Source organism: Dysidea avara, chromosome 12, assembly GCF_963678975.1.
Source record: "Dysidea avara chromosome 12, odDysAvar1.4, whole genome shotgun sequence".
Classification (NCBI taxonomy): Eukaryota; Metazoa; Porifera; class Demospongiae; order Dictyoceratida; family Dysideidae; genus Dysidea; species Dysidea avara.
The window spans coordinates 3689075-3833253 of record NC_089283.1 but is presented as its reverse complement, the minus strand read 5'-3'; the positions used below and the strand labels follow the sequence as shown (position 1 = coordinate 3833253).

General features: G+C 38.0%; 7 protein-coding genes across 11 annotated transcripts; 5 read left to right on the top strand and 2 right to left on the bottom strand.

Annotated features, from left to right (window-relative positions):
- Positions 1-1222: 1222 nt before the first annotated feature.
- On the top strand, positions 1223-3859 carry LOC136241305 (uncharacterized). The gene is made up of 13 exons (XM_066032499.1): positions 1223-1226; positions 1301-1363; positions 1416-1549; positions 2055-2102; positions 2162-2482; positions 2549-2668; positions 2733-2857; positions 2915-2983; positions 3045-3130; positions 3197-3323; positions 3378-3490; positions 3552-3625; positions 3678-3859. The coding sequence occupies exons 1-7, from the start codon at positions 1223-1225 to the stop codon at positions 2802-2804; spliced, it is 762 nt and encodes a 253-aa protein (XP_065888571.1). The 3' UTR covers positions 2805-2857; positions 2915-2983; positions 3045-3130; positions 3197-3323; positions 3378-3490; positions 3552-3625; positions 3678-3859.
- A 37899-nt stretch (positions 3860-41758) lies between these two features.
- On the bottom strand, positions 41759-45099 carry LOC136241677 (integrase/recombinase xerD homolog). Its single transcript, XM_066032930.1, has 2 exons — positions 42791-45099; positions 41759-42726 (listed from the first exon to the last, which is right to left on the bottom strand). The coding sequence occupies exons 1-2, from the start codon at positions 43479-43481 to the stop codon at positions 42533-42535; spliced, it is 885 nt and encodes a 294-aa protein (XP_065889002.1). The 5' UTR covers positions 43482-45099; the 3' UTR covers positions 41759-42532.
- A 21426-nt stretch (positions 45100-66525) lies between these two features.
- Positions 66526-121666, bottom strand: LOC136240159 (probable serine/threonine-protein kinase kinX). Of its 5 annotated transcripts, XM_066031056.1 has the most exons (15): positions 120527-120627; positions 115884-115924; positions 91245-92861; positions 90197-90280; positions 89910-90137; positions 88104-88205; positions 87261-87368; positions 87058-87216; positions 75926-77009; positions 73539-73636; positions 72456-73053; positions 69696-69827; positions 69432-69645; positions 67144-67227; positions 66526-67088 (listed from the first exon to the last, which is right to left on the bottom strand). In XM_066031056.1, the coding sequence occupies exons 3-10, from the start codon at positions 92817-92819 to the stop codon at positions 73614-73616; spliced, it is 3363 nt and encodes a 1120-aa protein (XP_065887128.1). In that variant the 5' UTR covers positions 92820-92861; positions 115884-115924; positions 120527-120627; the 3' UTR covers positions 66526-67088; positions 67144-67227; positions 69432-69645; positions 69696-69827; positions 72456-73053; positions 73539-73613. The 5 variants fall into 5 exon arrangements, with proteins under 5 accessions (XP_065887128.1, XP_065887127.1, XP_065887126.1 ...); XM_066031055.1 differs by lacking the exon at positions 120527-120627 and adding an exon at positions 121608-121666 and having other exon boundaries at positions 72456-73636; XM_066031054.1 differs by having other exon boundaries at positions 72456-73636.
- Positions 121611-124206, top strand: LOC136240165 (frizzled-2-like). The gene is made up of 2 exons (XM_066031069.1): positions 121611-121766; positions 122209-124206. The coding sequence occupies exon 2, from the start codon at positions 122249-122251 to the stop codon at positions 124004-124006; it is 1758 nt and encodes a 585-aa protein (XP_065887141.1). The 5' UTR covers positions 121611-121766; positions 122209-122248; the 3' UTR covers positions 124007-124206.
- Positions 124207-126140: 1934 nt separating this feature from the next.
- Positions 126141-127649, top strand: LOC136241304 (melanoma receptor tyrosine-protein kinase-like). The gene is made up of 3 exons (XM_066032498.1): positions 126141-126157; positions 126235-126314; positions 127102-127649. Exons 1-3 carry the CDS (start codon positions 126141-126143, stop codon positions 127647-127649), a joined length of 645 nt encoding a protein of 214 aa, XP_065888570.1.
- Positions 127650-127922: 273 nt separating this feature from the next.
- On the top strand, positions 127923-128892 carry LOC136241303 (receptor tyrosine-protein kinase erbB-4-like). Its single transcript, XM_066032497.1, has 4 exons — positions 127923-128094; positions 128148-128258; positions 128310-128421; positions 128475-128892. The coding sequence occupies exons 1-4, from the start codon at positions 127923-127925 to the stop codon at positions 128890-128892; spliced, it is 813 nt and encodes a 270-aa protein (XP_065888569.1).
- Positions 128893-138246: 9354 nt separating this feature from the next.
- On the top strand, positions 138247-142559 carry LOC136241302 (epidermal growth factor receptor-like). Its single transcript, XM_066032496.1, has 15 exons — positions 138247-138420; positions 138475-138550; positions 138601-139445; positions 139504-139645; positions 140114-140179; positions 140230-140343; positions 140499-140597; positions 140644-140829; positions 140888-140951; positions 141000-141167; positions 141226-141372; positions 141430-141527; positions 141590-141751; positions 141804-141842; positions 141899-142559. Exons 1-15 carry the CDS (start codon positions 138269-138271, stop codon positions 142535-142537), a joined length of 2997 nt encoding a protein of 998 aa, XP_065888568.1. The 5' UTR covers positions 138247-138268; the 3' UTR covers positions 142538-142559.
- Positions 142560-144179: the final 1620 nt, after the last annotated feature.

The following is a 144179-nucleotide window of genomic DNA, read 5'->3' as shown; positions in this document are numbered from 1 at the left end:
GACTGAGCTTTTGTTTTTAAATCTGTTACATACTGATCAATGGTTTCTCCTGGTTGCTGGTTTCGCGTGTTGAACTTGTGTCTTTCCCACGTAATATTTTTGCGAGGGTTGCAATACTCATCAAACTTTTCTATTATTTTATCCACCTTGTTCTTGTCGTCGGCATTTTGCCATGAGAAAGTATTATAAACTTCCAGTGCCTCCGGTCCGGCCACGTGAAGAAATGCTGCGGCTTGAATTCCCGCGTCTTTTGTAGATAGTCCACTAGGCAAGGGAAAATATCCCGAAACGTTGTTTCCATCGTCTCCAGTTGTCAGCAATAGTTCCGTCTAAGTTCAATGCCTCTGGTGGCGAAAGCTGATCCATTTTCGCAAGAAACTTCTGACACCATGTAACAACGTGCTAAGAATGTTCTAGAATGAATTCACAACACTCACGTGCCTTGTACAATCACGTGCTAATCTATATATTACAAACACCATAATTATTTTTAGAGGCATTTAGTATGCACGAAGGTGTTGGGTTACAATTTCATAGCTTGGTTCACTTTTGTTTCTGTAACAAATGCTAGTACAATGTGCTATTATATGACACTGATCTTGATCTGACATTCGTAAAGTTTAGTATTAATCAGAAGTATGGCTGGCTCCTTCACAAGGTGAGGGGGGTATTTTCCCATTCTGGATCTGCCAGTGAGTATTGGGATCATTTTACAACTAACTTCAATTCTGATCAATCCTGTTCATTTCATCTCTTATGTCCATGCCACCAATGCTCAAGACAACCAATCTCCACCAATTTTCTCCCTTTTTAATTACTGACATTGATCTGCAAACTAGCTAGTAATAAGTATACGTACAGTAGTTATTCTACATAATATATATATATATATATATATATAGTTAAGTAATTGTAATGTATAGGTGTGCATCTCTGGCTGTGGGCACAGGTTGCTCACAGACCTTTGATGAGAGTTCTCCTGCTTCAAAAAGCATTATAAATAAATAATATCTGCAGTTGGGGTTTTACTATCTTTAGATTTCCCTAAATTTTTAAATGTGGAAAAGGAAGTTTTATACCCTTTTCGAATTTCCATATTTGACTAATGTATAACTCTTCTTGACTTTGATTATCAACTTTGAAATTACATCAGCAATAATAGTAGTGTTACAGATACATTCTGACCAAATTGAAAACTGATACCTTATTGACACCTCGAGTTATGGGTTACCTAGTATATGCAACTAAAAGACCCCTTTTTAAAAGTCCAGGTGTTGTCGTGCAAACTGTATATTTTCAGCTCATGTTAGAGTTGCTCGAACCACACCTAAAGGGCAAAGTACTAAAGCATCTGATGATAAAGGTATGCACCCTTACATGTATCATTCATACTTTATAATAATTACACTATATAGGAAAGAATTTTGTTGCATTGATTTTGGACTCACCAAGAGGCACTGATAAGTGCAAAAGAAAACTTCAACTTTCTGAAGATGATGACGTGACAAAGCAACAAAAACCAAGAAAGAAGAAATGTAGGCTTCTCAAGGTAAGTTAGGATTATACACATAACTCCAGATACGATCATGTGCATTAAGTATGTTGTAGCTCCAGCGGCGGAGCAAGTAGTTGATATGAGGGGGGGCTGGGCTGACCCAGACTTATTTATTTCTATAGTTTGGTAAGGTGAGACCAAAAAAAAAAAAAAAAAAAAAGGTCGCAACCAACTGACAAGAGCTTTCCACCTCACCAGCTACCATTTCTAGCTGATAAACTACATAAAAATCCTTACATAGCTCGCTACACACTGAATACTTTAGAGTGACTGCTCTATTAGAGTATCTCGATCTTTATCACGGTTTTCAGCCCCACTCCAAGAAAGATAATTTCGGTGTGATATCATTCTAAGGGGGGGCTAAGCCCCCCCTCAGCAGATCGTGGGGGGGCTTCAGCCCCCTAGCCCCCCCTTTCCGCCGCCTATGTGTAGCTCTGCAACAATGTAATGTTATTTGTCCATGCTCATATTACAGTTTACATTGTGCTCATATGTATAGAATGAAAATGTTCAAAGTGTGGCTAAAGTGAAAACAGACTTGACACAGGTAAGGATTTCACCATATATATATATATATATATATGTTACTATTATGTTTACTCACAGAATGATGTGTACATGCTTGCCAATACTAATATCCCTGCAAATTCTACCGCTATCCCAGCCAGTTCTACTACCACCACTACTACGGCTATTCCAACCAGTTTTAATACCACTACTGCTATTCCAGCTAGTTCTACTGTCACCACAACTGCTGCTATTCCAGCCGGTTCTACCGCCACAACTACAACTACTATTCAATCCAATTTTATTGCCACCACTATTCCAGCCACTACTACTACTGCAACCCCAACTAATTCTACTGCTACTAATGCCATCCTGGCCAATCGTATAGTTTATGCCACTTCCTCAACGACCACTAACAAGGTAGCCAAAACGTAATTGCATGTGAAAAATAATTACCAAATTGTTTGCTTTAATTATGAATGCCAGCAACTGGAAAACATTCTAAAAGGACAACCAAGTCATGCAGTTAAGGCAAGAATTGGTAGATTTACTATACACCATGGGAGTTTTCACACATTGAAACCCAACACTTACATCAATGATGAGGTGAGATAATAACCATATCCATTGTATGCATGATGTGCTATAAGCTACCTGTATTGTATTCTAGATCGTCAATGGATACCTACGATTGATTGCAAATATCCATGGGAATTGTTCTGTTATCGGAACATTTCACTGACAGCCATCATTAACCGTGCTGCTGTGAACATTTCTTCACACCTATTATCAAAGGTACATATATTCACTATACATATGAAACATTTATACAAAGGCTATATATCTACATAGGAAGTGTTAACCTCTAAAAAATTAGTTGCTGGTGCATACAATCAAGGCAAGAATCACTGGGTCCTTATTGTGAGTTGATGTATACATAATTATACTTGCATATGTGCATTGGCTAAATCAACCTGCACAGGCAATAGACTTAGAAAGAGGATCCTATTATCACCTGGATCCATATGGACCAAGTCGTTGTGCTCGTGACACTTTTAGTGCACTAAAGTTAGTTCTGCATGCACTAGATCAGCCAGCATGCATTTTGATTTGTCAACATTTTAATTAATGTAGAAAATATTTCAAGACAAGAAATAACTTCCTAGGAACAGACCTTATCAGCATTGACAAGTTCAAAGTAATACAGTTGGGAAAGTGTGTTCAGTATGATACTACTAGCTGTAGAATTTACTGTTTAAAGGTATGACAAAAGTTGTGGAGTTATAAAGACAATGCTGTATATGTTTTAATATAGATGGCTGAGCAGCTGATGCTGTCAGAACGGATATATAGATGAATCTCAGCTAGTCAGCTTAGATGTGATGAGGATTCGGATGTTTATTGGAGTCACATTACTCTCTTATTCAGGTATTCAAGCTATACACATTCCTGTATATAGTCTTATCTACAGTATATTCATTTTATGTAGCTGACATGAGTGACAGATGCATTTTGTGTGGAGCAGGTGATGAAAGCATAGACCATCCAGATTATGTAGATTGGGTGAGTATGTCTTATCCGCTTAGTACTGGTACAGTTTAGCCAAACACCATAGGTTAAATGTGACCGATGCAAATCATGGAGCCACACCATTTGTGCTCAAGTTCAATTAGAAGATGTAAAGGACAGAAAGTTTGAATGTTTGGAATGCTTTTCTAATAGAACTAGAAGTGCTTACTTTGTTGTTGATTAAACATTTTGTCATTACACACACTCTGTACTACATGAAATCCTTATTATCCCAGCAACGTAGCTATATAGCTATAATTATCATGCACTTTATACAATGCATGAATTCAATTCATGTATAGCTACTAATTGGCTGACTATATTAGCTACCTTGTTTGTTAGTCAATCAAAGTCTGAGCCTTTTATAGCTAGTCAAAGGACAGTGACACGAGCGTGATCGTGTTTCCGACTCGGAGAAACAGCCGCCGCTTGAGCTAAACCACTACGGTACTGTCACAGTGTCATACGGCAGACTTTTGATAGCTAATCTATGCTGGTGCTGTCCTTGTGGGCCTGCGATGACTAGAATAATCTCGTTGAATTCAATCAGGCGTAGCCTAGGCCCTGGACCTATTTTTGCCAGGGAGGACCAATTTTGGACACTAAAACTGGTCCGGTAGGACCGATTTTGGTCGACCAAATTTGGTCTGGCCGGACCAGCTTTGGGATCTAAAATTGGTCGGGACGGACCAATTTTACCCGGACCGATTTTTTCGTGACAGGACTAACGGTCCATACGAGCGCTGGATCAGTGTACGGTAGGGAGATACGGAATAATTGGGTACCGGTATACTAAGCTTTGCCTCGTTTTACAGCGCAGCGTAGCCTAGCACCTAGCAGTCTGCCTAGATCGCGAGAGGTATGGGGGCCCGGCTGATTTCTTCTTGTGTGAGTAGCTACGTGTTTTGTACTTGGTTTTGTAAGTGATAAGGGTTGTTGTAAGCACACCAAGGGCCTGAAGGTAACACGTTCCTGTATCAGGCCTTGTCCTTTTGTGCGTGCCCACGCTCCTACTGAAAGAGCGAGACTAGGAGCGAAATGACAAGCTATAGCACCAAATTGTGTAATTATTTATCCCACTAAGTAGGGACCTGCAGAAATTCTACTGAAGCCTGACTAAAATTATACAGAAGAATCCCTCAAAAAGCACACCCTAAAATGTGGACACTTTGATGATCCAAGGGGGTTCCACTCCAACATATCCTGTACTCTGATCTTTGTCCTCAGTCAAAATGAAAGCCAAGCAAGACATATGCAGTAGTCGAAAGACAAGCTGTATACCACAAATGATACTTGAAGAGTTACAACATAGCTGTACTTTTACAACAAATATGCAAGAATTTGGTCAGGAGTCAAGTGTGGATTTTAGTGTAAGTCAAGGCTTATTTTTCTATTTTGACTGAAGATCGGAGTACTGGTATACATAATCCCAAATGCATCAGTGTACGCATATCAAGACTACATGTCAGTTAGGACACCAAGCATGATTTTGAAGTGACTGGAATAGGCAGGTAGTAGAAATCATCAAAATTTACCCATTAAACTTTTGCACTATATAAAGTAGGTGAGGTAGTTACAGCAGTTGCACCGTCTAAGTGGTGTCAGCAGCTAGGAACACCGAAGGGACCAAATTTGGTCCAACATTTTGCTCCGTAGCAATAGCAATGGCCTCATCAAATAATCCAGTCAGCTTGGCCCTTCTTTCCCCTTCACAATAACCACTTGGGAAATAGAATTAACTTAGATTTTTTGTATCAGCTACTTTTTAGGCCTGGCTCATGGGCTATGAAATCTGAAGGTTTTTTAACAAACATGAATACTAAACAGTCATGATTATACAAGGAGGAGTGACTTAGCTGTTTCATGATCAAGCTAAGACTTAGCCTTATATGCGATTTAAGCACGTAGCACTAAATCCTTTGTGTATTCACCCAAAGTAATTTTGTAACATGAAAAATTTGTCCATAATAAGTTTCCAACTGTAGCCTGTACGTCAAACAATCACCATTGCAACTCTACCCTTTATTTTACACAGTATATCAAACCTCACTGTGAAAAAGGTGGGATATAAGATGGTATTTCCAGTGGCTTATTGAATACAAATAAGCCTTAATATAAACCCTGTATTATACTCATGTTATAGTTTAGTATAATGCATACTATACTATTACATATATGGTTTCAGTTTATTTGCCACATTACCTGAAATAGCTTATATCGAATATAATACCCACACTATACCATCACATATATGGTTTCAGTATGTTTAACACATTAACTAAAGCCTTACATGAGATTGTTAGTATAATACAGATTATATCAAGCTGTTTTGTATTCAATAAGCCACTGGAAATACCATCTTATATCCCTCTTTTTTCACAGTGCCTGGTAATAAGCGAATGTGTTCACTGTTCTGATTGGTCAGCATCCGTGCACACTATTTTGTTTTATGCATTCTGCCACAGATAGATCACAATGACCGAAAGACTATATTTAGTGTCAAGGTGTTAATTACTTGATTAAAGCAACCTAGCTCGTTTTAAGTAGGGGTACATGCCCAAAGCTGGCTGCAGAGTTTGCTTATCTGTAGAGTTTTTGTTAGAATGGCATGTCTAATGCTGCGTAGTGGGCTTACAGAGTTCTGAGTCATGTTGATAATTAAAATGCAAGTGCAATTTTGTGCACATAATATGTACTTGAGTAAAATAGTTAACTGCAGATCATTGTTTATGGATATGTGTTGTACTTCTATCCAAAGTGATATTCGGTGGCAGCTATTTAATCAATTGATTCAAAAAATGTCATTGATGTGTAGCGTCCTGAATAGACTTATGTCAAGGCTGTGTTAGAATTTCACTTTTTATAATTATTTGAAGTCAGATACTACACTGTATGGCTGGTAGAACCTGATGCATGAATGGTGTAATGATGACATACCAATGTAATAAAGTGTCCCTTCGAGCCCCACCCCCTCCCCCACTTGCGATCTATATGCAATGTAAACCATATGTGTGCACATAATTATGATTGCTTGCTTTCATTGCATATAAGTGAACAAGTTATATCCTGTGTGTCTTAATTACAGTCTGTTGGGATACACTGTGAAAAAAAGAGGGATATAAGATGGTATTTCCAGTGGCTTATTGAATACAAAAAAGCTTGGTATAACCTGTATTATACTAACAATCTCTTGTAAGACTTCAGTTAATGTGTTAAATATACTGAAACCATATATGTGATGGTATAGTGTGGACATTATATTAGATATAAGCTATTTTAGGTAATGTGGTAAATAAACTGAAACCATATATGCAATAGTATAGTATGGATTATACTAAAGTATAAAATTAGTATAATACAGGATTTATATTAAGGCTTATTTGTATTCAATAAGCCACTGGAAATACCATCTTATATCCCACTTTTTGTACAGTGATACCCTTATTTACACATACTGTAGATGCAGAGTGACTGTCAAGGTAACAAATATATGCTGGACACTAAGTGTATTGTGTGTGATTAGCAAAAGTATGTAGAATTTAAATAGTGTGGGTTTGTGCATGCATACAAGAAGAAGGCTTTGCATCATACATACACCATGTTTTGTACGAGGTAGACCAAGTCTCTGTCCCGGGTCGCTATTGTCTATGGCCTATCCACATCCTGTCACCTGTTGTAAATTTCAAAATAGGTTAATTAACATCCCCTGAGTTGGTGAGTCCTCTCTCCTGGCCTGGCTTGTAAATGAGTTATTTAGCATCCCCCGGCTGAGTGTATGTACCTTCCATGAAGGGTGGGGCAGACATGATGATATCAAGAGGTAAAAATGTGTGTTTGTGTGCGTGTGCGTGTGTGTCCTTGCCTTGCTAGTGGTGCTGAGGTTGTGAAACTTGAATTCTGTGACCTGGGTCCAAGTACATTTAAAAGTTATCCAAATAAAGTATTTTTCAAGTACAGGTATGCTCTAGTTGAAATCAAGGGTAAAGCACTCTCAGCACTTAAGTCAAGTGCAAGTACTTTTTACTGTACCAACATATTAAAGTACCTAAGTGTTATTTTTTAGTAAAAAGCTGCACCGATTCTAGTATCGGTATCGGTATCGGGCCGATACCGCTGTTTTCATGAAGTATCGGAATCGGCCATTATATTGTTGCAAATACCGATTCTTATCACGTGCGAGAATAAAATAACGTTCATTTGTACTTGCTTATGTAAGACCCGATCGAATAACAAATCTTCCACAACAGGTTAATCAATGTATAAATGCCAGACTCAACAATGTACAGTCATTGCAAGGTTTTATATGGTACATGATGTAATGTTATGTAGCTATGTGATGATGTCATATAGTTACAATGATTGTGTCACACATGCATAAGTGTTATAAGTTAATTACATTAGTTAATTAGTTAGTTCTACATACTACATTCGCCCCTCCCAGTGTTAGCAAGTGTTTCTGTCATTAGGGATGGTAGCGGTCTGGTGGTCGTCTGGCTCGAGTAGGGTACCATGGTCCTGACAAATCATCTTCAACAACATGATGTTCTATTGATGGGGGTGATCAAACTTCTTGTTGTGGTGGTGCAGTTAAAGTTGAGGTGTTAGAAGCTTGAAGTCTTGGCCTCAGTCTGTTGATGTGTACAGTCCTTGATCTATTTCCATCACTGATGGTATAAGTTGTAGGACTCACTACTGATTTTACACTCCACTCTCCTTCCCATCTAGCATCCAGTTTTCCTGCCGTTGGAATCAACAACCACATAGGATCACCCTGTTTAAAGTTTCTGAGTGAAGTGTGTTCATCAAAATATTGTTTTTTTTTGTTGCTTGCTTGAACATTGTGTACTTCAACAAAATCATACATCTGTGAAAGTTTATCCAATAATTGATGTTTGTATGAGGTTACATCATAACCAGTTTTTGTGGTAAGAGAGGGTTTGTGTGCACATCTGCCAAACATTAGTTCGAAGGGTGAAACACCTGTGGAAGAATGTACTGCTGTGCGATAAACATAGAGTACTAATGGCAGGTACCGTTCCCAATCACCTTGATTGACAAAAGCCTGAAGCATTTGAAGAAGAGAGTGGTTAAACCGTTCCACCAAGCCATCACCCGCAGGATGATAAGCTGTGGTATGCGTCTTTGTTACACCAAAAGCATCAAGAGTCTGTCGCAAAATTGTACTTTCGAAATTCCTGCCTTGATCGGAGTGAAGAATATCTGGATTGCCATACCTACTGAACACTTTAATTAGCTCCTTAGTAATACGTTCTGCAGTCTGGTTAGGTAAGGGAATTGCTTCGGCCCACTTGGTCATGTAGTCTTGGATTACTAGCAAGTAACGATTGTTATATCGTGAGATCGGGACTTCAAGGATATCCACTGCCACCATTTCCCAAGGCTTGCCAATGGGCACGTTAGTGAGAGGAGCATTCGTTGGCAGTGCGGGCTTTGTACGCTGATAAACTGTGCATTCCCTGCAGTATTTATCTATGTCATTTAGCATCCCTACCCAATACCCAACTTGGCGGATTCTAGTTGTAGTTTTGTCAATGCCTAAGTGGGCTGCGGATACAGAGTCGTGATGTTCAGACAACATAGTGGCACGGCATGATTCTGGAATCAAAGGAACCAACACAGGAGTTAAAGAAGGTGATGGGGTGTACTTTCGACATACGATGTCATCATGTAAGCACAATTGAGACCACAACTGTCTATAACGGGAAAGTGGATATTGGCGCCATCTGGAAGCTTGAGGTGGACTGGAATGACCATCACAAAGTGCTTTTGTGATGTGGCACATAACAGGGTCATCACGTTGCTGTTGACGTAGTTGGTCAGTTAGCAGAGAAATTTGAGTAGCGGCAGCAGTGGTGTGATCTAGATCCTGGTAGTCCTTTCGTGACAATGCATCAGCATTGCCATTCTCTAGCCCCTTTCTGTATGCAATAGTATAGTCATATTCTTGTATCGCCAAAGCCCATCGCGCAAGTAGGCCTTCCATTTTTTGGGATGACAGCCACTGTAAAGGGGCATGATCGGTGACAACTGAAAACTTTCTACCTAATAAATAATGCCTGAATTGTTTCAAAGCATGCACCACAGCTAAACATTCTTTCTGTATAACGCTATAGTTCTTTTCAGATCCCGACAAAGATCGACTGGTGTAAGCAACTACATGGCCACTTTGTTCTAGTATGGCACCAATACCTACAGCGCTAGCATCAGTGTACAGCTGGAAAGTTTTAGCTGTTGCGGAAAAGTCAGGATACTTAAGAATAGGGGCACACATAAGTGCGTTCTTCAATCTGGCAAATTCCAGTTCACACGACTGGTCCCATGCAAAAGGTGTACCCTTGTTTGTTAGTTGGTACAATGGTGCTGTAATGTCTGCAAATTGGTGAATATAACGTCGATAATAGGATGCCAATCCCAGGAAACTTCTAAGTGAACTAACATCTGCTGGTGTGGCCCAGGTACGAATGGCTGACACTTTCTCTGGGTCTGGGGACATACCTGTCGATGAAAAGACATGGCCTAAGTAAGTTACAGAGGACAACCCAATATGACACTTGCTACCTCGAAATGTTAAACCTGCATTAGACATGCGTTGAAACAGAAGTGTGAGGTGTTTTGCATGTTCCTCTGTGGTTTTGGAATGAACAAGGAGATCGTCTAAATAAGTAGTGACAAATGGTAGATCACTACAAATAGTGTTCATGAGTCGTTGGAATGACGAGGGGGCTCCTGAAAGTCCGAAGGGCATTCTGCAAAACTGAAAAAGACCAAACCCTGGCCCTGGACAAAATGCTGTTTTTGGTTGATCATTACCATGAACCGGCAGTTGCCAGTAACCACTGCGAAGGTCTAAGGTAGAAAAGACTGTAGACCCCATAAGCCTATCCTGAGCTTCGTCTGGCCTCGGGAGTGGGTATGTGTCTTTGATAGTTCTTTTGTTAAGCTCCCGGTAATCGACACATAATCTTATTTCTCCATTCTTTTTCCTTACAAATACAGCCAGAGCCATCCATGGGCTGGAGCTGGGTTCGATTATTCCCTGTTCTAGCATAGTGTGTTGTACCTCATCTCGATAATTAGCAGGTATTTGGTGGGGAGGTACCTTAACAGGGTTGCCATTGGTTGGTATAAAATGCTCTGTCACCATGGTTTTACCTGGAATAGTCCTAAATAAGTCTTTGTGTACATTCATTAGTGATGATAAGTGAGGATCATTACAAGCTGGCATCTCATAGGTTGGAGATGCTGTAAAGATAGGCACTGCACAATCCTCTATGGCCTCTTTTGATGACTGGGACACAGCTGCTATGGCAGAAATTTTCATTTTAACCTTCTGTGCCATGTCAAGTAGTGGTCCTAATCCAGGCTGACATTGGACACTGCTTAATTGGTTGCTGACTGTGACAGGTGTAGTGGTAAAGTCTAATACCAAGTCGTGTTTTTGCATAAAATCTATCCCTAGAATTACAGGGGCAATTAGGGACTTTACAACAATAAACGGGTGGGCAGCTTTTACGTCTCCTAGTTGGATGGACATAGTTATCTGTCCTAGAATCGAAATGGGATCACCAGCTGCTGAAACTAGTCGTAACCCCGGTGGGGCTGTGCTTAGTTTGCGACCAGATGTTAGGTTTCTTGTAACTAATGAGATTGATGACCCAGAATCAATCATTAACTTAACTACTGTGTTCTTTAACACCCCATTAACTATAGAACCATCTGTTCTAATTGCTGCTACAACTATATTATGAATATTATTACGAACATCACAATTATTACACAAAGGGCTCACTGAATTCAGGGACGTCCCCAGCCCGTGCGGGACGTCCCTTGGCCGTTTCCCGAGCGGAACTCCTTAGCAAGGTGTCCCATTCTTCTGGATCTTAGAGGACAGTTACGCTGTACGTGACCCGGTTGATTACAGCGAAAGCACAGGAGTCTGGCTGGCTGGCTGGCGAGAGTACCGCAAATTAATAGCTGTCACCTGTTCAGTCAGGGAGGCGACCTGCTCCGTTAGGGATTCCATTTGGCCGAGTGGTTGTTGAACAGCTGCTGACTTTTCCTCTGGCTTCCCACTTGCTTGAGCATCGATCGTCATCAATAACTTTGCACGCTGAATGAGTTTTTCCAAATCATCAATTTCTCCCACCGCTCGTAGTTGCTTGCTCACTACGCTAGGAAGGCCTGTCAGAAACTGGTGGATTAATAGCTGCTGGCGTGTTGGAGCGTCGGTCTTAGGCATGGCCTGCTCTACCAACTTTTTCAATTCGTGCACAAACACTGACAGTGATTCACCAGGTAGCAAGTGCCTACCTACGATGAAAGTCAGGGGCGTAGGGAGGGGGGGTTCCGGGGGGTTCAGGAACCCCCCTGTAAAATTTAGACTTCTGCAAGCAGGATCCTAACACACCATTTAGTGTGGCAGGACAAAATGAGTGAGCAATATAGTGTAATGGCACAGCACAACAATTGATAAAACTTACATTCATCTCTCAGGGAAGGTAACATGAGCCCTCTTCAAAACTTGTTAAAAAGATCGATATACTCTAATAGAGTAGTCAGGTATATACTCTAATAGAGCAGTCAGGTATACTCTAATAGAACATGCATGTAAATATCCATGTCCATATGAAGTTTTTCAGACATTCCAACATTAAATGCAAAATTTAGCATGACCTTATACTGCTATAGCTTTGGTATGCAGTGTTTAAAGATATAGAGCTCCAGTAATTTATCACTTGTGTTATGCAAAATGAATTCATGCCATGCATATTTGTATAGTTATATTGTTTGATCGTCATTTGTATCAGTGGATTTTTATTATTTATTTTATTTAATGCTTTATGGTGAAAAGTGACACCAAAGGTCTGATGGTAACTTGCACCATCAGCTTGCCTAAATACAAAATTATCTACAATTATACAATGTTATGTTGATTAATTATAAATGTTTGAAGTTTGTGACTGGAGGTCTGGATTGATGACAGGTTCTGCAAGGACAAAGGAAGTGAAAGGTACAGTTGTTGCTCTCGTCAAAATTCGTTAGAAAGTGATTCCATAAGAATGATTTAAGCTTAGATTTGAGAGTAGAATATGATGTGTTTATATCCATTATCGGCATGGCATTCCACAAAGATGGTAACCGATGGAAATAAGAATGTCGAGCTGTGTTGTTAAGGTGTTGAGGTATCAAGAGTTTATTGCTTGCTCCAGCCCTAGCAGTAGAAGAGTTGAAACTGATAAAGTTGTTGATGTTGAACTGGCAGGTTGGTGACTTTAGTGACTTGATAGCAAACAGTATGTCCTGCAGTTCAAATATGTATATGAGGGGAAGGAGCTTCAGGTTAATTAGACGATCTTTGTAGCAGCTGGTGTAGTCATTAAGGATGTGTTTAGTGGCTCGGCGTTGGATTCTCTCAAGGTTAACAATGTCTTTCATCAAATGTGGTCGCCAGATCTGAGTACAGTAAAGTAATTGCGATCTTACCAAGGATACGTACAATCTAACCAAGGTAGTAGGTGAATGATTGCAGACAAATGTCCGTCGAATTAGACCAAGTGTTCTGTAAGCACGGGCAATGATGGTTTTATGATGTTTCTCCCAGCTCAGATCTTCAGATAGTATCACGCCAAGATCCTTGTGAGAATCTACATGAGGTATAATGGAATCAGACATTGAGTATGTTGTGTGGAATTTGCGTTTGAATGATAAGTGCATGAATATTCATGGTTCCTATACCACAGTGAGATATAACCATCACTTACAGATTACTAGCTATATGTGTCTCTATGTGTTATGCTGTCTGCTTCCACTAGGTGACTTTATGTAGTACTACAGTACCTTCATCCCAGGGCCACTTAATGCATCATAATTAAGGCCCCTATTCGGTGATTATTAGTTTCTCATCCAGCCTTTCTAATTATTATGATGCGGGCGGGAGGGTATTACCATTATACCATTATTTTATAATATTAACACACTGATGTACAGACCTTGTCCAAATTGTCTTTTTTTCTTACTACAAACATTTCCTTCACCAGCTGATTCTACTTTTCGTGATCGCCACATGTTTTTCGACAGTCAACTGAAAGCCTGCTTTGATGAAGTCGATAGAGCACGATTGCAACTGGCACTGCAGCAATTTGCTAAGGAAAACAACAGTTCTCCTGGTGATATATAGCGCATTGTAGCGTTCATCAACAAAAATTATAACAGTTTGGTATCACTTGTTCTTCTGAGCATGCGCAGAGTAAATAATGGCTTACCGGGGTTTTCAAGTCCGTTGTCCTATGTATTTTGGCGCATGCGCTTATCAGTGCGAAAGAAATGGCAGATTCAAGTGAGATCAGGTAACTGTGTGTGCCCTATTATGATGGATGATTGTAAATGTGGTAAAACTATTATTCAATGTGTTGTTGTGACTCCTTTATCACCAGTTAATGGCCCTTCGGTTAGTAGGTTTTTTAGCGCATGCGCAATTATAATAGGACAACGGACTTGAAAATCCCGGTACCATGCGGTAGCTTAAGAAGGATGCGGGCGGTGGATGAGAAACTAATAATCACCAAAAAGGGGCCTAATGTACTTTTTGCATAAAATATAGCGATTTGCTGAGTTTTGATTTATTAAAATATTGAAAGTCTCTCAGCGGCTGGGGGCTGTGCCCCCAGACCCCTGCTTCTAGTAACTCAATGCTGGTGCTGGAACCCCCCTTCAAAAAATCCTAGCTACGCCCCTGAAAGCAGGGCCGCCCACAGGGGGGGGGGGGGGGGGGGGGGCAACTGGGGCATTTTTCCCTGGGCCCCAGCCTGAAAGGGGCCCCAGGAGGCCCCATGAAGGACCCCCTGAATACCTGTTTAAAAGATCGATATACTCTAATAGAGCAGTCAGATCTAAATACTCTAATAGAGCAGTCACAGTATTCTTCAGAGGAGCAGTGTAGCAAGCTTATAGATAAGGAGATATGGTTGGTGATGGGTAGTTATCAGTGGCGTAGCCAGACTTTTCGCCATGCCTGGGCAATGGGTGGGCAAGCCATTTCTCATGCAACACACGTACACATGCCCATTTTCATATGGACATCAATATAACATTTTTAAAAATGCACTATGTATCATCCTACACTACTGTATGCAAGATGACTAATATTAACCTAATAGAAGCGAACGCCTAGCTAGCTATTGGCCTTCTAACATATTACATACATCTAGCTACATGTGTCTTAATACTAGACTACAACGATTCTTGAATTAAAGCACGAGGCGCTCTATCACGTGATGACTATGCTCTGCTACTACAGTTGTTAGCCTAGAAAAGTGGAAACAAAAAGAAAAGAATTACTGACTGAACAAGTACTCCATACCGTTTGAACTGAGCAGTATCCACACTTATAGATGGGTGCTAATTTCACAAATACCTCTAGACTGCTTTGCCTCCCGAGTTTTTACCACACCAATAGCTACCGTGATCACTTAATCCAAATGTAAACCGTCCAGCCCACTATAGTGAAACCAATTCTTTGTCCTTCACTGACTCCTTGCCACAATGCAGCGCGGTTTTTTGTAATCACGTGATCTTGCTTCTATTTATTTCCTCCTCTATTTGTGCACAATCAAGTTACTCGTAGGGAAAATCCCTTGGATAACCCCATCTCTGTTTAGCCAAAAAGAAGGAAACCATCGGCGAAAATGGCACGGTGAGTGTTGTATAAGTTGTGCTATACTTAGTACAGTGACTAGTTAAGTAACTTTAGCAAAATCTCGAGCTATCCAGCCCACGTCTTTATAATTACTCTAGGAGCTGATGGTGGGGCAAAGAAGTCTGATGCCCGGGCAATGCCCTGGCTTGCCCGGGTTTGGCTACGCCACTGGTAGTTATTGTCATTGCCAGCAGGTTGTGACCTTTTTTTTTTTCTTTTTGGTCTTCACCTTACAACTTGGGTCAAGGGCCCCACTTTAACTCTTTGCCCTGGGCCCCTTAATTTCTCTGGGCGGCCCTGCCTGAAAGTCATCCATCGAGACGAACTGGACGGGAGCTAATCTCTCTACCATTTTTGCTTTCGCATCTGCATAGCTTGCTTGCTGTTCAGCTGTTAATTCTAGCCAAGTAGCTAACACCTCTCCTTCTAGTAATGTTGGCAACTTTTTTGCCTTGAGCTCGTCGCTCCAATCATTTGCAGTACACTCAATTTCTTAAAACGCAATCTAAACAAATGTTCAAAACAAGTTAAAGAATCAGCTTACCTAACAATGGTGAGACCACAACTAGAGTATGCATCTGCTGTCTGGGATCCCTACCACGTTGGAGATATTTCAGAGTTAGAGAAAGTACAACGAAGAGCAGCGCGCTGGGTGTTGAATGACTATGGCAGATTCAGTTCAGTTTCTCTAATGTTGGATCAGCTGAAATGGCCTACATTACAAATTCGTCGGAAATTATCTAGGTTACAAATATTGCATAAGATACACTACCAACAGTTATCACTCCAAATTCCTCATTATTACTTACCAAAAACACGACCAACAAGACAATACCACCATCTTCACTATATTTTACCTACCTCATCCACCACGGCATACCAAAACAGCTATTTCTCAAGAACAATAAACGAGTGGAACATACTACCAACTGACACAATTGACATTGCAGATACTGATCTATTTACAGCTAGACTCCAATCATATTATTGTACCTAATGTATTTGTTTATGTGATTCCTGAGCACACCAGCAGGGCTGACTGCTCAGTAAACAATAATAATAATAATAGTACAACAAATTTCATAGCATTTAAACCATTCTGTCGGGTCTCCTTCTGAAAAGAGTCTTGGTAAACTGACATGTTTTGCACCGCTTGTCGTCGTCATAGCTGCTTGCAACCGTCCTCTGCTACCAATGTAAGACCCGATCGAATAACAAATCTTCCACAACAGGTTAATCAATGTATAAAAGCCAGACTCAACAATGTACAGTCATTGCAAGGTTTTATATGGTACATGATGTAATGTTATGTAGTTATGTGATGATGTCATATAGTTACAATGATTGTGTCACACATGCATAAGTGTTATAAGTTAATTACATTAGTTAATTAGTTAGTTAGTTAGTTCTACATACTACACTTATTTTACTAGCACAGTGGACGCCTAAAAGCATCAAGTATAACACCAATAGCTACCAGCAATATTACTGATGCATGCTGAAACCTACGTGTGAAAACGCTTTACTGAGAAAAAGATCGATATACTCTAATAGAACAGTCAATAACTCTAATAGAGCAATCAAGTAAAAGTAACTTTCAGTATTTTTTTTTTGGAAGCACCATTATGATATTATTATCTAATCCAAAACAGCCAAGCTGTAAAAAAAGAGTGCGGCCCTCAAAAAGGCTATGGTGAAAAAAGATGTGAAATCCAAGGTGGCGGCCAAGAAATGGCTGTGATGGTAGGTTAATGGTAAAAATTTTAATAACAACAATTCAGGTGAATTTTGTGCCACTACAGCTTGGCTGTTTTGGATTAGATTTCACTTCTTTTTGTATTTGTATCTTTGGGACTTTTTTAACCTATCTTTTTTTCTTTACCACAGGAAGAAGAAAAGATGAAGCAGATGTACTTTAAATATTTCTGATTCAGTAAATGTACAAATTATATATATAATGCATATATTTAATACAGAACTCTCCATGGTGGTTTCTTTGTAACTGAACACTCTACAAGGTGACATCTTCTAGCTGCTCTCTCTACAGGGTGAATTGTTTGTAGCTGAACTCTCTACAACGTAATTTCTTCTAGCTGATCTCTCTACAGGGTGATTTGTTTGTAGCTAAATTCTGTACAGGTGATTTGTTTGCAGCTGAGCTCTTTACAGAATGGTTTTTTGTAGCTGAACTCTCTACAAGGTAACTTCTTCTAGCCGAACTCTCTACATGGTGGTTTGTTTGTAGCTGAACTCTCTACAAGGTGACTACTTCTAGCTGATCTTTCTACAGGGAGATTTGTTTGTAGCTGAATTCTGTACAGGTGATTTGTTTGCAGCTGAACTCTTTACAGAATAGTTTCTTTGTAGCTGAACTCTCTACAAGGTAACTTCTTCTAACTGATCTTTCTACAGGGTAATTTGTTTGTGGCTGAATTTTCTACAGGGTGATTTCTTTGCAGCTGAACTCTCTACATGGTGGTTTCTTTGTAGCTGAACTCTCTACAAGGTAATTTCCTATAGCTCATCTCTCTACTGTGTGATTTGTTTGTAGCTGAATTCTCTACATGGTGTTTTCTTTGTAACTGGACTCTCTACAAGGTAACTTCTTCTAGCTGATCTTTCTACAGGGTTATTTGTTTGTACCTGAATTTTGTACAGGTGATTTTTTTGCAGCTGAGTTCTTTACAGAATGGTTTCTTTGTAGCTGAACTCTCTACAAGGTAACTTCTTCTAGCTGATGTCTCTACAAGGTATAGTTTATAGCTGAACTCTCTACATGGTGGTTTAGTTGTAACTAAACTCTCTACAAGGTGATTTCTTTTAGCTGATCTTTCTACAGGGTGATTTGTTTGTAGCTGAACTCTCTACAAGGAAACTTCTTCTAGCTGATCTCTCTACAGGGAGATTTGTTTGTAGCTGAACTATCTACAAGATAACTTCTTCTAGCTGATCTCTCTACAGGGAGATTTGTTTGTAGCTGAACTCTCTACAGGTGATTTGTTTGCAGCTGAACTCTCTACATGGTGGTTTGTGTGTAGCTGAACTCTCCACAAGGTGACTTCTTCTAGCTGATCTTTCTACAGGGTGATTTGTTTGTAGATGAACTATCTACAAGGTAACATCTTCTAGCTAATCTCTCTACAGGGAGATTTATTTGTATAGCTGAACTATCTACAAGATAACTTCTTCTAGCTGATCTCTCTACAGGGTGATTTGTTTGTAGCTGAATTCTGTATATAGGTGATTTGTTTGCAGCTGAGCTCTTTAAAGAATGGTTTCTTGGTAGCTGAACTCTCTACAAGGTAACTTCGTCTGGCTGAACTCTGTACGTGGTGGTTTGTTTGTAGCTGAATTCTCTACATGGTGGTTTCTTTGTAACGGAACTCTCTCCAAGGTAACTCCTTCTAGCTGATCTCTCTACAGGGTGATTTGATTGTAGCTGAATTCTGTACAGGTGATTTGTTTGCAGCTGAGTTCTTTACAGAATGGTTTCTTTGTAGCTGAACTCTCTACAAGGTAACTTCTTCTAGCTGATGTCTCTACAAGGTATAGTTTATAGCTGAACTCTCTACAAAGTGATTTCTTCTAGCTGATCTTTCTACAGGGTGATTTGTTTGTAGCTGAACTCTCTACAAGGAAACTTCTTCTAGCTGATCTCTCTACAGGGAGATTTGTTTGTAGCTGAACTATCTACAAGATAACTTCTTCTAGCTGATCTCTCTGCAGGGAGATTTGTTTGTAGTTGAACTCTCTACAGGTGATTTGTTTGCAGCTGAACTCTCTACATGATGGTTTCTTTGTAGCTAAACTCCCTAATACAAGGTAACTTCTTCTAGCTGAACTCTCTACATGGTGGTTTGTATGTAGCTGAACTCTCCACAAGGTGACTTCTTCTAGCTGATCTTTCTACAGGGTAATTTGTTTGTAGATGAACTATCTACAAGGTAACATCTTTTAGCTAATCTCTCTACAGGGAGATTTATTTGTAGCTGAACTATCTACAAGATAACTTCTTCTAGCTGATCTCTCTACAGGGTGATTTGTTTGTAGCTGAATTCTGTATATAGGTGATTTGTTTGCAGCTGAGCTCTTTAAAGAATGGTTTCTTGGTAGCTGAACTCTCTACAAGGTAACTTCGTCTGGCTGAACTCTGTACGTGGTGGTTTGTTTGTAGCTGAATTCTCTACATGGTGGTTTCTTTGTAACGGAACTCTCTACAAGGTAACTTCTTCTAGCTGATCTTTCTACAGGGTGATTTGATTGTAGCTGAATTCTGTACAGGTGATTTGTTTGCAGCTGAGCTCTTTACAGAATGGTTTCTTTGTAGCTGAACTCTCTACAAGGTAACTTCATCTAGCTGAACTCTCTACGTGGTGGTTTGTTTGTAACTTAACTCTCTACAAGGTGACTTCTTCTAGCTGATCTTTCTACAGGGTGGTTTGTTGTTTGTAGCTGAACTATCTACAAGGTAACATCTTCTAGGAGCTCTCTCTACAGGGTGAATTGTTTGTAGCTGAACTCTCTATAGGGTTATCTGTTTGTAATAGAACTCTCTACAGGATAGTGTCTTTGTAGCTGCTCTCTCTATGGGGTGACTTGTTTCTAGCTGATCTCTCTACAGGGTGATCTGTTCGTAGCTGAACTTTCTACAGGATGATTTGTTTGCAGCTGAACTCTTTATATGATGGTTTCTTTGTAGCTGAGCTCTGTACAAGGTAACTTCTTCTAGCTGATCTCTCTATATAGGGTGACTTGTTTGTAGCTGAACTATCTGCAGAGTGATTTGTTTGTAGTTGAACTCTCTACAAGGTGATCCTTCTAGCTGATCTCTCTACAGGATGACTTTTTCTAGCTGAACTCTCTACAGGGTGATCTGTTCATAGCTGCACTCTCTACAGGGTGATATGTTTGCAGCTGAACTCTCTACATGGTGGTTCCTTTGTAACTGAACTCTCTCTATAAGGTGATGACTTGTAGCTGATCTCTCTACTGGATGACTAATTGTTTCTAGCTGATCTCTCTATAGAGTTATAACTTTCTCTATAGAGTTATAACATGTTTGTATAGCTGAACTCTTTACAGAGTGGTTTTTTGATTGGTTGCTGAACTCTCCAGCTACACGGTGACTTGTTTGTACTACAGAGTGACTTGTTTGTAGCTGAAGTCTCTACAGAGTGACTTACTTGTAACTGAACATTGCATAAAGTAACTTGTTTGTAGCTGATCTAGATGAACTCTCTACTGGGTAGCTATTTTGTAGCTGAACCCTTTACGCAGTGACTTGTTTGTAGCTGAATTCTCTACAGAGTGACTTGTTGTCTCTACAAGGTGACTTGTGTATAGCTGAATTCTCTTCAGTGTGACTTATAATGTTCTGAATCTCTACAGCAACATATTTGTAGCTGAACTCTCTACAGGGTGACTTGCTTGTAGCTGAATTGTCTATAAGATTAACTGTTTGTAGCTGAACTCCCTACAGAATAACTTGCAATGTCATATAATTCTGTAATGGAGTAAGTTATATACGTAGCTGAATGCTCTATTAGAGTGACTGTTCTATTAGAGTATCTCGACCTCGCATATGCTACACGTAGTTGGCTTTGGAATCATAACTCAGTGGTTTATAATCCGATTCTTCTGTACTACTGCAAGGAATTTCTATGATAATTATTCCAGCTACACACCGATTTTCAGCTCACTGCTCTAAGCGGTTTGCCTGGTAGACGTGAAAACTAATAGTTTTTTTTTCATGAAAGTCGATCGCGTAATTGTGACACAGGTTGGGTTTTGTGTCATATCTCGATGGCTTTTAACTGGATTCCTTTCAAACCAACAAAGGCACTCCTACGATAGTTACTCCATCTACATAGCAATTTTCAGCTCATTCCTTCAAGCGGTTTATCCTGTGGGCGTGACAGACCTTCGACCTTATTTTACGCAAATAATTGGTCATAACTCCGTGAATGTTCATCGGATTCCTACCAAACTTGGTACTGAGATTCGCTTTAATGAGCCCTTTAAGTGTACCAAATTTCAGTCCGATTGGAGCACGACTTCGCGTTTTATGGCGGATTTTGCAAAGTGTGCGAAAAGAAGAAGTAGAAGTAGGCATTCCAGACCGATTTTTAAATGTGGAAAAACGGGCTTTTTATATGCTCAATAGATAGAGTATTGATTGTCGATCTCAGAAATATATAGTTTGTTGGGTTGGAATTAGCTACTTTGGCATGCACAGTGCTTAAAAACTGAAAAAAGGTACATTTTTTCTCCAGGGCTCCCCATACATTTTACAAGGAAAAATGGCACAATTGAATCAGGAAGCCATCTAGCAATTTTGACTATCTTGAAACTGCAGTTGCTCCTAGCTGCAAATTTGTACATGTAATGAGAGTAACTTCAGGTCTTATTGGATCTCAGCGATCTTTGTATGCTTTGTGGTGTGCTAATATGTTTCACCTACTGCACACTTCTCAATACAGTGGTGTATACCCATAGGCAAGTGGCTATCTCAAGTTGGTAAAAACATCAAGTTAGCAACTTATAAAGTAAACAACTAAAGTGGAGGCGCCACAATGATGCAACAATACCTATAAGGTGGAGTTGTGGTTTCAATTATGGCATTGTTAGCTATGCCGACTCTGAAGTGGTTTATACTTTTGAGCTGATGACACAGCCATCAGAAAATTGCTCTGGAGCTGAAAATCGCTAACCCGAGTGAAGTAACTACGCACTTTAAAGTAAGCACCAGTGACTACCTTCCACCCGACAGTACGTTTTTTAAAGTTTTAAAGTATTCTACATACATTACAAGGTTTGAAAAGATTACAAAACAACACAGAACTTACTTATAATTATATGTAACGCGTACGATAAAACTAAGATTTTCATGATGATCAGCGTGTGGACAAACCCCACAGCGATTTTAATCCTCATTGGAGCTCGGACGACGGAACAATCCCAAGTTAAACACGAGTTGTCATTTTGTGCCAGGGTTCTATTGGGGAATATAGGGAGAATTTTTTAATTAAAAAATTTCGGATACTGGAATGCCTAGTAGAAGAAGAAAAAAACGAAGAAAAAAACCCTAACTTTGGCCGCTCGTATCTCGGAAATGGCTGGAGCGATTTTCTTCAAATTTGGAATGTGGATTCCCCGACCTAGCTGGCACTTCTGTAGTAACTTTGGTTTCAATCGGATAAGGAATCACGGAGCTACAAAGGTGTGAAAATCGCGTTTACTTTCTTCCTGTAAATATACTCACGGTGTGGCTCGCCGGCTACTTGGGCCGCACGACACACTACCGTGTGTCTTGATCTACACTTCTCCAGAAGAATACTGGAATATCCACTGGTTTGCATTTCAGTGACTTCCTTCTTTGTGAATCTGGTTGGCTACTTCATATACGTATATAAACATGAACCATACTGAAAACGTGTACAAGAATACCATGAAATGCAATATATAATAAATGTGTGCACTATGAAGTAGCTCCTTTAAGGTACATGGTATCGGTACTTGTACTTGCAGATACTTCCCAGCTGAGTACTTGGTATTTGAAGTATCGGTAAAAAGTGGAATCGGTGCAGCCCTAGTAAAAAGCAGACAAAAAAATTTTTTTTCAGTTCATAAGACCATATAGTAAATAAGAGGTTAGCTACTTGTTTAAATATTCTACACTATTCTTATGTATCTATCTATAATCTTTTCTGACAATATCGAGTTTAAATACTTGGCTAGAACCTTTAAGTGATGCTTGAACACATTCGAAACCTACGAAATAAAATCATATTGTTGAATCAGGCACTTATTTTCTTAAACAAATATGTTACTGTAGCATTTTCATTATTACAGTGTGATCGTGATGGGAGAACCCACAATCAAACTGTTCTCGTGTGCAGTGTAGAATCTCACTAGAAATTAATAATCTTATTTCATTAAAGTACAATCTATGTTTACATTAAGCATTAAGAATACATGATACTTAAAAGTACTTAAAATACTTTAATTACTCAAGTATGTGCTAAGAGCTTACAAGTACATGGGGTGTATGTTACGAAAATTGAGCAAGTGTTTAAATAAAATTCAAGTACTTTCAAATATGTACTGAAGTGGACTTTAGTATAAGTACTTGTGTACTTGGACCCATGTCAGGTATTTGTGTGTGTGTGTGTGTGTGTGTGTGTGTGTGTGTGTGTGTGTGTGTGTGTGTGTGTGTGTGTGTGTGTGTGTGTGTGTGTGTCACGTTTGAGTAGAAAACCCGGGGTGCCCAAACTCAGTCAGACCTGCTCAGCCTGTTGTTGACCATTTTTAACGAGGCAGCTGCCTCAATGGTAGCTACGCCACTGGAAGCATAGATCCTTTACAGGATCTAAGTCAGGTATCTGATACAGTTTTAACTATAGCTATAGCTGCCTAATGAGACTGTAGATTATCAAAAAACTACAGTTTGCTAAATGGCTAATTTGGAAGCTACATAGCAACTCTAACCAATTAAACCAACTCACACTTTTTGAATATAAAAACCACACTATTCACCTCTTACAGCAATAGTGAAATACACTGCTAATTATCTGAATAAAAACAAAACCCACAATTAAAGCTTGTGTAACTGGAGATGCACCCAGAACCCACAATCGAAAACCTGTTTTTGGAAGAACTCTTGAGGAAAAGGAAGCTATACTCAGTGTTGGGAGTAACGCGTTACTTATGTAACGCGTTACGTAATATTATTACTTTTGTGGTAACAAAGTAATATAACGAAATACGCTATAAAAACAGGTAATATAACGCAAGCTACTTTACTTACAAATGTAACGCGTTACCTAAGTAATATAGTTACTGTAACGAGTCTAATATTACGTAAAGTTATTACTACAAGTAACGAAGTTACTAATCTCGTTAGTTGTCCTCTGAGTAACGGCTAGCCACAACGAAGTAACGAGGCCTACTGAATGAAGCTTATTCACCAGCTTCTTACTTATAACAAAATTTGCATATTGTCCAACAACGCAATCATGTCACGTGATAAGGTGGTAGTTTCATACGTGACAGCTTAAGGCTGTGGACACAAAGTAATATATATAATATGTAATATTATTACAGTTACTTTATTTTATGGGTAATATGTAACTGTAACTAAATAGTTCAGTTGCAAGTAATATGTAATATGTAACTAGTTACTTTTACATAGTAACTTTCCCAACACTGGCTATACTTTCCTGGAACAGAGTTGAATAATAGGTATAGTTACATAGACATTATTTGTGTTGGTAGTGATGCATAGTTCCTGAAATAAGTCTGCTTTTGATACACATAGAGGATTTAGGGTTTTATTGGCCAAGTAACTAACTTAAAAAGGAAAGGGGGGCTACAGCCCCCTTAGCCCCCCCCCCCCCCCCCCCCCCCCCCAATCCGCCCCTGGTGTGTCTGTGTCTGTGTCTGTCTGTGTTTGTGTGTCTGTGCGTGTCTGTGTCTGTGTGTCTGAGGCATCACAGCATTAGGTTTGTAATCGAAAGGTTCGAGGTTCAATTCCACTTTAGTGTTGTCGTTTCCTGGAGCAAGAAACTTTACTCAGTCTACCCAGCTGTATAATGGAGACCTGGTGGCCTGCTGTCAACTGGGGAACCAGCCCACCCAGCTGTGTGCCCACACCTTTATCTGTGAGACATGGTACAAACAGACTCTTGCGGGCTACTAGTCCTACGCCAGGAGGATTTGCCTGCACAAGCTCCAAGTGAAGCACCTGACCTGTGTCCCAGTGCTAGTTGACTGGGTGGGTATGACTGTGCCTGCATGGTAGCCGAAGGCTTTGCTTTGCTTTGTGTGTGTGTGTGTGTGTGTGTGTGTGTGTCTGTGTGTGTGTGTGTCTGTGTGTGTGTCTGTGTGTGTGTGTGTCTGTGTGTGTGTGTCTGTGTGTGTGTGTGTCTGTGTCTCTGTGTGTGTGTCTGTGTGTCTGTGTGTCTGTGTGTAAATGTGTGTCTGTGTCTATCTCTGTCTGTGTATCTGTGTGTGTGTCTGTGTGTGTGTGTGTGTGTGAGGCATCACAGCATTGGGTTTGTAATCGAAAGGTTCAAGGTTCAATTCCACTTTAGTGTTGTCGTTTCCTTGAGCAAGAAACTTTACTCACATTGCTCCAGTCTACCCAGCTGTATAATGGAGACCTGGTGGCCTGCTGTCAACTGGGGAAGCAGCCCACCCAGCTGTGTGCCCACACCTTTATCTGTGAGACATGGTACAAACAGCCTCTTGCGGGCTACTAGTCCTACGCCAGGAGGATTTGCCTGCACAAACTCCAAGTGAAGCACCTGACCTGTGTCCCAGTGCTAGTTGACTGGGTGGGTATGACTGTGCCTGCATGGTAGCTGAAGGCTTTGCTTTGCTTTGCTTTGTGTGTGTGTGTGTGTCTAGTATGTGTGTCTACTCTGTGTGTGTCCAGTGTGCTTAGTGTTGTGTGTACAGTATGTGCAGTGTATCCTACATCCATGATTTGGACACACTAAACAAAGAGTATTTTATGTATATTCACATATTCACATATACACATACTGGCACTGGTACCTGCCCTACGGTGCAGCACTGCTTGCAATGTCATGCACTTTCACTGCTTGAAGTACCTTAGTTTACTACAGTGGTATATCCCCAGTATATGGAACAGTTAATTGTTTGTTATTTTAGTAGTTTTTCAGTAAACCTGCATTCACTGATGTTTTACTGAGAGTTTAAAACTTAGTAAAATAATTATGTTCCATATACTTAAGTTTACTGACACTTTACTATCAGTATAACTACAGTAAGGCATCTTAACAAATTAGTAAACTAAGAACCTTCAAGCAGTGTTTACACTAAGTTTAATCTTGTAGCTGTCTAGTGACACGATTTCTTACACAACATTGGAAACCCAAGTATAAAACATCACTTGTCTATACTTTAACTTAGTTTAACATGATTATGCTTCAAGGCACATATTCAGAAAATGTTATAGCAATAATGTTCAGAATCAAACTGTAGTATATTGTGTATACCTATAGTGTTTACCATACAGGTACAAATGGTGCTAGTAGTAGTACCTGTCCTATTATGCACGCTTGTGTAAAATCATTAATGATGTTTAAAATGCTGACAACAAAGACATGAATTTGTACATACTGTTGTAGTACCTGCTTCACAGTGCAGTACTTGCCTTGCTGTGTATTTTATGTGCTAATTGTGCAGAACCATCTCCGTATTAACTAAGCAATGGGAACCAAGCATTAAACATCAATGCACTATGTAGCAAGCATGATGATGTCATTTTTAAAGAAGGTGAACTGAGTATAGCTCTAATACATGTGTTTGCTTGATTATACTTTAAATACGCTTTTATTATTCGTGGCATGCTTTATGGTGGTGCCAAAATTAATGGTATTGGTGAGATGGTGTACATACCCCTAAGTTTTATCTAAAGTTGCATGTACAGACCTATTTTAAGGGTTACATTGTGTTTTCTTTTTCCTACAGAAAATGTTGTACACTGTAGATTAAATCAAAGCTGAGAGGATGATAGATTGTACTAAGTGGACATGCAAACAATAAGTCAACCAGCTTATATATAGTAATACTGACCCAGTTTCAATTCTAAATGGGGGATAATGCCTTATGTGCTACCATATTGTACCTTAACTTTCAATTACCTGAGGGAAGGTACCTGAATCTGACTCAGTTTTAATAGAGGCATGCATCAGCGAACCCATTGCAGAAATTAAGTATTTGTACACTGTAGCACCTCAGTTTTCTTTTTTTTTTGAATAATCAGAAGCTAAACCTACACATTAGTTTGATGAAAGGAATTGAAGTTTGGAAATGGATTTAAGTACTTTCTTAATTCCTGCAATTACTTCAAATACTTTTATTGAAATAAGATTATAAAATCAAATGACCATTTGACCATTAAGGGTGTGACATCAGTTGTGCATAGCTTGCATGTCAACACTTATGGATTCAACAGCATTCAAACAAAGGTGCTGAGTGCAGCATTGTATGCCAGGGGCTAAAAGTTGGTAGTTTGGCAAATTAAATAAATCTAACAAATTAAATAAAATCTAACAATTTTATCTGCGAATTGACTTGGTAATTCACCAAATTTTTATCTGCTAGACCACTTTGTGCACCGATTTGCCAAACTTAATTTTTAGAAAAGTATTGTTGTTTAGAGTAATGGCTTTGTATGGACAAAATGTGACCCAATAGACCAGATAAGCGTATACTCAATGTCCTTAGTACAAAGCTAGCCTGGGGTGCTCTTGATAATACTAGTTGGTCTCAAGGTATCTGTGTTATGCTATATTCTGTTATTATGGACTTTGTGCACATCAACGTAATTCAAATACATACATAATCCAGACTTCAAGGGAACGTATAAACAGACAATCAAACAAATGGATGGTTTTCAGCTTCGTACATATTTTCAAGATATAATCTAGGCCTTCAGTATAAAAGTGTACTACTGTATATATGTTTATTAGCAGCCAGCTACAGCCTTTGAAATCTATCACTTGTCTGTGAATTATCTGCGTAACTAATTAAGTGATTACTCACACATTGCATCTGTTGATATTATCCATGATTTATATTTTCTAAGTAATGGTTGCTATGTCGATATTCATGAGTTATGCAATAGTTGCTATGGTGATATTTTGTTGCTAAGTAAATGCTTAAACTTGTACTGTTTTGTTTCCAAATTATTCAGTTTCTAAGAGCCTTGGATTACAAATGCTGCTAGAGAGTGGGATAACTATTTCACTATTATTATTATTCATCTCATGTGGGAGCTGGTCTTCATGAGATAGAGGTTACTCAGCTTCTGTGTTTGCACTTGGTAGGCTGTTTTATTGTGTACAAGTATGAGTGTAATTTATTGTTTTCAGATGAGACTGCTGTATGTAACTTGATCATGCTGTTCTACGTGACCTCCACATGATGTTCCTGATGATATGTACTGTATCAAGAGTGAATAATAAGCTTGACTGTGTGTACACTTGTGTATGTGTGTACATTCCTTGAGCACCTACTTTTTTCAGTGTTACTTGTCTGATTACAATGTATGAAATTGGTGTACATGATGTGCTTTAACATGTAGATGATGTCGTGGATCCTACTTTACATGTAAGATGCTAGCTACTTACTATATAACTTAGCTATATCTTGTGTTCTCAGATTACACTACTACACATTAGATTTATTATCATAAGAGTTTACCTTCCAGATAATCATGAATACTGGGAACAAACCGTAACAATAAAATCTTGGCCTGGATCGTATAGATGTTTACTTTTCTTCAATTTTGAGTGCCTGTATAATTAGCAAGTTCAAACATGCAAGTACTTATAACAGCCACTGTTAACTTGAAAATGAGGATACCTGCATAATCTGGACACTCGAAGTGGTCCTTAACATGTTAACTAACATAAAAAATCAGGACACTTGATTGGTCCCAAGGTGTCCATAATACAGGTTCTACTGTACTGTATTTCATTTAGGTGTTGTGGTAGTTTCTGTGGTGACACGTCTACTACATATAGGGAAACAGATGAATTGATTCCAGTAATCTAGTTGCATCATTGATCAAGCTACATAAGCTAGTGTACAAGTAATGAGTGTTTGATCATGATCCTAGCTACTGCATAGCTAGTAAGTGTACTATACTCATAAGTATGTACACAATTAACTGCTGTACATGTGCATGTATGAAAGACAGTACATTATACAATAAATTAATGTGACCCCTGAACAGCATCAAGGATGATTATTAATGCCGCACTGGGTCAATTGCAAGAGTAGTAGGGTTGATGAGTGTACTAGTACAGCAACCTACAATACAGCTTTACACAGAAATCAGCTTCGGGAATTGATTCAATTGAAGTGAACTGATGTGAAGCATCTTGTTGTATTGTTTATGTTGTCCTTTTGATTCATGACATAATAAACAGCTGAGCTTGAGCATATATTCAAGCAATAGTATTAATTTTGTTATAAACTGACAGTCAACTTAATGTAGTACATGACCTACAGATGAGTAAAATTCGATCAAGGTAAAAATTAATTAGTTGATTGATCAATCAATGTACAGAATAGCTCAATCAGAGCAATCAAGGAAGTGGTGATGTTGAACATAATAATAATAAGGTTTGGTCGATGAGAAGTCACCATCACAACTGATGGAACGTACTGTAGCTGAAGTAACTCATTGATCATGAGCTGCTGGATAGTAAGTGAAGCAGGTCACAAGTTGGTATTATAGAATCATTACTAAGCCACTGAGCAGCTAATCAAATCATGGGTTGTGGTGAAATAAATGTTATTGTACACTGTTCAGTGAATAGTCAGATCAGTTGACTCTTCAGTATTGCACTCAATCTGCAGACCTCTCAAGCAGTGCACGTGGTAGCAAAAAATAATATCATGTTCCGTTGGAGCTAGTGAGTCTGCATGTATACTGTATTCTCCATCAAGCATTAAATTTGACAAAACAAGCTAGGCTTTCCAGCCTTGTACACACACCCAGTTTTATGACTTTGAAGCACCATAACTTAATGTAGAAGTCTGCAAACGGTTTCAAATTTGACCTGTTATTTCACTATGCTGTGAAAGAATTATGCGAAATTTTTGAGCAATAGCTTTCTGAGTAGTCAAGTTAAAGTCAGAGAATTGGATGTGTGTGTGGTAGCCTTGTTTTGTCAAATTTGGTTGGAGTAAGGGCATACTCACTAGTACTGTAGGACCATACAAATGGCAAATGCAGCCTTAAACCTCACTGGAGAAAATTGTCCTGTGGACGAAGTACAAACGGACACCTATTCATTTATAGTTGTTTGACTTATACGTGTAGTTATTTACTGAGTGTAAAAATAGTTTTGCAACATATTTTGTACATGTTTTGTTTCACTTTGAGTGGAATTGAATTTGCAACTATCCCCATGAGTGCCATTGAGTGGAGAATTTGATTTACAGCAATTTCCAACACTGCATTGCTCCTCTATGTCAGGTGGTTTCTCTATATTAAATCATTTAAATTGATTGATTTAGATTAATTCACTGTTATGTGCATGTGAAACTGTATAAAATAGCTAGAATGTACATCTTATATAAAATTAAACAGTTAAGTTCCCTCTGTTAGTACCAAGTATTGTCAGTCCAAGTACACACCCTCTGTATGGAAAAAATACTTCAATGTAGCAGTGCTTATAATACCAATAGCTTACCAAAGAATTTGAAGACACACGACCCCATTTGCTGGGACATGCCAATAATATCTATAGAATACACAATATACACCATTATGTGCAGCCAAACACCAAGTATACATTACTGATTTACTGTGGTAATACAAATCCATATCCCTCCAATTAGAAAGCAACGTGGCTGGCTAACAAAAACCCCAGGATTATAAAATGTACAAATGCCAACAGCACTGCAAAGTTAATAAATCATTTTTGTATGAGAAGCTAGTGTTGCACAGATTTGGATTGGTTATCAAAAAAGCCATATGTATATTGGCTACTTTATTGTATATCAGGCCGGCACCATGACAGAAAAAGTAGCAGATAGAGATATATTTATTTATCCATGACAGAATCATGGTTACATATACAAACTGTTAAACTTTGTACATACACATGTCAGTGTTCTAGAACATGTTTTATATGCAGCACTGTGTGCCGTACAATGAATATCTCAATGGGACAAAAAAATTCCTGTCTCCTCACTGAAATTAACTTCCCTTTTGAGATTGCTTGTATTTACTAGCTTACATGTATACTCTCAGTCTCTCACCTGACAAAATCACAACATAAGAAAGTCATCCCAACACAACTGGTTATCAAGGTTACATACAAATATAACTACATTAAGAAATTATTTAAATCTATTTTCCAAACCACAAATTCAATTACAAATACTCAAAATTTGTATTTAATAAAAAGTGCTAAATAATGTATTTGACCCCAAGACTGGTATGCGTATACCTGGTGAAAACTGGGGAAGCAAATGCTAATGGTCCATGTCTCACACAATGGTCCAGGTAGGACTTTGGGTGCCCACCCCATTATCTGTGAGACATGGTACAGCCTCCTGTGGGTTACTAGTCTTTCCCCAGGAGGATTTTCTAGTGCCGACTCAAACCACCTGAGCAGCACACAGGTGTCCAATATGGGTAGTCTAGGAATGGGACATGTGTATATTGTGTGTATGCTGTGTTCGTGTGTAGTGTGTGTGTGTGTGTGTGTGTGTGTGTGTGCGCACAAGCATGTGTGTACAAGTATGCAGTGCTTGTGTGTACAAGTATGCAGTGCTTGTGTATGCGTGAATGTGTGTGTAGTGTATCCTGACATGCCTGTGTCTGTGACTAGACCTTGCTTAGTTAATACGGAGATGGCTCTGCACATTTAGCACATAAAATACACAGCAAGGCAAGTACTGCACTGTGAAGCAGGTACTACAACAGTATGTACAAATTCATGTCTTTTGTTGTCAGAATTTCAAACATCATTAATGATTTTACACAAGCGTGCATAATAGGACAGGTACTACTACTACTAGCACCATTTGTACCTGTATGGTAAACACTATAGGTATACACAATATACTACAGTTTGATTCTGAACATTATTGCTATAACATTTTCTGAATGTATGCCTTGAAGCATAATCATGTTAAACTAAGTTAAAGTATAGACAAGTGATGTTTTAAACTTGTTTTTCCAATGCTATGTAGGAATTTTTGTCACTAGTGAATATACATAAAATACTTTGTTTAGTGTGTCCACATCATGTACGTAGATACACTGCACACACTGGACACACACAGAGTGGACACACATACTAGACACACACGGACACACGGACACAGACACACACAGACACAGACACACACAGACACAAATACCTGACATGGGTCCAAGTGCACAAGTCCTTATACTAAAGTCCACTTCAGTACATATTTGAAAGTACTTGAATTTTATTTAAACACTTGCTCAATTTTCGTAACATACACCCCATGTATTTGTAAGCTCTTAGCACATACTTGAGTAATTAAAGTATTTTAAGTACTTTTAAGTATCATGTATTCTTAATGCTTAATGTAAACACAGATTGTACTTTAATGAAATAAGATTATTAATTTCTAGTGAGATTCTACACTGCACACGAGAACGGTTTGATTGTGGGTTCTCCCATCACGATCACACTGTAATAATGAAAATGCTACAGTAACATATTTGTTTAAGAAAATAAGTGTCTGATTCAACAATATGATTTTATTTCGTAGGTTTCGAATGTGTTCAAGCATCACTTGAAGGTTCTAACCAAGTATTTAAACTCGATATTGTCAGAAAAGATTATAGATAGATACATAAGAATAGTGTAGAATATTTGAACAAGTAGCTAACCTCATATTTACTATATGATCTTATGAACTAAAACATAGATTTCTGTCTGCTTTTTACTAGCAATTAACACTTAGGTACTGTAATATGTTGGTACAGTAAAAGTACTTGCACTTGACTTAAGTGCTGAGAGTGCTTTACCCTTGATTTCAACTAGAGCATACCTGTACTTGAAAAATACTTTACTTGGATAACTTGTACGTGGACCCAGGTCACAGGATTCAAGTTCCACAACCCCAGCACCACTAGCAAGACAAGGACACGCGTGCACACACACTTTTACCTCTTGATATCATCATGTGTTCCCTAACCCTTCATGGAAGCAGGGATTTTTCTAAGGGGGGGCAAAGGAGGCATTTTGCCCCCCCTGAAAATGATTTCCCCCCTGAACTGCCTCAACCAGCCCAATGATGAAACAATGATAAATTGATTTGAAATCATAAAATTTATAGTCAAACAACTATTTTTTTATAAGTAAAATTATAGTTGCACTGTATGATGTACATATCAGTAAACACAGCCTGAGTAAACAGGTGATTTAGCCTAATTTACGTTCTGCCCCCCCCCCCCCCCTCAATTTCTGAAAAACTCGGATTCCCCCCCGTGAATTTATTTTCTAGAAAAATCCCTGATGGAAGGTACATACACTCAGCCGGGGGATGCTAAATAACTCATTTACAAGCCAGGCCAGGAGAGAGGACTCATCTAGTCAGGGGATGTTAATTAACCTATTTTAAAATTTACAACAGGTGAGATGATGTGGATAGGCCATAGACAATAGCAACCCGGGACAGAGACTTAGTCTACCTCGTACAAAACATGGTGTATACATGATGTAAAGCCTTCTTTTTGTATGCATGCACAAACCCACACTATTTAAATTCTGCATACTTTTTGCTAATCACACACAATACACTTAGTGTCCAGCATATATTTTTTACCTTGACAGTCACTCTGCATCTACAGTATGTGTGAATGAGGGTATCCCAACAGACTGTAAATAAGACACACAGAATATAACTTGTGCACTTATATGCAATGAAAGCAAGCAATCATAATTATGTGCACACATATGGTTTACATTGCATATAGATCGCAAGTGGGGGAGGGGGGTGGGGCTCGAAGGGACACTTTATTACATTGGTATGTCATCATTACACCATTCATGTATCAGGTTCTACCAGCCATACAGTGTAGTATCTGACTTCAAATAATTATAAAAATTGAAATTCTAACACAGCCTTGACATAAGTCTACTCAGGGACGCTACACATCAATGACAATTTTTGAATCGATTGATTAAATAGCTGCTACCGAATACCACTTTGGATAGAAGTACAACACATATCCATAAACAATGATCTGCAGTTAACTATTTTACTCAAGTACATATTATGTGCACAAAATTGCACTTGCATTTTAGTTATCAACATGACTCAGAACCCTGTAAGCCCACTACGCAGCATTAGACACGCTATTCTAACAATAACTCTACAGATAAGCAAACTCTGCAGCCAGCTTTGGGCATGTACCCCTACTTAAAACAAACTAGGTTGCTTTAATCAAGTAACTAACACCTTGACACTAAATATAGTCTTTCAGTTATTGTGATCTATCTGTGGTAGAATGCGTAAAACACAATAGTGTGCACGGATGCTGACCAATCAGAACAGTGAACACCTTCGCTTATTACCAGGTTTGATATACTGTGCAAAATAAAAGGTAGAGTTGTGATTTGTTTGTAGCTGAACTCTCTACAGGGTGATTTGTTTGTAGCTGAACTCTCTACAGGATGATTTGTTTGTAGCTGAACTCTCTACAGGGTGGTTTGTTTGTAGCTGAACTCTCTACAGGGTGATTTTTTTTGTAACTGAACTCTCTGCAGGGTGACTTGTTTGAAGCTGAACTCTGTACAGGGTGATTTGTTTGTAACTAAACTCTCTGCAGAGTGATTTGTGTGTAGCTGAACTCTCTATATTGTGGTTTCTTTGTAGCTGAACTCTCTACAAGGTGACTTGTTTCTAGCTGATCTCTCTATAGGGTAACTTGTTTGTGGCTGAACTCTCTACAGGGTGGTTTTTTATAGCTGAACTCTCTACAAAGTAACTTCTTCTAGCTGATCTCTCTACAGCATGACTTATTTATAGCTGAACTTTCTACAGGGTGATCTGTTTGTAGCTGAGCTCTCTACAGGGTGACTTGTTTCTAGCTGATCTCTCTATTGGGTAACTTGTTTCTAGCTGAACTCTCTACAAGATGGTTTATTTGTAGCTGAACTCTCTACAAGGTGCCTCCCTCTAGCTGATCTCTCTACATGGGTTGCTTGTTTCTAGCTGAACTCTCTACAGGGTGATCTGTTCATACTTGAACTCTCTACAGGGTTATTTGTTACTCTCTACAGGGTGGTTTCTTTGTAGCTGAACTCTCTGCAAGGTGACTTCTTCTAGCTTATCTCTCTACAGGGTGATCTGTTACAGGGTGATTTTTTTTGTAGCTGAAGTCTCTACAGGGTGACTTATTTCTAGCTGATCACTCTATAGGGTAACGTATTTGTAGCTGAACTCTCTACAGGGTGATTAGTTTGTAGCTGAACTCTCTGCAGAGTGATTTGTTTGTAGCACAGGGTGTCTTGTTGTAGTCTATAGGGTTACTTCTTTGTAGCTGATCTCTATAGGGTAGTTTGTTCGTAGCTGAACCCTCTATGTAGCTGATCTCTCAACAAGGTGACTTTTTTCTAGCTGATCTCTCCTCTACAGGGTGTGTCTTAATTGCTTGTAGCTGAACTCTGTACAAGGTGATTTGTTTGTGGCTGAACTCTCTACAGGATGAATGGGTTTTAAGCTGATCTCCCTACAGGATGCCTTGCAATAGTCTGAATTGCTAGAGTAATTTATTTGTAGCTGCATGGTGACTATTCTAATAGAGTATCTCGGCAGTTGAATGCTCCATTAGGGTGACTGCTTTATTAGAGTATCTGGCTCAATCTAGCTTTTGCTACATGTAGTTCACTTTTGAATCATAATTGTAAACTGATTCTTCTGCAAGGATTTTCTATGATGATTATTCCAGCTACACACCAATTTTCAGCTCATTGCTCTAAGTGGTTTGCCTGGTACAGCGGTACTAATAGTTTTTTATTCATAAACTTCGATTGCATAATTGTGACACAGGTTGGGTTTTGTGTCATATCTGATGGCCTTTATCTGGATTCCTTTCAAACTACAAAAAGGCACTCCTACGATGGGCACTCCATCTACATAGCAATTTTCAAGGGGTTTACCCTGTGGGTGTGACAGAAGTTCGACCTATTTTTACGTGAATAATTGGTCATAACTCCGTGAATGTTCATCGGATTCTCACCACACTTGGTACTGAGATTCACTGTAATGAGCCCTTTAAGTGTGCCAAATATCAGCCCAATTGGAGCATGCATTCATGTATTATGGTGGATTTTGCAAATTGTGCGAAATGAAGAAGAAAACGAAGAAATTAAAATGAATTTTTGGTTGCTTGTAACTCGGAAATGGCTGGAGCAATTTTCTTTAAATTTGGTATGTAGACTTTCCTACCTGGTTGGCACTTCTGTAGCAAAGTTGGTTCCAATTGGATAAGGGATCACAGAGCTAAATAGGTGTAAAATCGCATTTTCTTCCTTCCTATCAGTCACTGTGTGGCGCGTCAGCTTCTTGGGCCGCACGACATACCGTGTGTCTTGATATGTACCACATAAATGAAAATTTCAGAGGCACAAACATTTCATGAAAGTGTAACTAGCTATTTTCTGTTGTTTTTTTCCCAGACAATAAGCCTTATTATAAGGTATTATGTTGATGAGTAGTGATACTGTACGTATAACAAAGTTGTCGTCACTCGCAAAATTCACAAAAACCACCTACACAGTCATTTACACAAACTGTGCAGCATTTACTACCTGAATAAAAACTACCATGCACACATATCAGTAAGATGTTGATATGAACTGTCACGGAAATATCGGTCCAGGTAAAATCGGTCCGGCTGGACCAATTTTGGATGCCAAAACTGGTCCGGCCAGACCGATTTTGGTTTTTTATTTTATTTTTATTTATCTAATTTGTCAAAATGACAGGGTGCATGGCACCAAAAGGCATAGCCTGTGGTTCACCAAGTTTAGTCTGGCCAGACCATTTTCGGCATCCAAAATTGGTCCAGCCTGACCAAAATTGGTCCAGCTCAAGCTTGGTTGGCCACATGCACCCCTGACCACTCGGACCAATTTTGGTTGGTTCGCAGGTGGAACATCAATCAATGCAGCCAATGATGCATAGCTAAGTTGTTTGTGACGGATCACTGCAGCTGACTTAGCCCGGATACTATTATTATGAATAGCGCAGTTTCGTTTCCCAAGCTGATTTACAGAAAATGCTTATTAGTAGCTAGAAAATAAATTCCATGTCATGGCTAGCTATATATAGCTGTAAATATGCAGTGATGAAAACAGTCACAAAATTAATACTGTTTTAATTTAAAGCAGTGTGGGATGATAAAAGTTCTGCATTCTTCTTCTCCATGTCAATATCCGAGTGGGAAGTAGAGGTTTTCTGCCAAACATCAACTCAATGATGAATACTGAGTCAGTTGACTCATGGTGTGCAGTGCTGTATGCAAAAACACAGGTACCGTATCAAGATATTCTTCCCAAGTATCTTTTTATATGCTCAATAAACTTAACAACTACCATCACCACCACCACCCACTTAACAAGATTTCAGCATCCTTTTCATTTTAACATACCAACTGCCAGAACTGATCACTATCATAACAGCTATTTTCCAAAAACTGTGGGTGATTAGAACTCTTTACCTATTTCTGCTATCGAAGCAAGCACTGTAAATAGTTTTTCTAACCAATTATGTAATTCATTGATTGTTTATAATTAGTATCTGTGATCTATGAAATATAGTATATAATTCATAATTGTAACATAGTAACTTAGTATCTGTAGTCTGTGTAACATAGTATTGTATAATTTGTAATTTTAACGCAGTAATGTACTGTAATATTGTGTGATTGTACATCCTAGGCAAATCAGCTGTGTTGCCTGCCTAGTAGTAATTAATAGTAAAGAATAAACTTCACAAGCATATGCTCTGCAGTGTTCGGTTGAATCTTTCATCCAGCCTATTAGTGTTGAAAAACAACTATAGCAACATGATGGAAATCACCAGCCTCACTTATACTTGAGGATGGTATATATAAAAGCTATCATTAAAACATGTCTTATCTTCAACTTCTGCATATAACTCAGAATTTGATTTGTTGTTAAATTCTGACCCTTGGTCAGTTTTTATTAATCTGGGAGTACCCATTGTCATAAACAGCTACACATATCATCTCCTACATATCACATGGAATGTGTATGTAGTATGTGCACAGGTGAAAATTAGTAAAAGTCTAAAGTTGGTTAAGTAGTGAAAAGCATACAGGGAATATTATACCTATAACGTTTAAGGAAATGTTTATTCCTGTGGGGACATGTGATCAGTATAGGAGATGATAGTTCACATTTAGTTATTTAATGGAGCAAACTTAAGCTATCATCTCCTACATATGCTGATGATTGTTATAGGTGACTGCTCTATTAGAGTATCTCGATCTTAAACACCTCCAATGCAGCTAGCTGATCCCATGTAGTGATCCGTGCCCTTGTTGGATAACCTTTAGCACAAATCCATGTAGTGATAATGCCTGCAATGCTCATTATTGGAAACTGATAAATGAGAATAGCTATAGGTACTGTAAGTTGGCTGCAGTGATCCGTCACAAACAACTTATAGCAATGCATGATTGGCTGCATGTGTTAGTGGTCCACCCAGACTGATTTTGGTCAACCAATATTGGTCCGAGTGGTCAGTGATGCATGTGGCCAGTTAAGTTTGGGCCGGACCAATTTTTACCAGGTTGGACCAATTATGGATGCTAAAAATGGCCTGGGCGAACTAAATTTGGTCAAACTGAAAATGATACAGCTAGACTGATTTTTGCCCTGGACCAAAAGTTTAATTTGTTACAGAACTCAAAGGAATGTATTAAAATAAAACAGTGTAATAACCAATTGCAAATGTATGTAACAGAAATTAGATCCTTATCAAGACATTATATCACAGCAATAATATTCTACATGTACAAAAGCAAGTATATTATAATAGTAACCAAGAGTATCAAATGGTGTATTATCCCATGATTAATGATTGCGTAGAATAACACAGATATTTTGGTAATTGCTCGCTTATGTTGCCATTAATGGCAATTGTTGTATTTACGTAGTCCAGTTTGGCCACTAAGCCAAGCGAAAACACAATAGTGTTAAAGCAAATGGCTAATGTTAACTGCCCAAGTTATAATATGCTTTGACCTTTGGAAGATAATGAAGTCTTTAAAAATCACTAAGAGACTGGCTAGCATGTCCTTAAAGTGGTTAGAAACCTGCTAGTACTAACCAATTTTGTTAGAGACCTGCCAGCAGAAAGACCTCAAGCATTGCAAATCTCACCTTCGATCACTGATTTGCTATGCTCTTCCAAGGTTAATAGCCCACAGTGGGCGATCCAAGCCAATACAAGTTTAACCAGTAGTAGATCCTTAACCACTGGATTCCTTTTATAAGCATGCCTAAAAGAATTTGATTATGGGAGATAAAATCTAACGTAGCTACATGTGTTACAACGAACAGACAAATCCAGAGATATCACAGAAAATTCTATTTAGAGCATATATGTTATAGTAAGTGTTTTACGCCTGTTTCATCTTCTATTATTAATGAAAACCTAGTTAGATAAGCTTCTTTGTGGAATGGTTATTTTGTGTTATCTGTAATGTGGGTTTGGTCCGTAATCAAAACTGTGCCTTGTGACAATTACTGTTCGCCATTTTGAAATGTTTATGGCCTTTTCGTCAAGTAGTAGTGTCTTGGTATCATCCCCAAAGTTGTTGTGTTGTTGGGCGTTGCATGGTTTAACACTTAATTATGCTGTTAGTGGTTAGTATGTTGCTCTGGTATGCTTGTGTTGGGTAATCTCTGACTAGGTGATGGCAAAAGAAAGGATAGCCACTTAATTTAAAGAACATAACTATTGTTTTATTTTTTTTAGCTATTAAAACCTGATGCAGGATAACTCAATACTGAATTATCAAATTAAATTGATTTTGTAAGTGTCAGTTGTACTACCAAGTCAGCACATTTTTGTTATACCTGCTGCTTGTTGCTATGTTCTTAGAGTATCTCGATCTTGACAGCTCTATTAGAGTATCTCGAATGATGCTATTAAGCTAGGCTCTCCATCACAGCTACAGATAATTTTAGGGGGGCTAATCCCCATATTTTTTTTTTCACAGGGGCTGCAGCCCCCCTTCTCCGCCGCTCCTGGTTCTCAGTGAATGGGATTATGCTAGTGCACGTGAGACCAGCCAGAAAGTACAGTATATCTAGGTAGGATTAGCTAGTTCACTAGTTCAGATACCACACCCATAAACATAGTTCTGTAATATACCCACATATACTTGTAGTTAGTTATAAAATAACTACAGTGTAAATGTATTGGGTAACAATTTTGCTATAACCAGCACAGGGAAACCATGCTGATATAAATACTAGAGTTGTGCAGATAATCAGTAATCAGTAGCAGCTGATAATTAGCTGTTTACCATAATCAGAAATCTGTTGTAATGGGCTGTGGCCAACAGATTATTAGTCTATTCAGTTTCAGCAGCTGCAGTACCACTGGAGGGCTGGTGTCAAAGGCTCTGGTATGTACTTGGGTAATTTGTTTATGTTTTGTGGTAACCACAAAGATAAACATTGATGGTTCAGCCCTAGCCCACTTGTTTGTCTAGCAACTTTGATTGAGACAAGCGTACAATTTCACAGAATTGGCTTTACTAGCTCTACTTTTAATGGAGTGTGCACAAGTATAATTGTAGAGACCTACAATCAGGTATTGGTTAACTATCAGTAAAACAGGGTAAAAATATATCGGATATCGGTTTTCCCTAAAAAGTGGGAATCGGTACAACTCTAATAAATACATGGAATCCTAGACTGCTGGTTATAAAGTTTGATGGTTGCATGATGCGGCTCCATCATGGTCATGGCTTAGAAGAATCTCACTCAGTCTGGATGGCTCAACTTGACAGCCCTGGAAACCCCATATGAAAATTTCTAAATCTACCACCTCATGTGAAAATTTTTCTATATCTGCCATTGTGAATTTAGAGCATTGTGATTACCAGGCCAACATTCTACCACTGAGCCATACCAGTTACCACTTCCCATTGTACAGTTGCCTGACTAGAGAAACAAAGTGTTAAAAGTCACATGCTTGAAAGTAGCCAATGAGATCAGCAGCCTTCAGTTTAAACTAGTGCTGTTTGAAATTTCATTGGTTATTTCTATTCACCTGATATTTTTAGTTTATGTGGACAACCAACCTGAAATAGACTGTATTACTCACCTTGACTTTAAAAGTATCACGTGACCTTCTTACTCTTTCTTGTATGGCGTCACATGCTATGTCTACGAGAGCAGAGACTATGACAAAATGACGGTAACTTCTCTTGCAAGATCTCTTTTCCAATCTGCAAAATATATATGACCAATTCTATACTATGATATGATCAAGCTCTACTTCTTAGGCGTGGCCGACCTTACTCAACGTTGGAGTTCTGTAGTAGGCGTGAAAATAACGCAAGTGGTTTCTTGAACATACACACGTACCTGATTCACACGGAGCAAGTAGTTATTGTCGCCGTCCTACTGTCTGCGAGTCTTCGGGTGTGTCGAGAGAAGGGGCGTGGCCTTACGCATGCGTATAATTTTCCGTAATTACCGAGTGGAAAATCGCTCTCCCCGCTAAACTCTATTGCATGCCACAACACACACAGACACTTGGGTTGGCCTGGCCGTGTACCAAGCAAGAGTTTAATGACTGTTTGAAAATAATTATTTACAAAACGCCATCATAGCTAACTATGAAACACCACAGATACTGGAAACACTACCCAACACATTAATAAATGCCATGTGATCAGTGAGTTGCAGACCTGTGTGATGCTACAGCAGGGTCTACAACAATAAAGTATTGGTTTTGCCTAAATTTTGGAGACAGCCGACCCCAAATCTGCCCCCAAGGGAAAAAACCTCCACTGAACAAAAACCACATGGGTAAAAAAGAACAGCTGGAGGAAAAAACCATACATGATACATGTAGCTGTAGCACCACATGTGCATCACTCTCGAACACAAACTGCAATAACAATAACCACAAGCAAGATTAAGCACATGGATGAATACATATATAATAGTCCAGAGTCTAGTCCAACTGAGTAGGCTCATCATCTAGCTAATATCTGTAAAGGAAAAAAAAAAAAAAAAAATTAACTGAAGTCAACACCACACATCACATCCATTACACACTAACATCCTCTCAATAAAAATGAAGCAACAGTAGCTTGGTAAACGGCCTAGAATTGCCCTAGCAACCAATCATTCATTTAAATACCCCCAATTATCCCGCCACGCATGCGCAATAACGTACCGCGGAGAGCGTATTTTCTGTCTAATATTGCATAACCAACAGAAAATACCACTCCCCGCTAAACTCTATTGCATGCCACAACACACACAGACACTTGGGTTGGCCTGGCCGTGCACCAAGCACCAGCACTTACTATGTACATAGACACACTCTAGAAGTACAAAGAGCGGGACTCAGTATATAAAAGGCTCAGATGCCTAATCTTTGTGTAACTCCCAAGAGAGAAGCGACTGAGTCCTTAACATAGCCATCCTTGGCGCTATCTGAGGACCAACGACCATGCCTCTTGAATAATCTGTCTGGTATTCCAGCTTGAGCTGCAGCAGTAGCACCTCCTGATCTAAGGCTGTGAACTCCAAAATCTGACTTAGAGAACCCAAGGGATTCCAACCTGTCCAACAACAGCTCTCGTATACGAGTGTGTGACAATTGGCCAGATGGACGCAACTGCTCACCCCCTTTTGCCAGCGGACGGAACAATATGCCAGAGGAGCTTGACAAACCACCCATGTCCATGTATCGCTTAAGCATTGTAACTGGGCAAGTAACTTTAGAACTGCAAGCCACATACACCCGGTCACCTTGACGTAACTGGTCAGTCTTACTGGAACGGATTTTAATCTCCATGTGGTCAGCAAAGAAAAGTACATCACTACACTTGAGGTTAGATAACTCCTCATATCTTAGAAAGGCTGCAAACCCCAACAAACAAACAGCCAGGAAACGCACATCAGCCAAAGTGGGATTTGCTCCACATGCTCTAACCATAGCCTCCAACATATCAGGGGTAATAGGCTCTTTTCTGACAACTGGTTGAGCTAATGAACGACGAAGCCCTGAAAGTGTGGTTAGCACCAATGGATTGCTGGAAGGTGATGGCAACCCTGCCATTTGATGAATCCAGGCGATAGCATATGAAGCTTCTTCCACAGCTGCTCGGGACTGCTTAGAATCTCCCAGGTGTTGAAGATACAATGCCAGGTGAACTGGCTTTACTGGAAACACATCGATATTGTTAAGGGACTGGGCCCATTTCCTCCAGCGGTTGAAAGCATACATGTACTTCTTAGTTGTAGAAGGAGCCTTACTGTTGAGAACTGTAGTAAACAAGCTCTTGGCCAAGCACTTAAGATGGGGATCTTCCATGCACAATAACTCTTGCCATACTGTCTGGCCTTGTACCACTGCAAAATACACATGATTTTAGTGCAATAAATATTCAAAAAGCCCATCACAATAACAGGCAGACAATTGCTTAGCATGGAAGCATCTCAGCACACTGACCTACAGTGGCTGGCTCAACACACAACATAGACCAATGCTTACCACAGAAGCATCTCAGCACACAGACCGACAGTGGCTGGCTCAACACACAACATACCAATGCTTACCACAGAAGCATCACAGCCCACTGACCGACAGTGACTGACTCAACACGCAACATAGACCAATGCTTACCACAGAAGCATCTCAGCACACTGACTGACAGTGGCTGGCTCAACACAAACCAATGCATAACACAGAAGCACCTCAGCACACTGACCAACAGAGCCTGGAACAACACAAACCAATGCTTAACACAAAAAGCATCTCAGCACACTGACCGACAGTGGCTGGCACACAGCACTTGCCAATAAACATGTGGAGATATACCAACTGTTGGTGTAGCAGAAGGGTGCTCATTACACTAATTCTATGTATACTACCTGTCTGTGATTGGCTTATTGAACAGAGCACATTCTCAATCATATATATACAACTTGCGTAATGAATTTTGTTTAAATTTTATTTTTATTTATTTATTTATTTATTATTTTTATTATTATTACTAGGACCGCGTCACATACAACCAAGTACATACACCAACGTGACAGCCCCCCGGTGAGGCTATTAGGTGGTGAATGCATTATCCCCAAATCAACTCAATATGTCACAGTAGTGACAGATATAACACAATAGTGGCATCGTAACTAAAGGCCACCAGTAGCTAAGTGCCAGTACATCATTGGTGTGGTATAAATGGCACAGTGATGTGTACACAGTATATGTATACAAAACATACAGGAGAGAACTATACATTATTGCAGTATTGTATGCAGCGATACATTATAGGCAACATCACCATGCAGATAAAAATTATTAGCCAATATACAGCAATGCATATCAACATCAACTAGAGCTAAGTAAGGTTCATCAGTGATGTAGCAATGGCACAGTGATGGGTGACACACTATAGTTATGCATACACAACTTGCAGGAGATAGCTACACAATGCTGTAGGCGTATGCAAGCCAGATGAACCAGATAAAGGAAGACAGCCAAGCCACTAGAGCCTAGTAGCTACGCCAGGTGAAGGCAAAAAAGATTAAGCACGTATTGAATTGCCTGACACCAACACAAAGAAAGTTCGCCATGCCAGCTGCACAAGACAAAATTGTTTACTTGTATTTCATATGTAACTGTAAGCTTATTGTAAAGAGCATGGCATATGTCAGTTTAATGTTTTCTTATATTGTTTATTTACGTGAATGAATCCACTGGCAGCTGGCATGGAGACTTGAGATGTTACAAACATAAAAACTTACTTGTAATCTTCTTGTTTACACAAGTGGCTTCTGGCTCTCCTGCACGGGCATCACTAATCTTCTTCGCGCAATATGTAAGTAATTAAGCAAGGGTGTGGTACTGGGCGTTATATAGAATTACACGTGTGGTCAAGTCATCAGCACAAACAGGAGCGACGATTATACGTTTGTGCCTTCATTCATAGGCGAATCTATCCCCGGTTAGTTCATGTCTCTAGGCCTCGTAGTTTTCTCAAACATTAATTATTAATTATTTAATTATGTATTTATTTATTTATGACGTAATTTTAACAGCGTTTCGTATTATTCTTAGTACTTGGTTATATAATTATTTTTTAAATACTATCAGCTATTCAATGAATATGACACATGGTTTTAAGAGAACAACAGAGGGTCACCAACAGGCATGTTAAAATCCAATAACAAGCCAAGAACACGAGTGGTTGGCCTTGAACCAGAAAAGAACCCTGAGGTACACCTACCGGGCAAAAATAAATGGTCAAACAGGGGCAGGTCACACCAATCCCTGACAAAAGAAGCAAGATAACTACCAACTGGACAAATTAGAGGCCAAAATGGGGCTGATGGCCAATGAGGTAGTACAATGATCCCCTTGCACTTACAGTTCTGAGCATGCCTTAGCAAACGTGGAATGAGGTAGACTGGGGGACACCACCAATTCATTTCACCAGTCCAATCACATGTGAAACAATCTACTGCCTCAGACCCTGGGTTACAGAAACGGCTATTAAACCTAGGTAGTTGAGTATTATAAAAGCTTGCAAAGCGATCAACTGTACACGGGCCCCATCTACTGTTCAACCAGCAAAACACACTTGGGTTTAATTGCCAATCATCAAAGTCTTGTATGTGACTGATAAAATCAGCTATCTGGTTCTCAGTACGAGGTATCCACTCAGGCTCAACAGACACACTATATTGTACACACAAGGAAAATATACCTAGGGCTTCCCATTGAAGGGCCGGGTTTTTACTACCCACCAGAAGAATCCGGGAAACATTTTGGTTATCAGTAAGCCACTTAACTTTACAATTTTGAAGTTTTGATATCAATGATTGAAGAACCAGCCTGACACCTTTAAGCTCACGCCATGTAGAGCTCTGTTGGGCCTCTACAGCATCCCAATGGCCGTGTGCCACATACTGACCATGTTCAACAATATACCCACCAAATCCTGTATCGCTAGCATCAGAATACACAATTCTTACAGCACCTGGTTGGCGCCATAAAGGCTGAGAGTCATACTCCTGAAGATTTGCTTCCCAAAATTGTAACTCACAGAGAGCCTCTGGACTCAGTGACAACATGTCACTCCAGGTATAACACTCAGTAATCACTGCATACAAGCTACGAGTCATGAGTCGACTAACTGGGCCCACTGCAAGGGACAAAGAAATTATCTTCCCAATGATCCTAGCAATATGACGGGCAGTAAGCACTACTGTCTTAATTGCAGAAGACACTAAACTACTAAGAGCATGCACCTTATCTGTGGGGACAATAATCTGGCCTGCTTCTAGATTGATATCAAACCCTAACCAAGACACCTGGTAGGAAGGAACCCACTGGGATTTCGTAGGGTGAGCCACAAAGCCAGCATTAGCCAGGGACTCCTGAACCAATCTACTGGCCGCTTCGGCCCTTTCAGCTTCTACAGAGCAAATACCGTCATCTAAATACACCACTATCTTATAACCATGTCCCCTCCAATACTTAACTAATGGTCTAAGAAGCTTAGTAAAAAAGTAGCATGCTGACGATAAGCCAAATGGAAGGACTTTAAACACAAAATAAGTCTGGACTTTATTTACAGGCCACATAAAGCCTAAATACTTCCAACAGTTTTCGTGGATGTCAACATGGTGATAACCAGACTTCAGGTCAAACGTAAATGCCTTATCACCTTTTTCAAATAACATCAGAGCTGTCCTAAGGTCTTCATATTTAAACCTCTGCTTCCACAGGAACTGGTTGAGGTGTCTGAGATTAATCACCAGACGTTTCTTACTGGGTCCATCAACAACTGACAAAGGACTACATATAAAAGGTTGAAAGTCAACCTTAGCAATACAGTTATTGACTAACAATTCCTGGATCGCCAGGGAAACAAAGTCACAATTAGCCAAAGCTGAACCATGGTTACAACCAAAATATGGTGTTGGTGAAGAAAACAAAGGCAACACATAGCCATACTGAATTGCATCCACTACCCTATCAGGGGCATTCAAAACATCTATCCAAAACCTTATATGTTGCCTGAGGCCTCCTTGGACCCGTATATTATGAAGTTCATCGACATCTAACTCCCAAATAGGACCATTGAATCCAGCATCAGGGCCTTGCCCTTCAAAATCAGGGTTGCCAACTGGCAGTAAGTCATACAAATCACAGTCACTGTGTATGCCACATTCAAAAGGATACTGTTTAGATGCTGCAGCTGCTCCTACTGGTGCCTTGGGACAATTTCTCCTGAAGTGGCCAAACTCTCCGCAATAGAAACAGGCGCCTGAAACTGGGCGCGCTTGACGACCAGGAAACCCAACAGGTGTGGCCTGTACCGGAACCACTTCCGGCATCCTACGGCTTCCCAGAGGAAAGCGGGCCTCACGCCCAAAACCGGTAGACTGCTGCGCGGGACGACCGCGCTTCTTCTTAGCTATTGCTGCTTTCCTTTCCGCAGCCTTCTCGGCCTTCTCTATCTTCTTCTCGTCGTCACTATCATCAGCCAACTCGTCTGCGTCATACTCAGCGACAAGAGACCAACCGAACTCTGAGCGGTCCGCCAACCTGATAGCCTTCTGGCGAAGTTTCAACAAACGCATACCTTCCTCTATTGCAAGTTGTGCTTGCCGGAGCTCGGACGACACAGGGGGAGAGCTCGAAACCTCCTCAATCCTCACATGAGCTACGCGAAGGTGTTCCTGGAGTGACTTGTTGAAGCGGAACTGCCTCTCGTTGCCTTTCTTTTTGAAAGCTACTTCTGCTGAAAGACGAGCTTTCTTGGCTGCTCTCTCTGCAGTTTCTTCCTGTTCCTTCCGAAACTCAACCCTTAAGGCGTCAATAGACTGCTGAGTCGTTGCCTGGGATGCGGTCACCATGTGGACGATACGGTCCAGTTTAGCATTCGTTTCCAAAGTAGTGGTAGCTAACGAGCTGCTGGAGCTTCCTCCACTTCCACTGCTTCCACCACCAGCCATTGAAGTGACTGGAGGGTTTAAAACCGTGACAGTTACTCCAGAAGTAACAGACATTTCGAACGAGGAAAAATGAAGCAACAGTAGCTTGGTAAACGGCCTAGAACTGCCCTAGCAACCAATCATTCATTTAAATACCCCCAATTATCCCGCCACGCATGCGCAATAACGTACCGCGGAGAGCGTATTTTCTGTCTAATATTGCATAACCGACAGAAAATACCATGGTTACGGCAGGTGCGCTGTAGTGTTTTGTTGTATATAGTATTGTAGGATTTCCAGGGCCGCCCACAGTGGGGGGGGGGGGGGGGGGGGCATTTTCCCCGTTGAAAAGATCGATATACTCTAATAGAGCAGTTTCCACAGATTCCATCACATTATTAGAACTCTCTGTAGTTACTAATACTGAACATCACCTTTTAGTTGCAAGGAACCGTAAAGAAGATCGCTATGGTTCATTACTGACTGACCTTCAACAGGCTGGATGTTCAGTTAATCTTGTGACAATTGAGGTTGGCTGTTTGGGCCATTTCATGCCACAGACTGTCTCTAAACTAAGCGATGTAGCTATGCCATCTACCAAAGAATACTATTCGTTGTATTCTTCAGCAAGCAGCTCGTGTTGCAATCTCCTGTTCATACAGGATCTTTAATTCCCGTGCTTCCACTACTTGGGATGTAGTTGATCTATTTACCTGTTGAGAAGCCATGTATAATTGTTTAGTTTTGTATGAATTTTTTTTTTTTTTGGTCTTGCCAGGGCTCCATACTTTTTAGTAATCACTTGGTAACCCTGAGACTGGACTCCTGACCCTTTGTTCATGTAATTGTCAATTATTATGACAGTTATCTCTTTCTTCAGATCTAAATACTCTAATAGAGCAGTCACAGTGTTCTTCAGAGGAGCAGTGTAGAAACTTATAGATAAGGAGATATGGTTGGTGAGGGGTAGTTATTGTCATTGTCAGCAGGTTGTGACCTTTTTTTTGTGGTCTTAAACTTACAGCTTGGGTGAAGTTGTGATTCAGAATGGAAACCTACTTGCCTCTTGGGCCCCACTTTAACTCTTTGCCCTGGGCCCCTTAATTTCTCTGGGCGGCCCTGAGGATTTCTGTGGACTTGTTTTTGTATACAAACAACTAATTGATACTAGTGAGTGCTGATTTAAAATCTAAGTATCATTTGGAGCTGTCTGAAGAGCCGCGCAAGAGATATGATGAGAAGATAGATTTACTTGGTAGTGTAGATCTATACTTTCGTATGGACGCCAAATCCATTGTAAGTAGTGCTGTTGAATGAATGGATTGGCCAGATGTTATGCATGGAGATATCTTCAACTATCTAATCCTCATGCCAGGCTACACATTTGAGCAGCTTTTGGCCTACAAGAGTCTAGATGGATATAACTTCTTCATAAATGGATGGGTCACAAACGTTGTTGTAACACATCTGAACATACAATCAAGAAGTCTTTTGTTCACTGCAGCTGTAAAGCACTCTCAGAAGCTTTCTTTACCATCATAACCGGTCTGGGTAGCCATTAAGCCATGCGGAGAAGTAATGTGTGCACATTGTACATGTATAGCTGGAGTAGGAGAAGTGTGTTCACATATAGCAGCAGTCCTGTTTGCTGCTGAAGGTAATACCTTAATAAGAGGCAGTTCAGTGCTACATCCTTGCCATGTTCTTGGTTACCTGCCAAATTTAAATTTGTTTCATTTAGTAAGGTCGCTGATATTGACTTTAAAACACCGAACCAAAAAAGGAAAGTAGCTTTAAGAACTGAAGAACTAGTGAACCTGAACCTAAGAGAAAGGTTTTACATTTGCACCACCTACAGATACTGACCTATCTGTGCTTCATTCCCAGTTGTCTACCACTAGTGGGAAGCCTGTTATGCTGTCACATACTGAAGGCTTTAGTGACCCTTACATACCAACTGCTAGATTACCCAATTTTCCTAAGTCGCTGACTGAGCTTTTTGACCCCAGTGCCATTGCACTGGCATACCCCGAGCTGCTACAAAAGTGTGATGAAGCAGGGGCGGATCCGGGAGGGAGGGCTTTGGAGGCTGAAGCCCCCCCCCTCATATTTAGGCTATACTTGATCAATACGCTGAGTATTATAATGAAATTTTGTCTTAGCATGATTATATAATCACTAATAATACAAATACTCATAAAACCACCTTATAAACATCTTTCCAAGGTATTATCAGTGGATTTATGCTAAAGTTTATGCAACAAGGACCTGGATCAGCATTGGAGGTGTACAAGATCGAGATGCAGTCAGCTAACTACTCTAATAGAACATTCACCGGAAACATGTAGTTGGTTCTGTTATGGAATTTTCCAAATCTGCCTGCACCTATACATACAATGAAGTACATCAGTCTGTTTAAAGGGCTTCATTCATCTACTTGTGTAGTTAATATGTATGGCAATACTTAATTCAGGTACACAATTTCCATTGAAAATGCCCTCAGATTCAATCTTGTATTGTTCAAATTTCAAAATTTTCCACTTTCAACATTATTATTCTAGCATGTACCTATTCAGTATTGTGCAATTGTGAGAGGGGTGCATCATGTACTTGGTTGTCTGTACCTACTCAAACTTTCCATTAGCAAACTGCTTCAGAGAGCCATACCTATAATCTAAACGCAGTATATAAAGTATCTACTGGCAGAAAATACTATGAATTTTATGTGGAAATGTCTCCAAATTGCAGTATTTTAGCATCTATTTTTCAAAATTTTCCTGGGGGGTCATGCCCCCAGACCCCCTAGTTCCAGCATGCTTTGTACACCTCTACCCAAGAGATTAGTACCTTGAGTTAGCCCCCCCTTTTATAAATCCTAGATCCACCCCTGTGAAGTCTATGACAATCTGTTTATCACTGCAGATCAGGCTGAGTTAGTAGAAAGGCATACCAGAAAGCAATCAAGTTCATGAGTCTGGTTTCAGCAAAGAGCTAGACGTGTCACAGCTTCCAAATTGAAGAATGTCCCAAGTACAAATATTTTACAACCTGATTAAGTCCATTTGCTATCCAGACAAGCAGAGTAATTACTTCTGCAGCATGCTCGTAAGGATGCAAGCATGAAGATGCAGCTTGGAATGAATATATGTGGGTCATTCCATGTCAAATCAACAAGGAATTTAGGGTCACCTCTCGGAATTTGACGAAACTTGTTATGTTTTTAGTACCTGTGGTGCTTATCACTCATGCAAATTTTTAGCTCCATACACCCCATAGTTTCTGATTTATGACCACTAATATTTTGAATATTTCATGAAAAATTGGTATATTTCTAGTTACAAAATCAACTGCAACTTTGTACTCTGTAAATATATTTAAGCACAATTTTCACTGACGGAAGACTGTTGATTGACCTTTCTAGTGATCCCTAAATTATGGGATATCTACTTAATTATGGTTCAAAAGTACTTCATTGAAAACTTTAATCCTTTATATTTTGAAAACTGCAGCTTGAAATTTTTCAAATTCTTTTGTAAATAATGATTGGGTCATAGGCTATGTTTGATAAAATTTTTGTGGTGGGGCCATAATGGGCTCAAGAGATATAATGAATTATGTTGTGGTATGCAGTGGAATTTGCAGTCTATTATTGCTGTATTGGAGTGTACACCTCCAATAACCACTCGCAACAAGGCTATGCCAAGTTGGTCTTACAGAGTGAAGGTATCTAGGTAGATTGCAATCTGTATTAGTGACCACCTGTATTGAAAGGCCATCTATGTGCTGCAGTTAAGTTATGCTTCTTTAATGTATAGCACCAAAGCATCAACCCTTTCTAGCAAATCCAAAAATGGTCCTTATTAGACAGGTTGACTATAAATTATAGATTTGACCACCATGTGTCCATAAACATCATGTAAATGTTGTACCATCTCTTCACTTCTTTATTAAGTTGAATCCCACTGTAGTGGACTTAGCCATATTTAAGTTCCGTATGTGGCTGCATAGGTACATACAACAGAACTCCTCAGAAGGGATACCGGGATACCTTGATAACCAGGACACCTGTTTATACACTGTACTCCCACTCTAGCAGTACACATACATTTAGACCAAGATACTTCTGTGGCTTCTGTAATATGAACACTTTATTATGGTCCTAGCAATGGAGGGGTTTTACCATATACATGCATTAATTGTACCTTAATGTGTGAAATTATTTACTACATTACTTGACATTCATGACCACTTTGAAGATTAAGTCATGAATTCATACACATACTCACATAGGAAGTAAACATGTTGACCACATATTTTAGATTTACCTGTACTGATCTTCAAAACGTGAACACAAAATACTTTGAAAAACGATTAATTTTAGTACTATAAATCATGCATTGAGGTGCAAGCAAGTGTTAATAATATAAAAACTCTTGGTACAAGTAATGCATCTACTGTATACAGTGTAATTCTTCTATTCCCTGGACCATTGATGAAGTGTTCATTTTTGAGAAACCACAGACTTGTCTTGGGTCCAAAATGTACATACATACAATTATAAAGTAAGATTATTAGGCTATCAAGGTACCCAGGTATCCTTTTTGAGGAGGTCTGTTGTACCTATGCAGCCGTGTACGTAACTTGAATAGTGTAGAGTGGGGATATGTATGTAAGTGCACTATGGCAAGATTTTACTTAATAAATAAGGTATAACTGAAGAGATGATACAACATTAATGTGTTTATGGATGCATGATGATCTCATTTATAGTCAACTTGTCTAATAAGGACCATTTTTGGATTTTCTAGAAAAGATTGATGCTTTGGTGCTATACAATAAGATCCGATTAAAGTATAAATTAGCTGCAGCTTATTGATGGTCTTTCAATACAGGTGGTCATTAATACAGGTTGCAATCTACCTAGACACCTTCTCTCTGTAAGACAAACTTGGCATGGCCTTGTTGCAAGTGGTTATTTGAGGTGTACACTCCAATACAGCAATAATAGACTGCAAATTCCACTGCATACCTCAACATAATTCATTATATCTCTTGAGCCCATTGTGGTCCCACCACAAAAAGTTTATCAAACATAGACTATGACCCAATCATTATTCACAAAAGAATTTGAAAAATTTCAAGCAGCATTGTTCAAAATATAAAGGATTAAAGTTTTCAATGAAGTACTTTTGAACCATAATTAAGTAGATATCCCATAATTTAGGGATCACTAGAAAGGTCAATCAACAGTCTTCCATCAGTGAAAATTGTGTTGAAAAATATTTACACAGTACAAAGTTGCAGTTTATTTTGTAACTAGAGATGGACCAAATTTTCATCAAAATATTAGTGGTCATAAATCAGAAACTATGGGCTGTATGGAGCTAAAAATTTGCATGAGTGATAAGCATCACAGGTACTAAAAACACACCAAGTTTCGTCAAAATCCGAGAGGTGACCCTAAATTCCTTGTTGATTTGACATGGAATGACCCATGTATGAAATGAGGAAAAAGCACTCAGATTTTAAAATTTCTGAAGTTGGCTTAGTGCTGCACCCACTGTATCCATTCCTTGGTGCCACTCCTGGTGGTTTAGTAAGCTGTAGCTGTCATGGTGATGGCACACTGGAGATAAAATGCCCATATTCCTGTAGAGAAAAGGATCTGGAACAAGTTGCAGAGGAGAACTCTAACTTTTTTTTGGTACAAGATGACAATGGAATTTTAAGGTTAAAGGAGACACACCAATATTACTACCAGCTGCAGGTGCAGATGTAGATGAAGTTTTGCAATGTACAATACTGTGATTTTGTAGTATGGAACAAGGATGTCTGGATTAATCAAAGAATTGAGCTAAAGAGCAAATTTATTTACGATGCCATTTCTAGAACTGAATCATTTATTTGGTTTAGTGGGGCAGATTAGTTATAAAATATTGCGTTTTAGTGATAAAAGTACCAAATTCGGCACAGGGGTAGAGGATCACCTTAAAAACAAATTTGGATGTTGGGCCTGGCCAGTGCAGACCATGCCCCTTTGATAGGTTCCGCCTACTCAACCGCACCAACATGTTTAATTGCACAATAAACAAAGAAAATGACAAACTAAACATGAATCTCTCTACCATATGATATAGAATTACACTAATCTACCTAGCGATTTGGTATAGCAGACGTCGCCAAAATGTATTCTCTGTGTAGTATTTCTACCGAGAATACTGTTTCAACAGTATAACTATGAGGGACTGCATTATTAGGCTCTCATCAGTTGTGAACTCATTTGATGTTTTTGTGCGTAGATGATTTAAGTCATTTAGGAAGTGCTAAAGGTAGGAAAACATACTGTACACACTGGAAAATATCTATTCAACCATAACATAATGTCCTGTGTTATGTACATGTACTGTACATATACTTCGCAGTAGTGCGTTAGACTCTGAGAAAACCATTGTGTGTATGTATATGTATAGCTATACAGTACATTTAGTGATAAACATAGCTATCTGGTTAATAAGGGCATTGGAAGCCCCACCCATTTTTAGATATATCACTAAAACCATGAAAAAGCAATACAAAATATGGCAAACTTAATTGTCTTATTATTCTATAGTTTAAAATTACTTACATAGATTCTGTGGTTTATTTAATAATACAATACCTGGTTCACTGCCACGCAAAAGTCCCTCTAACAGTGACTGTCCCATATACACATGACCACCTGACAAGTAGCTCTCTCTGTTGTTCTAGAGCAGCCTTGCTTGGTGAGATATGCAGCTAAGTTTTCATCAGGCTTTGTCGATATCTCCACATTTACAAGTCCTGTCATACAGCAGGATGACAAACCTCTGAATATGCATATACTGGCAGTGCATTTCAGGTATTCCACACCTAATAAAACCTGGAATCAGTATCATAACCTAAATTTGAACAGCTAGACAATGGATATTGCTGCAGGGTTTGTATCTTAACATGTGTCTTTAAGATTGGGACCTTCAAGTATAATGCTTACTAACTAAGACTAGCAGGGAGGAGAACAGATTCTTTCTGACAACTCACTGGAAACTCCCGAAAAAGATTTAGCTTTCCAAAAATTAAGTCAGCTGTGATCAATTTTGGCTGCACATGCATGGTGGATGACATCATTGTTTGTCCTGGTAACTAACTACATTTGATGTAAAACAAGTATATCTGGTGAACATAATGTACACAACGAAACAGTTCTGACCAAGTAAAATTTATTAATATTTTGGTCCTTTATTCACTGCCACAGTAGCTATAGTGTCTTCAGATCTGTTTACTGACATGAGAGCTCAGAAGAGAGATATTTTAATGGCATTTGAGGAAAATATTGGCCCTGGCGAAGATCCACACCAAAGCCTGTGAGTTGGATAGTGACAATAATGCCATCAACCTTGCACAGGCACTTAAAGATTGTTCATAACTGGTCAAATGCATATGCTTGGGAAAGGTAAACCTTTTCAGGATTTTCCAGTGGGTTGATCTTCACTACTACAGGCCAATATTTAGAGGAGATTTGGTGACCTTGGACAAACCACCCTCTGTTAAAATTTACTAGTACATTACACTCAAAACTGAGGTACTGTAACAGAGCAATCAAATATTCGATATTACAGTCAGTTATTCTCAACTTTAATTAACAATTCAACAAAAATTGCTGAATTAAAATATTTAGTCATTTAAGTACAAAAAATTTTCTATAGAGCATTTCCCCACACTCATTAGCTTTTGAATGCTTTTCATGCAAAATGAATTTCAGAAACATGCACTATACACTGAACAGAAAAGGCCTAGGATCCTGCTAAGAATCCTGGTTATAGGCTTAGTAAACATGATACTTGAAAGCCCAATCTTAAGGACTAATGTGAAGACACAAACGCTGTAGCATCATCCATTGCCCAGCTATACATACTAAATTCAAGCTGTGATGTTTTGGATTGTTTCCAGTTTTGTTTGACACAATGCATAGTAAGAACACTGTGAAAAAAGAGATATATATATAAGATGGTATTTCCAGTGGCTTATTGAATACAAAAAAGCTTGATATGGCCTGTATTATACTAACAATCTCATGTAAGGCTTTACTTAATGTGTTAAACATACTGAAACCATATATGTGATGGTATAGTGTGGGCATTATACTAGATATATACCACTTTGACACCTCAGATCAAAGGAAATCACAGGGTTATATATCACATATTGCCCTGACCACAGGGCAATGTCTAAATATCACCCTGTGGTCAGGGCAATATCATGATATAGCCCTGACCACAACTGCCTTTGATGCTGAGGCAACTACAAAGCATCAGTTCCCTTTGATTGTTTATATAGAGATGCTTAAAGTTTTGCATTGTGGGTTTGAATTAGAGCTGCTTAAAGTTTTGCATTGTGGGTTTGAGTTAAACATGTTGATTTAGTTAGGGGCATTGTTGTGAAGTAAAAAGAATTGAGTGAGTCAGCATTGCATAGTTCAGTTACTAAGCATCGCTAAATAATCATTTTTGCAATGTGGGGATTGTTTTTCTACAGAGTACATTTCAACTGCATGAAAAGATGCCTCAAACATTCACAACCTATATGTCTAAGTGTTTATTTTAGCACCTTAGGTAACTTTATTCATCCACAAAGTGGTTATTTGGTTTAAAATGGTATCACTACAACCAGTGAAACCCACAATCATTTCTTTTTGTGCCCACAATTTAAACTCACAATCGATTTTTGCAAGCCTCTGTATAAAAGTAATGTAGTGAATTCAGGTTTGTCTTCCTTCACCTATTAGGTGAGCATGCCAGTGTGGTATATATTACTTATACCATGGCCACTCGGGATTTGCCTGATATATATGCCCTCGCCCTCGGGCCTGCGGCCCTCGGGCTTGGGCATATATATCAGGCAAATCCCTTGTGGCCATGGTATAACTATTAAATAAGCTATTTCAGGTAATGCACTGTTAAAAATGAAGTGCTATGGTAGCACCTCTACGTGCTATTTTTTGACTGGAACAGTCAAAATGTAGCACTGTTGGGTGCTACCATAGCATTTTAGGTGCTATAATAGCACTTCATTTTTAACAGTGTGTGGTAAATAAACTGAAACCATATATGTAATAGTATAGTATGCATTATACTAAAGTATAACATGACTATAATACAGGGTTTATATTAAGGCTTATTTGTATTCAATAAGCCACTGGAAATACCATCTTATATCCCTCTTTTTTCACAGTGGAAGAAAGCATGGAATACCTGAAAATGCACTGCCAGAGCTTACAACTGCACTGTTAACATTGTATCATACACCAAATGAACCACTGGAACATGTTACACCCAATATTCAGAGGTTTGTCACCCTACTGTATGACAGAACCAGAAAATGTGCAGACTATGGTTCATATAGGTCAGCTTCTGTCCATATCCAGCCCCATTTGGTGGTTCAGGAGCTGCTAACAGTGACTACCTCCATACATGGCCTCCCTTTCTCTCTCTGTTGTTCTAGAGTGGCCTTGATAGGTCTCTTTGTGAAAAATATTTTGTCTATGTGGTCTATATGGACAAGAAGGATGCACTTGAATACACAACATTGTGTTTGATCACAGGCTTTGAAGCCTGAAGATAACGCAATAGCCAAGTGTGCACATAGTTAAATATTTGTGAACTACATAGCTACTGGGTTGGCCATGTATTGATCACAGAGTCTCAGTGTTGGGAGTAACGCGTTACTTATGTAACACGTTATGTAATATTATTACTTTTGTGGTAACAAAGTAATATAACGAAATACGCTATAAAAACAGGTAATATAACGCAAGTTACTTAACTTACAAATGTAACGCATTACATAAGTAATACAGTTACTGTAACGAGTCTAATATTACATAATATTATTACTACAAGTAACAAAGTTACTAGTCTCATTAGTAACGCCTAGCTACAACGAAGTAATGAGGCCTACTGAATGAAGCTTATTCACCAGCTTCTTACTTATAACGAAGATTTGCATATTGTCCAACAACGCAATCATGTCACGTAATAAGGTGGTAGTTTCACACGTGACAGCTTAAGGCTGTGGACACAAAGTAATATAATATGTGAGATTGCCGATTGTTGGTACAAGATGTTATGTACTTGACAGATAGTGAAGTAGTTTTGTCTCCGGTGTAATGATGGCCACTCCAATTGATCTAAGCAACAGTCAGATGATCTGGTTCTATTATATACAATAAAAAGTTTCACACGTTATACACATGTATAAAAGTGAATTACACAGTACAAACTTCAAAAGTGTATTGATATAGGACTATTGGCATTATACCTGATGATCTGATATTGATGTAATTATAACCATAGGAAACTGAAAGTAATATATATATACAAACGCAATATACATAGTCCTAGTAACTGAAATACATACAATACATTATTTTGTTGTGTGGGACACTCAAGCCCTGCAAATGTACTTCAAAAAGTCAGACCCAGTTTCTGATATATATATATATGTAAATGAAACCCATTCGATTTTGACAGAAAGTGGCTTAAGTATTGAAAGTAAGTACCTTAATATTTCTGAACCAAAACAGCCATGCTGTAAAAAAAAAGAGTGCGGCCCTCAAAAAGGCGAAGGTGAAAAAAGATGTGAAATCCAAGGTGGGGCCAAGAAATGGCTGTGATGGTAGGTTAATGGCAAAAATTTTAATTACAGGTGAATTTGCGTTGCCTCCTCTACTAGGATTAGGCACCAAATTCACCTGAATTGTCGTAATTAAATTTTTTGCCATTAACCTACCATCACAGCCATTTCTTGGCCGCCACCTTGGATTTCACATCATTTTCACCTTGGCCTTTTTGAGGGCCACACTCTTTTTTTACAGCATGGCTGTTTTTGGTTTAGATATCACTTCTTTTTGTATTGCAAGCCACAAAGCTGGCCATAAACTGGCTTTGGTGCTTCCTTTTAACTTGTTTTCTTCTTTACTGGAGGAATTGTGGAACAAAGGAAATAATTCTGTGTATATAGCTTTTGTCTGATTAAATATTTGTATATTTAACATTGAATGAAGATTATCACATACTGTAGTTAATAAGACATAACTGAACTGTAGCTGAAACTCTCATTGTTTCTAGCTGAACTCTACAAGATGATATGTTTCTAGTTGAACTCTCTACAGGGTGATTTGTTTGCAGCTGAACTCTCCACATGGTGGTTTCTTTGTAGCTGAACTCTCTACAAGGTGACTTGTTCTAGCTGAACTCTCTACAGGGTGATTTATTTGCAACTGAACTCTCCACAATATGATTTGTTTCTAGCTGATCTCTCTATAGTGTAACTTGATTGTAGTTGATTTCTCTACAGGATGGTTTCTTTGTAGCTGGTCTCTCTACAGGGTGACTGGTTTCTAGCTGATCTCTCTACAGGGTGAACTTGTTTCTGGCTGAACCCTCTAAGATGATTTGTTTGCAGCTGAGCTCTCTACATGGTGATTTCTTTGTAGCTGAACTCTCCACAAGGTGACTTGTTCTAGCTGAACTCTCTACAGGGTGGCTGAACTCTCTACAGGGTGATTTATTTGCAACTGAACTCTCTACAATATGATTTGTTTCTAGCTGATCTCTCTATAGTGTAACTTGATTGTAGCTGATTTCTCTACAGGATGGTTTTTTGTAGCTGATCTCTCTACAGGGTGACTTGTTTCTAGCTGATCTCTCTACAGGGTGACTTGTTTCTAGCTGATCTCTCTACAGGGTGACTCGTTTCTAGCTGATCTCTGGATGATTTGTTTCTAGCTGATCTCTCTACACAGTGACTTGTTTCTAGCTGAACTCTCTATAAATTATCTGTTTGTAATTGAACTCTCTACAGGATGGTTTCTTTGTAGCTGATCTCTCTACATGGTGACTTGTTTCTAGCTGATCTCTCTACAAGGTGAATGTGTTTCTGGCTGAACTTTCTACAGATGATTTGTTTGCAGCTGAACTCTCTACATGCATGGTGGTTTCTTTGTAGCTGAATTCTCTACAAGGTGAAGTCTTTTAGCTGATCTCTCTACAGGGTGATCTGTTCGTAGTTGAACTCTCTACAGGGTACTGATTTGTTTGCAGCTGAACTCTTTATATGATGGTTTCTTTGTAGCTGAACTCCCTACAAGGTAATTTCTTCTAGCTGATCTCTCTACAGGGTAATGTGTTTGTAGCTGAACTATCCGCAGTGTAGCTGAACTCTCTATAAGGTGATCCTTCTAGCTGATCTCTCTACAAGGTGAATGTGTTTCTGGCTGAACTTTCTACAGATGATTTGTTTGCAGCTGAACTCTCTACATGCATGGTGGTTTCTTTGTAGCTGAATTCTCTACAAGGTGAAGTCTTTTAGCTGATCTCTCTACAGGGTGATCTGTTCGTAGTTGAACTCTCTACAGGGTACTGATTTGTTTGCAGCTGAACTCTTTATATGATGGTTTCTTTGTAGCTGAACTCCCTACAAGGTAATTTCTTCTAGCTGATCTCTCTACAGGGTAATGTGTTTGTAGCTGAACTATCCGCAGTGTAGCTGAACTCTCTATAAGGTGATCCTTCTAGCTGATCTCTCTACAGGATGACTTTTTCTAGCTGATCTCTCTACAGGGTGAATTGCTTGCAGCTGAACTATCTGCAGGGTGATTTGTTTGTAGCTGAACTCTCTACAAGGTGATCCTTCTAGCTGATCTCTCTACAGGATGACTTTTCTAGCTGATCTCTCTACAGGGTGAATTGTTTCTAGCTGAACCCGCTACAGAGTGTGATTTGTTAGCAGCTGAACTCTCTGCATGGTGGTTTCTTTGTAACTGAACTCTCTATAAGGTGATGTCTTCTAGCTGATCTCTCTATAGAGTTATAACTTCTTTGTATAGCTGAACTCTTTACAGGGTGGTTTTTTTTTTGATTTGTTGGTGAACTCTCCAGCTACATGGTGACTTGTTTGTACTACAGAGTGACTTTTTTGTAGCTGAACTCTCTACAGAGTGACTTACTTGTAGCTGAACATTGTGTAAAGTGACTTGTTTGTAGCCGATCTAGATGAACTCTCTACTGGGTAGCATTTTTGTAGCTGAACTCTCTACACAGTGACTTGTGTTATTATTATTATTGTTAATTAGCAAAGCCCACTAGGGGCAACACGCTAATGAGCATTACAATGAGATATTATATTACTTTCAGCGTTCTTAAATGTTTCGAGGTCTATTGTGTTGATGTTAGGAATTTGAAGAGAGTTCCATTGAATAATTGTTCATGGGAGGAAGGAGTATTTGTACACATCAACTCTTGTTTGCAATTGAGTTAGCTTGAGAGGATGTTGAGCATGGGTGTAGGACACTGGAGTTGGTGACGATAAGCAATGATCAGGTATTGCTAGTAAGTTCCTGACAATCTTGAATAGGAAGGTGAGTCTAGCATTGTTTGTAGCTAAATTCTCTACAGAGTGACTTGTTGTAACCAAACTCTCTACAAGGTGACTTGTTTATAGTTGAATTCTCTTCAGTGTGACTTATAATGTTCTGAATCTCTACAGCGACATATTTGTAGCTGAACTCTCTACACGGTGACTTGCTTGTAGCTGAATTGTCTATAAAATTAACTGTTTACAGCTGAACTCCCTACAGAATAACTTGCAATGTAATATAATTCTATAATGGAGTAAGTTATAAACGTAGCTGAATGCTCTATTAGGGTGACTGTTCTATTAGAGTAGAGATTTCCAACTAAATTAAATAATTAACATTCCATGATTGATTGGTATGACAAATATTGTGCTATTTTTCAGGGTCATTTTAGTGCAAGCCCCACCCCAAGTGGTGGTTCCTATCAAAAGATATAAGCAAAAGAAGTTGACAGTGTGACGATTTTTGTGTACAGTATTTTCAATGCTATTTAAATGTATCGCATGGCACCAAACACAATATTCAAAGTATCATAAATCTAGATAGGAAGCTAATAATGACATGAAATTTTCACCACATAACTATTTTATGGAGAACAGCATATGAGCTAGGTAAAAACCTCTCAAGAGTGACCACTTCTTTGTAGACTGACCACTCAGAATATTACATGAATAAAGCAAGTGTTCACAGGATAACTAACTAGAAAAATCAGTAAAATTATATAACATGGTAAGTAATGGCATTACAAGTCACAATTAACAAATACTTCAGAAACATGACGATCAGATAGCAAAATGTAAGACCAATTATTATTAAAATAGACACTGTTTAGCTTTATTTGTCACATTGTAAGCACTAAGTATAATAATTATTATATGACACAATGACATCACTATACTACAAAGAGAAATTATAAATAGTTTCTGACCAATGTTACAATCACTAAAGCTGCTATAAAATGGATCAAAACAGCAGTAAATACACCAGAATATAACATCAGGTAAGTGTGAAGCCATGTAAGGTTGGTATCACATGCCAGTCTCCACTTTTGAAAAGATTATGCTCAACCTTGAACCTTATATTGTAATTCCGCGCAAGACAACAAGGTGCTCACCTTCAAACTACACTTGCATCAATACAGAGGGATGCCTTGAAGCCCAGGGTGATTGTAATGCTGAATTCTGAGCAGTGTTAGATGGCGATTTACCTTTAAAAGGGCCATATTTACATCGTAATCCAACGTAGATCGTCCTCCAATCAAAAAACACACGGCGAAATCGAAATAAGCATAATTATACGGTTTTCCCAGGAACACTTTCTTCGTCCTCATCTGCCACAGATTCACGCGGAAACACTTGGAAACTTTGGCTATCACCGGTGCCGTATTCTTCCAATTAGAATTACGGTACGCAATTATTTGTATGGGATTCCTATGGGGATTTTTATTTCTCAAACTTTGATTTAACATATTTGAATAAATACCGCATGGATTTTAATCCAGTAAAGTGCATTACGAAATACGAAGCACTGACTACCATTAACTGGAATGGCAGTTTGTGAAACATCTATTGAAGGTGTGTAATTTAAGTAGCAAAAATATGTGTGAAAAATTGGTTGGTTGGAAATCGCTAATTAGAGTATCTTGATCTTGCATTTGCTACACGTAGTTGGCTTTGGAATCATAACTCAGTGGTTTGTAATCCGATTCTTCTGTACTACTGTAAGGACTTTCTATGATAATTATTCCAGCCATACACCAATTTTCAGCGCATTGCTCTAAGTGGTTTGCCTGGTAGGCATGAAAACTTATAATTTTTTATTCATAAAAATTGATTGCATAATTGTGACACATGTTGGGTTTTGTGTCATATCTCGATGGCCTTTAATTGGATTCCTTTCAAACCACAAAAAGGCACTCCTGCAATAGTTACTCCATCTACATGGCAATTTTTTAATGAGCCCTTTACGTGTGCCACATTTCAGCCTGATTGGAGAGCGCATTTGTGTTTTATGGCGGATTTTGCGAAGTGTACAAAAAGAAGTAGAAGAAAAAAACGAGAAAAAAAACTCCAAACTTTGGTTGCTCGTATCTCGGAAATGGCTGGAGAAATTTTCTGTAAATTTGGAATGTGGACTCCCCTACCTTGCTGGAACTTCAGTAGCAAATTTGGTTTCAATCGGATAAGGGATCACGGAGCTACAAAGGTGTGAAAATCGCGTTTACTTTCTTCCTGTTAATATACTCACGGTGTGGCGCGTCGGCTTCTTGGGCCGCACGACACACTACCGTGTGTCTTGATATAATGCATGAACTCATGCCATAAACGCATCTACAAAGGAATCACGTCACCACCTGACCTTCTACACATTTCAACATAGTTTCAATATTAATTTTAATTTCCTAATGAAAGGGAACATTAATATTAAAATGGTATATTACAGGGGCGGATCTAGGATTTCAGAAGGGGGGGAGCTAACCTGGACATTTATATATGTGGCAAGAAAGTTGATACAACTAGTGTTCAAGTTGATCATGATACAACTAGCTAGTATGCAAAGCACACTCAGCATGCAGAGCATGCTCTATCTAGGGGGGTCGGGGGCATGCCCCCACAGGAAAATTTGATAATTTGGCTTACTGAGATTGAATTTGGTAGCAATTTTGAGTGAAAAATGATGTTACTTTGTTTATGTGATACAATCAAAGGGCACAGCCAGTAGATAAAATTCAATCTTAGTCTAAATTCTTAAAGAACTAGTAGTGGAAACGTATGGGTATCATGATCAAATTAGTGTTTTGAAGTATAGCATAATTTACAGTGTTATGGCTCAAACTACACTAGCTGTCCAAACAGTAGAGAGGGTAAGTGTGAGTAGAGAGGGCAAGTAGACTCACCAGTGTGTGGGGTGCATGTGCACTCAACATGTATAAAATTCTCCAGCTAGGGGGCTCTGGTGGCATACTCCCCTGGAAATTTTTGGAAAATGGCTATCACAAGATTGAATCTAGAAGCTATATTTTAACCAAATTTGGGTTCAAGATGAATGAGTTCAGTTGGACATAATTTAACTAATTTTAAATAAAAAAACAGAACTATACACTGTTTCTTGCTATTGGATTTTAAGAAAATGTATAATAGTGGTTTGCATGTCAAAGAGTGTATAGTTAATTGAATGTAAGGTCATGGAGAATATTTCAAACACAGGATTCAATATAGCAACTGTTCTAGATCTGTGGTGCAGGTTGCTATTTCAATCTAACTTTAAAAATGATGGATGGATCCATCCATCACCATAATTGTTTTGCAACTAGTCTACAAATACAACTAGTTTTTGGCCACAACTAACCCCTTTTTAGCACACAATGATCATGACATTAACATAAATGCTGCAGTATCATTTGAGCTTAAGATTTAACTTGATAGTGCAAACTCCAGAAGCTGCTAGATTTAGATAAATGTAGCATGGGATTTGATCAAGTAAGGGAAATGAAAGCAAACAGCTCTCAGATATCACAGCCTTGTGAACATTATAAATGCTAAGGAATTCACTATTATATAAAACTATTGTTTCACTTGCAAGAGAAGTATTTCAACCAAAGAATCAAGTTTGTAGCAGAGCCTGAAAACACTTAAACTATTTGACAGAAAAGGTTGTTTTCAGAATAGATTTTCAAATAATGATGTTTCTACAAGTACATTAAAGGTATAAATCTTTTACCTGAAGTGATTGGTATCTGGCAGGATGTTTGGTACAATGGTGAGGGTAGCAGTGTACAGGTCTAGAAGAATAGGAGCTTACACTCTGGTAACTTCTTGAAAATTATAATGCTGGGTGTTCTATTAAAGTAGTTGACTGTTCTATTAGAGTATTTCGATTTTAGCAGCTTCTAAGGTAAGACTTACTCCAAAAGTATAATCTTGAACCCCTCTTAGTAATTCTTGGATAAGATTAGCTATTCCCCTTGCTCTTTCCATCTTTTCATTACTCATATTTGTGTATAAAATGCTGTGCTACAGCTTCTGGAGGCTTCCTAGCTTGCTCATTGTAATATTTTGGAGGAGGGGTGCTTCAGCCCCCCAAGCACCCCCCCACCTAAATCCGCCCTTGTATTATGAACATGTTGTCCAATTTATATAATTATATATATACATACATGCAGAAATTTAAATGTAGTGTATAGCATAGTTTTCAACAACAAAAAAAGGTTCACAAGTGAACAAATTCTAGTTCTGAGTCAGCAACATCCTCCTCAGCAAAAGCCAGTATGGAAACTATGTACAAAGTATTGCCTTATTACCAACCAGTATAAATATTGCTAACCTGCAAAATAGATCTAGAGTTGGCAATCAGCTATTAAAGGCCAGAAGACACAATTACATTTAACCACGGCAGCCATATACTGTGTACAGTTCATTATGTGCTAATGGCTTGTAACCGTACTTTGCAATTGGTTTTGCCAATATGTCTGAAATTTTACCAGAATTTAACGTACATCCATTCCTGGTTATCAAGCTCAGTTCAAACCTGCACTATACAAAAAAAGACAATATTCTCTCTCATGATTGCTCTATGGATGGATAAACAAAATAGGTATACTGTCTGTAAACACTTATGACTGGGATCAAAATCAGATCAAGCAAGCAAGGGTCTATTGTGCAGCAAATCAAACAATCAAGAAGTCCCTAAAAGCAGCAATTAACTTCTTAAAATGCAAACTTTTAGCATTTGCTAGATGATCAAGGCTAAAATCAAGAAATCCAGCTAGGCCAATCAAAATTGTTGATTCTGGCTGCAAGTATTTTAACTGGCAGTATGAAGGTGACTATCCCTTGAACCAGTATTCAATTTCACCCAAATGTCTTAATCCACATAACACGGTCCGGTGTTTATAAATTTAGCAATTCTAATTTTTACCACTGATCATATTCAATTTTCGTAAAACACAGTTGTGCTTGCTAACCAAATCACCATTATAGCTTACTAATAATATCACTGAATCATCAAAAATACACAGATGGATTAGCACAAAATTGTTTAACACAAAATTAAAATGCAATATAGTTCTATTACATTAATGAGTGCATCTTACGCATGTACGCAAAGTGTACAATAAATGTTCAGCATGGACACTATGAGTAGTTTGGAATGTGCTTACATAAGGGAGTCAGTGTTTGTGCATTTGTGGGGGTAAAATCACATATTATACATTTGAGCTCAAATTTATGTGTTTCCAGGTAATAAGTTATGCAATTCAAGTGGCAATAAACAACTCTTCAAATATTTCTTCAGTAACTTTTGATAGTTCTTCAACTCCCTTGATCTTATCTAGCAACACTGACCAAGTTTTCGGACTGACACCATGTTCTGTACTTAACCAATCAATAAATAGTTCTCGACAACATCTTTTTGGATTCCCACCATGCTTCTCTCTTATAGCATTTACAGCTGGTATTTTGAAACGTAAAGCAAAAGCAACATCTTCCCATTCTGCTTTGATCTTTGGAATTACAATCTTTATAAGATCATCCATTTCTGGTTCTTAAAGAAAAGGATTCATGTCTTACAACTATCTAGTACATCTCTTTCAACTCACCATTTGAAAGTGTAACTCTCTGCTTCATGCTTTTCCGTGTAGCCAGGTCTACAAGAGGTCCTGGTAGAACAGCTGCTGATTCAGCTGCGTACACAAGGACGATATGATGTACAAGTACAAGTAACTAACTTTTTCACAACGTCCAAGGTAGTGTGTAGTTGGGAAAGGCAGACATGGTCAAACACGAACATGGATACATTCACACATATATTTTTAAAATTCTCTTCTGCATTTATTATGTTATCATACCTAACATTGTTCTGTACAGTAGTGTAGCGGGGTATGACAATATAGCCGACGTACCTGTCACAGCACCAAACATGTGTTGGTAGAATTGTAGTACGCCGAGGTTCCACTAACGGTTGGCGGAATAGGGGAGGATTCAAAACTGGTCGTGAAGCCAAGCACCTCGTGTTAATGCCACAATCGAACCTGATTCTTATCACGTGAACCGCATACGTGCAACATACTAATAGTGTTACATAATAGGTGTATGTAAAGGTTCTACAGTTCCTCCTCCACGACAAGTAGCCTTTCCCAGAGGTTGGCTTTACATAGCATTTACTCAATATACAAGTGTACATAAGCATGCATCCCAAGAGCCTGACTTGTAAGATTAAGTTGGGACACGCCAACTGATGCCAGAATTAACAATAATAGTATATTTTGCAATGTCATGTGTTCATGTCCAACCATCTCCACCTTTTTCAATTATCCAATGAAAGGAAACCCTTTATATACCAAAATAATCTTTCCTGCACCTTTGCTTGCACTCAGTGTTACTATAGTAACATGTAATTGATTTATAGTTGTCAAATCTTCTGCAAAGAATCTAAATGGTAAGATTCAACTGTAAAATGATGTTGAAGAGCGATTTTATACTACACCCTGGAGCAACATTACCAATAAATAGAACAAAAAGTGCAAGAAGTAGAGACAATTAATGTTTTCTCTTCAAGCGTTTGTAGTGGTGGCATGGGACCACCTGATATATACCATTATTTACTCTTGAAACTACATGGCCTCAAATTTAGGAAAAAAGTATGATTTACATTTGCGTCAATGTTTGATCCGGCAAAACTGCAGCCTTAATTTTTCAATGTAGCTGAGGTCTGCTGTCATTTGCTTGCAGCAGGCCTGAGCCTATCATACTTTTGAAATTGCCTACTATGCTTTCGAGCAATGCTCCAAAACTTTCCCTATTATACTCCAGTTATGCCCAGTTGTGTCTCATTATGTTCCAAATATGCTTATATAAAATTGTGTCTTGACTGCTTTATTAGAATATCTATTAGGATATTTCAATATGCGGCGACTTTTCTATTAGAGTATATCGATCTTAACTATAATACGTTCACGTTGAGCTGAATCCTCAAAAACATATGGATGCAATTACACACGATCTTGAAATTTGGCTCATTTGTAGTACTGCTTGACCTGCTAAAAATATTTCAAAATCTTTCTGTTCAAATGTTTGACATAATATTTACGGCCAATCAAAATTTTCACAATACATTTCCTATGGGGAAGCCATATAAATACAATGTCTATTACAGCCTTTTCCTGAACTTGTAATGGAGCCAAACCGTACATGTCTGTTGTTGACACCTTTGCTATTACCAATAATCATCTGGTTGGCTGAAATGTTAACTCTGTTGAGAAAAAATCCACTTTTAATTTTTAGCTGTTTTTCAGGATTCAGCTCAATGTGAACATACTATAATCTTTTCTTCACAACGCAGCTGTAAATCAGATTTTTAGCTAGTTTGCGCACTATCCCATTTTGCATCATGCAAAATGGACAGAGTTTCAGCTTCTCTGATCACCAATGCACAAAAAGTTTGTCCATTATGTTGGCATTATGCTCAATGCTTTTGGCTACCTATTATGCCCAAATTTTGCTGGCATAATCAGCACAGGCCTAGTGTGGGGGTCATCAGTCCACACGTTATCACATGTGTGTCACTCTGACCTTACTATACAGGCTGAATCAATATCAATCTCACAAGTAAAATAATAGCTATACCAGTTACTGGTACAACCAGCTATCCACTATACTTGACAGCTTAGATTTCATCCAGCTAGAATGAACTGCACTTACATTAGTGTCTATGCATTTAATCAGCTTATTATTGCTTCATGTAGTATTGTGCAAGCAATTACGAGAATATGAAGAAAAACCATGTACCATGACAATGTAGACACCATATAGATGTTTAAATAAACAGTATTAACTATAACAAATAATCATAGCTAAACAATACAGTGCTCTGTACACATATATGTACCTTCACTTCCTTTGATGAATGGAAAGTTTCCAACTACAAATGTTCTGTCATTAAACCTTTTAGATATACTGATTGTAGAATGAAGTGTTATTGAAGGATTAATTTTAATGTATTGAAGTTTAAATCGTGGAGGAAAGACTTTCTTCTTTTCAAGCTTTAACAGCTCCTTCACATTGTCATAATACTTCCAATAATCTAACTGCTCATAAAAAATCTGAAAATATCTGATAAAAGAATGGACAACAATTATTAATATATCTTTACCTCTGTAATTCCAGTTGGATATACAGACCATCCTTGACTTTCATCACAAGAGACAATCAATGATTCACCCTCAGTGAACAAAAACTGAAAGTGATAGTCATACTTTTTCCCTCCATACTGTGATTCGATTACCTACAAAATTATAGAGAACATGTAATAGCTGAAAACTAAGTGGAACGCCCACTTCACTTATGAATTGATTATTGGGGCACACATTCAGACACACAAAAAACTTATGGGCTTGCCTGGTGCTTTTCTTTCTTTTGATGTGATACGTTTATGGGTTCATTGGTCATAAAAAGCAAAGTTACAAATGGAAGAAAAATTTTGAATTTTTAAGTTGGATTAGGGATAAAAGAAGGGAATAGCTAAATAGTGAAACAAGAGAGGTGGTCTATACCTGCAGATACACTAATAGACATTCAATCCCTATACCTGTACTTCAAACCAACTTTTAACTTGTTACTTTACCTTTTTACAGCACAATTATGACTACTGAACCCACACATACTACATCAAAAGAAAAACTGGTGCCAGACATGCCATAAAATTTAGTTTGCACTTCAATCCAACAATCAATCATGAATAGTGAAGAGGACATTATACTTTGTTTTCAGCTATGTTCGGCCTATTACAAAGCATTGCAAACAAATGACAGCATGAGAAAGGTCCTGCAATAAATTCAGTTGCTATGGAAACATGGGCGATAAGTATGACACACAGCCACAAGGAAGCCATATTGTGCTATCATAATAATAGTGAATCAACACCTTGCATAGTTAGCAAAAAGAATTGGGATACAAAGGAGGACAAGGAGAAGTCCATGGTGCATGTAGTGTATGCATTGTCATTGGTGAAAAGACATGTCTCAGGGTGAAACATGAAGAAATAAAGCCTGTAGCCTTATTTATTATCGAATTATGCTTGGCTGTAGGGATTTAAAATTTCATAGAAATTTGTTAGGGTTGCTCTGAAGACATTTATGGGCTTAGCTATGCCTAACCAATACTTTCAAGCTGTCACAAAGGAAGGTGAGGCTGTTTATTGGATGATATTAACCCAAACCACCATGATCCTTTATATAAAGTACTGTCATGTACGTATAAGGTAGAAATTAAGCTAGGCAAGCAATTGACAGCAGAGGCTGAGTAGTAAAGGGTTTGGACATATATGTAGGTGTGGAGGTCCCTGGTTCGAACCCTGGACAATTTGCTTTCAATGTTTAATGTACGGTTTTTACTCTGCTGTATTAGAGTATCTTGATTGCACTTATTTCACATGTTTGATTATTGCTTTATTTCTCCTTACTTTCAGAACTCAAATCACAAAAGATTAATTTTGTGCTTTGATTTTCAACCTAACTGACTGATTTTAAACTTATTTTTCAGCTGCAGTTTACCCTGCAGGCGTGACAAAAAAATCACACTTGGTAATTTTTGAAATTGCTCGTGACTTGGCATTACTTCTACCAATCTGTACACAAATTGGGATGTAACATGCTCTTTATTCCCTCCAGGTTAGAAGACCATCCAATGAAACTTGCATGAGTGATGGAAATTTTTGTAATATTGTGAAAAGCAAAAATTAGCAAAAGATGAAGAAATACAAAGAAGATAAGGTAAATTTGAAGGTGCATACTGTATCGCAAAGACAGTTGGACCAATTTAGCTCAAATTTAGTATGAAAGCAGTTACACTCTGCAGGAAGTTACAGAAAAAATGGGTTATTTCTGTTAAGCCATTACCATGGTACGAATGCATGAAAACTGTGCTTTCTTGTTCCTGTATAATTACAGACTTTTATAACACAGACTTGTCTGTCATGCACCCAGATGCATCGGCTGCACAACACACTGTCATGCGTCTTGATAATAGTCTTACAAGATTTACTCAATACGAAGCGAACATTATTGCTTGGTTTGCTACCTGATGGTACTACCACTACTGTATAGTAAAAAACTTTGGCGGTAAAAAAGTGTGACGAAACCCCTCTGTTGAAGTGTATAGGTAGCTAGTGTTGTTGTTGTAGCAGTACTTTTGTAGCTACCGATCTAACAACGTGGCAGCAGAGGTGCGTGTTTCGCTATCTCCTGCAATGCAGAGAGCGACCGTATTTGCTTTTCCAGTGAACTCCAGTAGCAGAGGTTATCACGTATATCAAAGTATTTGGCCAGATCCATCGTGAGACGATGAACTAGCTGACGCATGTGAATGGGAAGCCAGTCGGAAATTCTATCCCAAAAAGTGCTTACACTGAACAGTGGGACAAATTCCTAGGAAGATCTCCAAAGCCAGCTCGATCTTTATTGCGTGGTGGTACGAGCTGGCCTTCATCTCAAGTTCTAGTTACTCAATGCGCTGGTGCGATAATCTAAAATAATTGGCGAACACAAATTTTTGGCGAATTGAACGCTATTCGCCAAATTCGTCAAAGTTTTTTACCGCCAAAGTTTTTTTACTATACGGTATATATCAACAATTTACTAATATGAGTATACCTGTAACCTGATAGCAGTCAACAAATACAGATAGTTTTTAAAGCATTGTGAATAATGTCCATGCAATAAAGTATATTATCTATTATAATATTTTATATAAAATATTAAACGTATGTAAATAAGAGACCAAACCTGTGGTCTCTAATCCACATGCATAGAGACACCTACTCACAGGTGAAATACTTCATTTCGGAGAAAAACATCACAGAATATTATGCATAATAACAGTCTTATACTGTTCACAAATCAATGATGTTTCTTACCTCAATGCAATCAGAATTTAGAGGACAAAAACATACTTCAGCAACATGTGCCTTATGAGGGCTTGTAATATCATAGGTATAATACAGGGCTAAAAATTTTCTGTCTGTTTCCATCCTATTGCTCAGTAAACAAAATTAGCAGAAATGATTGGTAGCAATGACACAATAACCAATGTCAAAATCAAAGTAAGTTCCACCAGATATGTTCTTCATTACAACATTTTCTTTAGAATAACCAGTGTCATTGTCACATGCTTCAGCTACACAGAAAGTGTCAGTGTCTTCTGAGCTCGAAGCACTTGCAAAATGGCTAAGAATCAAGTAAACTGGAATTTTAAAAGAGTAATGAGCATTAATCCAGTAAAAGCTACTAACAGGATAATGTCCACCTGGGAGCAGGAAGGGACCAAAGCGATCTGCAGTTGCTCGTATTTGTACACAATCTCCTTGTGATACAGCACCAGGAGGGATGACAATAGCAAAGTCATGATTGTGATTATAAAATGTACCTCCAGTACAGTCAACATGAAACAAAGCAACAGATTTCTTATGATATAAAGGACACTTTTCTTCTTCTGTCATATACATAACTGGATCCCTTTTGATAGAAGTGTGGTTTAATAACATGTATCTTGATACATAAAGGTTTTGAAGTACAAATCTATTTGTATACGTTTCACAGTTTGGTGGAGGAGAGAAGTAGCTATCAACAAATCTTGGTCTGATATTCCTACCACACACATTCAGGTATAGTAGTGACTGGTTAGTGGATAAAATGATATCAACTAGAAATTCAGTTTCCGAGAGGAATGTAGTTAGATTATTATCCATGTCTAAAACTTGAAAATTGGAACAATTTCTTAAAGTGTGAGCAATGTTTACTGCACCAGTTAATGTCAGCAAATTGTGGGATATATTTAACTTTCGAAGAGTGAGGCAATTGGCAAGTGCAGGCAATAAATTTTTTACACAATTATCCATGAGAACATTTTTAGAAATGTTAAATTCTTCAAGTGAAAACATACTAGGTAAACTCTTTACAATCAAATTTGTACCAGAAATACCAATGTGACAACTACTCACATTAAGGTTTGTTAGCACCGTCATTTGCTTGACAAATATCTTGGTGATGTCAATTTGTTGCTGCCTTGTATTCAACTACTGAATATAAGTAGTTTCTTCTAGAATGCAAAATAATAACATCAGTAATACGTACATACTACTATGCATACAAGAACAATAGCATGTGTTCAAATTCTGTGGCGGTTTAAGTAATACATTGGAGCTTTTTGCAACAAAAATAATGTTTAAATGCTAATTATTTGAGACATTAATTATCTGAATGGCTATGGATGATATTCTGTCGATGCCACAAATCCGTAAACCTAGCTATAGAGTATCCAAACAAAAAACAGCCAAGCTGTGAAAAAATGGTGCGGCCTTAAAAAGCCTTGGCGAAAAAAGTTGTGAAATCAAAGGTGGCGGCCAAGAGATGGCTGCAATGATGTTGATACTAATAAATTTTAACAATGCACACAGCCATTATTAAATTTTTTTTAGCATCAACATCATTGCAGCCATCTCTTGGCCGCCACCTTTGATTTCACAACTTTTTTCGCCAAGGCTTTTTAAGGCCACACCATTTTTTCACAGCTTGGCTGTTTTTGTGTAGATTTTACTTCTTTTTGTACTTTATAAGGCCCAAAAACCAGCCTATGGCTGACTTCCGAGGTTTGTTTTTACTCACATTTCTTCTTTTCTATGAGACAGACTTATAAATGTATTGCATTGCATGATTTAATTCAATATTTGATAATATTATTGTAATACTCTAATAAAGTGTACATTTTTTGAGGACTTCTAATAGAACATACATAGAATGTTCTAGAACAATTTAGTACTTCTATTGGTAGATTTACGAAATTATATAATTACAAACGTTTGATTGTAAGCAGATTTAAACTAGAAATTTCATTTATAAAGCAGAAATTAAGTGAGGTGATCAGCCAAGGTAGCAGTGGTTCAGTAGTTAAGGATACAGGTGTTAGGTATGGAGGTTCCTGGTTCGAACTCTGGTAAGGTTTTTTCTCAACATTTTTTGTACACCTTTTTTACCCCGTGGTGACTGCTCTATTAGAGTATCTCAATCCCGCAATTTCACACTTGTTTGGTTTTTATTTTATAACTTTGTCGCTGTAACTCTATTGCTATCCAAACTATCAAAAGGCACTGCTACAATGATCAGCCTATCTACACACCAATTTCCAAGTTATTCCTATACTCGGTTTACCCTGTAGCCGTGACAGAAGTTTGATATTTTTTTACGTGAATAAATGCTCATTAATCCTCAGATTCACAGCAAACTTGGTATGTGAATCCACCGTTACACGCTCTTCATTTGTGCCAAAGATCGAGGCAATCGAGTTACATGTTTGCGTTTTATAGCAATTTTTGCAAAGTGTGCAAAAATATATCAAAGTCCCTGTATGGCATAAGAAGAAAAAAACAAAGAAATTAGAACAAAACTTTGAACACCCATATCTCACAAATGGCTGTTGCGAATTTAATCAAATTTGCTGTGTGGCGTACCCTACCTGGTGGACAGCTATAATGCAAAAATGGTGTGCTTTGGAGAAGGGGCCATCGAGCTATGCATGTGTGAAAAAGCTGTTTTCTTTCTTCCTGTCAATATACCCATGGTGTGGTGCACTGGCTTTCTTGGCCGCACGACACACTACCGTGTGTCTTGATATACATTACGTATATGGTTGCTACAATCATTGCTTGTTTGCGTTACACATCATGCAGGATCTAGTAAAGTGTAGATATCCCTAAAGCAGCCTGTTGTATTGTACAAACAAGCAAATTAATACTTTTAATGAGGTTAATTGTATATTCTCCATCTAATCCTGTTGTGAAAAAGAGTGCCATACTATCAACCACATGTTAATATGAAAGAGATGCAATACAAAAGGGTGGCAGTGGAGAAAAAACTGCACTGAGATATTGTGTAATTTGTAACAGACATTTCTTCAATTTCTTGGCTGCCACCCTTTGATATCACAAACTAGCCTATTGTTGATGATTGCACATTTTTCATAGCTCTGCTGCTTTTTATTTATTTTTGTAATTGTATAAGCAAGCCTAAATCCACCCTCTACATGCTACTGCTGCTGATGTATTTGCTGCCGCTGCCGCAGCCACCGACGTCACTGCTGCTGCTGCCGCTGGCACTGCTGCTGCTATCAGAGTTGTTGTTACTTGCTGCTGCATTGCTGAGACCTACCACTGGAATTACTTGTCAAATACTTATTAATGATGCTGCTAAGTTTTAAAAATCATCACTGACTTTCACAGAAGTTTAGATGAAGCATGAAATACTTTAAACAAGTACTCCATATGTAATATCTGATAACTAACCACATACACATACACCTTTAAGACTATTATTTATATGCACAGTTACGTACCTTCAATGGAGGGTGGGACATGCTTGAACTTTTGCAGTTCACTGGTTAATTGTAGTTGTTGTTCTATCATTAACAACTCTGGTGGTAATGTCTCACTCTTAATATGTAATCTAGTACTCTCTACCTGCAAACTTCCTCTTCCAACAGTGTAGTTATCTGCAAATTTTTCAATATCATGTTCAATGTCAGTGATAATGTATTGACAATGCTCAAGTGTAGTGTGTCCTAACGACTTGTCTAATTTTTCAATTTCCTTCAACTGTTTACACACTTTTTCCATAGCAGGTCTATTATGAGGATCATCCTGTAGACACTCCAACACCATATCATATAAAATAGTGTTACCATCACGATTACTTTTTAAGGTGTTTATCAATTTTGACCTTCTGTCAACTTCTGAAAGTTCCTTATACTTCCCTAATTGTTCTGAAGTTTCAACATATTTATTGTCAGGTATAGGAAACTCTTGTGTTACTGTGTGGATTATAACACAACCAAATGAAAACACATCCAACTTAGTGGAGTAGTCAGGATGAGGTTTAAATGACTCAGGTGGCATGTGAGCTTTATTACCAGGAGCAGTGGGTAATCCTTTATCACATTCCTGACCATAAATTATTGCTTGTCCAAAATCAGCAATTTTAGCATTACATTTTTCAGTCAATAAAATATTATTACCAGTCAGGTTACAGTGGATAATTCCTTTTTTGTGTATGTAGCACAAACCACATGCTACATCATGTAGTACAGAAATTTTAAAATGAAATGACTTTTTGATATTTAAAGTTTCAGTAAGGTTCATCTTCATTCTCTCCATCAACAATACTGGAGACTGAGGGTTATCTGATGTGAAGAACACTCCTAATAGTTGTATAATACAGGGGTGTTTAAGAGTCAGTAATACTTTGAGTTCTTTGTTTAGTGACTTGTGGGATTTCTCATTACTTGGCCGTATCCTCTTAACCACACATTGCTTCCCACAATACTGTGCAGCATACACCACACTATAAGAACCATATCCCAGTACCTCAGGAGTGATGTAGACATCTTCACTTTTGATAATCAACGAGTCACCAAACTCCAGCTGTGAAAAGTATATAATATGTGTGTGAGACCATTTGTACCTGTAGTAACAGTTATAATACAATATGTCTTTTACATAAAACCATACACATGTTCTGGCTGATGAGTTCAGGGTGAAAGGTTATCTCTATTCATGGTTTTAGACAGCAAGATTATAATAAGAATAAAAGACTGTCATGTTCCAAACATTTTGTATCTGTCATTAAAAAATAGTAAAGTGCTCACATATTTGGCTCATATAAGCAGTATTACAAAAGTCACTACATCTACCAAACACTCCACAATTAATATTTTATTGCATGAGACTGATAATGTGTCACAGCAGACATAGACAAACCCTTACTTACACACAGACAAATAACACACATACTGTAATTCAAGGACATCACAATCAATACAAGGTGGAGAAACTGGCATGTGTACCACAAGGAGGGAAACAGCCACTGAACAACATTAACTAATATTAGGCCTTGAAACTACATAGCTAGTACCTGATTTCTTTATACCAACTTACTAACATTCATAGTACAGATATTTTAGTATGTAGTACAAGGCTCAGCCTAACTACTAAACAATACTGTTGTAGGATAATAAAGGTTACATTTTTCTCCACAAAATAAACCTGCTTTTACTAAGCCTTCACAAACGCTGGGTAGTATTGGTTAAGCATAACCCAAGCTCAAACATGCCTACAGAGCAGCCCAAAGTGTTTTCAATAAGTTTCTGTATATTGAATTTCAAATTTTCATTTAACTGATTTTTCACTGACTAAATAACTAACTAACTGATGTGCGCAACTCAATACTGCAGACTTTTTTCTTAAACTTAGTGAAAATTAATACTGGATGATCCATTCCACCATTGTGAAGCAGTGTGTTTTGGTAGTGGCTAAATCACTAAATGGAATAAACATCTTACATGTAGCTATTATAGGCATTGCTGGTTTGTCCAGTCCTGAGTGTATGTAGAAGTGGTTAACACAATCATGTAATGACAGTGGGACACATGGACATGACAACTGTTAACAGTTCAGAAGTAATTGATGCCACTGATGTGCATGTGCACTGTTTTACCGCATTTAAAAAACAAGCACTGGTTCTGATAAACATTGAATCCAGTATAACAATTTGTTAAGCTAGTTAGCCATTTACCAATAATTTGAATTTCCTGATGCATGCATGACTGTTTATTCCAAATGTAGACAATACTGAACAAAATGTTTACAAACTACACAAATGTGTGGACTGGTCCATCTGTTTTACAATAAAAATAACATAGTTGCATTGATTTTCTGGGCATCTACTATATCTAGTTTTACTATAATTTTGTAGATTTGATCTAGTGTTGTTTTGGTTCTAAGGTACTAGAACTAAAAGTAGTTTTAGTACAGTAATTTATTTTTAGTTCTAGTACACTAAAACTATTATGAGGTGTTTTGGTTTAAAAACTAAAACTAAAGGAAAATTTCTTGAACTTGTGGTTCTAATACTAGTACTAAGTTAAAAGGTTTCAGACAAAAACAAAGGGTGTATCCATTCACTGGACTGGACTACTGGACTGGATTACTGGACTGGATTACTGGACTGGACTACTGGACTCAAGTTTTTTGTTTTTGTTTCTTTGCCTTTTATCGCCAAACTTAACTAAAACAAGTGTCTTAGAAACTGACACCATTCACCATAAAACTTGTACATTGATCACAAAACCTAAACTAAAACCTTGGTGCAGTTCTTTATCATAATTTGCCTACTGATAGTAATGTTTCGAGCACTGTTAACACTGCCGTCTTATCTATTTAGCCTTCTGTTGTAAAATAGCCACCATATATATGTTTTACACCACTATGATATAGAAATTGTCTGTAGTCTGTGCGTTCACTCTAGCTTTGCCGGCTCTTTGGTTATAACATTTGTAAATAGCGACGAGTATGCAGTGTTAAAGAATTGCTTCCCAATGCACACACTTTCAAATAGGAAGGTAAGGTTACACATATTTACAAAAAAAATACAGTGAGTGTAACAGGGGTTCAAACCAAAGTTATAGAACTCCAAAACTATATAGCACCTTTTCCAAACATACAAAAACAGACTGTAGGACCAGGTATCTTACAGACCTTCAGCACTTGTGCTATAATGCCTAATTTAAAAAAAAAAGATAGACTACAGTTAGCTGAATGTGCCTCATTTTTATGAAAGACAAGACATGGAGAGGAGAGCCCTATATATAGCTTCGAGTGTGGTGTACTACTGTATGAAATCACTTTTAGTGGTTGAAAAAGGTGTTCGTGGTTGAAAAAAATGTGTTTGAGCAAATTTTATGTGAGTCCAGTAGTCCAGTCCAGTAATCCAGTCCAGTAGTCCAGTCCAGTGAATGAATACACCTCAAAAGCAAACCTGACAGTGCATTCTAAATGTCAGAGACCACTGCCAATTATCACAATTCATTGAAGTTGCTTATGTCTGTAAGTGAAGTCATAAAAATCTTAATCCTATATTTACTCTTTGTAGGCTGTCAACAAAACTCCTGGGTACTAAAACTAACACTAACTAAAACTCCTGTACATTGAGGGTACTAGAACTAAACTAACTAAAACTCCTGCAAACAGGAGGTACTAGAACTAATACTAACTAAAACACTTGTAAATTGAGGGTACTAGAACTAAACTAACTAAAAGTTCTGCAAACAGGGGATACTTCTAGAAATAAAACTACTCTTAAAATCAAGTACTAAAACTAGAACTAAACCAAAATGATTTTGCAGTACTAAAACAACACTAATTTGATCACAATTATGACTTTTTGCAGTGTAATTTCCAAGATCTTCAAGCAAGTGTTCATGTACAGCATTCACCATTGAGCAATTAATATAAACACCTGCTATGACAATCCACATTATACCTATATTAGTCTGGTTCCTTATGGATTTAATCGCGACACAGCGGATTAAGGCACCAAATTTGGTACAGTGATTCCTTAGGATGTATAAAAAGATTTCAGAAGGGGTGCCACCATGAACTCGCTTTGCACCCCTTTGTACGGACAGCTAATTTTGACAGTCCGCAAAACTAAACCTCATTACATTTACTGTTTTGAATAATTTGTTTTCCTAACCACATTCCCAAAGGTTAATAGTTCCTGTTTGTGAATGAGTAGTCCATGACATCCCATAATAGTTTTATTAAGGTTACGGGATACTGAGCGACTGTCAAACAAAAAAATTATTACGTAATTAAATTAAGGCTGGCTTGGTGTTGTTGTGTTGTGTATCAGCTGGTAACAGACTTAAATTGTTGGGAGAATCATAGCATGCTGACTGGACAGGTACAAGGTACAAGAAAACACACGTAACAGTACAAGATAACATAGAAACAACACACTTAGCAACTGGCGCACCTGTAAGCACATGCGTAGTTTTGCTGACTAATGGCGATATTTTCCTGAACCAAAAATCAGAACTATCAAACTAGTTGTTAACGTTTTGTATAAACAGACTACTAGTTTGGCTTCTTGTCTAGGTCCTGACGGAGCCATTTGTTAGAAATAATGTTTCTAGTGCTTGTGACAACACTTTAAAAATTAATTTTGTGACCACAGTGTCTTGCTTTAGGCCATATTGTAGTCCTATTTCAGCAACTATACACATTATTCACAAATCCTCTTGTCAGTCCCTCACAAGTGATGTTCTTCAAACCTTAGAATTGTTAGTAAGTTCTCATGGTTCTTCATTGGTCTGATTTTTGGTTCATAGTTTTCACTAATTGGCATGGGGACAACTCATGTTTCCATAATGACATTTGAATTCCATGTCGATTAATGAGAAGTTAAGAATGCATAAATATTTGATAACAATGCATTAAGAAAAATCAAATCCCTAATCATGAAAAATGATTGATAGTGTACATGTGGGGTTTACAGTATCCTGTAACCTTAAAATAATATGTCTTTGTGAAAGATACATGGCCTAAACAAAATTATTGGTTTAGCAAAATTTAAAATCGCTAAAATTTAAACATGGCTATTTGTGAAGGTTTTTCACAATAATAGCTAGTTATTTATTTTCTGTCAAAAGCAACATCTATGTTTCCACTACACCAGCTGACTACTGTACACAGAACACCAGTTTCCTGGATACTTGACCTCTCCTGAGGTTGTAAACAGGTTCAACCTTTTACACACATAATTACAGCCAGAATTTGCTATAGCTAGCTATTCATTTGCACAGTTCTATTTGCTAATGAAATGTACATACGTTGCTGTTCTGTTATTGAAATTCTTTGAAGAGATCTGCTAACTGATTTTGTCATCTCTTTAAAGAATTTCAATAACAGAACAGCAATGTATGTACATTTCATTCGCAAATAGAACTGTGCAAATGTATAGCTAGCTATAGCAAATTCTGGCTGTAGTTATGTGTGTAAAAGGTTGAACCTGTTTACAACCTCAGGAGAGGTCAAGTATCCAGGAAACTGGTGTTCTGTGTACAGTAGTCAGCCAGTGTAGTGGAAACATAGATGTTGCTTTTGACAGAAAATAATTAACTAGCTATTATTGTGAAAAACCTTCATGAATAGCCATGTTTAAATTTTAGCGACTTAAATTTTGCTAAACCAATAGTTTTGTTTAGGCCATGTATCTATCACAAAAAGACATAATATTTTAATAAAACTATTATGGGATGTCATGGACTACTCATTCACAAACAGGAACTATTAACCTTTGGGAATGTGGTTAAGAAAACAAATTATTCAAAACAGTAATGTAATGAGTTTTAATTTTGTGAACTGTCAAAATTAGCTGTCCGTACGAAAGGGTGCAGGGTGAGTTCATGGTGGCACCCCTTCTGAAATCATTTTATACATTCTAAGGAATCACTGTACCAAATTTGGTGCTTTAATCTGCTGTGTCCCAATTTTGGCAAAATTTTGTCATAACAGACCCTACTATACATATGTAGCTAGGTAGTATTAAATTCTTGAATAAGACCAAGTGTCTGTAATCATACCGAGAACAGTACACATCAGTGTTGCACTAACTCAGCAAAACCTGTTTTGAACCTTTTGGCTGCTGCACTGGTTTTTACCAATTAGCTACCAAGAAGGTAAATAATTACATCAAATCATTCTGACACTATATCAAACTTTTTCTTGTAAAAAGCAACAGACAGAATTGTCAGGGGCACCAAGAATGGTCCAGGCCTTTAACACGAGTTTGACATTCTTGTCGAACAGTGCCCTTTCCAAGTCCATTCAGTCAGTCCTGGCACCCTTCATGCTGCCGTCAACCAACCTTCTAGAACACTGCTAAAGATATAATTCTCTTCCACTTCGATCATGACTCCTCTCTTCATCGAAGAATACTGTAAACACGATATACTGAGCGAACTATTACACCATAGATTTATAAACCCTATGATCACACAGTCACCAGTGCAGTAATTCACCAATATGGCGTATGCATAGGCGAAACTTGAAATTACATAATGTGGATCATGTGTTGAAAATGCTCTATACAGTAATTGTAGTTAAGGAAGAATCAGTATAATACTATAGTTGACTAAGGGCTGAACAGCTGTTCTGAAATAAGCCCAGCACCAAAGGGGTTTCTGGAAACCTAGAAAATCCCCCTAAAACTGCCCCTGGTGTCCACACTCCTTAACAATATAGCTGATCTGCTCACTAAAAAACAAAGGATGTCTGTAATGATCTGCACTTATACCAAACAGTATTGCTGCAAAAACAAGACACTGCAGCTACATCCCGGCAGCACATGTTGCTGTCAGACCTTCAGTGCTGGTCACTGTAAAGTGTTAATAATAAATACTTTAGGTTTAGGAAGAAAGTCCATCCCTCCTGGAGGAAGACTGAGTGTGGCCCCGACTAGACATTGGGTGACCTGCAGTTTGAATCCTGGAGTTGGAGAGATTTTTTTCCTCACTTTGGCCCCTTTTCTGTTACACCTTATCAGTCACTAAGTCAAGTCATTAAGTCTAAGTCCTTGAAATTAGGTTAGGTAATCCTAAGGTTGCAGCACATGTTGCTGTCAGACCTTCAGTGCTGGTCACTGTAAAGCGTTTATAATAATAATCCCTTAAGGTGGCGGTCAAGCAGTCGCGAGCGGGCGCCTACAATTGTAATGATTTTTTTAAAAAACTACTGTATCTTTGTCTCCATGCAGGTTTTAAAGAACACAACCAGAGTGAAGATTAAGAAGACACAACCCCATGCCCTAGCATTGTAAAGAAGGCCTAATTCCTATTCATAGCGATATTATAAAATATTTGTAAAACATTCTTTCAGACAAGCCTATTAACTAACGTGTACCTCTAGTCTCTCCATCCTTGGGGAAACAATGTTTCTTATCAGTCTTCGTGTAACTGTGTATAACGGTCATCATAGGTGCTAAGATACCCACAGAAGTTATGCTAATGTCGCTAAAAGCGGCTATAGAACTACAACCCCGACCTGCAGCGCAACGATTATACACTACTACATTTGTTAGGCCACCAGTGATTGTCATTCAAAATTTTGGCCTCTTACGATTAACCGTCATGGAAAAAACCTGCTCACCAGGTGCAGGTGTAGATCATGCGTTCGAATGCACGAGTTACATAATCAATGTGGATTTTAAGATGGCTTGTGGTTTTGTGCTTTGTTTGACTTTCTTCTCTAAAAGAGTTCGTGTCACTCGTATGAAAGCTTTTTATGGTGTATTATTGATGTGTGCTTGAACGTGTGTATCGCTCCGACAAATGGGAGCAGTTTTAGCTGATTGTTGCAAGTTTGAACAAATAAATCAGTCGTTAAACCAGTGGGGAATCATTGCTACTGTGAACTCAACAATGAAACTGGTGAATTATTGTCATAATACGTACGCAGTAAACATATCACTACAAACAATACTACAAAACCACGTTACAACACTAGCACTATTACAAGTCGTCAATGTTTGAGAGAGGTTGTATCATTTGTCCTGTAGGGTACACAGGATCGGAAATTTCAGGTAGCAAATACTTGTTATAAACTGTTTGTAACTTGGGAAACATTTTCTGCTGCCAAAAGTCTGTGTCTCGGTCTATTCTGTCAATAGCAAGGCAGTTTGGTGTCCACACACAAAAGTCACACCATGGCTTGTTTGCAATTGCCATCTGTCCTTGCATCTGGTAATAATACGAATGTGTTTTTTTCAGTGTTACCTGTCCATCTACCAAGGAACAACAGAATCGGTTCAATTGTTCACAGGCAGTCTCTGGAGTCATGGTCCTTGCAGAATAAGGGCATTTAATCTCAAGGATTCCATGTTGCCTGCCACTAGTCTCTGTTGGATCCTCCATAAGACCATCAGGAGATGCAGCCAACCATGGATGTTGCTGCTGATATGTATACCTGTGTGAAGGACATGATAAGGTAAAGAAGTTCCTTTGGCTTTGACACTTATGTATGCTGTTCTTGCAGCTTCTTCATGATTTCTGCCCCACTCCAATGCAGATATTGTATTCCGAGGTGGCCTGTAAAGGATGGACTCAACCAATTTCTCAAACTTTGATCTACGTTTGACCACAGTAGCAAATGATGAAGCTGTTAGCTGCACACTCCAAAGCCTTTGCCATAAACTATTTGGAGAAACGTCCTGATCGGTAGTAGCAGCAGCTAGCTCAGCAGCTTTTACATCAATAACACACAGGGACTTGAGGAACTCTTTACAGATGTCATGAAGATTTTGTTGACTGGTGATGTCTGGAGCAGTGGCATCTAGCCCATAATCTTCATCTGGGATTGCTGGTGTTATATGATACTTTTTCTCCAGACGTGCACGCTTGTATGACTCAGAATTTTTCCTGGTTTTGTCACTGTCATGCTTTCTTTTACGTTTGTAAGCATATGATTGAGCTACAAGTGATGGCATACCAAAAAGGTGTCTCCATGTATCTGTACACCATGTTGGACCAAGAGTAATGGACAAGCCTGCAGTCATACATCTATGCTCAAAGGATCCAGACTGGATTCTATTTATCTGTTTACCTCCATCCATTTTTGCGTGGACCGACATAAGCACTCAGTCAAATTTGTTGTTTTGTTGCCAATCAACTGATGGGCCTTGTTTACTAGTCTATCTCCAGCCCGTTCCACTTCAAATGAGGAGGTTTGGAGGCAGATCATCAAGATTTATGTTTCTTGGATGGCCATACACTTGCTACTTCAGAACACCACTCAGAGTTACAGGACTCATGGTAGCCCAAATAATGTTTTGGACCTGCTCTTAAGTCCCGTTGAAGCTGCATCACATTATTTGTCTCAGAGTGCTTCCGGATTGCACAGCGTGCACCATGTGTTATTTTGACAATAACTGATTTGGTAAGACCACCACGTCCACGGAATGCAGGAAAGTCTTTTGCTAATTTTTCTAATTTTGACCTGTACCCTTTCACTCCCATGTACAGGAGCTTGTTTGTAGCAGCCCCAAAAATCACACCTGAATTTGCACTGTAAGAATGCTGGTGTGATCTCTTGCTCCAACCAGCATCGACGATTACTGTGATAGCAGGTATGCCTGATGGTATCGTTTGTTGTTAATTGCAATTTGTTTTTCTTCTCTACCAGCTTCTAACATCAGTTCAGTGAGGTACTGATCAAATAAGTGACCTAAGCATCGTTCAATGTCTATGAACACAGGCTTTGATAGTGGAGGAATGCCAATAATGCTGAGAGACTGCTCCAGGTTGCTGAATCCACCACCTGTGGCCATTTGACCCATCACAGCGGCAACGTTACTTTCATGTGTTGACCTAAATGTGCCATCTTTCCTTGTAACCATTATTTTATCACTTGAAGTGAATTTGAATTCTTCATGACATTTTTCACATTTAGCTAAAAAAGTGCTGCTAAGGCCATCCCGCTTTACTTCTCTGATCAACTCTACAGGAGCTTGACATGCAGCACTGTGATTGGTAATTTTGTGAACTGCCTCCTGTAAACTTTTGAGGCTAATGACTTGGCTACCTTCCAGATGTAACCTGGCACGAGGAACATCACTTGAGGTACTAGTATCAAGGTCAGTGCTGATGTTGGAAGTGGTGCTACCTGGAGTGGTGTCACTACTGGAGGAGGTGGTACCAACTGGAGTGGTGTCACTACTGGAGGAGGTGGTACTAACTGGAGTGGTGTCACTACTGGAGGAGGTGGTACCAACTGAAGTAGTGTCAGTACTGGAGGAGGTGGTACTAACTGGAGTGGTGTCACTACTGGAGGAGGCGGTGCTACTGCTACTATCTATAGTTGTGAATTATTTTCTGCGATATATTTATATTACATTTTAACAAGACTTACATTAATGATCAGGTGTCATTTCGTCACACTGAGGGCTCGTGTGGCTGTTCCACCATTTGTTTATAGCTTTTCTGTTGGCTGCAAGTGTTGACCTGCAACAGCTCTTCGTTCGTTTTTGTCTTCTAGACTCACTACCCATGTCAGGAATAAAACTTACCACCAAAACTTTGTCAATGCGCATGTAAGGCCTCCCCTTACCTTTGGCTGTCTATTCGCTCTAGCTTTTCTTCGCGACAGATAACTTTCGTTGCACCTGTGTAGTAACTAATCGTACTTGTGGGTTTATTATTATATAACAGATTGCGTAATGTGGTTTTATATGTTGCAAGGCTTCTTAACTGTAACGGCGCCCGTTTGTACGCTTGACCGCCACCTTAATGTCACTCCAGATAAGTAACAGGATCAAGATACTCTAATAAAGCAGTCACCCTTATACAATGCCATGCACAAATACAGTCACACAAGTATCATAATTATGCTATAACAAAAATATAAACAAACTAGTGTATTAAAAATGGAGTACGGATCCAAGCAATAAAAAGTAGTGAAACAAGAAAGATATTAATATTAATAGTGTATTACAGCAACATAGCTGCGAAAATGCATTACATAACATGCCACATGGGATTTCCCACATAGCTATATTGTAACACATTGTTCATATCTCTTTTGTTTCACTACTTTTATTGCTTAGATCGCTAGTTTTTGTAAATATATATATCTGTACCTTCTTCAGCTCATTAGATTTTTCAATCAATCTCCTCTTTTCTGTTTTTAAAGCATCACAACTCTTCTTATATATCATTAGCTGTGAACTGATATTAGACAAGTCTTCTTCTAATTGATTCACCTTAATTTGGTTGCTTAATTTTTTACCTTTCTCTTCCTAAGAGTAAAAGATAGATTACACACTTGCAGAACCCGTTATACCTGTAATTCTTTGTCCAAGGAAATCATGTTTTCTGATTTCTCAATCAATTGTGACTCCAAGGGATTGATCCACTCTAGTTGCACTTGTTGAATGACTAATGACCACTCCTATAAATTAATTAATCTATATTGAAACACATGGTAGTGTCCTAAGAATCAATACAACAGAAAGTGTGATATAATTTACTCATATGGTACTACAATAAATTCTGCTTAGTAATGTATAAAGACCTTAATAGTTGAGGTTTAATGCTGTACATATGTAAGTACAATTGAGTTAGCATGATTTACTACGAAGAAGAACTAACAACTGAAGTAAAGGAGAATGAAGGAGTAACCAAGCTGAGTAAGCAGATCATCGTTGGTTCACCAAAAGGCACATCCATCAGTACGTTTAAGTGAAACTAATTACCATTCGACAGGAAGTTTGGATGAATTTGACAAATTGGTTACATTCATCAAATCAATAAGCACCTCAAAAGTCAGTGTATCAGTCAGTTGTGATATGTGATTTCTTGCTTTTCATCAAATTTTAATTGGTCAGTGCTGATCAGTTACTTTGTCAAATTTTCCCTTTATCAATTTTTCCTGTTATACAGTATTTTACAAGTTTAGCTAACCATTCCTGTTTATAGTAGTGTAAACACTCCAAGTAATTTTGATATGTCCTAGACAGTATATGTGACTGCATGCAAAAAAGTATAGACATGAAAAGATAGCTATTGCCTCAGCGTGGCATAAGAGGATGACAATGAAAAGTGCTCAAACAATAAAGAATTGGTGAATTTAGACACAAATTAGACCATCTGTTGAGAACACACCATCATATAAACAAATTATTACCTGCAAATCCAGAATTATTTTGCATATGATCGACTTATTTTCAGCACTTTCATCACTACTCTTCTGTAATTGTACAGGAAGATTGATTGTTCTTTCCTTGCCCTGTGAAAAATTATTCTATGGTATGTATGTACATGTAATAGTTGTAACATGGGCGTGAGAGCTTTGTCTGTAATATATGCCTGACAGCCCAAGGGCCTGAGGCTGAGAGCTGAGGGCATACATATCAGGTAAAAGCCCAAATGCCCTGTGGTACAGCTAATACCGTATAGCAGGTTTTATAGCCAGGAATTAATTTTAGCATTTAGGGTCTTTTGCTAAAATTAATTTGCGAGGATTTTGGCACCATGATAATAACGTGATTTAGTTTAAGGTCGCGTGATTTAGTTTAAGGTCTCAGTTCATCACTAAGCACTCTGGAAAGATGCATTGTCCATCAAAAGCCAAGGATACAGCTGTGTACGGTTATGCGAGTCGAAGCAAGAAGTACGGATAAGGAAAGGTGCATGTGACCCGAACTAACTAATGGCTCTGACTAAAAATAATTGAAATTTAGCTTGCAAGCCTGCTAGCAAGGATCCAGCTCTCTATTAATCTTTCTCCCAGCCCATGCAGAGTATAGTTGAACAATGGATAAGACCAGGAATGCGAAAGACAGCAGACAAAGTGATGTAATGGTTGCATGTACAATGCCATGCAGCATGAATCGCATTGTTTTCACTTTGCTAGTTGAAATTAAACTGGTTTTCACTTGTTACAAGTGCTACCACATCAGATTTTTGCATGTATATTAATTAAAAGCAAGATTTAAAATTTATTGTTACCATTCAATCGCTCTGCCACTTTTTTTAAATGCAGGAAATTCCAGATGCTACAATAACCCACTATACAGTATTGATAAAACATGCAAGTAAGACAACCAACATGGAAGTGCTCAAAAGTCACCATGTTAATATACAGATTAGATTTTACACAAAAATGTTTCTTTGCAGCGTTACAGGACATTTACATTAAAACAATCAAAACAATCCAATAGTGAAGTCACTCACAATAAAATACTGTAACAGAATTACTGTAGTCAAGAATTATAGGTATACAGTGCTCCCGTAAATATCTGAGCCTCTATTATCCGAACACTAGGTTATATCCATACAGTAGAAATGACTGCTCTATTAGAGTATTTTGTCTAAGATGTATGTCCTATTAGAGTATTTGAATAGGGCTCTGTATATTATTTATGTAAACAAATGGGCTTTGATTATCCCTGAACTTTTTGATTATCTGAACATGTCTTGGACCCAAGGAGGTCAGATATTGAGGGAACACTGTAATGTAAATAGACCAGCTAACTTGTCAACACTGAAAGCTACTGTACTTCTTTGAACCTCCAAAGATTCAAGACCCAGAGGTTTCCATTTAACTGAGGACTGTACATTTTTCAAGTGAAGGTTTCCCATAAGGAGCCAAAGGACACTATGAAAAGTCAAGGATGAGATTTCTACATTTTTTTCAATTTATGAGACTGGAGACCTTTACCAGACACTTTCTGTTGGTCATTCATGTTTGCTGCATAGTCATGGTAAGTGTGCATAAAGATTTTGTAGCATACATTTTTTATCCCATGTATGTGACCTTAGCAGGTCACACATAATGTCTCTTTCTATAGCTACAGTCTTTCTTTAAGTATGAATTGATTTGGTCTAGCCATGCACTTGATCAATAATGTATGTTTGTTTGTTAACTCTGAGGTCTATTTGAATTTGGTATGTAAAGCATGCATTGTCCACAGTAACAAAAACAACATACCTCAACAACTTGAAGAAATTTCTCAATCTTTATCTTAACATCATCCCATGTTGTTAGTAATTGTTTGATATTTTCCTCAACTGTAGTGCTGGTTGCCTTAACTTGTTGGAGTTCATCATTAATCTTTGCTCTTCTTTCTTCTTCCATATCAATGCTCTTCTTCAAGAATTCAGCATATTTCTTAGTTTCATTTAACTCTTGCTGCAACTGGTCTCTTTGTGATCGAAGCTACGTACATAAATAGTTTAATTATGATTATAATATTTCATAATTAAAACGATACTTACATGTTTCGACATTTCTGACAAATTCGACACAACACTATCAGACACTGTGCCATCATCAGTAGTGTTCAGTGAAATATCACTAATCTGGGTCAACAATTATTGCAATATTATGTGTGGTTATGCTTAACTAGGACATTTACAATCAAAAAATTGACCAAAAACCAGTTTAAAACTAACATGACAATTATACAGGCATTAATTAGATACAGTAAGTGCAGAACTTGAGCAAGTTATATTTAAACACATTTTATTTAAAGCTATTATTTATCACCTACCTAACTCACTGACTACATGCCAGAGAAGTATTCAGGAAACATGGTTGCAATTTAGGAATAACAGAAAGACTTCACATATTTGATGGACTGGTACATTCCTTTTGATGTGCTGAATGAAGTACGTATGCAATCTCATGATTTAAACATGCTATATAATCCACCTGGGAAATATGAGATGCCCAATTAGAGTTGGTAGAAAATTCACTTACGGTAGGTTTTAAAATTCCATTGAAACTTGCTGGAAGTGTTTGAAGTCACTCTGAAGGTATTTTGGAGTTTGAGGCTGGTTAGGGTGGTATTTAGGGCAAGAAAACCCAAACCTTCATACTACCGTACTCTATTTAAGCTGTTTTGGATGGGAAATAAATCTCATAATAGTGTTGTTTCTAATATACTCCATGCCTGCAGGCATATGCACAAAATCTACAACAAGTATGTATTCCTAACATGTGGTGATGTAATGGGACACTAAAGACATAGTTTCACATGAACATGCATGGTTGCCATGGCACTAATATTATCACAAAAGATCCAGCCACTTTTACCAATGCTACAACAGAAACAGCCATGGCAGTGACAATTAATTAGGTGTAATGTAAAACAGAGTCTAAAGCAGTTATACGGGCACAACACGGAGTCTGTGGAATTTATAAACTCTCAGGCCCTTCTCTTAGTAGCACCCTTGCTTCGCTTGTGTGCTACAGACTTGGGCTTTCGGGTTTATAAATTATGTAAACTCCATATTGTGCCCGTATAACTACTGTATTGTATACCTTATCATCTGTCAGATTACAAGAGCGGATAATTGTTTGTCTTAAAACTTCATTTTCCTTCACAAGTCTGTGGAAATGCCATAAATTGCCATCTGGTTTAGTCATTTGGTACTGCTCAAAAGTATTACTTAAATCATCAATCAGTTTCTCATTTTCTGCACATTTTTGAGTTATAATTTTAACAACACTGTCACATTGAAATTCCAATTGATTTCTTAGTATAATAAGTTGTGCTCTATAATCCTCCCTTTCCTTTACAAGAAATGCTATCTCTTGTTTGTGACTATCTGTTGTGTTTTGTAGTTCATCTTTAACTTCTCTAAATATTTCTCTACAATCTTTTGATTCAGTTTGTAACTCATTAACCTCATTTAGCAGTTCAGAGTACTTTTGGTTGTCACTTGTGACTTCCTCTTGTTTTTCCTTCAGGTCATCAGCCAATTTGTTTATATGGCTGCTATGAGCTGTAATCAGTTCCTCATTAAGTTTATTCTGCTTGAGTAGTTCCATTTGTAAGAATTCATTTTCATACTTGAGACTTTGTTTTTCTTCAGAGCATTCTTTTGATATTTTTTTCACACTTTCCAATTCATTTTCCAGCATCTGTATCGATAGTATTAGAAGAAGCTTATCCTGTTTGAACTGTTTAGCAAGTTCAGGTGAGTCAGTTTCAAACTGCTGGAGATGTTTCTCCAAATCAGTGCGAATATCAGAAGCAGTAGGTCTGCTGGTGGGAGCATCTTGTAAACATTGGCATGTAATGAGTCTGAACAGACTATTGTTGCTAGGCAACAAGTCGATATATGTCTTTCTTCTGTCAATTTCAGACACTTTTACAAATGAATTTTGATCAGTTGCAGGCTGTACAAATTGATCAGTTGGCATAGGAAACTTTTCAGTTACTACATGAAGAACAGTACAACCAAATGAGAATATATCTAACTTGGTGTCATAAGTTGGATTGTGTTCTAAAGCTTCTGGAGGCATGAGCACATGATTACCTGGGCATGTTGAAAGTTTCTGCAATAGCAAATTTTCCAAATATTTAGCTTGTCCAAAATCTACTATTTTAGCTTCCAAATTTTTGGTTAACATAATGTTGTTAGCACCCAAACAACGATGAACCACTGGCTTTTTTTTACCATGTAGATATTGTAAACCACAAGTTACATCATAGAGGATATGTGTCTTGATTAACAATGACAATTGACTAGGTCGCTCTTCAAGTAGTTGAAACAAGTTCTTCCACATCCTCTCCATCACTAGCATAGGTATATCTGAATTGCTCTTGAAATAAACACCTAAAAATTGCACAATGTTAGGATGTCGCAAACAGCTAAGTGTATTGATTTCCCTGGAGTTGTACAATTCATAATTAAACGATACAGGATGATTTTTGATAAGGTAAGGATGCACCTCTTTAACTGCGCATGGTTTACCATCATATACTGCAGCATATGTAGTACCATATGATCCTATCCCTAATTCAGTTTGTAAAATTGTGAGGTCATCGATGATGTGAGATTTAGCATTCTCCAATAATTGGGGTTTACGTGACTTCCACCACGACGCCATTTTTACTTTGTGTGAAATATTTCTTCTACTCAGCACATTTACCTACAAAATGAATACAAATTGTTGTAATAAAATCATCAAGACACATGATGGTGTGTTGTGTGGCTGAGGGATAGAAATGGAGGCATGTAACAACAAGTATGAATTATTTACAAACCAAGAAAACACAAGTTTCCTGCAACCACAACTATATGCCTGGACAAAAATAGACCACTTTTGGTACAGAATTTTCCTTGGAGTGGGACACTTTAAAGTGTAACTAATCAGTCAAGCCAGATTAAGCATTGTATAATTTTGAAAAAAAATGTAAGAGTGATTGCTGCCATTTTTTACATTCCAGCACAAACCATTTATTAAAACTAGCTGACTTTTTACAGGCTTTAAAATAATACCAAAGTAAAACCTTTCAGAATCTGTAAGAAGTTACAGATATAATCATATAACAATCACTTGATTAAGATAGTCTAATAGAACAGTCAACTAAATTACTTCTAAAATTTTCTTACAGATATCAGCAAACTATTAAGGTACATAAAATAATGGAAAATCAATTAAAGATCAATGAGTTACAATGGCGGATCCAGGATGGGGCATTTGGGGCAAATCCCCCTCACCATGTGGAGGAGCCATACTTCTGATTAAATACTAAACTTTATGTCAGGCCAATATCAGCTTATACAACTCACGAATAATATGCAATATGCACATTTTATTAGCATTTATTACAAATTCTAGTGTTGCACCGATATGAGATTTTGCTGATATTCCGATAACCGATATTGAATAATATTTTCAAGCCGATAAACGTAGCTAATCCGATATAGCACAGCATGTCTATCTTATAGCAATTTTTACTAGAGATTTGATTGTGAAGGGTCAATTTAGCTTGTTTATAGCAGCAGTATTGCTACAACAACAGCTGACAGTACACTGAAGCAGTAATAACAACATTGTAGTGCTGGAAAATGCAACTCGATGCATTTGTAAACATCATGAGCATGTGTTTCTAATTACATACATAATATCTGTATCTGCTGCTTTTTTCATCAAGGTGCTGATCCGATACTGATATACAAAAATACAGCTGATACATGGCTTTTCTGATAACCAATCCGATTATCGGTGCAACACTAACAAATTCACCTGAAACCAAAACAAATCAAAATCAACTAGCTATGAAACTGTCACCCTGCACCTTCGTGCATACTAAGCGCCTCTAAAAAAATTATCATGTTGCTGTTGTTAAAGACATTCAGAGTCTTTTAAACAGCTTTTAAGACTTCACAACCATCTGCAAAGGCCAAAATGGTAAAATTCAACAGTGAGATACTACCAAAAGTAGGGTTGCACCAATTCTAGCATTGGTATTGGTATCGGGCCGATACTGCTGTTTTCATGAAGTATCGGAATCGGCCATTATATTGTTGCAGATACCGATTCTTATCACGTGCGACATTAAAATAATGTTCGTTTGTACTTGCTTATTTTACTAGCACAGTGGACACCTAAAAGCATAAAGTATAACACTAATAGCTAGCTACCAGCAAAATTATTGGTGAAACCTATGTGTGAAAATGCTTTACTGAGAAAAAGATTGATATACTCTAATAGAACAGTCAATAACTCTAATAGAGCAATCAGGTAGAAGTGACTGTTTCAGTATTTATTTTGTGCTTTTGTGAGCACCATTATTATATGATATTATCTACATTTCTCCAGAAGAATACTGGAATATCCACTGGTTTGCTTTTCAGTGACTTCTTTCTTAGTGAATCTTGATTGGCTACTTCATTATAGACATGAACCATACTGAAATCATGTACAAGAATACCATAAAATGCACTATATAATAAATGTGTGCACTATGAAGTAGCTACTTTAAGGTACTTGGTATCAGTACTTGTACTTGCAGATACTTCCCAGCTGAGTACTTGGTATTTGAAGTATCGGTAAAAAGTGGAATCGGTGCAGCCCTAACCAAAAGGTGTATTATTTGCTGCTTCAAAAATGCAGCAGCTAGCTAACAAGAGAATCTGCAGCTGACTCTCCCCAACCACCTACAACTTGGCCTGTTTGTGCCCCTCCCTTTGCCATGTCCTGGATCTGCCCCTGAGTTATGCAAAAGCAAAACCTAAGTATATAAGTATAAAATCGTAGTACATACTTCAAAGAATAAAGCATTTTTTCTAATACGAAATTCAGCAAATTATGTAAAACTTGATACACGATGCAAAAAACAATGAAAATAATACATGAAATCCTTAAGTTGTTCTAATTACCTGTAGGAAAATAAGAAGGCATATAGACAAAGCAAACCCCAAAGCTGGCCACAGACAGGCTTTGTGATTGTGTTGCTTATCTACAACTTAAAAACTTGCATCATAAGGTAATGAAAATAATAAAATGTGACCGGGCCTGCGAAAACAGGGCATGTGGGCACAAACTACACTCTGTCACTTTACAGGTCATATGTCAGTCCTGGAACAGAATATTTACATTCTATAACTTGCATCATAAAGCCAATTAAATGCTTACTTAGAGCTGAAAATTGCATTACTATAGCATAATGGTACAAAAAGGTATGAGTTATGAAAGTTTGAAAAAGTAGGCAAAAATCATGTGCCCACATGCCCTATTTTCGCAGGCCCGGTCACAAATGTTGAAGGTCACCCGGATCACATTTTGTCCAGGTCATCTGGGAATTATCCAGGGTTTTACCCGAAGTGATTAGTTTGACAAAATCTAGACCTGCTTCAGTCCAGCTTGTTTAGTGAGCCACATCTACTTATCGGATTTACATGCAGTCACGCCCATTTATCACTAGCATTGCACATATGCACGAATCCATGCCTGTTGCTGTCTGCAGGTTTACATATAGCTACACCTACTAATCGATTGTATGAGACATAGTCTAGTCTTGCAGTACGCCAACTTCTTTTGCGAGCCACGCCCAGTTTAATATCAGAAAAGCTTGATACTGTTTTCAAACATACATGAAGTTACACTACTTTATCATTGTGGTGAAATGAAGTTTGTCAGCATGTATGAAGTCACACCCACTTACAGGAAATGCATCTTGCTGTCTGTAAATTTATATGGAGCCCCACCCACTGACTGATTGCTTATTATTATATATCTGTTTAGTTTTCATATAGCTACCCTTGCACTTAACATGCTAATTGAACATCTAAAATGTAGCTCTTGATGTATGCCTCAGTTTTAATTAATCTGGGTAACATCTGAACCAAATCAGGGTCAGCGGAACATCCAGGTGAGTAGTAGTAATCTGATTTCAATGCTGCTACAAGTACGGATTTATGTTGATGCTAGGACAAAACCCTCTGAAATTTTATGCTAGCTAAAGGTACAAGTGCAGTTTAAGTATATAGGTAATGAAAAGGTAGAAGATAAAGAGCAAGGGGAAGGTCTACAATTACTGAGAGGTGGTCAAAATTGTATTGTAGGAGTAGGTAAATAGAACAGCCAAGTAGTCTAATAGAACATCCAATTTTAAAATGCAACATTTGTTCACTCCCAGCTACAGTGTATATTCCTACTGTGCATTTCCATTATGGTATCTTGAGCACAGTAGGGATATAACACTTCTTATTGTTTTACTGTGATTTAATATCGTGCACTACTCCAGCCTGTTTCAGTACTTTTATTAATGTGCTATGGTCCCTACTCTAGTTGAAAATTCCAATTTTTTGTGTACTTGTTAACTTTTTGTAAAATAAAATTATTATGACTGGTGAACCCATGCTTCTGCATCAAAAGAAAGAAATGGTGCCACGCACTCCAGCTACCAATTATCATCTGTAAAGCGAAGTATCCATTACGCTTCATTGTCAGCTATGTTCAACCTGTTACACAGCATTACGAATCAAGAACTGTTTGAAAAGCACATCTGCAATCAAAGTAGCCACTATAAAAAATAGTGACAATTTCCGTTATGAAGGGAAGCCATCACGTGCTACCGCTAAATCAACATGTTTCGCTGTATCAGCAAAGATGAATGGGACACAAAGGAGGACACTGGTAAGTCCATGAAGAATGCATTGTACATACTGCGATATGCCACAACGCACATGTCTGGCTGAAGCGACATCGAACAGTGAAAAAATCAAGCCCGTAGCCTTAGTCGTTATCAAGTTATGCTTGTCTGAAGGCATCAGTTGCTCAGTCAGTTACTCAGTCAGTCAGTCGGTCGTTAGAAAATTCCATATATATATATATATATATATTTATTTATTTAAATTCTGTAGCAACTTGTTGAAAGCGTTTCGGGTTGATCTGAAGGCTTGTTTGGGCTTAGTTTTACCTAACCAATACTGCCTCATCATCATCAGGGAAAGTGAAGCTGGTTTTGGGTGATGCTTTTTTATGGGCCATGCCTACACCTTTGTGGTCTATATAGCACTATTGTACTGTATGACAATACAACTCACTTATCAGGGTAATTTATAGATCTGTAGAAGTAGTTTCTGTGGGAGGCATAAAATAAAATCACACCTGCAATTTCAAAAAAAATATTGAACTTATATAAAGTTTGTGCTCCAAACTTAAAGGGCAAATAAAGTCATGGATAGTGTTGTAAAAGAAAATGTTAACAAAAATAAGCCAAATTTTTAAGGGGCTGGTACTAATTTTACATTAAATTGGGTATGGAAGGTGGTAAACCCCAAGGAAATTTGCACAGCAATACTGGAAAATTACACTATCTTAATACAAGATTGTCTGCTACACATCTGCACAGCTTCTTTTGGCCACAAAACATACGTATTATCATGTGTTTTGATTGGAAAAATATATGAAGACTCACTATATGACTATAGTCTGTTCACATTCACCTGAGCCCTTGTTTCTTGTTAATAACTCTTGTTACATGGGCCAGCTGCTCAAACATTTAGTATTACTGTGAAGCCCTTTAAACAAAAAATATCCCATATATTTAGTATGGATGATTCAGGCACACAAACATGTTTACAACATGAAAACACACTTGTTCCAGTACAAAACCATTGGAAGTGAACACATGTTCACCTCTTTGATATTACTATATTTGGCAGGGCTCAGGTGAAGTGTGCAGACTATAATAATAGTTACTTTGTATATTGTTTAATTTTGTTGCTTTGTATTTGTTATGTCTTGTATGTTTTTCAGTTTTGTACTTGTGTATTTGTATCTGTCTCAGTGTACTATGCTGAACGTCATGAGTTTAAACAAAAAATCAAATCAAATATTCCAGTGATGTCATCATACTGTACGTATTGAATCTAATCCAAAACAGCCAAGCTGTACAAAAGAGTGTGGCCCCCAAAATGGCTATCATGAAAAAAGATGTGAAATTCAAGGTGGCAGCCAAGTAAAGGCTGTGATGGTAGGTTAATGGTAAAAATTTTAATAATGACAATTTGGGTGAATTTGGTGCCACTTGTTTTCACCATATCTGTTTGTAGATGAACTCCCTACAGGGTGATTTGTTTGTAGATAAAGTCTCTACAGTAGGCCCTCCTCTACAGGGTCAATTGTAACTGACCTCTCTACAGGGTGATTTTGTTTGTAGCTGAACTATCTACAAGGTGATTTGTTTCTAGCTGATCTCTCTACAAAGTGACTTGTTTCTAGCTGATCTCTCTAGCTACAGGATAACTTGTTTGTAGCTGGACTCTCTACAGGGTGATTTGCTGGTAGCTGAACTCTCTACATTGTGTTTAGTTTCTAGCTGATCTCTCTGTAAGGTGACATGTTTCTAGCTAATCTCTATACAGGGTAACCTGTCTATACAGTAGCTGAACTCTCTACAGGATGGCTTCTTTGTAGCTGAACTCTCTACAGGATGATTTGTTTCTAGCTGATCTCCCTACAAGGTTACTTTGTCTGGCTGATCTCTATAAAGTGTGTATTTGTTTTTGTAGCTGAACTCTCTACAGGTCACTGGTATCTAGCTGATCTCACTACTGGGTGATCTGTTTGTAGCTGAATTCTTTACAAGGTGACTTGTTTCTACAGTAGCTGATCTTTCTATATGTACGTATACAGGGTAATTTTCTTCTCTACAGGGTGGTTCTTTGTATAGCTGAACTCTCAACAAAGTAACTTCTTCTAGCTGATCTTTCTACAGGGTGACTTTTTTTCTCTACACCGTGACTTGTTTCTAGCTGAACTCTCTACAATGTAATCTGTTTGTAGCTGAAATCTCTACAGGGTGATGTGTTTGTAGCTGAACTCTATAATATACAGGGTGATTTGTTTGTAGCTGAACTCTCTACAGGGTGATTTGTTTTGTAGCTGAACTCTCTACAGGATGATTTGCTTGTAGCTGAACTCTCTACAGGGTGATTTGTTTGTAGCTGAACTCTGCACAGGGTGATTTTTATTGTAGCTGAACTCTCTATGGGATGATTTGTTTGTAGCTGAACTCTCTACAGGGTGATTTGTTTTGTAGCTGAACTCTCTACAGGATGATTTGTTTGTAGCTGAATTCTCTACAGGGTGATTTGTTTGTAGCTGAACTCTGTACAGGGTGATTTGTTTGTAATTGAACTCTCTGCGGAGTGATTTGTGTGTAGCTGAACTCTCTATATGGTGGTTTCTTTGTAGCTGAACTCTCTACAAGGTGACTTGTTTCTAGCTGATCTCTCTATAGGGTAACTTGTTTGTGACTGAACTCTCTACAGGGTGGTTTTTTGTAGCTGAACTCTCTACAAAGTAACTTCTTCTAGCTGATCTCTCTACAGCATGACTTATTTATAGCTGAACTTTCTACAGGGTGATCTGTTTGTAGCTGAGCTCTCTACAGGGTGACTTGTTTCTAGCTGCTGTCTCTATTGGGCAACTTGTTTCTAGCTGAACTCTCTACAAGATAGTTTATTTGTAGCTGAACTCTCTACAAGGTGACTCCCTCTAGCTGATTTCTCTACAGGGTCACTTGTTTCTGGTCGAACTCTCTACAGGGTTATTTGTTACTCTCTACAGGGAGGTTTCTTTGTAGCTGAACTCTCTACAAGGTGACTTCTAGCTTATCTCTCTACAGGGTAATTTTTTTGTAGCTGAAGTCTCTACAGGGTGATTTCTTGTAGCTGATCTTCCTATAGGGTAACATGTTTGTAGCTGAAATCTCTACAGGGTGATTAGTTTGTAGTGAACTCTCTGCAGAGTGATTTGTTTGTAACTGAGCTCTCTACAGGGTGACTTGTTGTAGTCTATAGGGTTATTTGTTTGTAGCTGATCTCTATAGGGTAGCTTGTTTGTAGCTGAACCCTCTACGTAGCTGATCTCTCAACAGGGTGACTTTTTTCTAGCTGATCTCTCCTCTACAGGGTGTGTCTTAATTACTTGTAGTGAACTCTGTACAACGTCATTTGTTTGTGGCTGAACTCTCTACAGGATGAATAGGTTTTAAGCTGACCTCCTACAGGATGACTTGTAATGGTCTGAATCGCTAGAGCGATTTATTTGTAGCTGCATGGTGACTGTTCTATTAGAGTATCTCGGCAGTTGAATGCTCCATTAGGGTGACTGCTCTATCAGAGTATCCAGCTCAATCTCACTTTTGCTACATGTAGTTCACTTTTAAATCATAACTAAGTGGTTTGTACAATGATTCTTCTGTGCTACTCAATGATTCTTCTGTGCTACTGCAAGGATTTTCTATGATGATTATTCCAGCTACACACCAATTTTCAGCTCATTGCTCTAAACGGTTTGCCTGGTACAGTGGTAGGCGTGAATACTAATAGTTTTTTATTCATAAACTTCGATTCAGTAATTGTGACATAGGTTGGGTTTTGTGTCATATCTCGATGGCCTTTATCTGGATTCCTTTCAAACCACAAAAAGGCACTCCTACGATGGGCACTCCATCTATATAGCAATTTTCAGCTGATTCCTTCAAGGGGTTTACCCTGTGGGTGTGACAGAAGTTCGACCTTATTTTACATGAATAATTGGTCATAACTCCATGAATGTTCATCGGATTCTGACCACACTTGGTACTGAGATCCACTGTAATGAGCCCTTTAAGTGCGCCAAATGTCAGCCCAATCGGAGCATGCAGTCGTGTTTTATGGTGGATTTTGCAAAGTGTGCGAAATGAAGAAGAAAACGAAGAAATTAAAATGAATTTTTGGTTGCTAGTATCTCGGAAATGGCTGGAGCGATTTTCTTTAAATTTGGTATGTAGACTCCCCTACCTGGTCAGCACTTCTGTAGCAAAGTTGGTTCCAATCAGATAAGGGATCACAGAACTAAATAGGTGTAAAATCGTGTTTTCTTCCTTCCTATCAGTCACTGTGTGGCACGTCAGCTTCTTGGACCGCACGACATACCGTGTGTCTTAATATGTACCACATAAATGAAAATTTCAGAAGCACAAATATTTCATGAAAGTGTAACTAGCTATTTTCTGTTGTTTTTTTCCCAGACAATAAGCCTTATTATTAGGTATTATGTTGATCAGTAGTGATACTGTACATATAACAAAGTTATCGTCACTTGCAAAATTCACAAAAACCACCTACACAGTTATTTACACAAACTGTGCAGCATTTACTACCTGAATAAAAACTACCAAACATATCAGTAAGATGTTGATATGAACTGTCACGAAAATATCGGTCCAGGTAAAATCGGTCCAGCTGGACCGATTTTGGATACCAAAACTGGTCTGGACAGACCGATTTTGGTTTTTTATTTTATTTTTATTTATCTAATTTGTCAAAATGACAGGGTGCATGGCACCAAAAGGCATAGCCTTGGTTCACCAAGTTTAGCCCGGCCAGACCATTTTTGGCATCCAAAATTGGTCCAGCCCGGCCAAAACTGGTCCGGCTTAAGCTTGGTTGGCCACATGCACCCCTGACCACTCAGACCAATTTTGGTCAGTTCGCAGGTGGACCAATAATGAATGTAGCCAATGATGCATAGCTAAGTTGTTTGTGACGGATCACTGCAGCTGAATTAGCCTGGATACTATTATTACGAGTAGTGCAGTTTTGTTTCCCAAGCTGATTTACGGAAAATACATATTAGTAGCTAGAAAATAAATTCCATGTCATGGCTAGCTATATATATAGATAGCTGTAAATATGCAGCGATGAACACAGTCACAAAATTAATCATACAGTACGATAGTAACTGTATAGTAGGGACCACAAAGGAGTAGGTGTGGCCCACGAAATAATATCACCCAAAAACCAGCCTCGGTTTTCCCTTACGACGATGAAGCAGTATTGGTGAGGTAAAACTAAGCCCAAACAAGCTTTCAGATCGACCTGAAATGCTTTCAACAAGCTTAAGTTGCTACGGAATTTTAAATTTTTTTTATTCAACAGAATTTTCTACTGACTGAGTAAGTGACTGACTGACTGATGCCTTCAGACAGGCGTAACTCGATAACGGCTAACACTATATGGGCTTGATTTTTTCACTGTTCGACGTCGCTTCGGCCCGACAGGTGCCTTTTGGCATACCGCAGTACGTACAATGCATTCTTCATGGACTTACCAGTATCCTCCTTTGTGTCCCATTCATCTTTGCTGACAGGGAAAGGTGTCGATTTGGCGCGAGCACGTGATGGCTTCCCTTCGAAATGGAAATCGTCCGTATTTTTCATCGTGGCTATTTCGATTGCAGAGGTACTTTTCGAACAGTTCTTGATTCGAAATGCTGTATAACGGGTTGAACATACCTGACAAAGAAGCGTAATGGATACTTTACTTTTCAGATGATAATTGATATAGCTGGGGCGCGCGGTACCTTTTCAAGTGCGGTATGTGTAGGTTCACCAGTCATAATAAAATTATTTACAAAAAAGTTAACAAACAAGTACACGAAAAAATTTGGAATTTTCAACTAGAGTAGGGACCATACATAGCACATCGATAAAAAGTACTGAAACAAGTTGGAGTAGTCTATGATATTAAATCACTGTAAAACAATAAGGAGTGCTATATCCCTACTGTGCTCAAGATACCATAACGGAAATGCACAGTAGGGATATAACACTTCTTATTGTTTTACAGTGATTTAATATCATGGACTACTCCAACTTGTTACTTTTTATCGATGTGCTATGGTCCCTACTCTAGTTGAAAATTACAAATTTTTTCGTGTACTTGTACTGTTCTAATTTAAAGCAGTGTGGGATGATAAAGTCCTGCATTCTTCTTCTCCATGTCAATATCCGAGTGGGGGTTTTCCGCCAAACATCAACTCAATGGTGAATACTGAGTCAGTTAACTCATGGTGTGTAGTGCTGTATGCAAAAAACACAGGTACGTATCAAGATATTCTTCCCAAGTATCTTTTTATATGCTCAATAAACTTAACAACTACCATCACCACCACCCACTTAACAAGATTTCAGCATTTTAACATACCAACTGCCAGAACTAATTACTATCAATAGGTATTTTCCAAAAACTGTGCGTGATTGGAACTCTTTATATATTTCTGCTATCGAAGCAAGCACTGTAAATAGTTTTTCTAACCAATTATGTAATTTATTGATTGTTTATAATTAGTATCTGTGATCTATATGTAATATAGTGTATAATTCATAATTGTAACATAGTAACTTAGTATCTGTAATCTGTGTAATATAGTATTGTATAGTTTGTAATTGTAACGCAGTAGTGTACTGTAATATTGTGTGATTGTATATCCTAGGCAAATCAGCTGTGTTGCCTGCCTAGTAGTAATTAATCGTAAAGAATAAACTTCACAAGCATATGCTTTGCAGTGTTTGGTTGAATCTTTCATTCAGCCTATTAGTGTTGACAAACAACTATAGCAACATGATGGAAATCACCAGCCTCACTTATACTTGAGGATGGTATATATAAAAGCTATCACTAAAACATGTCGTATCTTCAACTTCCACATATATAGCTCAGAATTTAATTTGTTATTAAATTCTGACCCTTGGTCAGTTTTCATTAATCTGGGAGCACCCATTGTCATAAACAGCTACACATATCATCTCCTACATATCACATAGAACAGAGAGGAATGTGTATGTAGTGTGTGCACAGGTGAAAATTAGTAAAAGTTTAAAGTTGGTTAAGTAGTGAAAAGCATACAGGGAATATTATTCCTATAACATTTAAGGAAATGTTTATTCTTGTCAATGGCGGATCCAGGATGGGGCATTTGGGGCAAATGCCCCCCCCCCCCCCCCCCCCTTCAAGAAATTGCATACAAGATCGAGATACTCTAATAGAGCAGTCAATTACTCTAATAAAGCAGTCACAATGTTCATGAGGCAGTGCAGCTTACTTATGAAGCTACGTATAAATAGGATTTTATTTTACATAACATACGTGATATAATATATTTGGTAAAGGATAACTAGCTATTATTGTTGTGACCTTTTTTTTTTTTTTTGCTCTTCACCTTTTTTCAGCAAGGTGCCCCCCCTCTTTCCAAACTCTGGATCCGCCCCTGCTTGTGGGGACATGTAATCAGGAGTTGATAGTTCACATTTAGTTATTTAATGGAACAAACCTAACCTATCTTCTCCTACATATCACATACAAGAGAGGAATGTGCAGTATGTACACATGCAGGTGTTACAGGTGTATTGTTCTAACCATTGGTGTTAACTCATGATCAGACATTATATGTGCACAAGAGCACAGTGCATGCACATGCTACTGTGCGCTTCACTGTACAAGCCAAACAATAACAGTGTCAGCTCTTCCCTGATGTAAATAGTAAGACATTCAGGACTCTTAACTTAAAATCTGGGCTAGCCACCCACCTTCATTTATTTCTAGATCAGTGCCTGCTGATGAATGTTATAGGTGACTGCTCTATTAGAGTATCTCGATCTTAAGCACCTCCAATGCAGCTAGCCGATCCCATGTAGTGATCCGTGCCCTTGTTGGATAACCTTTAGCACAAATCCATGCAGTGATAATGCCTGCAATGCTCATTATTGGAGACTGATAAATGAGAATAGCTATAGCTACTGTAAGTTGGCTGCAGTGATCCGTCACAAACAACTTATAGCAATGCATCATTGGCTGCATGTGTTAGTGGTCCACCCGGACTGATTTTGGTCAACCAATATTGGTCCGAGTGGTCAGGGGTGCATGTGGCCAGTTAAGTTTGGGCCGGACCAATTTTTACCAGGTTGGACCAATTTTGGATGCTAAAAATGGCCCTGGCGAACTAAATTTGGTCAACTGAAAATGATCCAGCTAGACCGATTTTTGCCCTGGACCAAAAGTTTAATTTGTTACAGAACTCAAAGGAATGTATTAAAATAAAACAGTGTAATAACCAATTGCAAATGTATGTAACAGAAATTAGATCCTTATCAAGACATTATATCACAGCAATAATATTCTACATGCACAAAAGCAAGTACATTATAATAGTAACCAAGAGTATCAAATGGCGTATTACCCCATGATTAATGATTGCATAGAATAACACAGATATTTTGGTAATTGCTCGCTTGTGTTGCCATTATGGCAATTGTTGTATTTACGTAGTCCAGTTTGGCCACTAAGCCAAGCGAAAACACAATAGTGTTAAAGCAAATGGCTAATGTTAACTGCCAAGTTATAATATGCTTTGACCTCTGGGAGATAATGAAGTCTTTAAAAATCACTAAGAGACTGGCTAGCAGGTCCTTAAAGTGGTTAGAAACCTGCTAGTACTAACCAATTTTGTTAGAGACCTGCCAACAGAAAGACCTCAAGCATTGCAAATCTCACCTTCGATCATTGATTTGCTATGCTCTTCCAAGGTTAATAGCCCACAGTGGGCGATCCAAGCCAATACAAGTTTAACCAGTAGTAGATCCTTAACCACTGGATTCCTTTTATAAGCATGCCTAAAAGAATTTGATTATGGGAGATAAAATCTAACGTAGCTACATGTGTTACAACGAACAGACAAATCCAGAGATATCACAGAAAATTCTATTTAGAGCATATGTTATAGTAAGTGTTTTACGCCTGTTTCATCTTCTATTATTAATGAAAACCTAGTTAGATAAGCTTCTTTGTGGAATGGTTATTTTGTGTTATCTGTAATGTGGGTTTGGTCCGTAATCAAAACTGTGCCTTGTGACAATTACTGTTCGCCATTTTGAAATGTTTATGGCCTTTTCGTCAAGTAGTAGTGTCTTGGTATCATCCCCAAAGTTGTTGTGTTGTTGGGCGTTGCATGGTTTAACAGTTAATTATGCTGTTAGTGGTTAGTATGTTGCTCTGGTATGCTTGTGTTGGGTAATCTCTGACTAGGTGATGGCAAAAGAAAGGATAGCCACTTGTTTAAAGAACATAACTATTGTTTTATTTTTTTAGCTATTAAAACCTGATGCAGGATAATTCAATACTGAATTATCAAGTGAATAAAGCGCGAATGTAATAGAACGTTTGTGTAGGAAATCATAGTGGGGGGAATGTGCACTTACACATAGTTGGCACACATGAAAGAGCAGTTCTGTATCTGTTCTGTTTCTTTAGCATCAGAACATGGTTATTAGCATTGTGTGAACCTACATCACAGTGAAACATTCAGACAACTGTGCACCTGGCAACAGCAACTGCTAATATGCACTAACAGAAACTCAAGTGGGGGCTCTTCATTCCATTATTTTTTACTAGAAGAATTAAGTACAATAATCAATTTCATATAAAACATTGCCTTGCTCTGCATAAATGGCTAGTTACTAAGTTTTCCCCGTAAACTTTATTATAGGAATACTTCACCGTTTCATGCAATTTATGGAGTCATTTCCAATCCATGTACAACATATACATTATCCGTGCTACAGACTTTGTGAACTATCAGCTTTGTGGAGTTTTCTCCCCACCCCCACACAAAAAGAAAAAAACGGTCTGGGCACGAGACTAACACAATTATATACAAACTGTTGCGAGCATACAAAAACTCATTTTAAACTCACTGAATGCTTCATCGGTGCTACTCCTCAGGGGTGACACTAATCAACCGGAGTAGTATCCGATGAGACGTGACATTGCATGTGATAGATCTTGCACACGGAGAAATATCACTTAATTCAAACTCAATGCACTGAATGTTACTTATATATTGTGCTCAAAAATTTCAAAAATAGTGTAGTTCTATATTAGTATATAACGTCTGCATGTTAAGCCAAAAACTTTCAGCATATGGCTATGCATCAATTAGTAGTGACACTTAACCCTCTGTATATAATATTACAATGGTAACTAACCATTGTGTGTGCACGTGATTAATAATAGTAATAATGAAAATTAAGGTGGTGGGTGGGAATGAGAAACAATAAATCAAAAGTTTGCATGGCCTAAGTGCAGTCCGATAACAGAATAATGTAATAGTGTACATGCTTAGGCCTTGATGATGTCAATCAGATTAAAACTCAAACTATCATATGGCAATCAATGAGGTTATCTGTCGATCATAGGCTCAGCATCAGTAAATAGTTCTTTGGCTAAAATTAATGACAGACTATGTCTATAGTTAGATAACCACTAATGCAGGAACAGAGGATAATAATTATGCATATCCAAATTTAAGCAGAATACTAACCATTCAATGTACGTACGTACATAGGGTTTATAAATTATACTGGCATGTATCTGTAAGCTTGGCAAGAATCAGTTTACTGGTGGACAGCCTGATAATGTTGGCCAGATGTTTTTTACTACATATCAGCCACTGTAATCTCATGTCTGGACTCCAATCGTGGTCTGCCTCCATTTTGAAGTCTACCTCTTGATCACCCCACCACCCCGCACCCTTTTGTGAGCACTCGTGATACTACTTTGCTTGTCCAACTGCTCAGATTTTCTCTATGGCAAGAAACTCTACAAGCAGCTACTAGTAATGAAAGTGGTCTGAAAGGTAATAGATTGATGCATCTTTTGTGTAAATTTCATATGCGTGTTGGCTATTCTTGAGATGTTATGCTGACTTGAATTCTTTAAAACCATTTATCTAATGTGCGATTTTGATATTATTCCAAAATCCAGTCACTTATACGTAAGTATATAGGATCATCACTTTACTGCATGAACATGATTACAGATTATGTGTTATCAAAACAGTTCTGTAAATTTAAGTTTGGCTTCCCAATATGCCCACACGGAAAACATACAGCTGACATGGAGTAGACACAAAAAATTGTAGTAAAATCATTCATACAGACGTATTACGTTTTTTTTTACTACACTTAGGTACAAGTACCTTTAAATCATTCAGTCTCTTTCGATTAAAATGATGCCAATCACTCTTAGATTATAAGCTGTGAACAGCTGGTTGCAGTTAGTTGCTAGCAGCTGGAAACAACTCCCATACCTTGTTTGTCACACCATCCAGTATTGTAGTATGGTACGTGGGCAGATCAAAGGCTGCCACCAGTGTTACAAATCAGTCGTAAACCAGTTTACAAATAATTTTAACATGGCTAAGTACCTCCTCTTAGCCACACAGTCTGGCCACTACTTAGTTTAGAGAACAAAACCAAACACCAGACCAACACAGGAAGTCACAATACAAGGCTAATACATCAAGGACTGACAAGAGGCGTTGCAAGGAGGTAAATCGCTCTGGTACGAATGAACACACAACACTGCACTCGTCTGAATGAATGGGAAGCAGTACAACCACTGGGCTGAGCTAGCCAGTATCTGTGTAGCTACCACAGGCTGGTTCGCCAATAAATTAAGCTAACCAAGGCTATTATAGTGCTGCACCACTCAACAATGAATATCAGACACTTAAGCTACACCAAATGATGCGGAAGCAGTACAATGGCTGGAGTAATTGGCATAGATGATGGCATAACAAACGTGCTACCAATGAATAAACTAAAGCCAACAATGAATTAACTAACCATCAAGGCAGTAATTAGTGAGTAAAATCGTCTTGTACACAGCACTCAGGTAGCCAATATTAGCATTGCTTTCTTGTTCCTTCTGTGTTACAAATGGGTACCTTTGATCCATACCACAAATCAGTTAGAACACACCCATCGGTTTGTATCTGATTTGTAAACACTTCACCCTCGGGCTGCACGTGTTTACAAATCAGATACTAACTGCGGCCCGAGGGTGGAGTGTTTACAAATCAGATACAAACCTCATGGGCGTGTTACACTATTACTTGTATCGTATCACCACAATTTATATCATGATATATCACGTATCGCGATTATCGTTGCTTCTACTACTACTGCTACTGCTACTACTACTACTACTACTACTACTACTGGTAGCATAGCACCTAAGCCTGCCCTACTACTTTATATTTTACAAGAAGCTGTAACGCTAACCCTTCAGTACAAGTAGTATTAAACAGAACTAAACAGCTCAGTGCTTTTTTGTGTATATAGGTTATAAGAAATTCTGAAGGATAAGGTCAGCTAATTGACCTTATGATTAAAAATGTAAGTTCAAGTTAAGCACATACTGTAGTAACTTGGTTGCCAGTCTGAACGTGTCATTATATCTTTTACTCACTCTATAGTTCAACAGTACTGGAAATAGCCAATCCTACAAAGTTCAACAAAAAGAAGAAGATACTGGAATGTTGGGAAAGTAGTAAAAACTCTGTATGGGAACTACACATTGATGTCACTACTGTAAAAGTACTTAAAGTATAGCTAGAAAATGAGAAGAAGCTCACAATACAGCATTTGTGTATTTTAGAACTTGAAAAGGAATTGGAAGAATCCAAATAATGATATCTAACACAAGACTTCAAAATGAGCAATTACAGCAACTGGTGAAGTGCAAGAGTCGAACAAAGAGTTACAACAAACTAACAAATGGTTATCAAACAGTTGTGCTTCTAGCCAAGAATCAGTGCATAAAGCAAAGCGTACGTGACCTGATTTTGCTATCCTCTCTCATCAACAACATTGGTCTCAAAGAAATCAATTGCTAGTCGACCATTGTCATTTATGGAGAAAGATGTAATCAAAGCATCTTTAGTTATTTATGTTCATACTGAAACTAACCAATCTGAACCGTTAGACCTTGCAACTGGAAAGTATACCAGTACAATTGAAGATGAAAAACTATAAGCTTGTATTTGTGTTGTATGTGAAGGAAATTTCGGGCTTTTAGATAGCTACCACCAGTTGAAAGCATTAACCAAAAAGATGAATTCTGAATGGACTATAAAAGCCATGTCAGGTGGATGTGGTGTTCAACAAACACTGGAATCAAGATTAAAGGCTTGGACTAAGGTGTTGCTGAAATAAAATTAAATTAAAAGTGGGGATGTTCTACAAGTGAAGTTAACAGGGGGTGGCCCTAAGATATGCAGAAAGCTTCACTTGATAAACTTTTGCTTTACAGTTCTCTGTGACTTGGCAAAATCTGCCAAGGGAAATCATATAAATTCCACAGAATAGTATGAAGACCTTGTAATTGCATTAAGTGATTTTCAAAGGAAGTTGACACACTGAGAACTACCATGCTTGATAGAATGAATTTTCCAATAGCGTACTTCTGTGTGGCGATTTAAACTTTTAGCCTTGATCTGCAGTATTGAGAGTGCCTCTTGTACACATGCCTGTATATGGTGCAAGTGCACACTATTTCTGTGCAAAAATACTTTCAAGATTTCCAAACCATGTCCTTGTGGAATTAACATTTCCACGGGTTTCTGGTCTACTGCAATGTACTACACAAGTCACCTTTTACAATACAAGTATAACTCAGCAGTATTGAGGATTACATAGCAAAAGTCACCATTACTATTTAAACCTCTATATAGCATCAACTGCATCCCAGTATTGAATCTAACTTCGAGTACGAAGAAATCATATGATGTTCAATGCCACCGACAGTTAACTTTAACACTCCTCTAGTCTTAAGGCCTTCATCAAAACTTTTCTTGTTAAACACCATGTCTATCCGAGTAGCAGGTCTTTGACTCATTAATGAAGATTTTATCTTTATGCTTAAACTCATAGTCATCAACAGTATAGACACTTTGGGTTTCAAACTGTACCAAATCATCTTTTTCCCTCCACTCATTATACTTGGAGCTACAGCCTACACAGTGTACTTTAACCCAACCATCTAAAGACACATCAGATGTAGTAACAGGATACAAGGTTGAATCTGGATCATGGCAGCTTTTTTCTTTATACATCTAAAACCACAACTAATTGCTGTACTAGCACAAGCTACAATGATAATATCCACTATAAAAACCCATCCCTTAGCCTCTTACAGGTCTGGTATTCTGTACAAGCCAGCAGAAAACCCACTAAGCCATGGACACACCGTACTTGCAAGGCACGCCAAAATGGACCGAGTTACTATAGGAAATATTTATGTTAGAGTGGAGCTTACCTAGGTATCTCTACATGGAGTAGTTCTCTATAGTCAGTTACTGTTCTGATCCTTCTAGTTTCCACGTACTTCAGTTCTGGAAATTCATGACAGTCAGTTAAAAATATGCTTGGATTTTTTTTTTTGACTTAATGTGACAAGTCAGAAACAAGAGAAAAGAAAAAATAAAGAGTTTAAATTCATAGTCACAAATTTTATCACTGAATAAAAAGCCAAAGGATAATGTTTTTACAAAATATCAGTCAGGTCATAGTTATATTGTACCCTACTCTAAAACCAAGGGGACCCTTTTTTTCTTTTTGTGTGTGTATGCATGCGTGTGTGCGTGTGTGTCTCTGTGTGTGTGAGAGAGAGACCTTGCCCATAATGGATTCTACCTAAAGAATGAACTTATACTTCCTTATACTAAGTATGCTCCACCTGTGAAATTATCTTGACTTATTCAACATTTTGTCATTAGAAGTCCTGCCAGGTTATAATCGTAACATGCAATGAATCTTCCAAAGACCTCCTTCAGATGTTGTTACATTACAACATTGAAATAAACACAAAACATTTGAGTTGACAAAAATGAATGCTTGTTAACTACCATTAATAGAAAGGCAATACTTACGGCTCAATCTGTTTCCCCATTCTATGGCTAATCTACATTGATAGACTAGGTTAAATGATCCATCTCATAGACATCAATTACATTAATGGCAATGTAAATATTTGCGCCCCCCTTAAACCATGAATTAGTAAACAGATAATACATCACAGCTAACTTTTTAAAGTTCATAACTGTGATAGATAGTTCGAAGTCAATAATAATTATATCATAGTTACTAGTTCTCGACAGTAAATTCTTAATCTAATCCAAAACAGCCAAACTGTAAAAAAAGTGTGCGGCCCTCAGAAAGGCTATGGTGAAAAAAGATGTGAAATCCAAGGTGGCGGCCAAGAAATGGCTGTGATGGTAGGTTAATGGTAAAAATTTTAATAACGACAATTCAGGTGAATTTTTGTGCCGCTTCACAAAATTTACCTGAATTGTCATTATTAAAATTTTTACCATTAACCTACCATCACAGCCATTTCTTGGCCGCCACCTTGGATTTCACATCTTTTTTCACCATAGCCTTTCTGAGGGCCGCACACTTTTTTACAGTTTGGCTGTTTTGGATTAGATTTCATTTCTTTTTGTATTTGTATACCCCAAAGCCGGCCCATAGGCCAGCTTTGGGACTTTTTTAACCTATGTTTTTTTTTCTTTACTACAGGTAGAAGAAAAGATGAAGTAGATGTACTTTAAATATTTTATCAGTAAATGTACAAATTATATATATATATATATATAATACATATGTGACCGGATTTGCGAAAAGGGGCCTTCCACACACATCCAATTTGCCAACTTTGACAATTTATAACTTCAGATTGGAAAGAGCTATTGCCTTGAAATTTGGGCAGTGGTGATTTCTTTGCAGCTGAACTCTCTACATGATGGTTTCTTTGTAGCTGAACTCTCTACAAGGTAACTACTTCTAGCTGAACTCTCTACAGGGTGACTTGTTTGTAGTTGAGCCCTCTACAGGGTGATTTGTTTGTCTCTACAGGGAAATTTGTTTGCAGCTGAACTCTCTACATGGTAGTTTCTTTGTAGCTGAACTCTCTACAATGTAACTTCTTCTAGCTGAACTCTCTACAGGGTGACTTGTTTGTAGTTGAGCCCTTTACAGGGTGATTTGTTTGTTGCTAAACTCTCTACCAGGTAACTTCTTCTAGCTGATCTTTCTACAAGTTGATTTGTCTGTAGCTGAATTCTCTACAGGGCAATTTGTTTGCAGCTGAACTCTCTACATGGTAGTTTCTTTGTAGCTGAACTCTCTACAATGTAACTTCTTCTAGCTGAACTCTCTATAGGGTGACTTGTTTCTAGCTGAACTCTCTACAGGGTGATTTGTTTGTTGCTAAACTCTCTACAAGGTAACTTCTTCTAGCTGATCTTTCTACAAGTTGATTTGTCTGTAGCTGAATTCTCTACAGGGCAATTTGTTTGCTGCTGAACTCTCTACATGGTAGTTTCTTTGTAGCTGAACTCTCTACAATGTAACTTCTTCTAGCTGAACTCTCTATAGGGTGACTTGTTTCTAGCTGAACTCTCTACAGGGTGATTTGTTTGTAGCTGAACTCTCTACAAGGTAACTTCTTCTAGCTGATCTTTCTACAAGGTGATTTGTCTGTAGCTGAATTCTCTACAGGGAAATTTATTTGCTGCTGAACTCTGTACATGGTAGTTTCTTTGTAGCTGAACTTTCTACAATGTAACTTCTTCTAGCTGAACTCTCTACAGGATGACTTATTTGTAGCTGAACTCTCTACAGGGTGATCTGTTTGTAGCTGAACTCTCTACAAGGTAACTTCTTCTAGCTGATCTTTCTTCAGGGTGATTTGTTTGTAGCTGAATTCTCTACATGGCAATTTGTTTGCAGTTGAACTCTGTACATGGTAGTTTCTTTGTAGCTGAACTCTCTACAATGTAACTTCTTCTAGCTGAACTCTCTACGGGTGACTTGTTTCTAGCTGATCTCTCTACAATGTAACTTCTTCTAGCTGAACTCTCTACAGGGTGACTTGTTTGTAGCTGAACCCTCTACAGGGTGATTTGTTTGCAGCTGAACTCTCTACATGGTAGTTTCTTTGTAACCGAACTCTCTACAATGTAACTTCTTCTAGCTGAACTCTCTACAGGATGACTTGTTTCTAGCTGATCTCTGTACAGGGTGAATTGTTCCTAGCTGAACTCTCTACAGGTGATTTGTTTGTAGCTGAACTCTCTTACATGGTGGTTTCTTTGTAGCTGAACTCTCTACAAAGTGACTTCTTCTAGCTGATCTATCTACAGGATGACTTGTTTCTAACTGAACTCTCTACAGTGTTATCTGTTCATAGCGGAACTTTCTACTGGGTGATTTGTTTGCAGCTAAACTCTTTGCATGATTGTTTCTTTGTAACTGAACTCTCTACAAGGTAACTTCTTCTAGCTGATCTCTCTACAGGGCAATTTGTTTGTAGTTGAATTCTCTACAGGGTGATTTATTTGAGCTGAACTCTCTACATGATGGCTTCTTTGTAGCTGAACTCTCTATTAGGTACCTTCTTCTAGCTGATCTGACTACAGGGTGACTTGTTTGTAGCTGAATTCCCTACAGAATAACTTGCAATGTAATATAACTGAGTAAATTATACATGCAGCTGAATGCTTTATTAGAGTGACTGTTCTATTAGAGTATCTCGATCTCGCATTTGCTGCACGTAGTTGCCTTTCGAATCATAACTCAGTGATTTGTATTCCGATTCTTCTGTACTACTGCAAGAACTTTCTATGATGATTATTCCAGCTACATACTGATTTTCAGCTCGTTGCTCTAAGCGGTTTGCCTGGTAGACACGAAAACTAATAGTTTTTTTATTCATAAAAATCGATCGCGTAATTTTGACACAGGTTGGGTTTTGTGTCATATCTCCATGGTCTTTATCCTGATTCCTTTCAAACCACAAAAAGGCACTCCTACGATGGTTGCTCCATCTACATATCAATTTTCAACTGATTCTTCCCAGGCGTTTACCCTGTAGGCGTGACAGACCTTCGACCTTATTTTACGCAAATAATCGGTCATAACTCCGTGAATGTTCATCGGATTCCTACCAAAGTTGGTACGGAGATCCGCCTTAATGAGCCCTTTAAGTGTGCCAAATTTCAGCCCAATCCGAGCACGCATTCGTGTTTTATGGCGAATTTTGCGGAGTGTGCGAAATGAAGAAGATGAAGAAGAAGAAGAAAAAAACGAAGAAATTAAAACGAAATTTGGTTCGCTCGTATCTCGGAAATGGCTAGAGCGATTTTCTTCAAATTTGGTATGTAGACTCCCCTAACTGGGCGGCACGTCTCTAGCAAATTTGGTTCCAATCGGATAAGGAATCACAGAGCTACATAGGTGTGAAAATTGCGTTTTCTTTCTTCCTGTTAATATACTCACGGTGTGGCGCGCCGGCTTCTTGGGCCGCACGACACACTATCGTGTGTCTTGATATCATGATACACTGTATGTATCCATATAAGTTTTCAAGTGGTTATTCCACGCATGAAATCTTCCAGTCATAATTCTCAAAACACAGACAATACAATTCATACAAATGAGCTAATCATAACTCCAGCCTGCACCCTCGTGTGTTCTAATTTGTTACCAGCCTCCGATGCATGACCCCATTAGATAAATGAGAGACTCAAAGTACACATACATGTACTTGAAAATATTGGCTATGATAATAATTGGCACAGCACAGCAAGAGGCCTCAGCACAGACAGGAAGTCAACTAATACAATGAATGACATTACTGGGTTGTTAATGGTGATTATATTTATGACTGCTGGCAAAAAAGCTATGACTGCTGAGTCAACAGAGTTGGTCTAGAATGTAAAGGTGTGTGCAAATCCCTCACAAGTGGTGTGTGCAGGCAGGGTGTGTACATTTGTAGTGTAACTATATATACATGTGAGGAGTATGTACAAGTTCATGTACACATCCAATATTAGTGTGTTATTATCATCAATGATGTGTGCACACTTAGTAAGCACAGATGTTGTCTATGAACACAGACTATACACAGACAATAATACAGATGATATTGGTGGATACACATTACACAGACACAATTCACTGGCATGGAAAACATAAATTTTACCGACCGATTTCGTGGAAACTTGTATTGGCTGTCCTCAATCTTTTCCTATAAATGAAGAACAGATCTACATTAATTTTTGTCTGCAACATTACATAATATAACATACATTTTATACACAATGATACTGCATAAAAGAGGCAGCACGTACAATGATAACACAAATAATTTTACTGTGAATGTTTAAAGCATTTGCTACATATAGGATGTGGGATTCCAGCCATATATACCTTGGTACCATGATAAAGTGTCATTGTTAAAGATACTGTACGTGTAGCAAAAAAGTTTAGCACAATGATTTGGTGAATTATGTGCATCATAGTGTACATTAAATCAAGAGTTCATCTTGATTAAATCCATCATGACTCCAATGCTCCATGGATAAAGGGCAACCTACTCACCAAATACTCCACCAATATCAGTAGTAATTGCCAATTTATTTAGTACAGGGATCTATACTGTATTTCTTACAATAAGGCTTTATTTATACTACAAGTCCAGCCTGTTAAAGATGTTAAGTACTGCATGTTTGAAAACTTGATGAGATCAAGAAAAAAAAAAACCATGATTGGCTGGGACTTGTATGGGCAGCCTCAAACATATAGCCATCCGATTAACAGTTGAATGTTGATAGGAGTCTGTCAGGTGGTCAGAATGCTTTCTCTGTACCAAATTCATATATTTGTATCCATAGGGACCTTAAAGAATGACTTTAGTGCCTCAAATGGAGCCAAATGGACATTATTTTATTTAAATCATTAACGCTTTACAGAGCAAAATATAACCATTATGGTGAGTATGCTCATACAATGTGACCAGTCATAGTTGTGTACACAATTCAGTATGACCTTTGTAGGGATTCCACTGTAGACATAACTGGAACCTGCACTTGACAAGGATGACTTAGCTATGGCCTTGAAGTGAGAGTATTCCACTAACCGATCTGTAAAACCTCACCAGGTCCCCATTATACAGCTCAGTAGACTGGAGCAAAGTATGTAAAGTTTGTTGCTTAAGAGAAAAACAATAGCAAACTGGGGTATTACCACTGAAGAATAAAACCTGGAACCTTGCATGTGCTTACCAGGCAGATGCTCTAACCACATACCATTATGAACCAGTCTTCCAAAAAATGGCATAATTGAAGAAGTAAAATAAACCACACATGCAAATAATTTTTGCTGATTAATTTCTATTTCTTCTTTATACAGGTTATTAAAGAACTACTAAAGCAATACAGATAAGCAGCCAAGCATAACATGTGTACTATAACTACTGTAAGTACAACATATTACAGTACAACAGTGTATGCAAACATGGAAAATAGTTTTCCTGGAGTGTACTCAAATCAAATTTATTTACGTAGTTTGACATGATAGAGTCCACTCATTCTAGCACCTGGCTTCTCCTTTCATCAGTTGCTATCTGTTTGTGAAATTAATGCACTATGCGTTTTAAATTTTTTTTCTTCATTCTAAACATTTCAATGTACCACACCATTTACTACCTGGTAAATAATAAGTTCAAGTTGTGATAGTTATCTTTCAGTAGGTACATTAACAATAACATGACACATCTTGAAAAAAAAGTATTTCACCTTGCTCAGTTTTGTACAATTTACAACAAAATGTTTCACATGTTATGCACATGTATAAAAGTTAAATAAACAAACAAAATATATAGATGTATAACATAATAATTATGCAGACACATATACATACATATATACAGTGTTGGGAGTAACGCATTACTTATGTAACGCGTTACATAATATTATTACATTTGTGGTATCTAAGTAATATAACGAAATACGCTATAAAAACAGGTAATATAACTCAAGTTACTTTACTTAGAGATGTAACCCGTTACCTAAGTAGTATAGTTACTGTAACGAATCTAATATTACATAATATTATTACTACAAGTAACAAAGTTACTAATCTCGTTAGTAATCCACTGAGTAGCGCCAAGCCACAACGAAGTAATGAAGCCTACTGAATGAAGCTTATTCACCAGCTTCTTACTTATAACCAAGATTTGTACATTGTCCAACAACGTAATCATGTCACGTGATAAGGTGGTAGTTTCACATGTGACAGCTTAAGGCTGTGGACACAAAGTAATATAATATGTATTATTATAGTTACTTTATTTTATGGGTAATATGTAACTGTAACTAAATAGTTCAGTTACAAGTAATATGTAACTAGTTACTTTTACAAAGTAGCTTGCCCAACACTGCATATATAACATATGCACACACACACACACACACACACACACACACACACACACACACACACACACACACACACACACACACACACACACACACACACACACACACACACACACACACACACACACACACGTTATTGACACATTAATGCTCTAAGTTTGAAACTGGACCATGGGTGTATGCTGAGCTACTGGCCCATATGGCAATCCAGACATGACCCAATATGATCCATTACAATTAAAACAGACATGTGCATTTGCATGGGAGGCCTTCTTCTAAGGATTGACACTGCTCTAATTATTGCAAAGGTTGTCTGTGTATAGTTAAAATTATCCTATGTAATGGTCCAAGAAGTAATTGTGGCCACCACATAATGATTTATATCTATACAACATACTTTACAGGTTGATCCATTACAGAAAACCTATCACACATCTGTTGCAGGAATTAGTAGCACAAGTGGTTTGATCTTATATGGCTACTTGTTTAGTCTCATGCCACCCATCCATGAGGAGAGTGTTATTCTATACTAAATCTTACTGATGAAATGTTTACAGCTCTCTGCCCAACACAAACTTTAGAAGTGTATTGATATGGGGCTATTGACATTTATACCTGATATCTGATATTGATGTAATTAACCAAAGGAAACTGAAGTTATATACAATCACTATATATATAGTCCTGAAAAGCTGGTAATTTAGGCTTGAAATACAATACATTATTGCATGGGTAGTAATACATGAACTCATGCCATTCAGACATAAACATATCTACAAAGGAATCATGTCACCACCTGGCCTTGTATACACTTCAACATAGTGGGTGTAACTAATCACTGGACTGGAACACTGGACCATTGGTTTTACACATGGTAAGGTTGGTTTTATCGAATTGCGCTAACTAAGGGTCTTTAGGGAACTGCTACTACTATGGATACAGAGCAGTGACATAAGCAAAAACTGTGTCTTCTAAGGATTTCACTACTTCCTTATCATGATTTATGGCACTTGTACACTTCTTACTGCTGTGCTGCAGGGAATGTGATAATGATGGTAATCCAAAAATTAACTTATAATGACATCTTTGCGACACAAAGTAATGGCAAACCATCTGAGACACATGTAAGCTATCCAATCTATCGTAGGTATTTATCACAATTACTGCCATCATCATAGTTCTTACATGTGCCAGCTTGCCTACATGTATATGTGACCAAAATTAGCGTTGCACAAGCTTGCCACTCTCTCCAAGATATTGATTGATTGATAAGAAGTATATTTACTGTAGATAGTAAGTAGTAGTAAGATCACTGGTCTAGTCAGTGTTTGTTTACTCTCGCTATTGCTCACATTCATCATTTTAGTAGTAGCTAGGAGACTACAAGTTCTCTGAAGGCCCATAGCTAACAAGACTCAACAAATCAACCTTAGAATGTGTAAACCCAAAATATACGCCGGTCCAGTAGTCCACTTTAGTGTTCCAGTCCAGTGATTAGTTATACCCCAACATAGTTTCAATATTTCCTAATGTAATGATAGTATAAAAGGTATTATGAAAATTCTGTCCAACCGTACCATAGTTTCCAACTACAAAAAATAGTTCACAAATGAACAAATTTTGTTACTGAGTCAGTAACATCCTCCTTAGCAAAACGTCACTATGTAAACTATGTACAACACACTACCAACCAGTATAAATACTGCTAACCTGCAAAATAGAGTTGGCACGCTGTGGGCGCGTACCTGGTTTACTGAAATTGTTTTCGTAAAAGTGTGTGTGTGTACCTATCTACCTATCTGTTTGTCCGTACGCACCCACGTGAGCAAAATCATTAAAAAACACTACAACAAGAGAACAATTATATTTAACCACGGCAGTCATATACTGTGTATAGCTCATTATGTGCTAATGCCTTGTAAACGTACCTTGGTTTTGTAAATATGTTAGAGAAGATCTGAAATTTTACCACAATCTATTCCTAGTTATCTTTAACACCTACACTATACAAAAAGTTGGCATGATTATCTCTCTCATGACTGCTGTATGGATGGACAAACAAATAGGTATGTTGTCTGTTGAAACACTCATGACTGGGCAATAAATCAAACAATCAAGAAGTCCCTAAAAGCAGTAATTAACTTCTTAAAATGCAATTTTTTTAGCAACACGAGAATTTGCTAAGGCTTAAAATCAAGCAATCCAACTGAATCAAAATTGTTGACCCTGGCCACAAGTGTTTTAACAGGCAGTGTGAAGATGACCATCCCTTGTACCAGTATTCAATTTCACTCAAATATCTTAAACCACACAACATAGTGTTAACAAATTTAACAATTCTAATTTCTACCACTGATCACATTTCACAAAACACAATTACATTTGCTAATCAAATCACCATTATAGTTTACCAATATCACTGAATCACCAAAACTACACAGATGGGTACTTCTCTATCAATACCAGGAGCTAAGAAGTACCAGTTGAAGTTAGCTATTAGATCTGCAATGCTGGAGACATGGGAAGTATAAATCATTGTTAGCAAAATGAATGCAAACAATACATTCTGTAGTGATTTTCATAGTTTAATATATATATTCACAATGTTGCGGATTCTGTCAAAGAACTAAGAGTGGTGGACTGAAGACACTTATGTGGTCATTGATGTTTTATTGTCCAATAATTATTATGAGTATTGACTATTCAAATTCTGTGTCAAGCATCAGCAGAACCGAATCTACAGCTGCACATTGTCACTTGCATATAGCTACAGAGGGTTAAGTCAACAGTTTACAAAATTATTTGTGATCGATAGAAAGTTACTCTAACATTGCAAACCACTTTTACAGCACTTAGTGATCTGCCAAAACCTAAGATATTACCCATCTGTAGAAATAAACAAAAAGCCAGATCATGATCCTTAAGTAGACTTTAAATTACTCTAGATATATGCTAGTAGCTAGTGACAATGAAATGCTTATGCATAACCTTAACATTATGGTCGGCAGTTATAGTCCTAAAATTTTGTCCATTTATAAAGAAATGTAGACAAATCACGATAAGTCTATGGTTTGCATGACAAGACGTAAAACTTGGTCACAGCATATTACTACTGACAAGTCAAACCAAATTTAACTGCACCCAGCTATGATGCTTAGCTCCACTGGAACAATGCACATCCAAACCAGTAGCTAGCTAGAGGCATCTTGAAACCTTGGCAACTTGATTGACATACATGCTGCCTCTTAACATAAATGTCCTAAACAATGCTATCAATTTTCACATGTACTTGTTCCACAGCACTGCTTCATTCCTTTCTATATGGGCTATCAATAAAGACCACAGTGTTTTACGCATACCTCCGGATATTTCTTTTACAATGTTATCCGGTATATTGTTACTAGTTAAATCCTCAAATCTCTCAAGGAATTTGGTACACTTGAACTGTATTCGGTGCAAAGCGATATAAAATAAACTTAATTACTCACTCACCGAACTCCCGGTTCTTGTTCACGGCACAGATACACTGCATCACGTGCGACTAGTACTCAATCTGGATCTCGTGAGTGGTGCGCACGCACATTGCTTCTCCAGAAGTTTACGGAACAGGTGTTCTGCCGATGTCTTGATAAACAACGACCACACTGCGAGGTGAGTGCGATCAGTCTACTGTGTATCGATGCACTGTGTTAAAATAGCGATAAGCGTTGGAAAGTACCGCCAGCTCTTTGGCTTAGCTATTAACCGGTGTTATCATGAGAGTGACCAGCGCAAGCGCTGCCCCAAACATGTACAGTAGACACAGTCCCACAGTTTCCCCCCAGTTCCACCATGTTTTAATACAGAAAGGCTTTGTGTTACATTGTCTGTAAGCGGTTTTGTCACATTTACACTCTTTGTGGGCACATTCCTTCACATCTAGGCTGGCAGTGGTACAATTACGTGGAAATTACTTTAATTACAGTTAGTTTTATTGAATTATTGGTGGGGAGGGATGGATAGCGGTGTTGACATAAGGAGACCAACTGTTATTACATTTGTTAGGTTTGGTGACTACATGAATGACTGCATTTATTATTTCATCTCTCACTAGGCATTGAAACATCAAAGAGAAGATTAACCACATATTCCAAATGGCTATTGCCATGAATTGTATTTTAATTCCACTACTACTGGTATGTATTGGATGTCAGCAGGGATATTGCCAGACTGTAACGCCAGTCGATGAAATACCAGAGTGTCGACCACATGTATTGAGTCAATGTGCTACACTTAACTACACAACAACGTTTCCAAACTTGAGAGGCCAATCTAATCCGACTGATATCGAGAATGAGTTTCTACAATTTGAGATCCTGTTTCGTTACAATTGTTCCAATGCTCTTCTAATATTGCTGTGCTCAGTTTATGCTCCGTTCTGTGGAGCAACTAGTGCAAACAGTACCCCAGTTGTGCTTGAACCCTGCCGTAACTTGTGTCAACATGTCTTTGAAGGTTGCATCGCAGTGTTTAGAGAGTTCCAGTACCCGTGGCCTACTCAACTTGAGTGTGAACGATTTCCTGATCGGAGCAATAGTGAGCTGTGTTTTGGTCCCACTGGAGATCCAGCAGATATTCCTTATCCAAATCTTGTCAGTGCTAATTCCACTATAGCTCTGCCAGTAACAACGGACTCACCAATGACAATGTCACCAACTTCTCCGGCAGCACTAGAATGTCCCAACATCAGACTGTCCACCAGGTTGAGTGGGCTGCCTGACTACAATGAGTATGAACTAGGAGGTAATTCTGCCTGTGGTATTCCTTGCGGAGGACTGTACTTTTCTGAAACTGAGAGGAATAAAGTTGCTCCAGCATTTGTCCTAGTGTTGTCTCTATTCTGTGTCATGTCCACTGTATTCTCTGTGACAACTTTTCTTATTGATCGATTGAGATTCCACTATCCAGAGAGGCCAATTGTATTTCTCTGTACTTGCTACCTAGCAATTTCTATTGTATTCATTGTTGGGACTGTGTCAAAGTTATCTAGTGATGATGGTTCTACATCATTTGCTTGCTCAGGTGATAATCGATCTTTTGTATTCCAAAAACTTCCCTTCAAAGCTGGAGAAAAAGTTTCCTTCAAAGCTGGTAGCTGTGTGACAACATTTGTGTTCCTTTACTTCTTCCAGATGGCAGCAGCTGTTTGGTGGGACATTCTTACCTTCACATGGTTCCTAGCTGCCACCTTCAAATGGGGAGAAGAAGCTATTGAACGCTTCTGGATGTTCTACCATGGCATCGGTTGGGGCCTGCCCACACTTCAGGTTATATTTGTGATGTCCCTTCGTCTGGTGGATGGAGATCAGCTTACTGGTGTGTGCTCTGTTGGTAACTTTGACCGTACTGCATTGGGAGTGTTTGTCTTCATGCCGATGACAATCTACCTCTTAACTGGAATGGTGTTTTTGGTTATTGGTTTTTCTGCACTGCTCAATATTCGCATACAAGTGAAGAGAGATGTCCAGAAAGCTCAGAAGCTTGGCAAGCTGATCATGAGGATTGGAGTGTTCTCATTTCTCTACATAGTGCCCAACTTTGTGGTCATCTTGTTGTACATATATGAACTGGTCGGTCAAGAAACATGGGAGGAAGAACAGGTGATCAACAGGGCGTGTTTGAATACTGATTCCGATGATTGCAGTCGGCCACAATTTGCGGCATTCTTTCTAAAATATTTGATGATGCTGGTGGTTGGGATCACCTCATGCTTTTGGGTGTTCTCAGTGAAGACCATCATTGCCTGGAGAAAGTTTATTGATGATATTTGCTGCTGTTTCAATTTGATAATGTCACGTGGATCATCCTTTGACATCAATTCTGCTCAGCCAGCTAAAGAATCAAGGGTGTGAAGCGTATAGTACTAACAGACTCTAGCTAGCAGTATTTCTGCATATCATATAGCTCAGACTTATTATTATTATTATTATTTTTCATCAATATCATTACCTCACACTCACAGACACATTGTACATATGTTACTTCAGTTATAACTGTACCCTCACCCTGTACATATAAAGCTGTGATCAAATAATTATTTCTTTTCAAGCTAGCCATCTGTTATTTCATACCGCTAAAACTTTATTAGTCTTGTGGGCGCCACTTGTGTGGCTGCATATTTGTGGTAAATACGTCCGTATACTAAGGCGTTAGTGTACGGATTTGACAGCTCCGTTTATTACTCATGTGATTAACACTCCCACAAGAGGCAGTGCCTAAATTTGGCATAGTGTTTCCGTTGTAACCTTTTATATACCAGGGCTTCCATAACGGTCGTCATTTGGCTGCTGTGCTCATCCCTGTTGAAAGAAAGAAACTTATTGATTTGCGATCAGGCGCCGTCAACACTACAAGTACCGGCATAGCGAGGCGCTAACTAACGAGCTCGATTGATTTAAACTCCGAGTTAAACAAGTGAGTTTAGTTTATCTGAGTCTGCTAAAGAATGTAAGCTGAGGCCTGTAACATGATCATTAATACCAGCTAGTTACAATTATGCACTGTGTGTCTGGCTCCTTAAAGATCGACTAATGTTTAAGATGGGCGGGCCGCATTTGACACATTTCCTGTTGTGGAAATTCACCTAGCAAGTGTTTATTTGTTGTGTGCACTGCATATGGTATAGCTTACTTATCAAGTTGTGTGCTAACTCTGAAGTGATCATAATGCTCGCACACACACTACTTCACATCTTCATTACGAAGTCCCACGAACACGTGAGCAAATAGCTTTGCTTGCACTTTGCGCAAACCAATATTGACCAATGTCTGTAAATAGATAGTAAACATCAGGTGCTTTTGCCTGTATGTATGCAAGAGCATTGCCATTAATGGCATGGTGATCTGATGTCGTAGACCGTTTATTTATCCTACTCATTCTTTACCTCCTTGTAAAGTCATAATGGTCTGTTGCATCATCATGTAAACTCATTGCTGATAATCTGATGATTAATAGCAATCATCCTAGTAATTAATATTTCACCTACTAGCTAGCTATTATTGATGTAGGTATCATTTGTACATTCTGAGTAGGTTTACTTTTGGGGGTTGCTGACAGCATCGTTGTAAAGTTTTCATTAGCAAATTTTTACCATTCTTGCACAAATTGCAATTTTACTGGAAATATCTAAATCTTTGCAATGTCTGTGCACAATGCATTCACATGCAGGTACATCACGTCAAGTTGGTGCAGTTCACCAGTCATATTGGTAAAAAGCAGGAACTGATGTGCTAGATCACCTTTTCGCTTGATGCCTTACTGAAGTGTCGCAGGAAATCCTTATTAACAGAATTTTGTGCAGGACAACAATGCCTTTTCATTTTCAATGTGGCATTGTTTGACTACGTATTTATAAACACACTGTGACAGTAGCCTATATGTCACGCACATATATAGCTATACAACTATAGTGTTACACAACCACATCATTGAACATACGTGTTTACATCACAGTAGTTCCTAAGATTTCTATTTGCTCTTTTGAGCAAGTACCATGAAAATTAACAGTACCTCAATGTGTATTGTTAAAAAAATTCAGCGATTTGTATAATTAACTATAAGTTATTAAGGGAATTGTCCACTCTCATTGTGGTGGATGAAATCTTGCATATCATGTACTAATGCTTGTCCATTTACAGAAGTTTGTTGTGCTGACTAATTTCAAATAGTTTATCCTATACTATACTCTGTACAGTGTCCTTATTGAACTCCAGGAATATTGAATGGTTTATGTGTATGGACTGTTCAATAGCAGTATTGGTACACCATAATAGGAAAAGTGATAGATACTATTCCACATTATATTCATGAATGTGTTAAGTAATAGATCAGATGAGGTTTTACAATGTCTGTCAAATGATCACTGGACAAATATTTCTTTAGTTTGGTTAAACTGTTAAAAGATATTTTGTGAACAAATATGTTGCTGTAACAAAGACATATATTCAAAAGTCTTCAATCACTGCTGTGTCTGTTGTTTGTGCTGTTATGACGATGTGTTCCTTGTGGGTGTCTAAAGGACATAAGTTGTAACTTCATACTCAGTTAGTTATTGAGTAATTTGTAATTCTATCCTTCACAGGGATATGGCTGTCACAATCAATTTGTTGGTTTTGCTATTTGCTGCTGTGGCTGCTGCTCAAACAAGCTGTCCACCAAGAGGTATGTACGTAGTACTGTGTTTTGGTCCAGTGACGATTTACCACACATGTATGAATTGTGAAAGAAATCAAATTTGCAATAAAACCAAGATGGAAATGTTACAGTTGCAGATACCTTCTAGCAATGCCATCTCATATTTATGGACTGCAGGACTACATTATGCCATGTGGATTACCAATTAGAGTTTAGTTTCCCCTCCAAATATAAGGCTGCTCCATATAAGATTCATGTGTGTTGACTAAACAGCAGCTATAGATAGTAACTTTATTGTACCATTTTTTTTCAACAGTATCACAGTGGTCCCATCTTTGCATACCAGTTTAACCACTAAAATGTGTTTTCATATTGATGACCATTGTCAGCAAGCATTACACAGCCTTTGTCTTTGCACCTAGTTATCAAATTCATAATGTTATGTACTGTACATTATGATAGGCTTGGCCTATTTATTTTGTTAAAGCATCTAAATTTGTATAATATAAATACCTTGATGTACTTCTACACTATCAGTTACTTCTCTGTCCTATGCCTAATTATCTTTTCAGTATACTGGTCTAGTACTTTGTTGTTCCCTTCCATGCATGAGATTTGTGTATACATGCAGGTTGAGTGGGTAGTTGACCAAGCATGTCCATTTAAGGTAGTACTATTCCATAATTGTCAATCCCATCATAACCAGCTACCATATGAAATGGAATTTGTGTAAAATGTTAATTTTTGGTTGTGTATTCTACCACATGTTATCATTAAGTGTACAATTATTAATTGTGATAATGTTGTTGTGTAGATTTTTGTGATGGTCTTGGGATAGGAGAAACTGTTGCTGGTGATCGATCAAAGGAAGAATTCTTAGAAGTTATGAGTAATGTGTATTGTGGGTGTAGGGTGGTTGATGGAAGTGTTAACATTTTAAACAGACCTTTGAATGAGACTTATAGTTCTACAGATTTCGAAATCCTATCTAGTGTGGAGGAAATTGGTGACACGTTAAATATTCAGAACATCAATGTAACTGATAATATAACACTACCAAATTTACGATTGATCAGAGGACGTAATTTGATAGATTATTTGTTGAGTCCTTCAGGAAATCCAGCATTGTTTATTCACAATGTAACAGCACCAGTGTACCTACCAAAACTGACAGAGATCACATTAGGAGATATGTACATTGTGACTGTTAGCTCTTGTAATCACAGAGGTGTCCTATGGGAGGATATTCTAACTGACCCTAACAGTCAATATCAAGACCTAGGAAATGATCATTGTCCTAGTAAGTCAAGCTTGTACATAACAGTGTATGGTGTAATGATATTTTCATTTAGGCAATACTAGTATTATATCTAGTGACTGTTCACACTGTGAGTACCAATATTGTTGGAGCTCAGGATTGTGTCAAACTTGTAAGAAGCTCATATCTTTGATATTCTAATTATCGTGTTCTATATAGTGACAAAGAATTTTGGCACTTGTTTTGAAGACTGTTCAACTAGGAGGTGTTACCTGAACATTGCAGGGAATCCTCAGTGTTGTAGTAGAGAATGTGCAGCTGGTTGTGTGGGACCTAATGATAACCAGTGTACTGTGAGTATACTACCGAATGTGCAGATGATTATATTATGTACATTAACATTGCAGGCCTGTGAAAATTTTGACAACAATGGTACTTGTGTTACTAACTGTCCTCCAAGAGAAGTATACAATCCAGAAACTGAATCATTTGAGAATAATGACAATTTCAGATTTCATTCCGGATCACTCTGTTTGGAATCATGTCCTAGTAATTATAAGTGATTTAAGTGCTCTAACTAATAATGAAGTATTCTTTCATAGGTACTCGGTTTGAACAAGGAATATTTTGTGTAAGTGAGTGTCAACCAGGTTTCCAAACAGTGGAACGTGTTTGTGAACCATGTCCAAATGGAGTGTGTGTGGGAGGAAGAGGTTAATTAAATATTACCTTTATCATTGTAGAAAATGTACATGTATTGTTAGTGTGTAGAGGAGTAGGTGGAGCATTATTACCTGCAGCAGTTCAGACATTCTCTGGATGTACTATTGTTAATGGTGACCTCACGTTTAGTGTGGTGACCTATGAAGAATTTATGTAAGGGACTAGGTCAATAATTATATTTATACTGCTAATCGGTAATGTTTCAGTACTGAAAATCTCAATTTAACACAAGCCAAGGAAGACCTTTCCAGTATTGAGGTGATCTTAGGCCGACTAACCATAACTGGATGGGGAGAGGAAGTGTTTGACTATCTTCCTAACCTCATGTACATTGGAGGATTTGAGGGACAAACTGCTTTATCAGAGGATTATCTTGACTCTCTGATCATCAGTGACAATACTCAATCCCATAATCCTGCTGTTATCTTGGTCAATCTAACACAAATACACTTTCCCAGACTTGTAGAAATATCTGGGTTGGATATATTTGTAGCCAACAATCCTACTTTGTGTTATATTGGAGATCTGGAGTATTACAAAGCATCACCTAACCAGACAGTTATATATTTTGATTCTGCAGCAAGAAGACCTTACAGTGACTGTGGTAAGTTGAGTATAGTTTGATACTTATTTGTGTACACTATCCATCGTGATGTTTGCATTTTTCTGTCTAAAGTGTGGACAAGAAACTAAGTAGTATGTCTTTCCCACCAAACATGACAGAGCAATGGTATTAGTTGACTATAATAAAGTTTAGACACACACTTAAGGCAACAGTCTATGACGTATACCGTTATTTACTCGATTTGTGCCGCACCCTCGAATAGTACCGCAGTGCGGTATTATTCAAGGGTCTTTATCCTTGTTTCTGAAAATAATTTTAATTGTACCACACCTTGAATAGTACCACACTATATTTTTGTAATTACTCTTTACTAGTATTCTCATATGTACCTTTAGTATTAATCTCCATCTCGATTTATGGAAGAAATTGTCCTGGTTAAACTTAAACGGCTGTCACATAATCAAACTTCCAGATATTAGTTAGTAAATTGACCATGTAGCACGAGGCGTGACATGGTTGTGCTACAAGGACTTGAGTGAAAGAAAGGTCTTGTAAAGAAGAAGTAGCTAAGCAGCAGTGTGTTGTGATTGTTTTATAAAACTATAATGTAGAATAGCTATAGCAGTGGCAGGTTTAAAATATTAGTAGTGCACCTTCTAATACTGCAGTGCGGCACTATTCGAATGGTTTATCCTTATTTTTGGGCAAAAAAATAATAGTACCCCTGGGGCACAAATTGAGTAAATACGGTAAGTGGTTTTTGAGGTTTCCAGGAATCTCCCTTTGAGTTAACACTCTTCTGTAGTGGCTAGCTATATTTACAGTTTAGCTATACATGAGTATTCTTTGTATAGCATAATATTTTAAAATGCTTACTGTGGCTTTTATGCAAGTATCAAATTCTCTAAAAACAAGTTACAATTTTTAAATGATACGTAATTGTTTCAGTGCATTAAAGTTGCTGGAGGAACAAATTCATGCCATAACTCAATGCTTTTACAAATGAACTTGTAGTGTAATTAGAGTTAAGTGATTTAGCTTCATCATAACATTATGTCTGTAAGACTTGATCTTCGACTACCACTGTCATCAAGACACATGGTAGTGTGTTGTGTGGCCAAGAAAGCCGGGGAGCCACACCGTGAGCATATTTACAGGAAGAAACAAAGTGCTATTTTCATGCATATGTAGTTCTGTGCTCCCTTCTCAAATTGGTATCATTTTAATACTACAAATACTCTCCACCTTCAGCACCCAACATACCAAATTTGGGCAAGATTGCCTAATGCAGTCGTGAAAATCAATACGAGCCTTCCAAATTTGGCTTGATTTTTTTTCTTTCTTCATTTGGGGGGGGCTTAAATTATTCTTTTCACAAAAACCATAATAAAATGCAAATGCATACGTAGCTCAATTTTCTTGAGCATTGGTACACTTTAAGAACGTATTGCAGCACAATCACATACCAAGTTTCTGACTAATAGCCATAGAGCTATGGATGATTATTTGCATTAAAAAAGGCTGACTTGTTGTTACGCCTACAGGGTAAACTGCTTATGTAAATAACTTAAAAATCGGTATCTCAAACTTTTTGTTGTTTAAAAGAAATTGCAGTGACAGCTATAGAGTTACAAGGTAAAAACCAAACAACTGTATATCACGGGGTCGAAACACTCTAATAGAACAGTCACCGCGGGGTAAAAGGTGCATGAAAAATGTCGGAAAAAACTTACCAGTGTCCAAACTAGGGACCTCCATACTGAACACCTAAATCCTTAACCACGGAGCAGCAGCTATCACGGCTGTTCACCTCACTTAATTTCTACTTTATAAATGAAAATTCTAGCTAAAATCTACTCAGTAGTAAAGGTTCATAATTTCATAGATCTACCAGTGGAAAATCTAGAACATTCTATACGTGTTCTATTAGAAATCCTCAAAAAAATATGTGCGCTGTATTAGAGCATTACAAAAGTAATCAAACAAACTCTGTAATACAATACTATTACAACTTCTCTAGTATTCCATCAAAGGAAACCCGGTATTATGACCATTTTGGTACAGATCGGGAATTCAAAGGTGGTGGCCATTTTGGTACAATACACTACTATTAAGACCTACTCGCACCAATTTTCATCATCATAATCATCATAATAAGTGCTATGCTAATAAAACTTGCTGGAAATTGTATTCTAGCATAAAAGCTTAAAATTAATATCATATCAACATCATTGCAGCCATTTCATGGCCACCACCTTTGATTTCACAACTTTTTTCACCCAGGCTTTTTAAGGGCTGCACCCCTTTCATACAATTTGGCTGTTTTTGCATGGATTCCATTTTCTGGATGAAATGTAACTGGTAAAGCTGAAATGTACGTAGCTAACTACATTCCATATCTAAATAATATGCCTTTTCTGATTCTGCATAATGAAATGTGACCCACTGAGCAAAACCCGACTTGTTTGCATTTTCCTCACACTTAATTTTTTTGTTGTCTAGAGGGAAAAACCAATGGGCTGTTAAAGTTTCAGCCTTATCTGGTAAACAAGCGCCTGTATTTTTTCCCACATAGACACTATACAAATTGGTTTTGCTCTTCTTGTTGTCTATTGCTATAACTCTGAAAGCACTTACTTAAACAATCATAAGTCTCGAGTGCAACGGGCTACGGAGCTGGGAGTTGAACAGAAGTGAACAGTTTTTTTTTGCACTGAAGCCAAGTTGGCTATACGTACTCAGTCTTCAAAAGGCAAGACACTAGCATCATCAGCAAGGGAATTTGGAGTTGCAAATCATATTATAAAATCATCACAGAAGCTGTCATCATTCAGAGATAGATTGGTAACCAGTGAGAAGTGCAAAACCATGAGACTGACAACAAACGACGAGCTGTAAAAAGCACTCTACACCTATTTTGTACAGAAACAGTGCCAAGGTTTGATAAGCAGACACGGGATTAGAGAAATAAGCTTGCAGGTAGAGAGTTTATCAAGCAACACAAATGCAGTGGATCCATTGAAGGATAAGCTGAAGAATGAAATTGACAGGCTGCTCAGTGGTGTTGATAAATATGAACACGTCTATAACTGTGATGAAACTGGGCTGTTTTGGCACTGCTTACTTACTGTACCAACACTTTGACAGGAGGAAATGAAGTTCGTGCATCAGACTTTAAAAAAGCAAAATGGTTACCATTTCTAATGATTGGAGAATACAAGAAACTGCAATGCTTCAAACACTGTAACATGGATGTTTTACCTGACAATATCATATACAAAACAATTCATGGATGACATCAGAATTGTTCAAGGCCTGGTTTTAAGAGCATTATTGTACCTGAAGTATCTCTGCAACCAGAAGATGCCTGAAAAGGTAGCATTAACACTAGATAATGCACCTTGCCATCCAGAAGAAGACATTCTCGAGTTTCCTTGAGGCAAAGTAGTTGGAATATTTCTGCCACCAAATACCAGTGTACTAATACAGCCTATGGACAAAGGAACTTGAAAAGGTTTTATTACAGAAGCTTACAGACCAGAGGTTTAGAACAAAACTATTGAAGTAGTGAAGTAATCAAGGATGCCTGGGATTTGGTGGCTCTTTCTATCATTCAGAATGTTGGAAGTACAGAGGATTTAGTCCTGTTCGGAATGATTCATTAAGGGTTGGGAGGTATTTAGGTATTAGTAGTTAATGAAGGTATTTTTCAGATACCGATGTGGCCATCTAAAAGTACCGAATTTAATGTGTTGGTGGTTTAGTGGTGGCCATACATGAATTCAAGCTCCGTATAACCATGCGGACAAGCACAGTCGAAGTATGTGTGTTGGAAGTATTTACTATGGTTTTTTACTGTTTGGGACACTTCAAACCGTACTTGTACAATTGTCGTTTCATTTGTTGCTTAAAAAGATAACTTTTACTACTAGCACAATGTGGCTATAATTGTAAATCTTACTATGTTTTTAAAGGTGCAAAATATAAAGGGTATTTAGTAATACCGAGGTATTTTCCTAATACCATACCGTCCTTCAAAAATACAATATTGCCCATCTCTAGATTCATTTGATACCCAAAGGCACAGTCAGGCAATACAGCATGAGCCGTGAACAACAAGCTGATGAGTTTCAGTCACTTCAAGAACTGATGACATGCTGCAAACTGCACAAAATATTAATACCCACATTACAGCTGAAAGTGTTTCAGATTGGCTTGATATAGATGCACAGCAGGAAGGATTCAAATATTACAGCAATAAAACAAATCATTTAGCAGGTGCTGACAAGAAGTTACAACTGCTAAATCTGAGGATGATGAAGGCTCTCCTCCATGCACTAACCGTGAAGCTGTTACAGGTTTTTGCAATTGAATTCGGCGACTTTGCAATTGAATTCGTCCCGTTTGCAATTGAGTTCGTCGCTGTTGCAATTGAATTCGTCCCGTTTGCAATTGAATTCGTCGGTTTTGCAATTGAATTCGTCCCGTTTGCAATTGAATTCGTCGCTTTTGCAATTGAATTCGTCGCTTTTGCAGTTAAATTCGTCCGTAACAAGAATGGCAGCTGGAGCAAACACGAAAACATGATGTAGCAGCTGCTACAGGAACTTGTTCAAGTACAACGGTAGTAAACAACTCTTTATAAGGCAATAATTCTTCCTCTACAGCCTATCCAGCAACATTCCAAACTCTACTACGCCATTCGCGATGGGTGTGGTCACTCGCGAGCAAGTTAATTAACTTGTCAGACAGCTATCAACTTCGCGTACTACCAGCTTCAATTACCTTCTAGTGTTTCAAGTGTAACTCTCCAAGGCATAAATAGTTCATCTCTTAATGAACGGGTTGGTTTCTTGGAGCCGTTTTGTTTATGACGAATTGTAATGCAAACGCGACGAATTCTATTGCAAAACCGACTAATTCAACTGCAAAACCGACGAATTCAATTGCAAAACCGACGAATTCAATTGCAAACGGGACGAATTCAATTGCAATACCGACGAATTCAATTGCAAACGGGACGAATTCAATCGCAAAGGCGACGAATTCAATTGCAAAAACCTGTAATATGGCAGATGCATTGCTTCACTGGACAGAATGTCTACCAGACACTAATCCATGCTAGCTCATGACTTCACAGCAGATAAAATCCATGACAGTAAAAAGACTTAGCCTTAGCTATAGACAAACAACAATTGATTCATTCTTTACAAGCACAATACATACATACATTCTACATGACAACAGTAGTAATTGATACAGTATAGTAAGTGAATATCCTAGCAGTCTTGGGACTGTAAAAAAGGGTGCTGCCAAGCAAAGTAGGATTGTTTATTCAACATGACTGGTAAGAACAAGGACTGATATCAGGTTGTGGCTGAGTAGATTGGAATATTGGCATGATCAATCTGTAAAAGAACAAGGACTGATATCAAGTTGCAGTGAATGCAGTAGTACCCATTCTCTTTGTAGCTAGCTATAGCTACGTATAATAAAACTCTAGAACAAATACACATGCAACTGTTATTAGATTGTCGTTTGACTACTTTTTTTGTAGTGTGTAATTTTAAAAAGCAGAATTTAATAACTGTATTTGCTCTGGTTTTATTATAGCTACAGCTAGCTACAAAGAGAATGGATAATATGCATTCACGTGATATCAGTCCTTGTTCTTAGCTGTTGTTTTACAGAATGATCATGGTAATATTCCAATCTACTTGGCCGCAACTTGATATCAGTCCTTGTTCTTTCCAGTGATGTCGAATAAGCTTGGTTGAGTGAACGTACTTTGCTTGGCAGCGCTCTTTTTTACAGTCCCAAGACTGTTTTTGTTTTAAGATACTGAGTAAGACAAAAAATTAATGATCGTTTATACAAGACACTTTGGTTGTCACAACAGCTTCAATGGTTATTGTGTGTATTACATCATAGCTTAGGCCAAAAAAACCAAAGAATGTAGTTTGGTACAAGTAGGCGCTTGTAGTGTTGCAAACTCAATGGTTATTTAGGTATGGCTTCTGGGCACCACTAAACCATCAATGGTTTAAGTAAAGGCTGGTTTTGTTTATTACCATTTCCCAGAGAACGTTCCCCAACTTCTTAATATGCTATAATGCGTAAAACCGGATTGTCCCTTGAAACGCACAAACAAAGTAAGTGTTTCAGTTTACATTCAGACACTTAGCATTATTGCAAACAAGCACTTTCACACTTACAGGAATAGGATAAAATATTGAAGTTCACTGAATTTACCACACTGATTCACCTAGCGTTGATTGCAAATAAACGCTTATGGGGAATTGCACCGAATTCACTGAGTTCAGCTAACTATTTATAGCAACTAGCATTCACTGCTGTTCTACGTATTTTTGAGGGTTCTAAAAACTGCAAATAAGTTAGCGATTAGCGTAGGCAACATTATTATCTTATGAGTGTGCTTATGGAAATTAACTCACCACTTCCCAGAAAAACGGCTGGTCAGAATCGAGCAAAACTACTCCATATGTTTAATTACATATTAAAGATTTTCCCATGAAGCATAAGAGTGACTGAATCACACTTTGAGAAACGTTGGCCTCACAGGATCTGTTGCACTAACGAGTGTGCAAAGGAGGAGAAGGAGAAGAATACAACGTTTTGTGCATAATGTCATGGGGCATTACTAAAATATGAGAGAGATAAATACTTACAAGAGTATATAATAGAAACCAAGAGTGTCGAACAGTGTATTAGCCCGTGATTAATGATTGCATAAAGTAACATGGATATTTCAGTAATTGTATGTTTACACGAAATGGTAATTTGAAATCCACATACGGGTCTTTGTTTACCAGTTTTCCGTGTTATTCAGCCAAGTATTCAACAGTTATTGTACACGGAAAGTGTAGTAAGGACCCAAGATATCTCCAGCTCACTAAAACAACAGTTGCACAAACGAGCATGTTGCTACACCTTCAGGGATCCACTTGACGATGCCAGAACTATAACATTAGTCAATTCCCTTTAACACCATCATGTTTTCACTTGGTTTAGTGGCCGAATTTGGCTAAATACAGTAACCCTTAATGGCAATATAAATGAACAATTACTGTAATATCCCTGTTACTTTACATAATCTTTAATCACGTGGTAATACATCCGTTTGATACTCTTGGTTACTATTATATACTCTTGTTACTTACTAATATGCTTATACTAAAGGTTGTGTTGTATCACGGGGTGTTTTTTTACTAGAGAATAGTTTTAAAGGTTGGTTTTGGGTGAGCATTCTATTAGAGTTAGTCATTCGTGTAAGTAACACACAGTAGTCGCTCTTCCTACTTTCCTTGGCCACATGACTCACTACAATGAGTTTTGATTTTTTTGTAGGCTATACAGCTTTTGTCATCATGATCAGTTATTCTCTTCTTGTAAATGTATTTGAAAATATCAAGTTGTTACAGTTACCATATAGCCAGAAATTTTCGAGGGATGAAACTTTCCCGAATTTCGCGAGTGATGATAGCTTCGTGAAAATATAATCATGGAATGTTTCAGTTTATACACATAGCTATCACCCGCTTTCTACACTTTCGTGAATTTAAAAACTTGAAAATTGTATTTTGCACAGCTTCGCGAAAGTTTCATCCCTCGAAAATTTACCACTATACGGTACTTTCCAGTAAACAGTATAGTGTTTCCATTACCACAAACATTGTATGTACATATTTGCATGTCTCATACATGTTACTAACAAATTTGATTATCAGAACTTTTTGATTATCCAAACACACCTAGAGCCAGATGAGTTGGGATAAAATGGTGAGCACTGTAATATTTACTATTTGTCAAATTGTCTCTTGGCCAAAGGTGTGTGTACATTTTGTTATCCAAGCATCAAATGAATGTCAATGATCTAATGAAGCAATCGTATAACTCGATTCAAAATTGTTCCAAATATCTATCTTTCTTTCCCAGTTTATATATGCTAACAATGTCCCTTCTGCTTTCATCACCACTGCTAAGTAAGATGCCAGCCATCTTCTAAATTGGATTCAATTCAGAAGATAGCTGAGAAGTTGTGTGGTACCACTTTTTCATCTCTGGCTTCTCATCGTAATGCCAGCTCTATTGGCCTGTTGTGTCAATTGTTAGATTTACGGTGTCAGGAACCTCTTCAGAAATTTTGTCCTATTCTTACTTCCGTTACCCGTGCTTACTCCTTCTGCCATGTTATGGATGACAGTTTTTTATTGCGGCAGCGACTGGTCAAATATAATTCATTGGACTTATTTATTAACAGCTTTCCGGGCATGATTCCTTCTATTTGGGCCACCATCCCATTGACTTTGAGGGAAAGAGGTGTTACTGAGGGATTGTCTGCCCTTCGCCCGCTCCTGCAGTGACATGTTACTAACACTTGACTGTTATACATGTATTTTTGTATGTAGCCATCATGTATTTGTTGTGCACACTGTATTTGATACCGTTAAAAAAAAAAAAAATCAATGTCTGTAATTCAATGAACAATCCTGGGTATTTTATACTCCGGGTCGGACCTGACCAACCTGAACCAAAGTGACCTACATGACTTGGGTTATTTATCTGACTCAGATGACATGACCCAATTTCAACCGTTATACGTATATGTGGTAGTTGTATCATGAGCCTGAGTGATTTGCCTGATATGTACACCCAAGCTCAAGGGCCCCAGGCCTAAGGGTGAGGGTGTATATCAGGCAAATCACAAGGGCATGTGATACAACTGATATGTACCATGCCAATTGCAGGCTATTAGTCCTCGGGTGATTAATCACACCCAAGCCAATATGAGACAGACCACTAAATTTATTATATAGACCAACTTATAAAATTTGATTATATAAGGGTTAACAGCAACTAAGGTTGTGACTGTATTTGTTAACATGAATGGGCAAGTCCTAAGGGTATCATAGAAAAGTTTAACTAAGTAATTTTACATGCATTTTAAAGCCGCTGCATCGTTTTACAGACCGTTTACAACATTTTCTATAAGGGTAAGCTTTACTATAAAGTGTACTGAGTGGTTATCTCATGTTACTCAAAAGTGGGCATGGTCTGTATTCAAAAATGCGGCAAACCATTTGCAAATATGCTATTTTTCACCATTTTTCAACTCAAGGGATGGCAAGACTGGGTTACAAATTGCTTTCATCTCATTGCTGTAGGATGCAAAATTGGATGCATGGCTTTCATCACATGACCAATAATAAATTCCCACAATTGAATTCGGCTTGAGTTTTTGTAAACAGAAATTGGCGGTACCGCTCCCACATCAAGGCCATGGTACATTTAATGTACCATTAGAGTTTATAAGATATGTATGTACCCTGAAATTTGCTTAAAGTTATATAGGTGGCTTCATGGTACATGATGTGTGTCTTAAGGCTATTTTGTTTCTCTACAGTTGCTGCAGGAATGTCATGTCACAACCAGTGTAATGAGACATATCGCTGTTGGGGTCCAGCTGATACTGACTGTGTAGTGTGTAAAGTTTACCTGTACAGGAATGGAGCTGAACGTATCTGTGTTGACTCCTGTGACTCTACTAGACTACAATCACTAAATGTGTAAGTCCACATCTTGTAGTTATACATACAAAGCCTCATTTTACCTGTATAAAGGTTTGCTTATGCTGACAACTCTACAATGACTTGTGAAGTGTGCCATGAAGAGTGTAATGATGCTTGTTCTGGTCCAGTAAGTTCATTACACAATAATGTTTCATTAGCTTGTGTCATATATTACAGGCACCTAGTGACTGTTTTGGTCGATGTAAGAACTTTGCTCTTCCCACTGCCAACAACACTATCACTTGTGTTTCACAGTGTCCATTAGGTACTTATCCTAATGACACTAACTTCTGTCTCCCTTGTAATAGTGTGTGTGTACCACAAACTGGATGTACTGGTCCTAGTGATCGTTTAGAAGATGGTGGATGTAATCGTTGTTATCATGTGTTAAGAAATGAGACTTTAAATCAAGTTAGGTGTCTCCCTGATGATGGTTGTATTGATCAAACATTTTTATATTTTCCATTTAACCCTGTTGAACCATTTCCATTTCCAACACGATTTTGTGATCCTTGTCATGAACACTGTGAATCTTGTAGTGGACGAGAGGCCCATCAGTGTTCACAATGTGTGTTTGCATCAAGAGAAGACAGTCAAGGTCGCTCCATTTGTGTTGGTAGTTGTGAAGATGGAGAATATGTCAGTGCCAAACGTTGTCTATTATGTCATGAAGAGTGTGATGGATGTATTGGTGGGAGTCAACAAGAATGTATTGCTTGTCAGAATTTGAAAAACTTTTTGGGTGATGGTGACAGATTTGAGTGTAGAGCTTTTGGAACATGTCCTGATAACAAATATGAGAATTTGCTTAATTTAACATGTGATCAATGTCATCCTAATTGTGCAGAATGTGTTGGTCCAGAGTCCACCAATTGTACATCATGTAATGATCCTCCAGGATATACCATCATTCCACCAGAAGATGATGATGATGTGGCACTGCTTGGTTGCTGTGATCCTGGCTTTATGGCAGTACAAGAAAATCAAACATGTGTTCCAGAAGTATCTACTGCTCCAATTGTGTAAGTAATTAAATAGTTATTGTATCAGTTTAAAATCATTGTAACAATAATAATGCAGGAGTGAAGATGAAACTCCAGTGGGTGCAGTGATAGGAGGTGCATTAGGTGGACTAGTACTGATAATTGTTATTATGGTGGTTGTCATACTTACCAGTCGTGCTATATACAAATCTTTCTTTGTCTCAGCTAAGTACAATGAGGTACGTGGAGTATATGTATTATGTAGATGTATGCATGTACACCATGTACATATATGGAATACATTTTGTTTATTAATATCTTTTTATCTATTGTCTACAGTAGTGGTGATGCCACAATATGAAAATTTCAATATCATGAATATCACGATATCATGAGACTTATATCATGATATATGAATTGAATTTGGTAAAGTTTCACAGTGTAGGTTTTATTCAGCCAACTATTATACTTATGACAATGATTTGACAAAGTTTTTAATGTGTCACCACATGTTCCCACAGCAATATCCTCATATTTTGCAAATATCAAGTCACTTTTCACTAAACAGTTTGTGTTTGTTTTGTATCACGATTTTTCCTTTATCACAACTATCATGAAATGTTTCTATCATGATACACGATATATCATGGTATCACTAAATATTAGTGACCTATTACTATTGCAATGATTTTGTTTTGTTCTTATAGGAAGCTGGACAGCTTGAGAATCCATTATATGATGTCTCACCTTTTGCACATATGAAATCAGAAGATGTGAGTGTTTGTTTGAATTTGTTATACTTTAGTTTAACCATTTGGTTTAGATTATGCAACCTCCAAAAGCAGCACCCAATCAAGCCCGACTCATTATTGTACCAGAAACTGCTTTGGAGATGGGAAAGGAACTTGGAAGTGGAGCATTTGGAACTGTTTATAAGGTAACTAATTGTCTATGTAAATCACTAGTAAGTAAGACTTTCAGAACATTTTTGTGATATTGAGATATTAAGAACAGTTTTTGATATTGCTGTATGCTGTATTTGCTTGTATAATTTCCAGCCCTATTTAGTTTACTTTCCACTGTTACTAACAGGGATACTGGCAACCTGAGGGTGATGCACACAAATACACAGTAGCCATCAAGGTGATGAATGAGAACACATCTCCACAGAGTCAAACTGAACTATTGCAGGTATTATTCATTTGTTTGTGAGTTGTGTTTATTTTGTTTGTTACAGGAGGGTGTTACTATGGCCACCATTGATAATGAGTATGTTGTACGACTGTTCTGTGTGTGTCTTGGAACAAGAATGATGCTTGTGTCTGAGTTTGTGCCTTTTGGAGCTCTGATTGACCACTTGAAGCAGTTCAAGTCAGACCTCAATTCTAGAACACTGCTAACTTTTGCAGTGCAAATTGCATCTGTAAGTGGCCGTGGCACCACATAAGTAATTTTAATACTGTATCATACATAATATTTAGGGCATGAAATATTTAGAGTCTATCAGGATGGTGCATCGTGACTTAGCTGCAAGGAATGTACTAGGTACTTAATTATAGTTAAGGTTCTACACACTCATACTTGAATCTTCAGTGCAGGCACCTGAACATGTGAAAATTACTGACTTTGGTCTTACAAAGATCCTTGATGTTGGAGAGACTACCTTTAAATCAACAGGCGGTAAAGTTCCAGTAAGATGGCTAGCTCCAGAATCTCTTAGACACAGACTGTACACTCACAAATCTGATGTGTGGGCTTATGGTGAGCTAACACATATACTATACAAGTAACAATCCCATGTTATATTGTCTACAAACAGGAGTCACGGTGTGGGAGATACTTACATTTGGTGCTAGGCCGTATCCTAATTTGCAAGCTCGCGAACTCCTTGGAGCAATCCAAAGTGGTGAAAGACTGAAGCAACCTGAAACTTGCACCCTTGATCTTTATGCTGTGCTGCTACGATGTATGTTTGCGAGATAACCATATTTCATTTGTGTAATCTATTAAAATGTCTTACTAGGCTGGCTGCTGGATCCTGAGGCTCGTCCAACATTTTCTGAATTGGAAACAATGATGGAGGAGTTTTTGTCAGACCCACTCCGATACATTCTCACTGTGGTACGTCACATAGTCGCTGATAATAATAACCTACTGTTGCTATGTAAATGAATGCATTTTAGATTGATGACAGACTAGAAACTTATGCAAACTTGCCGACTAATACACTTAAGAGCGGAGAAAGTCCATATGAGAATCCATTTTTACTGACTAGTGGTGAGGCAGCCAGTGGCTACGAGATGCCATCTCCGTTCAACACCCTTCAATCCTCTGCCACTTGTGATGTACGTAAGAAGAAAATGAATTACTGTCTTTATGACAACTTTGTTTTATTAGTATGACAATTTTAAAGATGGTGAAGATCCTGAGAATGAAGTAAGTGTAACAACCATCACTTCACAATGTATGTTGAATTTGCTCATTGTTCACAGTTCACACCTAAAGGTCGTAAAGATATATACGATCCAAACTTTTTAAAGAGTGGTGACTATGAGCAGCCAACACAAGGACTGGAAACACTACCACAAACACTTGATGATGGGTATGGTAGCATTCGGAAACCCGAACAACCGGATAACTCCTATGGTGATCTAAATGACATTTCAGTTGAGCCATCGAGTGTTGCTAATGAATATCTCAAGCCTGGTGACAGTCTTGGACATGACTACCAGAATTCTGTTGCCTTACATTCAGAAGATGAGGGCGATGGTGATCACGAGTATCATGAAGTTGATGAAGATAAACCGCAAAAAAGTTCTGACAATGGTTACGAGCATCCTCCTGACCTTGATCACGAGTACCATGAGATATCTGATCTGGGGGGCAATACTGCCACTCTTGATGGACGCATCAAGCCACAGTTTGATTCACCAGAGTATATGTCATCAGCACTACTAGAGAAGCATGGCAGCCAAATGGCTCTGATTAACTCTAACCAGAACAATAGTGAAACTGAATACACAACTGTAACAGATGATATGCTTCTTCCTCCTCATAAGAGAGGCGACACAATGCAAAGTGGTATTTCAAGTAATTATCAGAATTTACAGGGGTCTGACACTCAGTTATAACTAGATGTACACACACACGCACATATATATATATATTATGTTTATTCCTTTATTTTTTGTTGTTTTTGTGTAGTGGAACACGTGTACAAACTTATAGAGCTTGTCTACTAATATAATTTAAAATATTTGTGTAGAAATGAAGCAACCATGATGTAGAGTATTGGTGTAAACTTGTAATCATTACCTGGATAGGAGGAATATGTTCATTTTCAGCCTCAATAGCATAAATGTATCATTAATTATATAGAACAGTCAACAGATGTTTCTGATCCTATACCTGTATGATCATTTTAAATCAACAAAGTAAAAAAAAAATGAGATGAATGGTTAACTAACAATTCTATTAGATTTTTGGACTAAACACATTCTAATACACTTTGAAGCTATGATACATCATCTAGGAGCTACATTTTCAGACTCCTTTGCTACCAGAGATTCTCTATAGCTACTCAATGAAACTATTAGATCATAATATGTTTTATATGAACATTTTCCACTTTATTTTAATTCAAGAATTAGTGCCCATAAGGCATTGTGTTAAATGGGCTACAGCTCTTCCTATAACTTTTGTTTAGCCCCTTTAACACAATTGAACGTACTTGTAACACGGACAATTAAGTACATTGAGGAATATGATAGTGTACAATACATTGGGCTCTTCATTTGATCACACCTGCATGCACATTTTCAGGTTGCATGTCATGATCAAACACTGCAGAAAGACTGGAGTGGCATCAACATCAATAAAGTCAATAATTCTCCACTTGTAGCTAAATATATATGTTAATGAGTTATGGTTGTGTGTAACTAGCTGCTTTCATTATCAACAATTGTATTGGTTCAGTTGTTGTGTTTGTGCATCCCCTGTCACACTTACTTGGCTTCACTGTACAACTAAGAATAACATACGTATAGCTATGTATTATGTATGTATAGCTACATATATATAAAACACGCAGGTCATTTCAGCCACTTTGATACATTTAATAAGCTTTTTCAATGTAGCTATATGCCTTACAAAGTAGACATATGGGTATAAACGGACTACATAACATCCCATGCCATTTTGTAGAGATCCTTGAGTTATAAGGTTTCAAATGCTAAGTAGTTAATGGGTGGCATATTTGATTCTGGCTGGCATGGGATTGCTGTAAAATCAACTATACTATCTGACACATGTACTATTAATTGTAACAGAACTAACTATATACAAAGTACTGACTTCCAATTCAATATAATCCATGTAGCTCTAATGAAAAGGTATCTGGCATTCCTAGTTAACTAAATACGTATATAGCAGCCTTTTTGCCTTACATTGTGGAGCTCCACTATGGTGTGCCATTTGTTTCAAAATTATGCACTGGCAATGGTGATAATATCAATTCGGTTTGATTGCAAACCGAGTCGGTCCTAAAATAAATCGACTCGGTTTTGATTGTAAACTGAGTCGATCCTAAAATAAACCGACTCGGTTCTGAAGAAAACCGACTCGATTTTAAGGTTAGAACCGTACCGACTCGATTTTCAAGTAAAGAGCCTTGGTTAAAACCGACTCGATTTTAGTCAAAATCGACTGTTTGCAAATTCATGCAAATATTTAAATCGCGAATTTTTGTCAATGTAATAATTTTGTAGGTCTAAA

What these genes read in the sequence shown, in the direction of transcription:
- LOC136241302 (XM_066032496.1), top strand. Translation starts at nt 138,269, where the DNA reads ATGTCATGTCACAACCAGTGTAATGAGACATATCGCTGTTGGGGTCCA. An exon ending in TCTCAGCTAAGTACAATGAG is followed by an intron (nt 139,646 to 140,113) that starts GTACGTGGAGTA and finishes TTGTTCTTATAG; the next exon opens with GAAGCTGGACAGCTTGAGAA. An exon ending in GTGAAGATCCTGAGAATGAA is followed by an intron (nt 141,843 to 141,898) that starts GTAAGTGTAACA and finishes CATTGTTCACAG; the next exon opens with TTCACACCTAAAGGTCGTAA.
- LOC136240159 (XM_066031055.1), bottom strand. Translation starts at nt 92,819, where the DNA reads ATGGCGTCGTGGTGGAAGTCACGTAAACCCCAATTATTGGAGAATGCT. An exon ending in TGTCAGAAATGTCGAAACAT is followed by an intron (nt 90,138 to 90,196) that starts GTAAGTATCGTT and finishes TTATGTACGTAG; the next exon opens with CTTCGATCACAAAGAGACCA. An exon ending in AATTTCTTCAAGTTGTTGAG is followed by an intron (nt 88,206 to 89,909) that starts GTATGTTGTTTT and finishes AATTTTTCACAG; the next exon opens with GGCAAGGAAAGAACAATCAA.
- LOC136241305 (XM_066032499.1), top strand. An exon ending in AGAAATGTAGGCTTCTCAAG is followed by an intron (nt 1,550 to 2,054) that starts GTAAGTTAGGAT and finishes TCATATGTATAG; the next exon opens with AATGAAAATGTTCAAAGTGT. An exon ending in CCTCAACGACCACTAACAAG is followed by an intron (nt 2,483 to 2,548) that starts GTAGCCAAAACG and finishes TATGAATGCCAG; the next exon opens with CAACTGGAAAACATTCTAAA.
- LOC136241677 (XM_066032930.1), bottom strand. Translation starts at nt 43,481, where the DNA reads ATGGAAGATCCCCATCTTAAGTGCTTGGCCAAGAGCTTGTTTACTACA. An exon ending in CCGTCCGCTGGCAAAAGGGG is followed by an intron (nt 42,727 to 42,790) that starts GTGAGCAGTTGC and finishes GTTGTTGGACAG; the next exon opens with GTTGGAATCCCTTGGGTTCT.
- LOC136241304 (XM_066032498.1), top strand. An exon ending in AACAAGCTGTCCACCAAGAG is followed by an intron (nt 126,315 to 127,101) that starts GTATGTACGTAG and finishes GTTGTTGTGTAG; the next exon opens with ATTTTTGTGATGGTCTTGGG.
- LOC136240165 (XM_066031069.1), top strand. Translation starts at nt 122,249, where the DNA reads ATGGCTATTGCCATGAATTGTATTTTAATTCCACTACTACTGGTATGT.
- LOC136241303 (XM_066032497.1), top strand. Translation starts at nt 127,923, where the DNA reads ATGATTATATTATGTACATTAACATTGCAGGCCTGTGAAAATTTTGAC. An exon ending in CTGTTTGGAATCATGTCCTA is followed by an intron (nt 128,095 to 128,147) that starts GTAATTATAAGT and finishes ATTCTTTCATAG; the next exon opens with GTACTCGGTTTGAACAAGGA. An exon ending in AGTGTGTGTGGGAGGAAGAG is followed by an intron (nt 128,259 to 128,309) that starts GTTAATTAAATA and finishes ATGTATTGTTAG; the next exon opens with TGTGTAGAGGAGTAGGTGGA.